Raw genomic sequence first — 144,179 nt, forward strand, 5'->3', positions numbered from 1 at the left:
GGTGTCCACTCCTTCCCCATCTCAAGGAGAGATTCTTCTTAGTCTAAAGCAGTGCTCCTCAAACTTTAGAATACATGGCATGTTTGTTAAAACTCAGATTGCTGGACCCTCCCTTCAGCATTTCTGATTCAAGAGAGCTGGAGTGAGGCCAGAGAATTTGCATTTCTAGTAGGTTTTCAGGTTCCCAGCAGCTGGGAACTGCTTAAACTGCTGATCTGGGGACTGTCCTTTGAGAATCATTGGTTTAGGACAATCAGTCATTCCCCTGTTCTGGGAATGGCCAAGCTTCCCTGGTAGCTCAGCTACAAAGAATTGGCCTGCCATGCAGGAGACCCCAGTTGGATCCCTGGTTGGGAAGATCCCCTGGAGAAGGGAATGGCTACCCACTCCATTGCCTGGGATTGCCTGGGAAATCCCGTAGCCAGAGGAGCCTGGTGGGTTACAGTCCGTGGGCTGGCAAACAGCTGGACATGACTGAGTGACTAAGCACAGCACAGTAAATTGCCCCAGTCAGACTAAAGGCAAAGGAGCATATCCCTTGGTTGGATTTACTCTTTCTTGTTGTAGTTGAATAATGAACAGTTGTTGCTGACACCCATCTTATCATGCTGCTGCTGCTGCTGCTGCTACTAAGTCACTTCAGTCGTGTTTGACTCTGTGCGACCCCATGGACAGCAGCCCACCAGGCTCCTCTGGCCACAGGATTCTCCAGGCAAGAATACTGGAGTGGGTTGCCATTTCCTTCTCCAAGCATCTTACTATGAGTCTCAGTAAACAGACAGTGGGGCAGATGGCAGAGCAGAGAGAGGGATAGGGCCCAAGACTGGTGAAATCACTGAGACACTGAATTACCCAAGTCAGAGACTTGATCTTCCTCTGTACCTCCTGGCATGTGAGGTTGTGCAAATTTCCTTGTTTAAGCAACTTCAAATCACATCGTCTGTTACTTTCTCCATGCTTAACCACTCGATGTCAGATATATTCCTAAAACTCATTAAAATGATACTAAATGCATTTGAAATCCTTAACATTTTAATTTATTCAATTTTTTCCTCTTCCAAATAACTGATAACTTTATCTTTCATTAATGAGATAATGATATGTAAAGACAAATCTATTTCTATGCTTTAAATGGCAGAAAGTGCTCAATAAAAGCACGATTCTATTCTTAATGCTTTCATGATATACTGTGGGCAGGAAAGACAATTCTCTTTCACAAGATTTGATGTGATTAGTTAATAGTTGTCAGTGAGAAACAAACTCTGGTACATCTCTAAATTAGGAAACACTTGAGATTCTCAGAGAAGATAAATTTCCTCTAAGGAAGCTTAGAAGATTATTCACATAATCTTAACAATTGCAGTTTGTTAGAAACTCCATTCTGTTTATAAGCTGAAGTAGGAGCAGAAGGGAAATGAATGACTTCAAATCTCCTTCATGTTTTATCTTGTTACTGTAATTACAACTATGGTAAGAATATTAAAAAAAAAAAAAATCAACAAACTAGCTCTTCCTTCTGACATCACAAAACTGGAAAATATATATATATACACACACATATATATATATATATGTTTATCCAGTTTATTTCTTCCTTGTAGAAACACGCCATTCATTGCTTGTGACTGTAAGCAAACAATATTTTTATCTGTGATTATGATACATTTCCATATAAGATTTCTTTGTGTGAAGGGTCATTTTATTGTGGCTTAATCATTCAGTTCTCCTTCAGAAAATGTATGTTACCCAATGACAGAGCCCATCTAAGTCTTTAAGTTATTTTGAAGCGGAGCAAGTTTTTTTTATTTACATAAGAAGTTTTGAGTTTTTCTGTTTCCTTTAAACCAGAGATCATGATGAATAGTAATAATAACCTCTGTTGCTACTTATTCTGTGTCAGGCATTGCATCATTTATAGGGACTAGCTCATTTTATTTAATCATGAATTCATTCAACAAACATTTGTGGAACACTTCACATTTGCCAATCTGGTGCCGTATATTATACAGACCATTTTCAGCTAGATTTTTTCATCAGGTTGGAAAAAGAGTAGTGGTCTGACTTCAAATCCTAGGGTAAGAGCCCTATTTCCCAGGAAGTAAGAAAGAGATGAAGATGATATAAATCACGTTTTTTCTTTCTTTCTTTCTTTTGGCTGTGTCCCGTGGCTTGTGGGATTGAACTCATGCCGCCTTGCAGTGGAGCAGTGAAAAAGCAGAGTTCTAACCACTGGAATTCCCTTGTCCCTGAGTTTCTGTTCCCAGTATGATAGACTATGTTTTCCAAAGTTTGTTCCTTGATATTTCCATAAGAAGATCATAATAGGAGTGATTTTTAAAAGTTCCATGACCAAGAATTGTGTGGGGAAATGTGGGAACTCAATCATTAAACAGATTTCTTTACTAGAGGAGTTCCTAGTACCTTTAGTATGCTTTGGGGCTTTCCAAAGAGCTGCCACATTTTGCATTATTTCTCAAACTTATTTGATCATTATGTCCCCAAACCTGTACTCCCACAGAAGGCACAGTGTTCAGGCTCCTTGGCACACACTTTATAAAAGACTCTTGTAAGTTATTTCTGCTTTTAAAAGCTTCTTCATTCCTCTTTCTACTTCAACTAAGAGTTTTTTCATTCCTCCTTCTACTTCAAATCTCTCTAGTGCTCTCAAAGTTCCAGGTTTTTTTCTCCACAAATGCAAACTCCCCCACCTCCCTGACAATCTTACATGTCTTCAAGACTTCTAGTTTTTCAGAACTCACAGACATTTCTAGTAAAATCTGAGATATCTATGAAAGACATTTAGCCTCTCAAATTTCTTCATTCCTGGATGATATCGTGGCCTCAATCCACAAGGAATGGGGAAGGAGGGAAGAAGAGGACATAGGGGAAAAGGTTATAATCAGAAAGGCTAAAAAACTGTAAATTTCAGTACATAGATGAAACTTGGCACAGCCCTTCTGAAAAACTGCCAACTCCTGACTGAAACTAAAATGTATACAAATTAGAGTTATGCATTGCGTTTATCTTGGAAGCAAAGTGAAAGAGAAAACTTGGAAACTGCCTGCTTAATTTGGTCACGTTTCAAAGTCAAGTCCAATAATTCTTGTTGGAGAAGATGGGGAGAGGGAGGGGATGGTCTTTGGAACCCGGACCATGTAATTTGTCATTTATGTTAGCCAAATAACTTAACCATTTCCCTACCTGGATTTCTTCTGTGTGAAGCGTGAGACTGCATGTTGCTGTGAGTTGCTGTGCTGGTGAAGTCCACTTGAAAAACAACAGTGTTTGTAAAAATCTATAATGGAAAAGAATCTGAAAAAGAATATATATATTTATGTATATATAGACATATATATACATACAACATATATGAAACTAACATAATATTATAAATCAACTACAGTTCAATAAATAGGAAAAAAAATTATGGAAGAAATAAAAAAAAGGAAACCTCTTATTTCTGTATACCTTTCTCTCCTTCAGATAAATACATCTATCAGACCTCATCATTCTCCAGAAATGAGAAAGAGTAATAGCTAGCATCAGGTGGGGAGAGGGGAGACATAGGGAGTTGTGTAATTCATAACTTTCTTTTTTGAAGAAAAACTTTTCATATGAGCCAGGATCCTGGTAGGAAAGTGAATTCTCCACTCAAAGTTGTTCAGTGGAAGAGGTTTTAGTAAAAGGAGTGTTCACAGTGATGAGGGCAAGGTTAAGGGAGCCAGCAAATATGATAAGGTACCCAGGGACTAGTGACAGGGGGAAGCTATCACCATTAGCAGGTCTGAGGGGGCAAAGAGAGTAAAGGTGCCCCATAGAAGCTGGACTTGCGGACCCAGCACATCAAAGCAGGAAGGAGTAGGGGAGAAAACAACTCTATCTCATTCAGCTCTCAGTTCTCCTGCAGGTTATCTCCTACTGGCCAAACCCAGACAGAACCAGAGAGCAAAATAGTGCAGGATATGCAACGTGAGTAGTGAGAGCCTTTCTGAAAACACAGCACACAAGGCTTTGGGGAGAAAATGGAGAATAACCAGGCATCTCTTCCCACAATCTAACTTCTGGGTAAAAACTTTGAGCAAAACCCTACTATGTCAAATAAAGGAACATTTTACTTTTAGCTCTGAGTCCAATCCCCTCATTTTACGGATAAGAAAACTGATACCCACAGAGCTTGTTCAAAGCCGCGCAAGATCACTATGAGGTTTCAGCCCAGTCCTGCCTTCTAATTCCACGATGCAGCTTTTCCACCTGGCCACTTTGCATCCTTCAGACCCTCTGGGCCTACTCATTATCTTATTTCTCCCTCAAAATATAGTTTCTCAGTTCTCCTGTGTCTTCTGGAGAAGGAAAAGAAAGATGACGATTTCATCTCTGGGCAGATATATGTCACCAACACTAGGTTATTCACCTGGATAAAGTGCAAATTGCATAGAATTGAAAATGTGATTATATTTAAGCTCAACTATAGGCCCTTGCGGAGAAAGCAATGGCACCCCACTCCAGTACTCTTGCCTGGCGAATCCCATGGATGGGGGAGCCTGGTAGGCTGCAGTGCATGGGGTCGCTAGGAGTCGGACACGACTGAGTGACTTCACTTTCACTTTTCACTTTCATGCATTGGAGAAGGAAATGGAAACACACTCCAGTGTTCTTGCCTGGAGAATCCCAGGGATAGGGGAGCCTGGTGGGCTGCTGTCTATGGGGTTGCACAGAGTCGGACACGACTGAAGCGACTTAGCAGCAGCAGCAGCAGCATAGGCCCTTGGGTAAGCTGGGTGGCTAAGAAAAACCTGGCTCACCTCGTCAACTTGTCCTTCCAAATGCACTGTCAGTGTTCTAGAGAGGTCTAAATGGATAATTAAGGTGGCCCAAATGCCAGGTCTGTTTTTAGGTTCAGTGGCAGGGAATTCAGGCCACTTAAGTTTCAATACTTCAGGGTCAGCCTTAGGGAAAATTGGGAAATGGTTGACCTTTGCCTTAAGTTGCTTCATGCTCACTCCCCCTTCCCAGGTTGTTTCCTCCCCTTCACTCCCGGTCAAAAACTAGTTACCAGCTAAGTCAGGAGCTGATCTACATGTCCCCTTAAATGTTCTGGAGTTTCAGACTGTCTTGGCCTTTGGGGCCTGCTTTGTCCTTTAGGGTTTTCCTTTCAGTGATTCTTCAGCAGATCTGCTAAACAAAGGTATGTCTAACTGTTCCAGTTGTTGTGTAGCCTGTTCACCTGTTTCTCTTCCCAAATACTCTCCCCACGTTCTCATTCCTCTCCACTGTTTGCACATAGACAGCATCCCAATTGTAAACAGACCCTACAGTGGTAAGAGTTCCCCACGTGGCACAGTGGTAAAGTATCCGGCTGCTAATCCCTGGGTCAGGAAGATTCCCTGGAGAAGGAAATGGCAACTCACTCCAATATTCTTGCTTGGGAAATCACAGGGACAGAGGAGCCTGGTGGGCTCCAGTCCATGGGGTCCCAAGAGTCAGACACAACTGAGCAACCGAACATGAACATGCAGAGTGTTGCATTCATACACTCAAGTCACCCTGTGACAGGCAGCAAGGAAAGGTCATCTAGTACCCCCTTTTGATTGAGGTGCAGAGGAAAGTAATTTGCAGTCTCTTTTTCTAGAACAGAAAAAAGCTCACCAGCCCCTATTGCTAGCTCTGGGAGGAATTGCCAGGTGGAATTTGAAGCCAGATAAACTTTTCCTTGGCCTTCAAAAAACCTCCTGTTCCTGGAGGTTCACTCACATTTTTAGAGAACCTGTCCTGTGAGTCAATCAAATAAAGATCTTTCTAGGAGATTTTTATTTCTCAATACCATCAAACACCTGTCAAAGTTCACTTTTCCTTTGCTCATGAGGACTGGTATAATAGGTATCAATATTAATAATCATCTGATTTTATGGCTGATAGGTTAAATTATTTCATTGTGGGAACTGTCATCAACTATTTTCAAGCTGTAAAATTTGAAAAACCAGCTGGTTTTCACTGTTTATATTCAACTCCTTTTCTCTTTCCCTGCCCCTGCTGGCATATTCTTCTTCCAGTAATGTTCTCCCTGGAATGTCAGCGAAAACACACTGGAGCTAAGCCAGCAGATAGGACCAGAAATAACCTACTCCAGAAAAACCTCTCACCACCATCTTCTGACCACGTGATTGGAGGCAGCTAACACATGTAGTCTCAGATTCAGAGTAGGGACTCAATGAATGATTGTCAATCTTGCAACTAGTCAACAAACAGGGCCTGGAGATCTGATGCATGGTATGGGGAATATAGACAACAGTATTATATTATAATCATCCAACTTGATAAGTCTAGATCTAAATTATTTCAACAGCAAGAAAGAAATAATAATTATGTGACATGACAGAGGTGCTAACTATAGCTACAATGGTAATCATATTACAATATAAAAATGTATCAAATCAACATGTTATACAACTTAAATTTACAATGTTATTTGTCAAATATGTGCTTCCCAGGTGGCACTAGTGGTAAAGAACCCACCTTCCAATGTAGGAGACGTAAGATATGTGGGTTTGACCCTGGGTCGGGAAGATCCCCTGGATGGCAACCCATTCCAATAATCTTGCCTGGAAAATCCTGTAGATAAAGGAGCCTGACAGGCCATAGTCTATGGGGTCACAAAGAGTCGGACATGACTGAAGCCACTTAGCATATACTCACATGTCAAACATATCTGAACTGAAAAAAGATTTTTGATTCTGAATCCAAATTTGACTGAGCAGTGATTTGCAATGAAACAGACAGGCAGAATTCTTTAAAATTGCTGAACATGGAAAGATCTGCATTAGTTATTCAGGAGATGCAAATTAAAACCACAATGAGATGCCATTATCTATCTGCTAGAATAGCTAGAATTTAAAAGGCTGGTAATACAAATATTGACAAGGATGTGGCATAATTGGAATTCTCATATTCCACTGCTGGATATGTAAATGATACATTTACTTAGGAAAATGATTTGATAGTGTCACGGTGAAGGCGAGCATAAGCTGACCCTATAACCAGAAGTTCCACTCCTGCGTATTTACCACAAAAGTACATGTATTTGTGCACTGAAAGTCACATAGTATAAGAATGCTCCCAGCAGCATTATTTGTAATAGCCCCCCCACCTTTCTGTGCTGCTGTGCTTAGTCGCTCAGTTGTGTCTGACTCTTTGTGACCCCATGGACTGTAGCTCGTCAGGCTCCCCTGTCCATGTGGGTTCTCCAGGCAAGAATACTGGAGAGGGTTGCCGTGTCCTCCTCCAGGGGATCTTCCCAACCCAGGGATTGAACACAGGTCTCCCACATTGCAGACATATTCTTTACCATCTGAGCCACCAGGGAAGCCCAAGAATACTGGAGTGGGTAGCCTATCCCTTCTCCAGGGGAACTTTCTGACCTAGGAATTGAACTGGGGTCTCCTGAATTGCATGCTGATGTTTTTATCAGCTGAGGTACCAGGGAAGCCCACCTTCTGACAACTACCCAAATGTCCATCAGCTGCAAAACTGTCAGATACATTTTGACATATTCATATAGTAGAATTCCATATAGCAATGAGAATGAGTAAGCTATAATCACAACAAGAAACATGGATGGAACCCACAAACAAGATGGAGAGGGAAGAAAAGCCAGACTCCAGAGTATAGATTCTGTATGATTCCATTTACATCAAATTTAATAAGCATACATAGCTACATTAAAGTAATAGAAGTCAAAATGGAGGTTATCCATTTCACTCCAGTTAGAATGGCTGCTATCAAAAAGTCTATAAACAATAAATGCTGGAGAGGGTGTGGAGAAAAAGGAGCCCTCTTACACTGTTGGTGGGAATGCAAACTAGTACAGCCACAATGGAAAACAATGTGGAGAATCCTTAAAAAACTGGAAATAAAACTGCCATACGACCCAGCAATCCCACTGCTGGGCATACACACTGAGGAAACCAGAATTGAAAGAGACACGTGTACCCCAGTGTTCATCGCAGCACTGTTTACAATAGCTAGGACATGGAAGCATCCTAGATGTCCATTGGCAGATGAATGCATAAGGGATTTGTGGTATATATACACAACAGAATATTACTCAGCCATTAAAAAGAATGCATTTGAATCAGTTCTAATGAGGTGGATGAAACTGGAGCCTATTATAGGGTGAAGTAAGTCAGAAAGAAAAACACCAATACAATATACTAATGCATATATATGGAATTTAGAAAGATGGGAACGATGATCCTATATATGAGACAGCAAAAGAGACACAGATATAAAGAACAGTCTTTTGAACTCTGTGGGAGAAGGCAAGGGTTGGATGATTTGAGAGGGTAGCGTTGAAATGTGTATATTATCACGTGTGAAGTGGATCCCCGGTCCAGGTTTGATGCATTAGACAGGGTACTCAGGGCTGATGCACTGGGATGACTCTGGGGGATGGGATGGGGAGGAAGTTGGGAGGGGGGTTCAGGATGGGGAACACATGTGCAGTCATAGCTGATTCATGTCAATGTTCTGCAAAAAGCACTACAGTATTGTAAAGTAATTAGCCTCCAATTTAAATAAATAAATTAATTTTTTTTTAAAGGAGGCTATCTTTGGGAAGGAAGGAGTGAGTGGTGATTGGGAGCAGGCCCATGGGAGCTTCTGAATCATTGTCAGTTTTTTTGACCTGGATCAGTGGTTGCATTGTTCACCTACAACAATCCACTGAGGCAACATATTTTTGTTTTCTCTGTTTTTCTGTATGTATGTTATACCTCAATTACAGCAAAATTGCAATTGCAGAGCTGTCAGGACTAGTCCAAGTCAACATATCCTATCCCTCCTTGACCCCTTTAGCATATTTTATTTTCATCAATGATCCTGATTCTTCTCATCTCCACATAGCATCTTACTGCCCATGGAGCTTCCTAGATACTGTCCCAGTCTCAGATATCTACATTCCTGCCATCTGTCCTCCCCATTGTCTTTCCTAACGCCTTGCTTTGTCTTAGAGATAGGATAAAATAATCTCTATTTTTTTTTTGTTTTTGGTTGTGCCCCTGAGGCTTAAAGAATCTTAGTTCCACAACCAGGGATTGGCCCAGGCCATTCGCAGTGAGTGTGCAGAGTCCAAGATGGTAAAGAATCTGCCTGCAATGTAGGAGACGTGGGTTCAATCCCTTGGTTGGAAAGATCCTCTGAAGGAGGGCATGGCAACCCACTCCAATATTCTTGCAGAGTCCTAACCACTGGACTTGGTCAGGAAATTCCCAATCTCTGCTAAGTTTTTTTTTTTTTTTTTTTTTACCATTACATATTTTATTTCTGTTTAATTAAGACATTTGTACTTTAACAGAGACAATGACCAATGACAAACTAGAATGCATTCGTAGGAGGACAGGCTAGTTGAAGAATTAAATTGAATATTTATTGAACAAGTGCAGAATAAATGAACTAGGAGGTGAGGTGGTTTTAACCTGAAGATACAATGAAGTGAAGTGTGAAGTGCTAGTTGTTCAGTCGAGTCTGACTCTGCAACACCATGGACTGTAGCCCACCAGGCTTCTCTGTCCATGGAATTCTCTAGGCAAGAATACTGAAGTGGGTTGCCATTCCCTTCTCCAGGGGATCTTCCTGACCCAGGGATCAAACCCGGGTTTCCTGAATTGCAGGGAGATTCTTTACTGTCTGATCCACCAGGGAAGCCTGAAGATACAATAATTAAATATTGTATTTCAAATATTGTACTTCAAATATTCAGAGAGCTGTCACACACAAAAATGAAAGATTTGTTCAGTATCTCTCCCAAGGGCAGAACTTGACCCAAGGGATGAATATAAGCAATCAATAGGCTGCAGGACAGCTGTACAAAGTGTATCACTTAATAGCTTCTTTCCCAAATTATGCATTCCACCCGTACATTTTCCTTCTTCTGAAAGGAAATAATACAAATGAATACTTCCCATGAATGTCTTAAGCTTATTCTCATGGCAAGTCCTCCGCTGCCGGCAATAGATGTAGTCACACTCTCAGAAAAAAAATCTAAAGTTAACAAATTGCTTTACTAAGGAAATGATCTTTTCTTCCTCAGCTCTCAGTATTTTATATTTGTGATTCTCAGGAGGTGAGAGGAAAAGAGCATATTCTCCAAAGAGGATGAATTAGGGTCCTCAGCAATTCAGATACTGCCCCTGGGGATAGTCCTCCTCAAACTGTCAGTGCAGCTATCAACCTATGGTACAGATGGGAGTGTGCTGTGCGCCGGGGCAGAAAAAAACAACTGATAACCACTGTTCTACATGAAGCAGGAAGGCAGTATTTTATGAGTCAGTAGGAAATATAAACTGACTGCATAATACTGATGGGCTCCATCAAAATTGTCAACTATTAAAAAATGAGAATTGTTTCAACAACCATTATAATTTAGTTTATATTATATGTATATTATATAGGTATTTTATCAAATATTTAGGAATGCTAAGGTGCTTAATCCATCTGATAAAATTGAAAATAAACACTTTACATTTCTCTATTTGTCAGTATTCAGGATTTGGAAGGTGGGTCTTGAACTCAGAATGATAAATGATAAGGAAAGCCACATAGTCGGTGAGTCAGGCTAACTGCTGCCCACTGGGAATGGGTGGAACAGGGGCAGGGTGTGATAAAGCAATAAACCTGTTAGAGGAAATATCCAGGGCCCCTGCAAGTGGCTTTGTGGGCATGACCATCCTTGTGGTGGAATCAGCCTACCATCCTTCTCTAGTATACCTTTCACAGCCTCTTCCACTGGAAGTCCAACAAAGGTTGCAAAATAGCAGGTGATGACGATAGATGTATATGTTTGAGAGATCAGGGAGAAGGCTCCTCTCCAGGTTGCATCTCTAAGCACTTCCACGATTGGCTGGACCATCTCAGACCACTGGTGAGCTTTGATGGTGAAATAGATTCTGGGGAAATCTCTCTGCCAAATTCTTTGTCCTACTGACCAAGTTCAGAATTTGCAGGTTTTATAGCATGTAATATCTTTTTTCAAAAGTTTCCTGCATTATTCACATTATTATGGAGCAGATATAAATTTAGAAGCTGGCCATACACTGGGGGTATAACAATTTCCCCCGGAGCCTCAAGCTCCTAGTTCTCCCACTGATCTAGCAACTTTCTGAAACTGAAGGAACTTGCCACCATCGCTGCCACTGGCATTTTCCTGGCTGGTCCTGCCGCCGTACCTCCCCACAGAGCCAGACCCCAAACTCTGCTAATTTATTTGTGACCAATGTGATTTCTTCTCTTCCTGGTGTAATTTAAATTTGAAAAAAATCCTTGAGAGTGACTTTAAGGATTAGTATCATGATTCAAACCGTAGAGGTAGAGGTTTTGGGGGACGATACCCTTTAAAAGACACGAGGATGCTGGGCCTGGACACGTGTCCCACGCCTGTGCCTCGAGTAAACAGAGAAGTCTAGAGAAGGTGTTCCTTGTTTTTGCTGACATAATGGGTATCCAGAGAGAACAGCTTGACAGAGGACTGAATCACTTTAACATGATGGTAGAGGAAGAAAGGGTGATGGGCTTGTCCTTACTGAACACTGGTTATGATGCTGAATTTGCTCACTGGAATTTTTTTTTTTTTGCATAAATATCAGGGTGTGGTGATAGTGACTAAGTAAATGAGAGCAAAGTTGAAAAATAGAAGTATTATTCTTACATTGGACTCTCTTAACTCAAGAGTTACAGACCAGAGTGAGCGGGTTGGCAAAACTCTTTGGGGATGCACCACTTCCTGCCTCTCTTTGTTATCCTTCTTGCAGCTGGGCTTCGACTTCCCAGACTCATCTACTCTTCAGCTAGTACTTGTGCTTCTTAAATTGCTTCAGTGGTACCACTGGGCAAGGGAACCAAGGAAGCGTGTGGCTCTATTGATGCCTCTATTCTCTGGGTGAGAGATTAACACATGAGAAACAGTTTGGGAACAAAATTGTTCAATTGTTCAACAATTGATACACAATGAAGTGTTAGACTGAATAAAACTGAAATACACATCTGATGAATGCAGTGAGTAGGCTGAAAAGCAGAGAAATCAGGTTTCCAGTTGGTGTATGGACATGTGAAAACCTGAAAAAGATTTATCAACCAAATGGAGACAGAGGATGAAAACTCCTGTCTTTTCAGGTTCTCCTTTATTCTGTGTTCTGAAGTTCCTCTTTACTACTGTGGGGCACCCAAAGATGGCACAACACCTTTCCACTTCCTCTGGGAGCTTTGTTTGTCACAGTTGTTTATATATATTTTCTGTGTTTTCTGGGACCTCATTTGGAAAAGAAAATCTGCATACAAGTTTATGCGTTTCTATTAAATAAGCACTGATGGGGTCTTTTGCTTGTCAGCAGTAACAAGAGCTTCTCTGTGGGATTTATGAGCACACTTTAAAGAATTTTGAATAATTCATTGGCTAAGAGTAAAAGAAAGAGTGTTTAACTGAGGTTTGCTTGGGCAGAATTAACAATAAATGATGTACAGTCTGCTGTCTCTTCACCATAAAAATAATGTTCATTTTTTTTTTTGGTTGCAAAACTAACACTTATTTATTATAGAACATTTGGTAAATTAAAAACATACGTGAAGAAGAAAATAAAATTCAGTCATAATTTCTCCGTGCTTACATATCACTGACACATCTCCCAGACATGAACATTTGCACCATTGTGACTATGTCATATTGGAGTTTTGTACCCATCTTTTTCCCATGTCATAAAATATTTTTCAGAAACATGATTTATAAAACCTGAAAAACAAGACCCCCTCAACAATAATTCTTCTAGAAAACACTGGTTAATAAAATGTCTTAGAAGATATATGTGGATATTTTTTATTTCTAATCATGAGGGTAGTAGTTAGTAATTAGGCTTTCCACCCCTATATATATGACTTTTTAGAAATATGAACAAGATTGGCTCTACTGCTAAAAGATAAGAGAAAAAAAGATTTTTCCCCTTAAAATATCTGTTACAAAGGTATTGAAATTTTAGCTTATGATTTTTTTTTAAGATATAGAGAATATTGTTTTCTTTCTAGGATGTTAGTCCTAGAAAAACCTGGAACCAACCTTGGAGGATAAAATTCTCTTTGCAAAATGCAGTTTATCCAGCTTCTTTCACTTGATCCATGATTCTGGAAGTCTGCTTATTGGTTTATACAAGCATGGCAGGTCCCACAATTTACTTAGAATATCCTAGGTGATGCATAGGGGGACCTTGTAGGACTCTGGAAACGGCTGCAGTTGGTTCTTACAGATGTTGAACACAAACACTGGAAACTGGAGTGATTCAGGGCAGCAGTGGAAAATGGGTTATTTCATTGTTCCCTCAGTAGCAGGATTTCACTGGTCCCCATCTTTATTATGATGACGTGTTCTACTTGGTCTCTATTTCTACTGCTCCTTTGTTACCAATTACTTCATCCCCTACTTTGTACGTCTCTTCTCTGCCTGATGGCTTCAGTTTACTCAGAGCTTGCCCCTCTCAGGGCTTCTTTCTACACCTTGAGAAGCCTTCTTTCTACACCTAGCTTCTGCACCCACCACATGATTGATTTTCTCTTCCCATTTCCAGTTCATAGTCTTGAAAGAGGATGGGCTTAGGTAGTCACCGCCGCCCCTGTTTGGGTGGAGTGTTCACATCATTAGGTCTGGCTTCCCTTGACCAGCAAGGTTCTAAGAAGGGGGTTGTGTGGCATAGATCATGCCTGTGCCCCTGCTGGAGGCACTCTTAGAAAGGGAATCTGGCATGGCACAGTAAAGACAGAATGAGCTCTCAGCACATTCTTTTTGTTTTAAATTAAAAAAAAAAAATGTTTTAACATACTTGCCACTAATGTAACATGTTCTTCATATTTTTTTCAAGGTAAAATTCTTTGGCACTTTCACTTAAAATAGTCATGGTACATAGAAACAAAGAATAGATTGGTGGTTACCAAGGGCTAGAGACTGGGGGAAATGGGGAGATACTACTGGTCAAAGGGTACAAATTCCTAGTTATGAGATGAATAAGTTCTGGGATATAATTTACAGCATGCTGACTACAGTTAACAGTACTGTATTGTATACTTGGAAGTTGGTAAGAGGGTAGATTCTAGATGTTCTCATAACAGCAGCCAAAAAGAAAAAAAAGTTAACTATATGAAGTAGTAGAAGTGTTAACTCATCTTATTGTGGTAATCATTTCACAGTCTGTGTATATCAAATTATCCTGCCACATACCTTAAACTTACACAATGCTATATGTCAACTCTAACTCAAAAACCTGGAAGAAAATTGTCATATTACCCAGATGTTTTACAGTTAACTTTAATAGAAATGTATTTGAGCTAAATTTTTCTTCAAGTTTCTGAAATTTAATAGCATAAAATATATAATGTTCAACTGGCTTTGTAATGTTCAACTGGCATTTAATATAGTTATTTGCAAGAAGGTAAAAACATTTTAATAGTGTAGAATTATGCCTGTGGATACTAGAGACTAGCAAAGATGGGTAGTTTAGGTTTGGAATATGCTGACTTTCATAAAGAGGTTAAAAGCATTTCCCTTTTGAAACAGAATGTTCTTGGGCATTTTCCTAGTGCTTTGCTGCTAAAATATAAATGGTTATGTGTAACTGTTAATTGCAGAGTATTACTGTTGGAAATTGTTTTTGTATGCACAAATTGTGACAGGAGAGTGGACCGCAAACATAAACTTGAGTTTTGGTTTTACTCTGACTTAGAGGGAAGGTGACTAAAATTGCCTTCTGTATCATCTTACCACTGTAAAACAGGAAGTGAAGTCAGCCAATAAATTGCTTCCTCTCTTTTTGCAGAAAGGAAACAAATATATAAATATATATGGGCAGTCTCAGTTTCTTGCCACTCAATCCATCCTATGTACGATCTTGATTTAGTGTTAGTGAAATGTTATGATGTCATTCCCCTGTTTACAACCCTGGGAGTATGTTAGATTCACTTGCAAAGCTTTTAAAATAAACGCTATATCCAGGCCCTGTACCCCAGTTTTCTGATTTATTTGATGTGGGCATTTCTATTTTTGAAAGTCGTCCCAAGCAACTCTAAGGAACAGACAGGAAGCTACTAGGCAAACTGACAGAATCTAACATTGGAGTTGGCTTTCAAGGCCCTCTATTGTCTTCCTCCAACCTAGCTTGCCAGGCTCTGGCCAGTTCAAAGGCTTCCCATGTCTTCTGTAAGCTGCTTGTATTTCCGTTCTTCTGTCTCTTTTCCAGGAATTCCGAGAGTTTCTTTCTCACACTTTCCGAATTCAAATTTCTGCCCATTTTTCAAGACGTGGCTCAGTTTTTACCTCCCCCTGTGACGCTTTGGCTTCTCCAACCACTCTCAACTGGAAGGCTTGCTCCCTAATCTGAAGTCACACAGCAGTTACTGCCCAGCGCTGAACAATGAATCAGTCATGTACTGCTCTGTGCCATCTCTCCTATTGTTGTGACAAATGAAACTTTGCTTTACTTGTCCCCTCTTTGTTACCCAAGGCCCTATACTATGTGCTTCTGGCATTCCTTTGTATGCTTGACAAGTCGGTTCTGTGTACAGTGCAGGAAGTCAGTAAGTATTCGCCTCCATTTCCCACATCCGAAGGTGTGGTTTGGCACTTTGTCTCTGCTGGAGTCTTGCTCTGCTCCTACTGGGCCTTCTTGCCAACAGACTCTCTGGCTCTTTAAATCAGGCCAACATATCCAGTGTCCCACAAGGCTGATTGCCAGTAAAACTGATTGTGCGTGTACTCCTCTGCTCACCCTTGCTCTCTCTCTATTTTTTGATCCAGCTGAGGCTTTGGCTTTCTTTCCCTCTCTGACCCTTCAGTCTCCTACTCCCTATGCTATCAGGACTTGATGGCAGAATTCAAGTTCCTGGGATCTGACTGCTTGCCTTCTGTGAGAATGTTAGAGTACGACACACTCTCCAGATCTTCTTACCCTTCTTCCTTCAGCCAACACTTCCCCTGACTCTAGCCCAGCCGACCTAAATTATACTGCCAATCCTCCACTAGTACCCTGGTCTAGTGGAGGGGGAAGTGACAAGGAATCTAGTGACAAGATTCCTGTCAAAGGAGAGACAGGCACTGTCTTTAAGATTCTCACCCTCTAAAAGAAAACCGATTGTATTGTTCACATGATTATAAGCTTCTATTGGTTCATGATTGCCTATAGAATAAAGTCTAAGCCTGAGCTGTTCAATATGGTAGTTACTAAATTCAGATAAAAAATTGAGTTTTTCTTCTGTGCCCAGGTGATGCTAGTGGTAAAGAACCTGCCTACCAATGCAGGAGATAAGAGATAGTTTGATCCCTGGGTCGGGAAGATCTTCTGGAGAAGGGCATGGCAATCCACTCCAGTACTCTTGCCTGGAGAATCCCTTGGATAGAGGAGCCTGGTGTGCTATGGTTCATGGGGTCATGAAGAGTTGGATACAACTTAAGTGACTTAGCATGCACGCTGTGCCATATTTCAAGTGCTGGATAGCCACTTGTGATTATCCTATTGGACAACACAAATATAGAACATTTTCACCATTACAGAAGTCTCTGTTGGACAATGCTCATCTACATACCTTAGTGTAGCTTGTATGGCCTTTATAATCTCTATAATGTTTTGTTCTAGCTTAATTTTTGGCTGCTACTTTACCTTTCAAGCTTACCAACTTTCTCAGTGTTCCCCCAGCCACTCAGAGCCCTTTCACAGCTCTGCGTCTTTGAACTTGCTGTTCCTGCTTCCTGAAACGCCTTTTAATTTTCTTCTCTGGCAAACTCCTATTTACTTTTTTTTTTTTTTAATATTTATTTGGTTGCACCAGGTCTTTAGTTGCAGCATGTGGGATTTAATTCCCTTACCAAGCATTGAACCCAGGCCCCCTGCATTGGCAGCTTGGAGTCTCAGCCACTGGACGACCAGGGAAATTCCCTATTCACCTTTTTAAGATCCAACTCAAATCTTACTTTGTTTGTGAAGTTCCCTGACTTTCCTAAACACAATAATTTTTCCTGCGTTCCCTTGGCTCATTGAACCTGGCTCTGTTGCCCTTATCACCATATTTTATTATTTGCTTATAAATCTGTCTATTCTCTTGGATGGTGAATCCTGATTGTTCTATAGATATACCCTAATGAAGTTGTTTGCTTGATGCTCTTTCAATATTAAGTAATATGTTTTCTTACTGTGGGCTTGTGATTTATGTATTTGCCATGTTTGAAAAGATCTTGGTGCTTTAGAAGTTCTTCTTTCTTAAAAACTAGAGTGGCTTCCCATCTTTCAGGTTGAAAGTTCATTTTCTTTCTAATTAATTCTGATGAGACTTGAGAGGGATGTGGTAGGATAAGCTGACAAGGTAAAAAACAGAGTAACTATATGTAGGAAACAGTTGGGATGTGCTTAGGTTCCAGTCGTTATACAAAATATTTAGTATTTAGGAGAAGAGAAGGGAGGGAAGATGAAGGGGAAAAAAAAAAAGCAGCTCATGGAACGGATACTGTGGAATTGTGTTTGACTTTTTTCCAGACTAAGGCCAAAAGCAATGATGTAAGAGGAAAAGAGTTTTTATTACCATTTTGCAAAAACCGTATTTTATTACCATTTCCCTCCCCCCCCATCCCCCACTTCAGGATTTGATAAGGTTTTGAGAAATTCTGGTGACTCAAATTACTGTGAAGTAAATCCTCCTGACCAAGAAATAAATTAAAATATCAGTTAGTTTCTCTTCTGCGATTATGGTGAACATCATTCCGAAAGGCTTATTTTCTTCTGGAAGAGCTGTAAATACTAAAGGCTGAGTCCAGTAGACCTTCTCTGATCACTATCGCCTAGATGCAGCTTCAATCTTAACAGTCAATCATCTCTCCTTGGGGACGCCGACCACGTCTTATCGCTCAGACCACGCCCACCAAGTCTCCCTCCCTCCCACCTCATGGCCCCGCCCCGGGCCTAGCAAAAGAAGATCTTCATTGGTGCAGAAGTTGCTCTGATCCCGCCCCAGCGAGCGGCGATACGCCGAGCTGGCGTGGGGCGGTGGTGGTTGGCTGCCTGGGGACGGGTCCCTGGTCTTGCCCGTCAGAGTAGCTGGCGGCTGTGGCGGCGCTCGGGACTGGGTTGTCAGTCAGTGAGCGGAGGGGGAAGATGGCTCGCCAGGACCCGTTCTGCTAGGAAGAAGGCGGGGGCAGGTGGTGCTGCTTATTCGGAGCAGCAGCCGTCGCTGTCGTTGCCAGCCAAACAAGTCGGGGTTCTGGAGGTCGAGCTTGGAGAGCCGCTCTGGTAAGTCCTGTGGAGAGAACCGCGCCGGGCCCCCAGGGCGGCCGGTGACCCATAACTTTTTTTGTCAGGGAGGAGCCGGGGCGAGGCGACGGCGGGGAGGGGACCGGGACTTTGTCCCCGGGGCGGCGGCTTCGTTGGGGGTAACGGCTCCAGCGCGAGGCGCCGCGGATGAGCGCTAGACTGTGCTGGACGCCCAGGAGTCCAAGGGTCTGAGGGGAGGAACTCGGTGGTAGGCTGCGGCCGGCGGCTTCTCGCCCCGAAGTTGGGCGCAGCCCGCCTGCTGCCTGGGCGGCGGCAGCTTTGTGCGCGAGGACTCGGGTCTTTCTCCTTCCCCGGCGAGGAGCCTTCCGACCTCCGGGCGTGACCTGGGTGCAGCCGCCTCGCGCGGACCAGCCGCCCTTCAGCTGGGTTGCCTGGGGTGAGACACCCCACCCCCTGCAGCGGCTGATGCTCAGGTCCGACCTCTCCTACCCCTCCCACCCCTCCGACTCCTCCTTCCCACTTCAGCGAGGCTGCAACTACACGTCCAGTCTAATGGCCAAAATGGTCAGTGTCGTCCCCCTCGTCTTTGAAAGCAACATTCTTCCCCGTTCCCCCACAAGTCGGAGAGATTCACAAAGCAGCCACGATTCTTTCCTTTGTTATTTACACTGGTGAGCTTTTCATCAGCCCTTACCCTATTTTTACTATGAGTTAGTCCTCCCCAGGTGGTGGTGGTTTAGTCGCTAAGTCGTGTCCGACTCTTCTAATATACTCGAGAATCGTTAGGATTTTGTCCGAAAATTGTTGCATTGAAAGACCCGCCGAAGTTTGCACGCTCTGGCAGAACTGGGTATCCTCCCTTCGGTGTGTACATGTGTGCGTTGTTCCCTCAGAGTATAGATGTTTCTGAAATTTTTAAATTTTGCTCTGGTGGTTTCGTACTGCACAGAATCGGTTCTCCGATACTCTGTCACACGCCGGGCAGCCGCTCGCTTTTCAGGTAGGGGGAGTTTGTTCAGCGGGCAGCTGCTGCTTATCTTTAGAGACCGTCCTACCGGCTGTAGGGCCAGGCTGTCCTTTGGCAAATTATTTGTCTTTTGGGTCACACAGTAGTTTTTGTAGCAGGTATGCCGCCTCTTTGATTCGTGTATCACTTTACAGTTTGAAATTTTCAGCTTTTAAAACCTTACCTGCATAAAGTCATAAATATTGGTGTAACCCTGAGTCAATTAGTAGTCCTGGGAGGCTTGTTTTCCATGAGAACATTCTCCTAACATCCATAGATCACTACTCTGCGTGCCCCCCCGCCCCGTCGCCCAATTTCTAAGCATTTTTCTTTAGGTTAACACATTTTAAGTCCCAGAGCACCGTATTTTTGAAGTGCAGGCAAGAAAGAAAGAAAAAAAATCTTTAGGATATGCTTGGCTGGCCCATAGTAGCTTCAAAGTCGGCTGTTCTAATAATTCATTTCAACAAAGTGGCAAGGGAGAAAATCATTGCCTGTTTTTTTTTTTTTTTCCTAATTTTATTTTATTTTTAAACTTTACATAATTGTATTAGTTTGTTTTAGAAAATAAATTCTGGATTTGGAGTATTTATCCTTTCTTGATTTACTATAGTTATAACAACAAAGGGTTTTAAGCCCTCTTAGTTACCAGAATTAACAGTATCTGGATATGGACCTCAGATGAAGCATTGGTTAAGTCAGTGTGTTATCCCTGCTGTGCTTCGTTTTTTTGTTGTATTCCTGTTTTATGAAATCTGCTCTCCATTGCATTTTTAGAGCAGTGGTGTTTTGACAGTCAGAGTTTAAATATATCTTGTAGTCAACTGTTTTATTCAGGATCCTGTTGCCTGATATTTATTTTATAATGAGTATTAGGAGATCTTTAAAAGATGTTAGTATCAAGACTATTTTGGCCCTATCACGTTTGCATCTTGTAAATAAACGAAATTATGTCAGACATAAATTTGCATTATCCCAGGCCGAATAGGTATACAAAATGAATGTCACAGCTCTTGTCATCTAGGAACTTACTATGCCATATACAAGACAGGTAAGTAAAGTAACAATTATAATACTCTGTGATGAGTGTGAATAGAGACTTGCCTAGCATTGTGGGTGAGCAGAGTAGGAGATGGCTAACTCAGCATGGATGTATGTAAAGTTGGGGGCACATAGTAGAGCTTTAAAGTATGGTATAATTTTGCCAAGTGCATGAGCTAAGTGAATACCTTTCCAGGAAAATAGAGTAAGTGAGAAAATGAGGAGGCAGGAGCAACCCTAGCAATTTAGAGATGTCATTGTCGGTGACAAGTCCAAAGTTAGGAACATTGGTCTTGACTTGAATGTGAGGGTTAGATGGGGTGGAAGATGAGAACAGTGAGGGTGGTAGAGGCCCAACCCAGGATGCCGTATCCTTGGCTAAGGGGATTGCATTGAAAATGATGAATAAGAAACCACGTAATGGATTTGTGTTTTGGGTGCTCATTCTGGTAGAGTGAGGTAGAATCTGATAGATCCTGTCACCTCAGGAAAGAAGGGAGGAAGAATCATGAATCCTGAGGGTTTGACTTGGTTCCATTGATTGGAAATGAGTTGTACATAGAGGGAAGATGATGCCTTCTACTTTGGATTTTTTGAATTTGAGGAAACTGTAGGACATTCAGATGAAGATGTAGATAGGTGTTTGAATGTAGGATGTGGAACTTGTAAAGGAAATCAGGAATAGAGGGAGGATGGGGCGTTGAATTGAAGAAGCTGTATTGACTTGGGTATGTTGAAATGACTCAGATTGGAAAAGACTTTAGCATAATAAAAAGCAGCAATTGGAGAATAAACAAATAAAAGGCAGATAGGTGGAAGAATAGTGTGAAAGAGAATTAGTTAGTATTAGTTAGAAAGATTCGGAGAAGGCAATGGCACCCCACTCCAGTACTCTTGCCTGGAAAATCCCATGGACGGAGGAGCGTGGTAGGCTGCAGTCCATGGGGTCGCTAGGAGTCGGACACGACTGAGCGACTTCACTTTCACTTTTCACTTTCATGCATTGGAGGAGGAAATGGCAACCCACTCCAGTGTTCTTGCCTGGAGAATCCCAGGGACAGGGGAGCCTGGTGGGCTGCTGTCTTTGGGGTCACACAGAGTCGGAAAAGACTGAAGCGACTTAGCAGCAGCAGCAGCAGTTAGAAAGATAGGAGGAACTTCAAGAAGGATGCCAAGGGTGGAGTTTTCAAATAGAGGAGGAATGGGTCAACAATTTTGAAGGCTTTAAAGAGGTGTCAAGTAAGAAGATGACTCCAGGACCAGTGAATTTGTCAGGAGTTCATAGGTGACTTTAACAAGGACAGTTTTAGCTGAGTAGTGGTTTAGAAACTAGTCTCCAGAAGACTGAGAAAGAATGTTGTTTGGTCCGACTCTTTGTGACCCATGGACTGTAGCATGCCAGGCTTCCCTGTCCTACACTATCTCTTAGAGTTTACTCCAACTCATGTCCGTTGAGTCCATCCAGCCATCTCATCCTCTATTGCCTCCCTCTCTGGCCCTCAGTCTTTCCCAGCATCAGGGTCTTTTCCAATGAGTCAGCTCTTTGCATCAGGAGTGGATGATGAAAAAGTAGACATGCTTGCATGGGGCATTTTAAGAAAACTGAGGAAGGACGAGAGAATGATGGCCTTAGAGCAGTGGTTCTCAATCTTATCTACACATTTTCAAATCATCTGAGGGAGTTTTTGAGTCCTGATTTCAAGGGGGAACCCCTATACCAATTTGAAGAGTGAAACAGGACCTAGACTTCAGTATTTATTTCAATAGCTTTATGAAAATATAATTGCCTTGTAATAAACTACACATATTTAAAGTGTGCAGTTGAATGTTTAACATGTTTATATTCATTAAACCATCACCACAATAGAAAATAATGAATATATCCATCACCTCCAAAAGTCTCCTAGTGCTCCTTTGTAATCTCTGTCTCAATCCCTGAAACCACTGGTCTACTTTTTATTACTGTAGATTAGTTGCATAGATACTTCACAGTTCCTTAGGAAATTCCATAGACATAGTTGAAACTGCTGCAGAGGGGTATGAGTTGAAGGGATATTATGCTTGGATTTTTTTTTATATGTGTAAGGAAAGTGAGAAGTAAGAGATTAGGAAAAATGAGATATGTATTGGAACTACGTTCCTGAGGAAATAGTAGATGGAATTCAGAGCTTTGACCAGTAAAGAAGCGAAGACAACATCTTTAACAAAGAAAATGATATTAAAGATAGTGTATTTTTTTCTTATCAGCATCCAGGTTGTCATCATGTATCAAGATTGGTTCTCAGAAGTGCTCAGAAATAATTAGCATCTTAGTGTTATGAAAATGAATGCCCTGTAGAAAAACCCCTTAAATCTAGCCCCTGGTACTACCATGTAATGCTTTGTCATTTTTTGGAGGGGAGCAGATGGAATTAACAGTTTGACTATTGCTTACTGTTGAGAGCCAAGTACTGCTAGAATCTTTTTGACCCCCTTGGAGTTAAGCTGCATATCTGTACTGGGGAAAGAGAACGTTTAACATTTGCAAATCTCCTGTTTAAAGCATCTTTGTTCAGAAGAAATCCTGCTTACTTGCCCTTTGGATATATGCCTTTTAAACACATTGGAGGAAAAAAATCATTCTTCTCTACCAAGGGAGACAGAGAAGAGTTGTGATTGGAAGTTGTCAAAGGTCCATACTTTGTATCCCGAGCAAGGTGGTATCTATATTCCACACTGTCCCTTCCACCTTTTTAAAAAATTTCAGGCTCAAGTTTCAGATGTAGGTGAAAGCTGAGCCCTGCTGGTTCTGAGGTCCAGGGTTTGTTCATCACTTGATTCTTACTACATTTGGCAGGAGCTGAAAGCAAATAGTTAATATCTAAATATTACTTGACATTGCACTTGATCATAAATAAAGATGGGAGTGAAAACTTTTGTCTGATCGTTTTCTAGAGTTCTGAAATTTCTTTCATTGTATTGTTCAGTTACTAAGTTGTGTTTGACACTTTGTGACTCCAGGGACTGCAGCATGCCAGGCTTCCCTGTCCTTCACTATCTCCTGGAGTTTGCTCAAACTCATGTCCATCGAGTTGGTGATTCTATCTAACCGTTTTACCCTCTGCCGCCCACTTCTGCTTTTTGCCTACAAAATCTTTCATTATGATTAAAGTGTAAAAATATGATCAGATATAGAGAGGGTAGGCCTCCCTAGTTTTGGTGCAGCCTAAAAGAGTAGAACTATCAGTGTTAACATGATTTTGGATACTGTTGTTACTAAAGTCAAAGCAATATTGTAAACATTCTGTATTTTCTTAATTACTAATCCAATATGTAATAATTGTAGGCAGTTTGGAAAATTCAGGAAAGCCTAAATGATATAAATAATGCCTTCATCCATTGATGGGCTTCCCAAATGGCACAGTGGTAAAAAAATCCACATGCAATGCAAGAGATGCAAGAGACGGTGGTTCGATCCCTGGGTTGGGAAGATCCCCTGGAGTAGGAAATGGCAACCCACTCCTGTATTCTTGCTTGGAAAATTCTATGGACAGAGGAGCCTGGCGGGCTACAGTCTGTGGAGCTGTAAAGAGTCGGACATGAATGAGTGAGTGTGTGTGCACCTGTTGATAATCATTTTTAACACTGGTGAATATCCCATAGGTCCTTTTTAATGGAATTTACTCTTTTTTTTTTTTCACCAACTGCCCCCCTCCACCCCTCCCCCTGCCCCCAGCATATTGTACCTACTCTTTTGTTTGTTGTTGACACTGTTTTGTTTCTAGGTTATTTTTACACAATTGAATGAATGCTTACCTGAGTCAATAAAGCATTATTCTTTTACAGCATACCGTCATTTTAAATGTGTGGCTAATAGTCTAGCATTTGGATTTTCCATTGCTTATTTAACCAATATTTCAATTGTTAAAAATTTAACCTCTTTCCAATAATTTGATGGATTAATCATTGCTTATATCTTTTATTAAGAGAAATTCTAAAGTTAAAAGATACACATAATTATTTTTGATAGATATTAATAGATTGCTTTCCAGAAAGTTATGATAGTCATTTTTATTAATTGTGCTTGAGAATGCCAGCAATCTTTCCATATTAAAAAACTGCTATTTTGATATGAAAAGTCTATAAATTTCTTTATTTCATTTGTTACTAGTGACTTTAAATATTTGTGTTTTTTTGTGAATTATCTATTAATGTCCTTTGTTTATTATGCTATTGGATTTTAAAATACTGCGTTATAAAACCTCTTTGTGTATAAAACTATTATGTATTGGTCAAATTGCAATGCAGATAATTTCTCCACTTTGTCATTTGCATCCTAATTTTGTTTTTGGCTTGAATTTTTTATTTTTAAACAGATTTTTATATTTAGTGTAGCTAAATCTATCAAATTTTTCTTTTATGTTATCTACCTGCTTAGACTTTCTTGTGTTTGCATATTCTATAAGTAATTACTTCTTTTTCCTTATATTACTTTCAGAATTAAAAAAAAAATTTATCTTTAATCTATTTGAAATGTATTTTAAGGTAGAGTGGCAAGTCAATTATTTTATACTATTTACTGAATAATTGTCTTTCCCCAGAGATTTTCTGTTCTGCTTCATTTTGCTATATTTTTTGCTCCAATAATTCCAAACAGTTCTAATTATTGTAACTTTTTAATGTATCTTACTATGTGGTTGTGTGAATTCCTGTTATCTTTTTCAAAACATTTTCATAATTTCTCATTTTTTTTCAGATTACCTTTAATCCAATTTGTTAAGAAAGAATTTAATTGAAAATATAAACTAATTTTTTAGAGATAGCTATGATACCTTATGATCTATTTTAGAGATAGATATGAAATACTTTACAATATTTTCATCATTTCTTCAAGTCATCTTTTTTTTTTTTTTTCTTCAAGTCATCTTTTATGACTCAGTGTTTTGTAGTTTTCTTCATGTGGTTCTGCCTATTTTTAAAGTTGACTTTTGGTATTTTAAAACCTCTTGTTGCTATTGTGAGTGAAATACTTTTTCATTGTATTTTAAAGAGGGTTACATCTTCCTGATGGAACATAGAAAAGTTGGTGATTTGTTGTACTATTTTCTAATTGATCATCTTATGAAATTCTATTTTTTAAATTTATTTTTTATGAAATGCTTAATTGTAATAGTTTCTATTGGATTTTATAATAAGGCAGTTATAGAATTTGTGAATGAGTTTTCTTGCCAATATTTAACCTTTTCTTTTTTTAAAAAAAAATTACACTGATTACAGTGTCTAGAAGATTGTTAAATTATATTAATGAATAGTGAGCATCTTTGGCTCATTTCTTATTTGAATGAATGCCTTTAGGGTTTTCATAGTTGTGTATTCTTTTTGACAGGTTTTTTTTTTTTTTTTGGTATGTTAAGGAAGTAGTCTTCTATTCCCCTTTTTTTAGAATTAAGTTTAAATTGGATCACATAAATTTCATAATATATTATATGATTATATGGCTTTTCTTCTTTGCCTATTGTTTGATGAATCATATTAAAAGCTTTCCTAATAGATTTCACCAATTTTGTCTCTTTGGAATAAAAACAACTTGGTAATAGCATACTTCTTTAAAGCTAGATTTGATTGCTCTGTAAGATCTCTAGTGTTCCTTTTGTATTATCTTTCTCAGGTTTTGGTTTCTGAATATGCTAGCTTTGTGAAATAGAGAGAATGGGGAGAGAACTTATAAGTTCTGGCACTGTCTTCCTTAAAGGTCTGAAGTAGTATAACTTCCTTGCTAACACTAGCAAGGGAGGCGTTCTCCGTCCCCCTTCTGATGTCTGTGTCAGAAGCTTGCTCTGTCCCTTTTCTTACTTTAATAAAACTCTGCTACACACATACACACACACACAAATGAGGTAGTTTAGCTATATGAAAATGTCCAGGTCTTTTTGGATTGAAAACAGTTTGTTGATATTTTAACATCTGCTACTTTCTAAGTGAGTGAGTGAAGTCGCTGTCGTGTCCATGGACTGTAGCCTACCAGGCTCCTCCGTTCATGGGATTTTACAGGCAAGAATACTGGAGTGGGTTGCCATTTCCTTCTCCAGGAGATCTTCCTGACCTAGGGATTGAACCCAGGTCTCCTGCATTGTAGGCAGATGCTTTACCGTCTGAGCCACCAGGGAAGTCCACTTTCTAAGTACTTTGCATAATTAATTTCATTTATCTGTGTACAACTTTGCAAGATAAGTATTAGTTATCCTTATTTTTCAGATAAACTGAGATGAAAGAGATTAAGATACTTGTTCAAAAGCAACAAGTAGAGGTAGAGTTTAAACTCAATTCCTCTCTGATGCCATAACTCATGATTTTTAATCAATATCCTAATTGTTTTCCTAATTAAGACTCTTTCTTTATTCTTTATTATTGAGAAGTTGGCTTAATTATTTTATTTAAGTGTTTTACTAACTGTTTTCCTCTTTGCCCAGTTAGTTTCAGTTTTTGGTAACCCTATGATAATTATGACTGGTCTGTTCTATGTTGATATCGTATCTTCTGCTGTTTCAACAAACAGTCCAGTATGGTTATGATAAAAGATACTGGAATGGGAATGGGATGGTATTTATTTGATGTACTTTATGTAATTCACATTTTAATGTGTTGGATGTTCAAGATCAGTTTGCATTCCTAAATAACACATCAAGGAGCTTTAGTACTTTACCATTCGAGTTTAAATATTTGTCATTATTGAAGCTTTCATCAGGGTAGCCTTTTAGTAGTAAATGTTAAATGATACTTGTTTGGTGTGTGCTTTCTGGAACAAAGAGTCTTTTGAGTAGCAGATGAACGTTAGTTGACTTCTCATATAAATGTGTAAACATTCAGTTATTTGCACTAGATCTAAGGAAAACAGTATATATGAGTTTTCTTAAGCTGTACAATCAAAAGAAGATATACATTACTCTTCTATAAAGGAACTTAGAGGCTTGAAAATTTAAGAGAATAATGTAAGCCTTAAAAATGCTTAATTTGGGCAAGCAGTTGTAAATTCTATCTTTTTGAGCTCCTCTGTTTTTTTCCCATTTAGATGTAATTAATGTTTAATTAATTCATTATTGGTTATAATCAACATACAGACTATAGTCACTACCTTTCACTAATGAGAGGCAGGAAAATCTGCTAGTCTGACCTGGCATTTATATACTCTTTTGATCTAAATGTCAAAGTTCCTGTTGCTTTGTTAATCCATAGATATTATTGTGGTGGACGGAGTGACCACATAGTCCTCAAAACAGTGCACACTTTAGTAGGTTAGAAGAGGGAGAGACTATTTTTGGGAAATTATGAAACTTTGAGTGAGTTTGGATAAAGGAGTGGGGTGGAAGGTGGAAGTATTATAGAAACAGGTGAGAGGAGACACATCCATTAAGTATGAAAGGTAGAAATATGCAAATCAAATAGACTATTAGAGGAGTACAGAAAATCAGAAGAATGGGTTACATGGATGATAGAAGTAGAATATTGAAGTCAGTGAAGTCTTCTTAGTAGGGTTTCAGAAAGGAAGATCCTTGTTGCAAGGTTAAAGAGAAAGAATGAGTACTGAGACAGAACTAGTAGAATTGTCATTTTTGAGGTCATGGAGAGTATATGATGAGAACCAAATATATATTGTAAAGGGGGTTAAGGAATAAACTGGTGTTGGAATAATTGGAGGCAGTGGCAGTAGATAAGGCTACTAAATCAGAAAGTTAATCAGCGAAGAACAAATAAAGATCGAAGTATTGTAACTGGAGGGTATTAGAAGCTAGTGAAACTTCTCTCCCAATTCCATCCTAATCCCTTACCCCGCTCTCCACAGATCCTGAAATGCATTTTGTTCAGTTGAATGAAATGCAGATTGTCCACCTGAAAATATTTTGTTAGTGATAGTTAGAGCTATGGTTATTGATCATCAGTGATGTGCCAGTGCTTTATTTATATTTGATCCTTAGAACGTTCCTGAAATACAGATGTTATTACTTACTTTTCACAGGGGAGGAAAGTTTAAGTAACTTGCTGGAAAGTGGTTATAGGTTTTTTGGGCTCTGTGTGTGTGTGTGTGTGTGTGTGTATCTGTATGTGTGTATGTGTGAAATTTGAACAAAATCTGTACTTTAGTTAATAATACTGTATCACATGTTGATTTCCTGGTGTTTTTTTTTTTTTTTTACAACATAGTGTTTCTTCACATTCTCAGAATTGTATTAGAAGTTTCAAGCTTCATTCAGTTTTTTAAAAATCACTAAGGAAATAAATTTTCTAGACTTTAAGCAGTAATGCTGCTGCTGCTGCTGCTGCGTCACTTCAGTCGTGTCCAACTGTGCGACCCCAGAGATGGCAGCCCACCAGGCTCCCCATCCCTGGGATTCTCCAGGCAAGAACACTGGAGTGGGTTGCCATTTCCTTCTCCAATGCATGAAAGTGAAAAGTGGAAGTGAAGTCGCTCAGTCGTGTCCGACCCTCAGTGACCCCATGCACTGCAGCCCACCAGGCTCCTCTGCCCATGGGATTTTCCAGGCAAGAGTACTGGAGTGGGATGCCATAGATGCCAAAATACACGGAACTATATCAAAGTTTTTAGTGAATATGTATTAGAAATATAGCATTCTATTCATACTAAGTCAAACAAGTGGAATAAAAATGTCAAACTTTTTAGATAGGTAAAAATTCACAAATTTTCTAAAATATACATATTATATTGTACATATTATTTATATGGATATGTATACAAAGATTTTCTACTACACTTGATAAAGGCTTGAGAAAGAACAGCAACAACAAAAAGATGAGGAAATTGGAAAACATAAACTAAATGAAATGGGAGTACTAAATATGGAATACAAAAAATAAACTAGATAAAAGTAAAAGGTCATCATATAATCCAGTTGTTTTTAAACTTGACTGTTCATTAGAAACACATTTGGAGCTTTGGAGATAAAGCAATAGCTGGGCATTTGTGTTTTTCAAAAAATTACAAGATAATTCTGATATGCATCTGGATTTTAAAAAGTGATTACAGGTTTTCCTATTAAATGGTAGTTTTAGTGATATAGAATTCTATTATTTTCTGCTGACCAATCATAATACAATGGTATTAAGAGAATAATAGTTACATAATCACAGTAGTAAAAGATGTTTATCAATTTTCACAATCAATAGCCAGACAGTAAATAAAAGATAATTACAATTGCAAACTATAATGAAAACATGATTAACCTAACAATATAAAATAACTACATAAAATTTGGGGGGTCAAGCAGAGTGATGTAGTAAGTGGAAGTGCATACATGCATGTTTTCATTCACCCAGCCAGTCTGTGTCTTTTGGTTGGTGCATTTAATGCATTTATATTTAAGATAATTATATGTATGGGCCGATTACCATTTTCTTAATTGTTTTGAGTTTATTTTGTGTAGATCTCTTCCTTCTCTTGTGTTTCCTGCCTAGAGAAGTTCTTTTAGCATTTGTAAAGGTGGTTTGGTGGTGCTGAATTCTCTCAACTTTTGTTTGTCTGGAAAGCTTTTGATTTCTCCGTCAAATCTGAACAAGAGTCTTGCTGGGCAGAGTGTTCTTGGTTGTAGTTTTTTCCCTTTGCTCACTTTAAATATATCATGCCATTCCCCTTTGACTTGTAGAGTTTCTGCTGAGAAATCAGCTAATAATCTTATGAGAGTTCCCTTGTACGTTGTCATTTTTCCTTTGTTTCTTTTAATATTTTATCTTTGTCTTTAATTTTTATCATTTTGATTACTGCGTGTCTTGGTGTTTCCGTCCTTGGGTTTATCCTGTCTGGGACTCTGCACTTCCTGGACTTGGTTGACTTTCCTTTCCCCTGTTAGGGAAATTTCCAGCTATTATCTCTTCAGATATTTTCTTGAGTCCTTTCTCTCTTCTGCTGCTGCTGCTGCTAAGTCGCTTCAGTCGTGTCCGCCTCTGTGCGACCCCATAGACGGCAGCCCAGCAGGCTGCCCTGTCCCTAGGATTCTCCAGGCAAGAACACTGGAGTGGGTTGCCATTTCCTTCTCCAATGCGTGAAAGTGAAGTCGCTCAGCCGTGTCTGACTCTTCGCGACCCCATGGACTGCAGCCTACCAGGCTCCTCTGTCCATGGGATTTTCCAGGCAAGAGTACTGGAGTGGGGTACCATTGCCTTCTTCCCTTTTCCTTCTAGGACCCCTATAATGCGAATGTTGGTATGTTTAATGTTGTCCCAGAAGTCTCTTAGGCCATCTTCATTTTTATTTTTTTTCTGTTCTTTTTTCTGTATTCTGTTCTGCAGCAGTGATTTCCAATATTGTGTTCTCCAGGGCATTTATGCATTCTTCTGCCTCAGTTGTTCTGCTGTTGATTTCTTCTAGAGTATTGTTCATCTCTGTTCTTTAGGTCTTCTAGGTAAACATTTCTTGCACCTTCTCCTTTCTGTTTCCAAGATCCTGGATTGTCTTCACTATCATAATTCTGAATTCTTTTTCTGGAAGACTGCTTATCTCTATTTCATTTAGTTGTTTCCCTGGTGTTTTTCTTGTTCTTTCATCTGGGATATAACTTTTTGCTTTTTCATTCTGATAAGTCTTCTGCAATGTGGTTTTTGTTCTAGCTGCTGCAGGATTGTGGTACTTCTTGCTTCTGTCTGCCCTCTGGTGGATGACACTAAGAGGCCTGTGTAAGCTTCCTGATGGGAGGGACTGGCCATGGGAAAGACTGGATCTTGCCCTGGTGGGCAGGGCTGTGCTCCTGATAGGTTTGTCCCTGTTAGTTGTTTGACCTGAGGCCGCCCAGCTCTGGGGTCTGCCACCTCTATGGTAGGGTTAATGGTGATCTCCAAGAGAACTTAGGCCAAGGGGCACCAATCCAGGACTGCTTCTGCCAGTGCTCCTGTGTCCACGGTGACCCACTGCTGACCCACATGACCCATACCTCCACAGGAGACCCTCTAACACTAGCAGGCAGGTCTGGTTTGGTTTCCTGTGGGGCCACTGCTCCTTTCCCCTGGGTCTTGGTACATGCAAGATTTTGTTTGTGTCCTCCAAGAGTGGTGTCTCTGTTTTCCCCAGTCCTGTGGAAGTCCTGAAATCAAATCCCTCTGGCCTTGAAAGTCAGGTTCCCTAGGGATTCCCAGTTTTTTGGAATCTTTTCATTATGTCATGTTGCTTATTATTGAGCTGTGTTAAAACACTTGGAGAAGGGGGTGGTTGTCAAAGGAATATAAGGTATGATTTCTCTCCTCATAGGAAGAAGTGGAAGATAAATATTAGTTATGTTTGCTGTAATTTGTGTCAACTATTAATATGTTTTCTATTTAAAATATTTTATAAAGGGATTCCTTTCAATAAACTCTTCTATCATGTATATGTTATTTAAATTTTAACAGTTTTATTTGGAGATGATATTTATCTGTGATAATTTATCTGTGATAATAATATGTTGAGGTTAAAGGAAAGACAGTCCAAGAAAGACAATGTAAAGAAAAGTAAGGGGAAAACTTGTTCTTTCCACTGTGAGAGCTACACATATGTTATACAGTTTTCAGTAGCACTTCAGAAAGACCAGCTTCTTCGTGGAAATCATATTGAATTGGTCGTTGGATGGTAATCAGGGCAGATATTTTTCATGACACCAGGTTATAAAACTCCAGAATTTATTGTAATATAATGTGATTTATTAAATTTGGATTTATCAGTTAAGAATTGGTTATTAGTGACAGAACTCAAAGATATTTAATTTTCTGTTATAAGCCCTTTCTTCAGAAACACTGCATAATTGAATAGAAATACTTAAACTACTTTAGGGATTAAACATTCTTACAGGACTTTCAAATAATTTTGAGAGAACCAAGATAGAAATTTTTGCTGTACTAATTTTAGTTGCACATTCAGCTGCAAAGCAACATCAGTTATACTACCATATAACATTATTAAAAACTTTATTGAAAAAATAAGTTTATAATTCAGCCTCTGCTAAAGCAAATTGACTGTTACCCCAGTGAATCAACATGATCTTACTGAACTGTTTCTTTCATCTTTGGTTACTATAATTTTTTAAACCAAGGAAAAGCAGCTGTATTAATAAGATCCACTGAGTTTCTGATTGAGACAAATAGGATTTTGTAGTGTAGTCAAGATCTGTTGCTTTTATTATTATGGCTCTGTTAGTACACATTACCACCATCAGCTGTGTTTATTTGCATTTTATCATTATAACCCCTCCCTCCCCGCCGCCCCGGCCCCGTTTGTCCTCATCAGTTTCTAATTGAGCATCTGAACTTCTGTTGGCAGGCATCACTAATGGTTGAACATCTCATTCCAATTTTTGAAAGGGCAGTGACTCACCCTAAGACATCAAGCCAACCCATGAGTCACTTGAAATTTGTTTCTCTTAACATTTCTCTCTTCTTTTTCTCCAACACTAGAAAAAGGAAAACTGCTGGTTGAGAATGCAAAAAACTTTGAAGGAATTAAAGTAGAGCTGTGCTTTGGAAAGTGTCTATGTGCTGTTATTTTGGGGAAAGAGAAAGAGGGGCAAGTGATAGCAAAATGATTGCAAGATAATATTTCCACTGGACTTCCTTTAACATTCCTTCTCATTTTCCTCATGGTGTTTGCTTTTATTATTTTGTTTGCTTATACTCTGATTTGCCTTGATTTGTTTCAGAAGAGATGAAAGGACACTCATTTCTGCTGTTTAGGTTTACTTGTTTCCCCTAATAGACTATGAATCCCTCAAGTCAGGGATTATGTCATATTCATTTTTGTAAATCTAGCATCTAGGACTTAGAAGACATTTAATAGTTTATGAATAAATATGGCACCCCACTCCAGTACTCTTGCCTGGCAAATCCCATGGACGGAGGAGCCTGGTAGGCTGCAGTCCATGGGGTCGATAGGAGTCGGACACGACTGAGCGACTTCACTTTCACTTTTCACTTTCATGCATTGGAGAAGGAAATGGCAACCCACTCCAGTGTTTTTGCCTGGAGAATCCCAGGGACGGGAGAGCCTGGTGGGCTGCCATCTCTGGGGTCGCACAGAGTTGGACACGACTGAAGCGACTTAGCAGCAGCAGCAGATGATATTTCAGCAACTCTAGTGCAAGAGATGAATTGCTGCAACCCTAGTTTATTGCGTGCAGCTTTGATGGTGTTAACAGGCTGGATTACGTGTCCCTCCACCCCCACTCCAGTCCCTCTTTCATATGTCGAAGTCCTAATCCCCCCATATTTGTTGGTAGGGTCTTTATATAGTTAATTAAGTGAAAATGAGGTAATTAGGATAGCTCCTAATCCAATGTGACTGGTGTCCTTATAAGAAGAAATTTAGGTATATCTTTACAGATAGAAGATAATGTGAAAGCACAGGGAGAAAATGACTTCAAGGAAAAAGGCCTGGAATAGATCCTTTCCTTAACAACTCTCAGAAGGAATCAACCCTGTTGACACCTTGATTATTAGACTTTTAACCTCCAGAACTGTGAGAAAATAATTTCTATTGTTTAAGTCACTCATTCTATGGTACTTTGTTACAGCAACCGTAACGAACTAATACAGCTAGTTTGAATGCTTGGTTGTAGCAGATACTCTTAACTTGCCCATCTCCAAGGAACAATTTGCTAAACTCAGTGCCAAAACCTTAGAACTTTTTAATCTTCCCCTAGGCAAGGCAAGGGAGATAGAAATTTGTATAGCTTAATGGAGAAGGTAATAACTGTTTGTCTCAAATAAATAAATAGATAACTATTTGTCTCCTTCCATCTCCCTAAAAATATAGTCAATGGCAAGCAGCTAGCTAATTCTCTAGTTCAACTGAATTTTGTTTGATTTGGCATGGAGGAAGTATTTATGAGTTATTTATGTTTTAAGTGTTCAGAAGCTTCTGCCAATAAACCTAGTTGCTTTTTCAAAGTATGGAGATGGAAGAGAAAGACCGAATAAAATAGTTTTTATTATGACATTAATTTGAACTAATTGCTTGTACATAATCTCAGCCATCTTACTTTGCCTGTTATAATAACAGCAGGGCAGAGCACTGTGTCTTTTATAGTGTTTTGAGACACTTGGTTGAAAGAGAAAATCTTGGACCTGTACAAAAAAAGAACACTTGGTTTTTCATTATTTGGAAGTAGTTTACCAGAGTACTGAGAATAGGGTAAACTAAATTATCAAACTGAATAAAAGTCTCAGTCCTAGATTAAAAAAAAATTAAAAAATTATTAGCAAAACAAACAACAAAAACCTCCAATTTATGGGCAAATAAAAATTGTAACTTAATTCTGGCATTTAAGCTTCAGTTAGCATCACAGACTCCGTGGGCATGAATTTGAGCAAATTTCAAGTGATAGTGAGGACACAGGAGCCTGGTGTGCTGTAGTCTGTGGGGTCACAACTTAGCGACTGAACAACAACATATCCACACAGTCTGGAGCACCCTTATTAATAGTCTGTTGTTACTGTGGTAATTATCAGTAATATACTTTTTCATCCCCTTTCTCTTCCTTCATTCCAGTTGTTGAGAAAAGCACTGAAACCAAGAATTTTCTCAAAGTCAGATGCTACCAAGTGGCAGAGGTGGGTTTCCCTGTGAAATGAAGAAGACTTTCGCTTGGTCACCCTACCATGTTTTTCTGTGACCCTATAGTTCTCAACCGGAGAAGGCAATGGCACCCCACTCCAGTACTGTTGCCTGGAAAATCCCATGGACGGAGGAGCGTGGTGGGCTGCAGTCCATGGGGTCTCGAAGAGTCAGACACAACTGAGCGACTTCACTTTCACTTTTCACTTTCATGCATTGGAGAAGGAAATGGCAACCCACTCCAGTATTCTTGCCTGGAGAATCCCAGGGACGGGGGAGCCTGGTGGGCTGCCGTCTATGGGGTCGCACAGAGTCGGACACGACTGAAGCGACTTAGCAGCAGCAGCAGCAGCATAGTTCTCAACTTGGCTGCAAAAACAGAATCACGCATGTAATTTGTTTTCCCCCACCGATTTATTTTGAAATGAAAATATTCTAGTTTTCAGTTTAGTATAAAAATGTGAAGAAGTAAAGGATAAAAGAGTAAATTGTTCAAGAGACAATGTACTATAAACTTTGAACTGTTATGTGCTGTGGGTTGGGATTGTTGATAACATGAAGAGTGATTGAGAAAGGGGACTCGAGTTGGGCTGCTTGCATTCTGATCTTAACTCAGCGACTTAATTAGTGTGTGACCTTGGACAGGTTATTTCTTTAAGCTTCATCTTCCTTTTTTTGTGAAATGGAGATTATTTTAATTTACCATTTAGGAAGTCTGTGAGTATTAACTGGAAATTCCCATAAGCACTTAGCAAAGTGCCAGATACATAAGGGCTTGAGAAATGTTAATCATTATCCCAACATCATCCTTGGACATCTGTTGTTGACACATTTGACTTGCACTGTTTTCTAGACTATATTCCTGATGATGCCAATTATATCTGGACCATAAAGGATTTAATGGTCAAATACTCCTGGGAAAATATTTCATTCTCAACACTGTTCTTGGAGGTTCATAACACAGATTTAGCATATTAAAAGGTGCTGAGAAATCCTTTGATTAAAAAGAAAGAAAACTCTTTAACTTTCTTGAATAAAATTTTCACAGGAAAAGTCTTTTCTTCTTTGGTACAACTGTTAATATCTTTTGGAACATTTTTAAGAACAGTTTAGGAAGCACTGCTTAAATTATAGTGCATTTACCTGGTTCAGTGCATTAATAAGGACAGTGATCTTTTTATTTTCCCTGATTATTTGTACTCTGCAGCAAGAATATGATGTGTACTTGAAAGGAGTCAGGGGTTTGGTATTCTACTAGTATTTCTGTAACTGCGTAGAAGAGTGATCTTGTATTTAACCTGTGTATGTGCCTTGATTTCCTAGTGGGGGACGGGGAGGTTATAGCTTCAAAATTGTTTCTTCTACCTCAGAAATTCTGAATTATTGGGCTTTGCAGAGATTTCAAAGAATGTATCTTTTTCCCCTTTAAACGTAACAAAATAAATGAGAAAAATGATTGTAAGCAGCTAGTTACGTTAAAGATTTGTCATTGAAATGACTTGCCTATTAGATTTAACTTTTTTCCAGCCTTAATACCAACTTAGTCATACAGCTAGCATTGCAAATAAGTTATATGGATAGGAGCTATGTTCCTGACAAGTTCAAATTCTGTATTTGGTTTTTGTTTTTAAACAAACTTGATTTAGATTACTTTGCCATATTCTGATAAGTTTGTAGCCTAACTTATTTAAAAAATCATAAAATCTGTCCTCAAATAGAGATAATTTTTAACATACAGAAATCTGTTGTATTTCTTTATACTAACAACAAAATACCATAAAAGAAAAGTTTAAAAAAATCCTTTAAAAATCACACCCGTAAATAAATAAATAAATACTTAGGAATAAACCTGACCAAGGAGTGAAAGAGCTGAGAATTATGAAATGTTGATAAAGGAAACTGAAGATGATTCAAAGAAATGAAAAAAGACTGTGATTGGAAGAGTTAATATTGTTAAAATGGCCATATTATCTAAAGAAATCTACAGATTCAACACAGTCCCTATCAAATTACTCATGACATTTTTCACAGAACTAGAACAGATAACCCTAAAATTTGTATGGAACATAAAAGACCCAAAGTTGCCAAAACAATCCCGAAGAAAAAGAGCAAAGCTAGAGGCATAATAGTTTCAGGCTTTAGACAGTACCACAATTTGTCTGTAGTAATAAAAAAAAACCTAGATAGCATATTGAAAAGCAGAGACATTACTTTGCCAACAAAGGTCTGTCTAGTCAAGGCTATGGTTTTTCCTGTGGTCATGTATGGATGTGAGAGTTGGACTGTGAAGAAAGCTGAGCACTGAAGAATTGATGCTTTTGAACTGTGGTGTTGGAGAAGACTCTTGAGAGTCCCTTGGACTGCAAAGAGATCCAACCAGTCCATTCTGAAGGAAATCAACCCTGGGATTTCTTTGGAAGTAATGATGCTAAAGCTGAAACTCCAGTACTTTGGCCACCTCGTGCAAAGAGTTGACTCATTGGAAAAGACTCTGATGCTGGGAGGGATTGTGGGCAGGAGGAGAAGGGGACGACAGAGGATGAGATGGCTGGATGGCATCACTGACTCGATGGACGTGAGTCTGAGTGAACTCCGGGAGTTGGTGATGGACAGGGAGGCCTGGTGTGCTGTGATTCCTGGGGTTGCAAAGAGTTGGACACGACTGAGTGACTAAACTGAACTGAACTGATACTCAGTAGGCACTCAAGGCTTGTTGAATTATTAATATTGCAATTTTAATATATAATATTTTTTGCATGTATAAAATTACTGAGTAAACTATACACATGACCGATTCTCATCCTATGTCTGTTTTTGTCTAGCCTTGTTCTCTTTTTTTCTTCCTGCTCAGGCCCTGCCTGGCTGCTGTCTGGATAAATTGTATAAGCTAGACAGGGGATGGGTATATAATTTGTCAGCTTGAGGTCCTGGTCTAATGAATGTGTAAAAAGCATTACTGATCACTATACTACTTACTTATACAATAATTACGTCAGTGAATGGTTTTGAGGTAACTTTTGTAGTTTGAAACTTTTATAATCTGTCAACATAAACTTTATAGTTTGTGTCTTAGGTGTCAGGGTATCATGGACTATGATTTACTGAAGTAATACTTAAATCATTTAGTGTATACTGTAATTATGTTTTGTAAAAAACGCTACAAACATTTTGGAAAAATCATAATTCAACTAATAATTGCCCTTGTAGATTTCTTCCCAGTATTAAATATAAAATAATTCAGTTTCTGATTCTTTTATTTTGTTATTATTTTTACTTTATTTTTAAATTACTTTTTTTTGGAGTATAGTTGACTTACAATATTGTGTTAGTTTTTGATGTACAGCATCATTCCATGTTATTACATTCCATGTTATTATTCCATGTAATCATTCCATGATATTACAGAGTATTGAGTAGAGTTCCCTGTGCTATACTGTAGGTTCTTATTAGTTGTCTATTTTATAGTAGTGTATATATGTCAACCCAGTCTCCCAATTTATCTCTCCCTTCCTTTCCCCTTTGATAACCATAAGTTTGTTTTCTACGTCTGTGACTCTGTTTCTCTTTTGTAAATAAGTTTGTCTAGTACTTTTATATTTAATGAAATGCATAACTTCTGTTAGTGGAATCTAGAATTCTTGTAAAAATATTCTTGAAAAAATTCTAGTAAGATTTTTTCTAAGTCAAGGTCAGTCAATCAATCAGTCTTTAAATAAGTCAATCAAATGATGCTTTTGTGGCTCACAGATGTCGTGCCATAGTTCTCTCCTGACCATTTGCCTTGCCAGCCCTTCATCAGTGCAGGCCCTGAGTATTTCCTGGGAAGGCTGTAAAAAACTGAGGCATAAAAGGAAGATATAGTAGAGAGGAAAGGCATAGGCAGGCATGGGGGTTGGAATGACAAGATGCATTTTGGAGAACAGCAGTAAGTAAATTGTGGCTGTATTACAAGGGAAGCTTGAGGTAGAACATCTGACAGATATGATATGGAAAAATGTCATAGTATGTTTCAGGAGAAAAGCAGTGTTTTAGGAAGATTAGTTTGGCGGTAATGTATATAGTGTCCTGGAGAAGAAACAGGAGCAGGAAGGCTGTGACTGGAGCCTACAGAGGCAATAAAAACTGAGACTGAGGGTGTTGCCGTAGAGATGGAGAGCAGATGGCATGTTTGACAGGCATTATGAAGGATTAAATTTATTTCTTTATTCAACAAATCTTTATTGAGTACTTGACTGTATATATTCCTGCTTCTAGTATCTGAACTGAACTTTGCCTGTAATTACCATACAATCTTAAACTTTAAATTTATGTACACTAGTGGTGAAGTTCTTCATAGTATTCTCTTTTCTAGTGATTTGTAATTAAAAAAAAATAATCTTATAGATCTTTTGGCCACCAGATGCGGAGAGCTAACTCATTGGAAAAGACCCTGATGCTAGGAAAGGTTGAGGGCAGGAGAAGGTGGGAGTGACAGAGAATGAGATGGTCAGATGCTATCACCGGCTCAGTGCACATGAGTTTGAGCAAGCTCCGGGAGATGGTGAAGGACAGGGAAGCCTGGCGTGCTGCAGTCCATGGGGTCACAAAGAGTCGGACATAATTTTTAACTGAACAAAATGAAGAGCAAAAGCTTTTTCTTAGCCTTCCAAAATAATTTGTACTTTATTTGATTAACAAATTGAAACCAGCCACTTAATTATAGATATAAGAAATCATCTGGCAGGCAAATGGAAAGTTCTTAACCAGAGGGCTTTATTTTTTAAGAAAGCTTATGTTTATATTTGTAAAGACTAAGAATGTTCTAGTATATAAAAATTCTTTTCATTATAGCCTTGTAATACCAGCTATTACTGTGCCATACTTCTAGCATCTTGTTAGTATGATTTCTGCATCAAAAAAGGCTTAAAGTAGGTTGTTGGTTTAAAAGAAACTGAGGCCTTCCCTGGTGGTACAGTGGTTAAGAATCCACCTACCAGTGCAGGGGACACAGGTTGGATCCCTTGTCTGGGAAGATTCCACATGCTGTGGGGCAACCAAGCCCGTGTGCTGCCAACTACTGACTTTGCATGCCTAGTATCCATCAGCTGCAACAAGAGAAGCCACTGCAGTGAGAAGTCCATTTACCGCAACTGAGAAAGCCCTCTTGTAGCAACGAAGTTTCAGCACAGCCAAAAATAAATAAATAAATAAAAATTTTTAAAAAGGAACTGAAAAGCATTGATACTTTAAGTTCAAGGTCATTTTCTCTGGTTAAAGCCAATGACGGGGCTTCCCTAGTGGCTCAGACAGTAAAGAGCCTGCCTGCAATGTGGGAGACCCAGGTTTGATCCCGGGGTTGGGAAGATGCCCTGGAGAAGGAAATGGCAACCCACTCCAATGTTCTTGTCTGGAGAATGCCATGGACAGAGGAGTCTAGTGGGCTATGGTCCATGGGGTCGCAAAGAGTCAGATACGACTGATTAACACACTTTCTAAAGAATGATGAAAGTAGATGTGAATCTACTCAAAGAGCTACATTAATCGTTCTTATATGATAAAAGAAGATTTTCCTTTTATCAAGTAATGTTGATAATGCATAATGGTTTGTATGTTGGAATATGAGGGCAGAGTGAGGCAATGGAGGTAAATCTTCATGTTATAAATAATTTATTCCCTAGTTTCTTGGGGCTTCCCTGATAGCTCAGTTGGTAAGGAATCTGCCTGCAATGTAGGAGACCCTGGTTCTATTCCTGGGTTGGGAAGATCCGCTAGAGAAGGGATAGGCTACCCACTCCAGAATTCTTGGGCTTCCCTTGTGGCTCAGCTGGTAAAAAAAACCCCTGTGATGTGGGCGACCTGGGTTGGATCCCTGGGTTGGGAAGGTCCCCTGGAGAGGGGAAGGGCTACCCACTCCAGTATTCTGGCCTGGAGGATTCCTGGGACTGTATAGTCCATGGTGTCCCAAAGAGCTGGACATGCCTGCGACTTTCACTTAGTTTCTTGATGATAAAGACTGGAAAATTTCAATTTTAATGGTATTGTCTTCATTGACAACAGGCAAAAGTAATTTTTCTTATGTTTTAATTGTAAAAATCCTGTGACTGTACTGCCTATGTCATTTTTTTTTCTTTCTATTAGATCCCAATGAAAGCACTGGCTTTCAGTGCTTTCATTTCATTGGAACTATTTGTTTACTTTGTTGTCTTCTTGGACAGTCATAAGAGTCATTGTTATAATTCTTGTATACTTTTATTTTCTCCTTGATATTTCTCCTATTATCTGTTTCAGAGATTCGTATTTCTTTGGCTGATCTGGAACTTTGTTCAGCCTAGGCCCCTATTCCTTCTCCATTCTAAACACTGAAAATAGATTTTTATCATGGATATGTACTTAGTTTTGCACCTTCTGTACTTAGCCTGTGTCTACTTTGGGAAAAGTTATTTATTGTTACTGCATTAATAATTTCTTACATATAGATAGCTTGACAACATATCTCTAACCCCATTTCCTTACTTTTCCTCTAGTACAAAATTCCTTGCTTTCAGGATCACTTTTATTGTATGCTGTCATGTCAGCTATGATAGAGAGCTAACATAACAAGGTAAATGTTATATTTAAAAACAATGGAATTCAGGGCCCAAATCAGCAAAGTTTCAAAGGTTTGCTCACTTATTCATTCACTGAGCAAATGTTTATATATCTATGATGTGTGAATCAATCTAAAATGCTAAATTGTCACTTAGATTCTTAAGAGTTGATTGGTTAAGTATAAAATAGGAGTGACCTGGTTTGGAAACAATTTGTATGAAAAAAGTCTTGAGGTTTAGCTAACTCTAAGCATATGAGATCTTTCTGTGAGACAGGATTACAAAGGAAAGTTAAAAAAAAAAAGGTTTTCCTGATTGAAATGTTGTGTCCTGGTATTCAGCTTGTTAGATTTCTCCTGGGATGTTACATCTATAGTAGTTACTAGATACGTTTACTCTTTTTGCCCACACAAAGCCCCTTCAAAATAAACTTGCATCTATATTTGTCTATATCTTTGATCTCAACCGTTAGACCAAGTGGAGATATCTGTCCTCAGATTGGCCAGTTTCCAGGTTGGCTTTGAGTTGTGGTCAGGATCAAAATAAGGAACTGGTACAGAGAATTACTTGAAGAATTTAGATTTGGGAATTGAGAAATGCTGATGTGGTGTGGAGGAGAGTGTGGGTCTGGAGCATAAAGGTTATGATAGGACTAGGATAGCCATGGGGGACATAGACAAGATGAGTTAGTTAGAAAGGCATTCAGCAAATACAGAATGGAACATCATCACTGTGAAAGCAGCCTGTGTTCATCCTGTGTTTTGAGATGTGGCTATTGGACACATGGGTTTTGTGGTCTTATGCATATATCCCTTTCTGTAACTTTAAGATGGTACATTGTTATAACATTTTACTAAACTTTCTTTTGAGTAATTAATCTATATATGGATGTAGGATGAGCAGGGACTTTAAGAATTTTTCTAGTTTACCTCTCAGTTTTTCATGAGAGTTTATAAAATCCTAGACAGATGAAAAATCTCTCACAGTCTATAATAATTTTGGAAATTGTATGTTTCCTCTTAGTTTGGAAACTTAGTTTCCTCTAAGTTTCCTCTTAGCTTATTTTATATTGAGGCTTCCAATAATAAGGGTTATTAATTAATTGTTCTATCAAACCTGAATCCCTTATTGTATCATTTAAAATTTTTTACTATTTCAAAATTGGCAAAGATCTATACTATAAAGAGGGTTTCCCTGGTGGCTCATGGGTAAAGAATCCACCTGCCAATGCAGAAGATGCAGCTTTGATCCCTAGGTTGGGAAGATCCCCTGGAGAAGGAAATGGCAACCTACCCCAGTATTCTTGCCTGGGAAATCCCATGGACAGAGGAACCTGGCAGGCTACAGCCCATGGGGTCGCAAAAAGAGTCAGACACAACTTAGCAATTAAACAACAAACAGTACTATAAAGAAGAAAACCAAGATGCAACATCATTTTTTTAACTGAAAATTTAAGTGAAATCATTTGATGTCTTAGGAAAATTCAGAGGCGCTGGTATCAGGATATGTACAAAATGAGATAGTTTATACCTAATGAATAAAAGCAACTTTTATATAGCATAGTGATGACTGTGATGATTACTCTGATAAGCTTGCTCTGTTGATCAAGCATAGCGTTTAAGATAAGATAGTTATTGAGTTTTGTTTGGCTTTGTGGCTATGGACTTTTCCAAACTTTGAATTCTGGCCAAGCATATCACAATGTCTCATCATTAACAGTAGGATAGGCAAAAAGTATACATAAGCAGAATGTAAACACATTTATTGAACATTCGTAGATTATGTCCTATTTATAATAAGTTTTACTACAAGTTTTTAGAGAAAAATTGAATTCCTTGATGGCAGGGATCGTGTTTTGAAAAATCTGATATTCTCTAATAAGAGGACACTGCCTTGTACGAAAAAGGTATACCCTAGATATTTGATGAAGATGGTGTTCTGGTTATCTGTTGCTGCCTAACAAACCATCCCCAAACTTAGTGGCTTCAAACAGCAAGTATTTTTGATCTCTCACAAATCTGACCTTGACTAGATTAATTATAGCATGGCAGGTCTTCTGCTTCGTGTTGTCAGCTGAAGCTATAGTCATCTGGAGGCTTGGCTTGGTTGGAATATCCAAATGGCTCAGTCTTGTGGCTGGTACTTGGTACTGAGTCTCAGCCAGGGTCTTGGTTCTTTCCCTTGCAACTTTTCATGATGGTCTGGGCTTCTTATAGTATGGTGGCTGGATTCTAAACACATGAAAGTGGAAGCTGCATAATGGTGACCTAGACAGAGAACAGACTTGTGGACTTGGGGAAGTAGAGGGTAGGACAAATTGAGAGAATAGCATGGAAACATATACTTTGAAAAGTGAAAGTGAAATTCGCTCAGATGTGTCTGATTCTTTGCAACCCCATGGACTGTAGCCCACCAGGTTCCTCTGTCCATGAGATTCTCCAGGCAAGAACACTGGAGTGGGTTGCCATTCCTTTCTCCAGGAAATCTTCCTGACCCAGTGATCGAACTTGGGTCTCTTGCATTGCAGGCAGATTCTTTACGGTCTGAGCCACCAGGGAAGCATATGCATTTTCCTTGTGTAAAATAGATAGCAGGTGGGAATTTGCTGTGTAACACAGTAAACTGAGCTCAACCCAGTGCTCTTGTGACAACTGAGAGGGGTGGGATGAGAAGGGAGATGTGAGGGGTGTTCAAGAGTGGGGGACGTATGGACATATGTATACCTGTGGCTGATTGATGTTGATGTATGGCAGAAACCAACACAATACTGTAAAGCAATTATTCCCCAATTGAGGGAAAAAAAAGTGAAAGCTGCAGATCAAGTCACAGCATGTGTTCACTGCATTCTTTTGGTGAAAGCAGCTTATGGGGACGATCCAGACACCAAAGCTGTTGTTGACAAATAGTTTTAAAAAGTTTTTCTCCCTTATATTATTTGAATTCAAATCAGATATCCTTTCCCTGGACAAAAGATTCTTCTGAAGTCTGGGAAGTTTTGAGAATAGGAAGCTGGAAATGGGGAATGAGAAGAGGGATTGCTACCTTTCTTCCATTTGTCCTACCTTTTACAAAAGAAATACACTGGCCTGGTTGCCATAATACTTTGGTATCCCAACACAGTTGTATTTGTCCTTGGGATAGGCAAAAGATGCTGAATTCTAAAGACATTTGCCATAGTAAAAATCTCTGTTCTATTTTTAATAACCAGATATTTTTGATTTATGGGGAAAATAGGCCTAAGTTATAGGTCTTTGGAAAGATTTCCCATGCTTCTGCTACTGGCTGTAAATTCTATTCCTTCTCCCTGTGCCCTGAGAGGAAACTGTTCACTTGAGAACACATGTGGGCAGTGAGGCCGTCAGCACCACTTCTTTTCAAACAACAGCCCAGGTACACTCCTGTTTCATAGACCTCTCCAGTTGATTGGTCATTTTCTAAGCAGTAAAATCACTGAGATTAAATTAAGTTTATTCTGTATCATAATCTGAACATTTCCTTCTGCTCTGTTTTCCTAAAATTCAACCAAGAATCTTGATAATCTTCTAATAGCACTTAATTTACTTATAATGGCCCTATTTCATAGGACAGAAAAGTTAAAACTTTGTGATATGTTATTATCAACTTACAGAAATTTGTTTATTCTTTAGATTTATAGAAACTTGATTTTCATGACATATAAAGCAAATGGTTTTAGAAGATTCAGAATTAATTTCTAGTTAATACTTCATGATGCATGAGAAATAATAGTAAAAATATTTTTTAGAGTTTTGCAGTGAAAATTATAAGTATTCTTTTTGTGTTCTTCCTTAATTGGATGAAAGTAAAACATAATAAGGTATAGACCTTTTGTGACAACACTTTTATGATATGCTTTCTGCAAAGTTTCTTGAGGAATTCAGGAAACATTATCAGGGTTAAAATTAAAATGCAGCTACTAAAGAATAAGAGATTTAGAAATGTTTTATTACATACTGAAAATATAAAAAATTAATTTCACACAGACTAACTCTGCTTGTGAAATATTGCATTGAATCTTAGCAAGCTTTCTAATACAATTTAAAATATTCTTTTCCAAGATATGTTTGAGAAAAATAGGAAGTTAGTTACACAGTATGAAACACCTAATTTTGTTCCTTTTGCCTTTGAGAAGAATAAAGTTGTTTTTTAATGTGAGAATATATTTTAAAATATTACTTGAGATATCTAATTAGTTTTGTAAAACTTCAAAGTTACATAATCAAGACTGCCAGAAATGTTAAAAGATTACATCTTAGATATGAAATGTGGGGGTGAGATAGCAACTGTGGAGAGCTTCTTGCTGAGTGCTGGTAGAGAGAAATGATTTTTAAAACACTGTTTCAATTTTGTGGTCCATTTGCTTCTTGTCCTACCTAGTCTTTAGAGGTACCTTTAGTCATAACTGTTATTCATCATGGAAGCCAGGACTAATGGAGAGATTTTTTAGAGTGCTGCAGTGTGTGGTAAGGACAAAGAAAAACTCTCTCAGCTGGCACACACTATTGCTTTTTCATCTTCTGTTTCTCTAGATACTTATTCTACATTTTATAAAATTCCATTAACCTCTTCTTCATATAATGCATTATTGTTTCCGGTCTCATTTTTAATATTTGTACATTTTCTATTTTTCTTAAGATACTTTTCCTTCTATGAAATTTTAAAAAACTTGTCATCTAAAAGAATTTTTAAGTTTTATCATATTTAGATTTGTTTCAAATTGGCTTGACTTGGTAATTTAAAACTGCATGAATGCCAGTGGAAATTTTTACTTTTTATTATTTTATGGTATAGTTTAATATTTTTATGAAATTACAAATTTAATTAAAAATATTTCTTTTTTTTTTTAATATTTCTATATTGTGCTGAGGATTTTTTACCCCATGGAAAGACAACGAAAATGCTTGAGTTTATTACTGTCCGTAAAACACAACTAATGATAAGTAAACATGATTTGAATTTTCATTCATGTTTATAATTCAGTACTATAATTATTTCCCTTTTTTTAACTTTCAGCAACTAGATAAGAAATCTCTTCATAAATTAGTTTTTTTGTCACCTCAGTTTAGTGCAGAGAGTGAGGTGTAATGGAGGAGAATTTGCTCCTTAGGTTTGAGAAGCCTTTGTATAATGAAGTATTATGAAAGTATTGAAATTGAAGCTCTAATAACGAATGGTGTAGAATGTTGTCAGAAGATATGAATACGTGTTTGTGTGTTGATGTACTTTAATGTTTTGTTTTGTTTTTGAATACAGTATCATTTGGATTGGATACTAGAATAGAAATACATCAGAGCTTCAATAATTTTTTAAACAATTTAAAATTTCTAGAAAAGTTGCAAAGATAACACGGAGAACTCCTATATACTCCATACCCAGTTTCAGTTTCTCCTAATGTCATATTATCATTGTATATTTGTCATTACTATTACATTGCTGTTAACTAAATTTAAGTCTTTATTAGAAATTCACCAAGGCTTTTTTTTTTTTTTTGAAACTATCCCTTTTCTGTTCTGTTCAATATGATCCAATCCAAGTGACCATATTGCATTTATGGTCGTGTATTTGAACTGTGGTGCTGGAGAAGACTCTTGAGAGTCCCTTGGACTGCAAGGAGATCCAACCAGTCCATCCTAAAGGAGATCAGTCCTGGGTGTTCTTTGGAAGGACTGATGCTGAGGCTGAAACTCCAATACTTTGGCCACTCATGTGAAGAGTTGACTCATTGGAAAAGACCCTGATGCTGGGAGGGATTGGGGGCAGGAGGAGAAGGGGACGACAGAGGATGAGATGGCTGGATGGCATCACCGACTCGATGCACATGAGTCTGAGTGAACTCCGAGAGTTGGTGATGCACAGGGAGTCCTGGCGTGCTGAGATTCATGGGGTCGGAAAGAGTCGGACACAACTGAGCGACTGAACTGAACTGAACTGAAGTGTCACCTTAGGCTCTCTGGCCTATTAGAGTCTCTTAGTATTTTTTATTTTTCATGACCTTGTTAGTTTTGAGGAATATAGTTCAGATATTTTGTAAAATGTCTCCAAAATTAAGTTTCCTCTAATGTTGGTATCATGATCGTACTGGGTTTATTGCTTTTTAGAAGGAATATCACAGAGATAAAGTAAGTGCCCTCTCATCATATCAAGGGTACATGATATTCACATGACATCATGGGTGTTGTTAACCTTAGTCAAGCCAGTGTTTATCAGATTTCTCTGCTGTAAAGTTACTGTTTTCCCCTTTTCAATACTCTTTTTCTTTGGAAGCAAATCACTATGACCAGCCCATTTTGGTCCATAGGGAGGCATGGACTAAACTTCCTGAAGGGGGATGTATCTACATTTATTATCTGAAAGGAAGGCTTGTCTCTTCTTCTCTAATATTTATTTATTTAGTCATTTATTTATTTCAATATGGATCTGTATATTTATTTTATACTTTGGATAATAATTCACTACTATGTTGTTTGTTTTGTTGTTCAAATTGTTCCAACTTTGACTGTAGGGTGTTCTTTCCGGTAGGCTCAATAAATTAATATTAATATTTAAAATATTTTTTAATATGGTCCTGACCTGAATTTTTGGTCTAGGTTATGATCATATGACTGAGTTGCTGAGACAGGGAAGAAGTCAGTATTGTTGGAGGAGATTTTTAGGAATTAAGAGTTCACCGAGTGAGAAGAAAACACTAGATTTTAGAAAACACTAAGATTTTAAATATGAATAATTTGAAAGCATGACAATAAGCCAGAGCTAAAATCATCTAGAAATGAAGGAGAGGGATGACTGGAGGGGAGGGATTGCTTGATAGATGACAGCTACATGTGTTTCGGAACAGCGTTGGGTGGATGGGAGAGAGGGAGATTGATCTGAAATGGTAATATTACCTCTAGGACCAGTGGTTTCTTCCAGGATTATGAGATGAAAGGCAGTCAGTCACTCTTTGAGAAGCTTTCAGGGAAAGCGGGTATCTTCAGAGAAGAGCCAGGCTTCTTGTTAGAACAAGAAGAAAGTGACATTCAGAAAACTGTTGAAGATTTAGAGGGTTTTGCTGGTAACAGATTTGTTAATGTCAGAAGGCTCAGGGAGAGAGAACTTCCTTCCAGAATTAGAGTGGAATAGGAGATGGGGGTAAAGTAGAGGGCCTGCAAAGAGTTATGAACATGTGCAAGTGTAACCTGGGAGCTGTAGTTTCTAGTGGTTCCTGACATCAACAGGGGGAAGGGAAAATGACATTAATCCTGATGGACCAGCTGCAGGAAGTGGTGGTGAGGCTGTGAAAGTTTCAGGGTGGAGGAGGTGTTCTGGAGGAGGTGTTCTTTTGGGCTCTGCAGAGGAAGGCAAAGAGGCATGGGGAGGGACAATTTCATGGTTGAGGGCTCCCATTTGACCTCTAACAAGTAAATAAGAGGCCCAGGGTGGTCTGGGGTTACTAATGTGTAATTTGCTGTTGTTCAGTTTCTAAGTCGTGCCTGACACTTTGGACTGTAGCATATGCCAGGCTCCTCTGTCCTCCACCATCTCCAGGAGTTTGCTCAAACTCATATGTTCATTGAGTCGGTGATGCCATCCAACCATCTCATCGTCTGACGCCCCCATTTTCCTCGTAAGTTCTTCCCTTCCCCTGCCCCAGTTTTACTGGGATATGATTGCCAGATAATTATGTATTTAAGGTGTACATGATGTTTTGGTATACCACAATCAAGTTAATTAACAAATCTATCATCACACATAATTACCAATTTTTATGTGTGTAGTGAGAACACTTAAAATCTACTCTTTTAGCAAATTTCAAGTATACATTATTATTAGCTATGGTTACCATACTGCTCATTAGGTTACCAGAACTTATTATATACTGAACTTACTTATAACTGAAAATTCGTACCATTTGGCCAGCATCTCCACATTCCTCCACTGCCGCTGCACCTGCCCCCCCGCCCCGCCCCGCCCCCCCGCCCCAGCCCCTGGAAACCATGACTTTACTCTCTTTTAACATGAGTTTAACTTATTCTACACATAAGTGAGACCTTGCAGTATTTGTCTTTATGTGTCTGGGTTATTTAACTTAGCATAAGATTCCCAGATTCATCCATGTTGTTGCAAATGGCAGAATTTCCTTCTTTTGAAGGCTGAATAATATTCCATTGTATGTTTGTATGTGTGTCGTATTTTCTTTATCCATTCATTTGTTGGCAGACAGAAATTCTTTTAGTGGAGTCCAATTTATAACAATCCCTTTATGATTAGTGCTTCTGTGTCTCTTGTTTAAATTTTTTTTTTGCCTACCTCAAGGTTTTGAAGGTATTCTCTTATGTTCTAAAAGCTTTGTTTTACTTTTTAAAATTAGATCTGTGATCCAACTGCAACTGCCTTTTGCATATGGTGTTAGCTAGTAGGTTATGGTTCTCTTTCTCTACCCCCTATCCCTTGTAGCTGTCTAGTTGACCTAACCCCATTTTTTATAAAGATTACCCTTTCCCTACTGAATTATATTGTCACTTTGGTCATAGATCATATCATCATGTATGTATAGGTCTGTTTCTGGCCATTCTGCTCTGTTTCATTGGATTTTATCAATAGTGATAATATGATAATACCACACTGGCTTAATTACTATGCTTTTGGTAAGTTTTGTAGTAAGCTTTAATATTTAGAAGTCCAAGTCCTCCAGCACTGCTGTTCTTTAAGATTGCTTTGACTATTCTTGATCCTTTTGCATATCCCTCTTGATTTTAACCTTTTAAAAATTAATTTTAATTAGAGAATTATTTTGAACTTTTGTAAAAATTTTACCTTCCCAATTCTTTGCAACTTCTGGTTCTATTTGTGATTGCTTTCTTTCTTAATTTACTAGATGAACAATGGATAAATAAAAAAGAAAACTCATGTGTATTTGTATTTACCTTTCTTCACAAATATATACAAATGTGTATAACAGGATAAAAAAAAAAGTAGATCTAGGTAGGAAGAAAATAAGGGAATGTGTGTAATATAATATTATAAATAAAATTAATCCTAGCCAGCTTTTTTGTGGAGAGAGTTAGGGTAGAAACTTTGACTCCCATTTTATTAAAATCAAAGCAAAGAGAATCTGCTGGGAGATTCACAGTATCCATAATATAAAAGCAAACCAGTTACTCTAAAGGAGACTTTTTCATGGTATTGAAAACTGAAGATGTGAATTTTTTGCTCTTTTGGATTTCAAAGGAGATAACACGTGATCAAGCAGCGTTTTCATAACATTTTGGACATAAACTCAAAGCCTGGTTTATGTGAATGAACAGTACTATAAAATGAATAATATGGTACAGATAATATGGTTTTTTAATAGTTTGGCTTGATCCAAGGATAAAATTTAGAATAATAAAAGGGCTATTTTTTAATCCTAAGAAAGTAAAATGCATATCTCTCAAGTAATTCTTCATATATGAGTAAATGAATCAATGAATATATGTATTTTGTTAACCATTTTTAATAGAAATTAGACAATAGAAATATTAGAATGTATTCTTTGTAAACCTGTGTTGTTTATTTAAGATGTATCTGTATACTTTGATAGACAACTAAGCAAAAGTTGTATGAGTTGATAGTCTTCAGTAATAGTATTGCATAGTAAAACAACACTTTTATTGCCAGGTGCTTTTATTTACATTTTTTCATTTAATTTTCACAGTAATCATTTGAAAGTATGTATTGTGGTTTTTCCCATTTCATGAATGAAGAAAGGAAGGCAAATAACTTGCCCAAATTTATACTACAAGTAAGAATAGAATCAAGATTCAGTTTCTGTCAATTTTGCCTCAGTTTCTTCTTACCTGATAATTCTGATGAAAATTAAGAACTCTAATGCAGGGTTTGTGCCTGACTTAGGAGTTTAGCAAATTCAGACTTAGCAAATTCAGATAGAACTAATAAAGTTTTCGCTCAAGAAACAGTCTACTCTTTTATAGATGGAGGTATGAAGAAAACTATATTGTACATTGACAGAAGTTTTGCTTGAGATAAATTTGTTTTGCATTTCCTTTAACTTCCTTTTTTTTCTTATTTATACTTCAGTAAATTCCAGTCTTCTGAATAGCTATTGTTGCATATTGTCATTATCTTGGATATTACCACTTTTACTTCTGTTTTATGAATATTAAGCTTCCAGGAAACCAAGTGGCTTGCCTAGATAGTTATTGTACTAAAGAACTGAAATATAAGCAAATTAAATTACTTTAATGTTTTCGATAAAGTCAAGTTTGGATGCATGTCTTTTTATATTTTCACAATTTTAAAATGTTTTCTTAAGTTGCATTATCTTTTTGGAATTATTTAATTTAAACTAAGGAAAAATGTCCAGTATGTTTTGCAGCTGACATTACTTACTAAAAGCTGAGTGAAAATTGTAGAGCTAATTTCATCATGTTATAATCATTTAAACTTTTGTCATGATTCTTGCATTTCAATACTGTTTGTGCACATTGGTTTTTTATATTAACTCAGTAATTTATGTTTGAAACTTTTAATTTCTCAATAAAAAAGTAGCTAAATTTTATAGGATTACTTCTGTCCTTGGTAATCTGACTATAAAGAAAATGTATTCAAAATTTTAGCGTTTTTCTATGTTAATTTTCAGGTTGAAGATTTAGAACAGATGTGGAAAGATGTTCACTTCAGAGAAAGGGGTTGTGGAGGAATGGTTGTCGGAGTTTAAGGTAATATTTACTGTTTTACTATAATAACTATATTCCAAAGAAGTTTTATCTGAGTTTTAAATTCCAATGGCTTTCTTTTTTAATGACTAAAAAGCTAAATATCTGTGGAAGCAAAAGAATATTCCAAAAAACTTATTGGGGAATTAATTACACATAATAATCTTTCTGGAGAAGGAAATGGCAACCCACTCCAGTGTTCTTGCCTGGAGAATCCCAGGGACGGGAGAGCCTGGTGGGCTGCCGTCTATGGGGTCGCACAGAGTCAGACACGACTGAAGTGACTTAGCAGTAGCAGCAATAATCTTTCTGAGGAAATTGACTCTTTTTTTGCCAGGTGGTTTAAAGGTTTGTCTTCTCCCTTTTATGGCAACATCACAAGAATGGTTAAAGTCTCTGAAAGTTGATGTCACTCTCCCTAACCACCATGAACAATTCACGGTTGAAATGTTTCTCCCAATTTGGGGCGGCAGGGGAAATGGACATGATCAACAATGAGGAGAAGATGGGAAGATACTTGCACAACTTTCTATTAATGCATCTTTCTTTAGTTGGCTAACCCAGTGCCTGTAAAGGGGTATATAACTTTTGGTTAGTGGATGAAAAATAAAAACAATACCTCTGTTTGGTTATCTTATGAACTCTTCTCTATGATAGCTAAAATTATGTTTCTTTAACCAGTTAACTGGAGCTTCCCTGGTGGCTCAGTGGTAAAGAATCCACCTGCCAATGTAGGAGACATGAGTTTGAACCCTGGGTCGGGAGGATCCCCTGAAGAAAGAAAGGGCAACCCACTCCAGTATTCTTGCCTGGGAAATCCCATAGATAGAGGAGCCTGGTGTGTGGTAGACCAAGGAGTTGCACGACTTAGCGACTAAACAATAGCCTTCTTTTTGTCCTCTTTTTCTCACTGTTACACATAATTTATGTGAGCTTCCTATCAGGAACCACAGGAATGGAAAGTTTGGGCTGGCACTTTGGTTTTTGTTTTTTTGTTTTTTTTGGTCCAGCTCGATTAGCCCAAGACCTTGGACAAAAGTCAGAGTTATTAGCTTGTTTCAATGAGGAACACCATACAATAGGTAGTGTGTAGGCATCTCACCAAACAAAAAAATAAATAAAAAATTTAAGGTGTTCAGATGAAATTTAAATGAAATAGTATTTTGATAGGCTCAAGACAAAGCAGAGCTATGTGTAATGGGGTAAAATCAGACCTGGATTGTGAAGTGGACCCATGGTCATGTTGTCTTTAGAAACTACAAAGTTAACATCTGGGTGGAATGTTGGGTTCAGAAACCCCTTATCTGAAGCCTGGTTCTCTGTATCTAGGTGACTCACATCCTCCAGGCAAGCGTGGGATGTTTCATTCTTATTGATACATGTTTAAAGAGCAAAACTTTTGACATCTGTGATTTTAGGTAACAAAGCTTCTCACTGAGTAAGAATACAGAAGTCATTCAAAAATGGAGATTCAAGAAGGAGAGGACATATGTATACCTATGGCTGGTTCTTATTGATGTTTGACAGAAAACAACAAAATTCTGTAAAGCAATTATCCTTCAATTAAAAACTAAATTAGTTTTTTTTAATGGAGGTTTTTATGACACTTTTCAGCTGTAGTATGTCCTTGAGAGAAGAAATATTTCCTGTTAATTTTGTAGCTGGCCATAGCCGTTGTTGTTATCTTATCCTGATGAATGACAGGGATTTTCATTTTGTCAGCTTTTGTAGTCATAAATTATCTTTCTGTGGATCCCCTAATTCATAGAGTGGTATAGTTATGCATGCACTTATAGAAGTGCACTGTGTATAGACTGCATGTAGTGCCATCTACATATTCTAACAGTTTAAATAAATCTGGTGTGTGCCTTTTTTTCTTACATAAGTTGTCTTTGTGTTTTTAAGCTTTTTTTGTTTCTGTTTCATGAGAGTTTAATATGGTTCATTATCATGATTTTTTTGGCAAGTTGATGAAAATTGTCGTTTAACAGCTGACTACCACTTCTGGGATATTCTTATGTTTAATGGTGAAGTAAAATTTGCAAAAGGAAATATAGCCATTAAACCATTTTATAATATGGGAATTGTGGCAAGAGGGCATGATGAAGGTTGGAGAACATAGGGGAGGAGTCAACTATTAAGGCAAATAATTGAAAATTATGGCTAATTCTCTTCCCTTATCATCTGTTTGTTTATTCTCTTCCATTCCTGGGAAGGAAGCTTTTTCATTGAGAGAATAGAAGTAAAATCCTGGACCCCATGAACTGAAAAGTTATTTAACTTTCCCCTAACCATCCAAAAGTAAATATAGTCAATTTGATATAATAAATGATATACATTTTTGTCAAGTATAAGGGAAGATATTTCCTATTCTTTGGTTAATATGGTAGTCATTTCTGAAAATTATTTTGAATTGTGACCCAGATAATCACGATGGTGAGATCACTGACTTAGAGCCAGACATCCTGGAATGTGAAGTCAAGTGGGCCTTAGAAAGCATCACTACGAACAAAGCTAGTGGAGGTGATGAAATTCCAGTTGAGCTATTTCAAATCCTGAAAGATGATGCTGTGAAAGTGCTGCACTCAATATGACAGCAAATTTGGAAAACTCAGCAGTGCCCACAGGATTGGAAAAGGTCAGTTTTCATTCCAATCCCAAAGAAAGGCAATGCCAAAGAATGCTCAAACTACCGTACAATTGCACTCATCTTGCACCTAGTAAAGTAATGCTCAAAATTCTCCAAGCCAGGCTTCAGCAGTATGTGAACTGTGAACTTCCTGATGTTCAAGCTGGTTTTAGAAAAGGCAGAGGAACCAGAGATCAAATTGCCAACATCTGCCGGATCATGGAAAAAGCAAGAGAGTTCCAGAAAAATATCTATTTCTGCTTTACTGACTATGCCAAAGCCTTTGACTGTGTGGATCACAATAAACTGGAAAATTCTGAAAGAGATGGGAATACCAGACCACCTGATCTGCCTCTTGAGAAATTTGTATGCAGGTCAGGAAGCAACAGTTAGAACTGGACATAGAACAACAGAATGGTTCCAAATAAGAAAAGGAGTACGTTAAGGCTGTATATTGTCACCCTGCTTATTTAACTTATATGCAGAGTACATCATGAGAAACACTGGACTGGAAGAAGCATAAGCTGGAATCAAGATTGCTGGGAGAAATATCAATAACCTCAGATATGCAGATGACACCACCCTTATGGCAGAAAGTGAAGAGGAACTCAAAAGCCTCTTGATGAAAGTGAAAGTGGAGAGTGAAAAAGTTGGCTTAAAGCTCAACATTCAGAAAATGAAGATCATGGCATCCGGTCCCATCACTTCATGGGAAATAGATGAGGAAACAATGGAAACAGTGTCAAACTTTATTTTTTTGGGCTCCAAAATCACTTCAGATGGTGACTGCAGCCATGAAATTAAAGATGCTTACTCCTTGGAAGGAAAGTTATGACCAACCTAGATAGCATATTGAAAAGCAGAGACATTACTTTGCCAACAAAGGTCCGTCTAGTCAAGGCTATGATTTTTCCTGTGATCATGTATGGATGTGAGAGTTGGACTGTGAAGAAGGCTGAGCACCAAAAAATTGATGCTTTTGAACTGTGGTGTTGGAGAAGACTCTTCAGAGTCCCTTGGACTGCAAGGAGATCCAACCAGTCCATTCTGAAGGAGATCAGCCCTGGGATTTCTTTGGAAGGAATGATGCTAAAGCTGAAACTCCAGTACTTTGGCCACCTCATGCGAAGAGTTGACTCATTGGAAAAGACTCTGATGCTGGGAGGGATTGGGGGCAGAAGGAGAAGGGGACGACAGAGGATGAGATGGCTGGATGGCATCACTGACTCGATGGATGTGAGTCTGCATGAACTCCGTGAGTTGGTCATGGACAGGGAGGCCTGGCGTGCTACGATTCATGGGGTCGCAAAGAGTTGGACATGACTGAGCGACTGAACTGAACTGAACTGAATGTGCATTGAATTCAGCTCTGTTTATGTTTGGTAAAGAGGTTAAGGTTACCAGACAAAGTTAGCAACATACTAAAAATAATAGAAGACAGGAAAGTACATAAGAACAAATCTCTTACTTTTAAAATTAAAGTATCTTGTCTGTTGAAATGATTTGTTATGTTAGTTACATATTTTGGTTAAAATATTTAAGAAATAAAATTTAGAGATTATTTATCTGTCATTCTATCTGAGTTTCTGCTTGGTTGTTTAAATTAATAACCGTGGTGCTAATAAGCCAAGGTCATCATGACTGATAAAGTAAGTGGTACAGGGTACTTGAGACGGAGAAGTCAAAATTTTCCTCTGGTTTTACAGTGTTGGACAAATCGCATAACTTCTTTGGGTCTCAATATCCTCACCAAGAAAACTAAATAGGTGGTGTGTGAAGATGATTTTAGCTCTACACTTTTCCATGGGTGCAGCCTGAACTCCCAGACTCATAACCTCACTCAGCATTCTCTCAAATGCACAGGATAATGTAGTTTGCTTTGTGCTTTTTTTTTTTTCTTTTTTGCCTTTGGACAAACTAGCATCTACTCCAGCTTTGGGCCTTCATTAATATTCTCTTAGTATACCAACAACTACAATACTCTTGCCTGGAAAATCCCATGGACCAGGGAGCCTGGTAGGATGCAGTCCATGGGGTTGCTAAGAGTTGGACACGACTTCACTTTCACTTTCACTTTTCACTTTCATGCATTGGAGAAGGAAATGGCAACCCAGTCCAGTGTTCTTGCCTGGAGGATCCCAGGGACAGTGGGGTCTCACAGAGTCGGACACGACTGAAGCGACTTAGCAGCAGCAGTATACCAACAAAGTAATTAGACTCAGACTTCATTATTTTAAGATTTCATGAGTTGTTAGTTCAATTTCTATATTTCAAATACTTATTTGTAAAATGTTATCTTACAGATTGTATTGTGTTTTTCTTAATGTTATGTGTAGATTTATATAGCAGATTTTTTTATTTTCTGGTAGTCACTGAATCAGAATATGTGACTCAAAATCTAGTCTTACATGTAATGTTGTTGGTCAGAGTTGTTTTATTTATTGCTTCTCTATCCATCTGTCCATCTTCATTAATTCTCTTCCATCTAACCTGTATCACTTCCTTACATTTTATAAAAGCCATCTGCCAAATGATACTTTAATGTGAAGCATCTGTCTTCTTCAAATTTTGCCAAGACTAATTTCTACCATGTTATCCCATTATTACTTCTTTTGTCTCTAGTTCTGCATTCTTCAAAGTGAGAAAACTTAACTAGTATTTAAGAAGGGCCAGTACCTTTGAACTAGTACAATGTAAATTTAAAGGTTTGTTGTAATGGTATTTAAATCCATAGGCTCTTTTAGATCTTAAGGTTTTCAAAGCACTGTTCATAAACACAGCAATTGTATTTTCTCTCCTTCTGTTGACAAAAGTTAACTTTTTTCACATTCACAAAATGAAATAATGACAGAATTGTACTAAAATGTAATAGCTCACTAATTTTTAGGAGACCTTTCCTCTCATTTAACAGTAGTAGCCTAGGTCCAGAATATTTTCTAGAACTTGTCTTTTTGGAAAAGAACTGTCTTTTTACTTTTGGCTATTTCACAAAAAACATTTTACCTCATGAGGGTTAATTGGTACATAACTAAAAATTGTAATTCACACTTTTAATGACTGTTTCAGTTTTAGGCTAGATAGTGCATGTAAAAATCTTTTTATTCACTAATCATTTTTTAAGATTTATTTTTCAATTCACTTAGTTTGAAGTTTTATGTTTAGACACACATGTGCACACACACATTAATGTGTTTTACATATACAGCTTAGGTTCATTATTTTCCAGGCAATTAGACATCTGTTGTTTATTTGACAGTTACTCCCTTTTATATAAATTCCACCAGTATTAGGTTACTGTTGATCAAGTAACAGAAATGGAATGTTGCCTGGAGATCTTTTGTTACATGCTTTTGAAATATTGAAGAAAGCCCTAATCTCTTCTTTATGTAAGCAGTTGCAGTGAAACTCTCTCCTCCCCACCCAAAGAATGGTGGAAGGTTACCGGATAGTTCACGTTTACTTAACCATTCTGGTAAACAAAACTGTCCTTTTAAATTAAAAAAACAGTCTATTCACTTATATATCCTAAGGTGAAATGTGACCTGTTTTTCAAGAATCTACTGAAGAGTAACAGTGACAGTATTTATTTCTTATTTTGTTCATCTATTATATAATGTCTGCAGCAAAGATTTGAGTACAAGACCTTGTGCTGAATACTGTGGATGGAGAGATAAGATAGGTCTTGCCTTTGAGGAATTCACAGTAAAGTTAAAATGAATCAAATATCCTTATTATAAATATGCTGTTTAATTTTCTATGTCTATTTATGCACACATTTACCTATATATACTAACCATAACCCATTTTAAATCATAAAATACTAGGATATGGGACATGGAAGAAATAATGTATATCTTACAATTACCAGTATCTTGAGACATTAGAAGCAAGGTATCACACGGACCACAGCTTTGTCTGACTCAATGAAGCTAAGCCATGCCGTGTGGGGCCACCCAAGATGGATGGGTCATGATGGAGAGGTCTTAGAGAATGTGGTCCACTGGAGAAGGGAATGGCAAATCACTTCAGTATTCTTGCCTTGAGACAAGGAGATACAACCAGTCCATCCTAAAGGAGATCAGTCCTTTAGGTGTTCATTGGAAGGACTGATGCTGAAGCTGAAACTCTAATACTTTGGCCACCTTATGCGAAGAGTTGACTCATTGGAAAAGACCCTGATGCTGGGAGGGATTGAGGGCAGGAAGAGAAGGGGATGACAGAGGATGAGATGGCTGGATGGTATCACCGACTTGATGGACGTGAGTCTGGGTAAACTCCGGGAGTTGATGATGGACAAGGAGGCCTAGTGTGCTGATTCATGGGGTGGCAAAGAGTTGGACACACTGAGGGACTAAACTGAACTGAACTGAGACATTGTATCTGCTGCAGGATAAACATTGTTGATTAGTTGGTTGATTGATAGAAATACTTTTCCTAGGAAGAAATAAAGACTTGGAAGACAGAAGTTGTTAAAGAAGGCCATACTCTAGAAGGATAGGTTTTTATCATTTGTTTTGAAGTTTTTTTTTTGTTTGTTTGTTTTTCCAGATTTCCCTACTACCTTTACCCAAAACTGTCTGACTTACTACTGGAGTTTTATCTCTTCCCATTCCTTTTTGGTCATGGTGTCCTTTCTGAAAGGGTGACCCTGCCAAACTGTGGTTAGTTGTTGATATTTTAAATGGCATTAGGAAAATTTGTTGGTAGTGTGGCTATCTTTTTCTCCATTCCAAGAAGTAAAAACTTCCCCCCAGTTCTGTAAAGGAGAACAGTCTTACTTAACAGACATTATATGGTCTGTGGCTTTAAGGTTTGAAACATTAGATCCTTATATAACATGTTTATTAAGAAACAGGATAAAATACTGTTAATGAGATTGGTAAGTTGTATGTTGCTACAAAAAATGTATCTCTGGCTTTACAAATGATTCGTATTCTTATTTCCAACTCCAAACTATGATCAAAGATGCAGTGTTGATATTAATTTGTATCCCTGTTGATGTTGAGGATTAACTGTATCTTTTGTTTTATTTTTACCATTTTTTTGTTGAGATATTATTCACATAATGAAAAATTCACTGTTTTCAGGTGATAATACAGAGGTTTTTACTGGTTTTAAAAGGTTGTGCCATTAATACCATCATCTAAGCCTTGGATATTTCCATCACCCCCCCAAAAAAATCTGTATCTAGTTAGTCACTCTCAGTTCTTCCTCTTCCCAATTCCCCCTCCCCCAGTTTCTGACAATCTGCTTTCTGTATTTGGATTTACCTATTTGGGACATTTCATAAAAGTAAAGTGTACTTTTTAAATTTGTTTAGACACTACCAGAAACATCTTTACCAAATTATGCTACAAATTTGAAGGAAAAGAGTTCTTTAGTTTCATCTCTCTATAAAGTTATCCAGGAGCCACAAAGTGAGGTAAGTACTCTCAGAGTTCATCGTGCTAGTAGTTTTCATTTGATTGATTTTTAATTTGTTGTGAAATATAATACATATATTTAAAAAGTAGTAAAAGTAGAGTTTTAAAAACTGTAATATATATTTTGCAGTGTTTAACTGATTCCTTTTGAGAAATGAATAGAGAGGTAAGAATACTTTATATTCAGAAAAATGGCAGAATAAAAAAAATTATGATAAAATGAGCTCCAATGTATCATCTCCTAGGCCAAGAATTAGGATCACCATATTCCAAAGCCATCTCTGAACATGCTGCTGCTCCTCTTTCTGTGTATTATGTATGTATGTGTCTGTCTGTCTCCCCATCTGTGGGGATAACCTTGGAGAGCCTGGGTCACTGCATTCATTTATTCATTCAGCAAATATTTGTGTGTCCGTTATGTGTCAGCTGCAGTGCTAGGCAAGAGAAAATCAAAGATGTACATGGCCTGTGTCCCAAAAGAGGAAATGGAGAAAATAAGTAAATACATACTTTCAGAGCAATGCTTAACTGAGTCCAGATGGATTTGCACACATTTTCCAGTTGTAGAAAGTAAAAGGACATTGCAAGCTGAAGGGAATAGTATATGGAGGTCTGAGAAAATGCAAGAAATTTGAGTAGCTAGTAGTTTGGTTCTGGTGGTAAGTTTTTCCCAGCCCTTGCTTCTTTTCTCTGCCTTCCCCTCTCCTGCATTTCCTTTGCATTTTTAGATAGCAAATTTAGTTTGAAAGTGATAAAGTGAACTGTACTCCCACATTCTGGTGCTTATAATTCCCACCATTCAAAGTAGAAATAGATAAGGATTGGAAATGGTGAGGAAAATAAAAATGCATGGGATGCAGATAAAAGCAAATAATCTATTTTTTAGCCTGATAAATGTGGTAAAGACAGTGTGTATCCTGTATTCTTAAAAAGAAAACTCAGTCTTAAAAAAATGTACTCAGAAGTACTTCTCAGATATAACTGTGTGATCTACTTTCGGGCTTCCCTGGTGGCTCAGCTGGTAAAGAATCCGCCTGCAATGTGGGAGACCTGGGTTTGATCCCTGGGTTGGGAAGATCCTCTAGAGAAGGGAACGGCTACCCACTCTAGTATTCTGGCCTGGAGAATTCCATGGACTGTGTAGTCCATGGGGGTCACAAAGAGTCTCCTTTTGCTCTTTAGAATATTTTGTATCTTAATGTGGAGATATAGTATTCCTAAAAACTTGATGTCATTGTCTGTTGGCATTTTTGAACTTTGAAATGTTGATTCTACTTTATTTGAAATCTGGGAAATTTGGTATTTGGATTTTTACAAGTAGTACCTTTTCATTATGTGGTTAAATTCATTTGATAAATATTCATTGAACACATATAATGTGTCAGAAATCACTTAGAAATGTACAAAGTAGAATAACTTCTTTATCTTATAGATTAGAACTTACATTCTGGTAGGTGAGATAAACATTAAACAAATACCTAAATGTATAATAAAATGTTAGTGGTAAAACTATGAAGATAATAAAGCAGAGTAGGGGAAGTATGTGTTGGGACTGAGGAGGTGATGGTTGAATTAAGGTCTGAATGAATTCGAGCAAGAAAATAAAACTGGGGGCAAGAGCTTTCCAGAGAGGACATAGTGCAAAGGCCCTGAGGTAGGTATGCGAGTCAGGCTCAAGAAACTGTAAAGAGGCAGTTTATGGATAAAGTGAAGTTTCCTTGACTGGTGCTTTTAATTGACTGTAGCTTTAAGATAGGCATAGGATTAGAGGCTAAAAATGCTTAGGTTTGTTAGGAAGCCAGCTGTTTTTTTTTTTTTTTTGAAAGAGCCACATGAAATCTTTTTGGTGTTTTAAACATAGGGAGCCCAGAGTGAGAAGTCAGTTCCCTGGCTACTGGCACCTAAATATTAGTCCCCTCCAACTTCTCTGTATCTTTGTCCTATCCATATAGTCTCAGTAATTGTTCAATGAAAAAAAAGAAGTTTGGAAAATTCTCTTGTAAATTTACCCAAACTTAGCTTTTTCCATCTTCTTTAGTCATTTAAAGGCATTTTATGGTACATTTCTTATTACCATTAAAATTCTCTTAAGATACAGCTTCTTACTTATAAGTGGATGATTGTAAAAATTCATTTGTAACTCAGTTGTTACAGAATTCATAATGTATTTTAGAAGGGAAAGAAGGTACATGATGATTAGACTATAGAAGACCATTTAACATATCAAAATATATTAATACTTGAAGTACAATTCTCTCTTAATATTGTAAAACCTACCCAATCAAGTTTAGTAATGTTTCCTTGAGAAAATGCATTAAAAAATTTGAGCAAGACACTAGGAATGCAGCATATTCTAATGCCCCATTATTTGTCTCAAATATAATCAGGTTAAATAAGTCCAACCCTGCCTGTGTTTCCCACATTGTATGTTGTCTTATTCTTTTCTGACATTTTTCAGGTATGTTTATGAAGTAGTTAAAAAGTCTTGGCTTCAGTCTGGCCTTCCTGAACTGTGTGATTATTTTTGGTTTCGGTAGCTTCTTTGTCTCAATTTGCTTATGTAGAAAGAATACATTGTTAGGGTAAAGACATTGCATCCTAGTATTGTGGGAATTGAATGGGTTTACATATATGAAAGTACTGTGCAAGTGTAAAACCCTGCATAAATATTGGTATTTATCTCTAGTGGTTTGATATACTTAATTTCATCTAATCTTATTGCAATGTGTAACTGCTACATCCCTTTTGAATCTATCTTCATTTGGTTCTGCTTTCATAAATCAAAACTCTGTTTTAGATGTTAAATGAATTTAAAAGACTGGAGTGTTTTGATTAAAATTGATTATGTGCTCATGCAGACTATCAAATAAATTTTCACCATAAAGTTTTATAAATTTTCAAATACTTGTTAGACTATATTGATTTAATCAAAGATTTCCTGGGTATTTAGAGATGAGTGATGTCACACCATAATTTACCAGATTATTGGCACTGGTCCACAAAGAAATTTTAAAAACTCCAGTCTGAAAGCTAAACATTCCCATAACAGTCTTTCTTCCACTACCCGCCTCTTCATTCTTGCAAATTAATTCCTACCCTAAAAACTTTTCTCGTAGTCTTTGAGTGGCGTTACTTTGCCTCTGACCCTTCTGTTTCTGTTATCTTTGCCACGCCACATTGGACACCTTTTGCCCTCTAACAACCATTTTCAGAGTGGAAAAATGTTCTTTAACTGTAAGAAGATAGTATTTCAGTAGGAAAGACCAATTTTGTCGGTTTATTTTTTTTGTCGACGTTTATTAAAAGTATAACTTTTTCTTTACCTTGCATAAATAATTCTGACTTTAATTGTATCAAGTTTACATATTGAACTTTTTTGAAATCAAGGCATTCGCTTTAAATCAGTTTCTGTTCATTCCACTTATTTGTAGTAGAAAATCTGTTTCTTAAGTTGATGTAAATCTATTGCGTAAGTTGGGGAAGCGAATGAACTCCCATTCACTGAACTATAATAATAGCCTGTTTGAAAAATAGCCCTGTGAATCTCTTGACATATTTGTAAGTGACCTGTGTGTGATTATTGTATATGCTTTAAAGATCACTCATCTCTCTTAACTGAATACCTGTGGGGGTGTTGGGAGAAAAATGGTTATCAGTAAGTCCAAATCATGTCTAAAACAAAATGACAGAGGTGTTTAGACTATCTAGGGGCAATTAATCATGGTTACAGTAAGAAAGTAGATCTAGGGGCTTTATATTATTTAGCTACTCCACATACCAGTCATTGCAGTCAGATGCTACCTAATTATAAGCTCAGGAAGGCCATGTGACAGTAACTACCTAGGATTCCCATTTCAATTTCTCCAACTCAGTCATTTGTATATTGGCATGTTTTATCTGGAAGGATATTAAGGAAGAAAATTCTTCACAACCTGTTTATTTCAGGAAGTTAAAAAGATATAGTTTTAATAACAATACTACTTTGGAGTTACAGAATGTTTTAAAACTTTACAGAGTACTTGCGTATACACTTAACCTTGCAGTTTGGCCTTCCACTAGAATTCGTAGGTTTACTAACTAGCTTAACTGTGAATAGTCTTGCTGCCAAAAATGGAAATGTTTGCATATTTCAGTACTTACCAATCAGGAAAATGCTTTTATGTTTTATATGTCAGTGTCATTCAAATATAGTCCAATCCTTGAGTTAATGTTTTGTCTTTCTTCCAGTTGTTGGAACCTGTCTGTCACCAGCTCTTTGAATTCTATCGCAGTGGAGAGGAGCAGTTGCTTCGATTTACACTGCAGTTTCTTCCAGAACTGATTTGGTGCTACCTTGCTGTCTCCGCCAGCAGAAATGTGCACAGCAGCGGATGCATTGAAGCTCTTCTTCTAGGGGTTTACAATTTGGTTTGTATTTAATGGCGTTAACAAAATGTTTTAAAATCTAAATATCAGCAAAAATGAATACATAATAGCAACTGTTTTTCATTTTAGTAGAGCTAATGTTTGTTTTTTATTACATCAGATGACTCATACCTCATTCTCCCCAAAATAACCTTATGGAGGCTAAAGCCTGTATGGGCATACATACAATTATGTAAATACACATTTTTTACTGATTGGAGACTAAAAATCAGACCATTTAAATTCTTTTATGGAAATATTTGAAAATATCAGTGTTAAATTTTTAATTTTTTAAACTTAAAAGCCACTGTCTATAAATTGTTGTGACCGTCACAAAAAGTTTGGAGAAAAGATTTAAACTAAGATCTACCACTAATAATTGTATAAAATCTGGACTGTCTCCAGAGTTTACACCATTGATTTAATATATAGTTTGCATTACTGATAATGTTTGTATATTAAATAGTACAATATTCTAGATAGATACTTAAGGTTTGTACTTTTTTTAAATGGAAAAATAATTTAAGGGTCATTTTGTAATATGTTTTAGGACTGTGTTAATTGATTTAGAAAATGGAACTTTTTACATGAGAAAAATCAATGATAATTAAGACAAGACATCTGCATTTCAGCGTTAAAACTACATTACTTACATTTTAAGGAGAAGGTTAACTCCTAATGTTTATAAATAATGGATTATCATAGTTTAAGATTTTAATTGACTTTACAATTTCTTTCTTTTCAGGTCTTTTTTTTTTTCACTAACAATTTATGTGTAAAAAATAAATATTTAAATTTATGTGTAAAAAATAAATATTGTGAGACATTTTCTTTTACTTTCTTTTGTTTGTAGGAAATAGTTGACAAACAGGGACATAGTAAAGTATTGAGTTTTACGATTCCATCTTTATCCAAACCATCTGTATATCATGAAGTAAGTTACATTTTTATCAAAGTAAGTTTATTGGTCCTAAGATTTGCAGTTGCTGTAAATTAGGGTTTGGTTGGTTATTGAGGTGAAAAATTTGATCAGTTCGCTAGTACCTTAAAAAGTGTAAAATTTCACACAAAGTATGTTGCTATTCCCAAAGTAAATGGGAAATCAAAATCATTAAAGTTTAAACTAAAACCTGATTGCAAAAGATCTATTAAAAGTATTAATTTTGAATATTTTTCCCTTTATCTGATGAATAAGATTAGATTTTATGTGTGTGTGTGAATTATGTATTTCTGGGGTAGAATTTTTGAGGTTAAACTATTTTGTATTTCTATTTGTGGTTTGTTTTTAGTTATTTGTTAAATCTTTGAGCAGCATACTTGGTAGGCAATCTGAATATTTCTAAGATATATGATGTTTATAGCAGTCATTCTAAATATATATATTGGTATATATATTCTAAATACCACACCTTAAACAGAATGGCTTTTTCTTTATTCACATGTCTTTGTCTTTAGCCTTCCAGCATTGGGTCCATGGCTCTGACGGAGAGCGCCCTCTCCCAGCATGGTTTGTCAAAAGTTGTGTACAGTGGACCTCACCCCCAAAGAGAGATGCTGACAGCACAGAATAGGTATACTGTGGAGACATAACCTACTATTCTACCATGCTGACTTCTAAAGAAATTATTTCAGTAGATTTATAAATAATGTTTAATGAGTTATGTATAACAAGTTTTAAAATGTTGAGTCATTTCATACAAGAGACACCCCATCTTCCCTATTTGTCGCTTAGACACTTTGCTTCAGATGTCATCTGGAGCATTGAATTTTTAAGGTAATTTTCGTATAACTGTTACTTCTTTTTCTTTTTGATTTTGTATTGTTGTTGGTGTGATTATATTGGACAGGTCTGTTCTGTAACACAATATCCCTCCCCAGTGCTTGCTTAATTATAGTTGACTTCTTGGAATTCTCAAGATTTGTAAATACTCTTTGGGTTTGTTTTTAGGTTTGAAGTGTTGACATTCCTTTTGTTGTGTTACAATGCTGCCTTAACCTATATGCCCCGTGTTTCTCTTCAATCACTGTGTCAAATTTGTTCAAGGTAAATGCAAATGTTTTTAGTGTTGAAATATATGAATCTAGTATTGCTTGTTTGTTACATATCTATGTTATTTTTTGTTTAATCATTTGTTTGAAACACTAAATAAGTTAATATGGAGCTCCACCTAGTCAACATACAGAAAGCTCCCTAAAGACACAATGAAGTCGCAAAAAACACAACAAAGAGGGTAAAACTGAATAACAATTCAGTGGAAAATTTTGATGAGAAAAGACTTATACTATATAATTAAAAGTATGGAACTGTTATGACTTTTCAGTTTTTGACATGGTTTCTGTTTTGTTTGCTTTTTATCTGCCTATCTTATCTAGTTATTTTTATTGTGTTCTAATTTGGTACCAAGAAATAAGCAGGAGATACTGGTTTTTATTTTTTTATTTTTTTTGAGATACTGGTTTTAAACTTTTCTTGTTAAAAAAAAATTTAGCCAAGAACTTGGTTAAGTAAATTATGATTATTGGGTATTAATATATGCAAATATTTAAGAATTCTGATTTAAAAGAGTATTTAATGATAGTATATATGGTGTGATTTCAACATTGACTGAATATGACCAGAGTATTAACGGTAGTTATGTCTACTTGGTGGAATTATAGTTTATTGTAATTTTTTTCCTGTGTGATTTTCTGTCATTCTCTAAATTTTCTGTGTTGAACATGTTACCGTTTTTTTTGGCTGTGCTGTGAGGCTTGTGAGATCTTAGTTCCCCATTCAGGACTGAACCCACGGCCTCAGCAGTGAAAGTACTGAGTCCTAACCACTGAACCACCAGGAAGACCCTGCCTTTTTTCTTTTTTTTTTTTTTAAGAAAAACAAGATAGAGAAAATGCCCTTTGTAATTCAAGTAAATAAGGGAAAATATAGAATTCAGGAACTTGTAAAGTAATTTTAGATTTGGCAAACTTACTTAGAAAATGTAGCTTTGGGCAGTTAATTAGAGGGAGGGTGCATAGAGCAATACTTAAAAATCAAGTCAAAACAAAACAAAAACCATAAATTGATTCTGTTGATTAGGATAGAAAACCATGCAGGTCAAGAGGGAGAGGAAGGTAACAAGGCAGGGGGATTATTAGAGAAGATAGAGAAGCAGAGAGCCGTTCAACTGTTTCCTGAAGTGAAGCATAATTTCATTGCCTGCCCCTTGGAGGATGGTACCAATGTGCCATCGCTCTCAATTACTTATTCTTCTAATATGTTTCTTGTTTTAACCATTTTAAAGGCAGAAGTGCCCAGGGTTTTTGAATTTCACAGATTTATAAAATTTCAGAAAAGCTGAAGTGGGTATTTACATAATGTTGCCAACTTTTGTCAAGTCATTGTGTTATAAATATCTTACATCAACGTTATTTAATGAAAAGAGAATATTTTTACACCCAAAAAGGGTAGAGTGGAAGGCAAGGACAAAAATTCATAAGTTAAAAGTGGGATGTTTCGCACTTTTCATTCCTAATTTCAGTATGGTCCAGTGAAAATGTTACACTCTAAAATGAGTGTAAGAACCAGCACTTCAGAAACATTGGCTTAAGAGGTAACTCGGAACTTTCACTTGTGGAACTTAAACACACTATTCTAAAGCAGTGTCTTAGGTGGTAGGACCCAGGGAGATGTGTGTGTGTGCACGTGTGTGTGCATACAGATGTTCTACTACAGCCTCCTAAATAAGATCCACTGTTGATGTTTTACTGAAATTACTGATGACAAAGTTAGGAAAAAAATGTGTTGCTGCTGCTGCTGCTGCTAAGTCACTTCAGTCGTGTCCGACTCTGTTCGATCCCATAGACGGCAGCCCACCAGGCTCCCCCGTCCCTGGGATTCTCCAGGCAAGAACACTGGAGTGGGTTGCCATTTCCTTCTCCAATGCATGAAAGTGAAAAGTGAAAGTGAAGTCACTCAGTCGTATCCGACTCTTAGCGACCCCATGGACTGCAGCCTACCAGGCTCCTCCCTCCATGGGATTTTCCAGGCAAGAGTACTGAAGTAGGGTGCCATCACCTTCTCCTGTCACAGGTCCTGTGTAACTCCAACGGGCTGTTTTCTAATATAATTACTTTTATCTTCTGGGTAGAAAATAGCTAGTATATCAAGTTTACCTAACCAGGAAATTAGATAACCTTTTTTAAGAATACAAATGGGGCTGATTTTGAAAACAAAGAGAAACACAGATTACTTTAAAACTGTCTACAGGATATTGGCCAAAGAATATTTTAGTAGAAACGTATTAGATTAACTCTGTGCCACAAGAAAACTCATATGTATATTCACCAGCTATAAGAAAATGAAGGAGGAAAGAGATTTATGTAATTCAAAAGACTTAAAAATATTTAAAAATGCTAACTCTTACGGCACAGAACATTCATAATAGGATCTCTATCAGACTTATCATTTCCATCTTTTTTAGTTTGCTTTTGTTTTTATTTTAGATTCTCTATTATTGCATGATTTCAAATCTATTTCTCTTAATCCCTCATTTCCTTAATCATTTATCAAATATTCTAATTAAGGTGTACATTTTTAAAAAATGTATAGATAAAAGTTAGAAAGCACTAGTGGGCTTCCCTGGTGGCTCAGACAGTAAAGAGTCCACCTGCAAGGAAACCCATTCCAGTGTTCTTGCTTGGAGAATCCCCGTGCATAGAGGAGCCTGGCAGGCTACAGTCCATGGCGTTGCCGAGTCAGACACAACTGAGTGACTAAGCACACAGTATCTAATCAAGCAAAGCCTAGTTTATAGCTAGGGAAGGGAAATTGGTTATAGAACTGAGGTGATAAGTTTTAAGTGATTATGATAGTTAAAGTATAAGAGCTTCCTATTGATCTTAGTCCTAATGCAGGTTTTCAAGTGATCACACTGTGCTATGGCTAATCAAGTCATCTTGGCCCTGTAGCAGTTGTTTCAGATTGCTGCTTAGTTTGGATGTTGTTGATGATTATGCAAAATGATTGACTAGGCTATCTAAGAGGACAGATTCATAATACAGCCATAAAAATTTCTTGGAATATATGTAGGTTCCGTGACAGATGTGTTCTGTTCTATTTTTAACCTTCTGATTATAATGAGTTGTGTAATTAAAACAATCCTGGATACTTCCCACCCTCCACTTATCTATTCTACTGGGCAAAAATCTGTTCAGTTAACTCTAAGCTTTGCTTCTTGATTCAGATTGATGGCCAGTTTAATGCTTGTGTTTTCCTCATATGTAGTGTGCACAGACCACTGGAAGGGGAGATCTGAAAGGAGGCTAGATTGAGCTAGATTGAATGAGTTTTAGTCAACAGGTTTTTATCTTGTACTACCAACTCGATGGACAAGAGTTTGGGTGATCTCTGGGAGTTGTTGATGGACAGGGAGGCTTGGCGTGCTCCAGTTCATGGGGTCGCAAAGAGTTGGACACGGCTGAGTGACTGAACTGAACTGAGTACTAAATATTACATTGTTGTTGTTTAGTTGCTAAGTCACGTCTGGCTCTTTTGCGACCCTATGAGCTATAGCCCGCCAGGTTCCTCTGTCCATCAATTTCCCAGGCAAGAATACTAGAGTGAGTTGCCATGTCCTTCTCCAGGGGATCTTCCTGACCCAGGGATCTAACCTACATCTCCTGCATTGCAGGAGAGTTCTTTACCACTGAGCCACCAAGGAAGCCCAAATAGTACATATGACCCTCCTAAAAGCAACATAGCCACCAATTCTACAGATAAGTTTTATTAGTATATGCCTAAGTCTTGTAAATTTGTGAAAATATTTTTCTTTTCTTTGAGCATCTCTTTTAATACAAGTGTGTTTAATAAATGGCTTATCTTGACTTTTGATGTTGAATATAAATATTAAACATGAAAAACTATACTAAGCTATAAGTTAAATTCTCCCCAAAATCAGCAACTGTCCTGATTTTGTTCACTTGGTGAGTTACCTCACTGAGTAACTTGAATATGTACTGCTAGGGATTCTTGATCTGTGTGTTTTTTCCTATATGAACAGTCCTCATTTCTAAGTCAGCCTTCTGATCACCTAATAGATTTGTTCTTGTTTTATGTCTATTAAGGACACCATTGTGCAAAGAAACCATCCTGTGGATTAATTTTTGTGACTAATAAAAAGAGAGAGGGGGAGGACAGGCTCCTAGCACAGTGTATACCACTTTGTCATCATTCAGTTAAGGACAGCTATTATGTATTGTGCCCCAGTGATGAACACACATTTTCATTGTAGATGCACAGACACGCTTTCTTTTTTTCCACCTGTTTGAAGTTAATATTCGTTCTAGAGCATACCTTATACTAGGTCATTCCTTGTTGAAGGAACCTACAGTTGACTTTTCACTGCTTATTATTTAATTTGTAAACCTTTCTGCCTTTATAAATCTTCTTCATCCTTCCTTTACAACCGATTTGAAATAATTTTTCCTCCAACAACTTTAGTACTAGTTTTGTATATGGTATTCTCTTTAGGAAAATGAGAGAAGATGCAGCCTTTGCTGCTGCTGCTAAGTCGCTTCAGTTGTGTCCGACTTTGTGCGACCCCATAGATGGCAGCCCACCAGGCTCCCCGACTCCTGGGATTCTCCAGGCAAGAACACTGGAGTGGGTTGCCATTTCCTTCTCCAGTGCATGAAAGTGAAAAGTGAAAGTGAATTCGCTCAGTTGTGTCCGACTCTTAGCGACCCCATGGACTGCAGCCCACCAGGCTCCTCCATCCATGGGATTTTCCAGGCAAGAGTACTGGAGTAGGGTGCCATGCAGCCTTTACTAGGCTGCTAATTTCAAAGAGCATGAGAAAAGAAAAATGCTTATTGCTATATAGGTAATTCTTCCATTTTCTCTTTTCTCCCTTAGTCTTGCACTTTTCTACTCTCCTGGCCTTCTCTTCACCTCCACTCTCACTATTTAAAAAGCAGAGCAGAAAAGGAAGAAGTTTCGAAATTGGTTAGTTTTATGTCATAGTCTATGTTTTATCCAAGTAGATATGGAATAGAACTGGACAGAATTGTAAATATTTCTCAAGCTAAAAAAATAGAAAAATTATTGCTTCCCTTTTTTTCTAACTAGTTTCTACTTATTGGTCTGATGATCTAATGATGGTAGTTAATCTATTTTTTTTTTCCTACTTTAAGTTCTAAATAAATAGTCTCTCCAGTCAGTCCCACTGGAATTCGACTTTCTAATCATTTTGTGGTTTGTAATTCAGTATGTTGACAACAATCTCACAAGTTTTCTTTCAGTCTAAGAATGAGATACTAAGTGTCTCTCAACAGAGAATGAGAATCATGGCAGTAATTTCCCTCACTGACAAATTGATCCTTAGATCTTCTCCCCAAAATATGTTGACAAAATATGCCTTCCAAAAGGAATTTAATTTTATCACGGTTTATGAATTTGGGAGGTATCTATATGTGACCATGTTGTTGTTGTTTAGTCGTTCAGTTGTGTTCAACTCTTTTGCAACCCCGTGGACTGTAGCCCACCAGGCTCCTCTGTCCATGGGATTTTCCAGACAAGAATACTGGAGGTGGCTGCCATTTCCTTCTCCAGGGAATCTTCCTGATCTAGGGATCAAACTTGCATCTCCTGCATTGGCAGGTCGATTCTTTACCATTGAACCACCAGGGAAGCCCATATGTGACCGTAGAATAAGTTTAATACCGCAGTAGGGGTTAGGTCACTCAACTGTTCTTTTGTAAGGTTGAGTTCTTATGTTTTGGATTTGTAAAGGGAAATCACATAACTTCAGGATAACCCTCTAATGCATAATGCATAGAAGAGTCAAGCATTCATGTGACATGTAGCTTTATTGTTGGTTTTTGCTTTGTTATATATCTTATGTAAATTCAGTAAAAATAAAGTAAAATCTATGCAGAAAGAATATCTTTGAAGAGCAATCAGAGTACTGAAGAGTAAATCAGAATTCTTAGGTATTTAAAAAAAAAGAATGGAGAAGAGAAGGTAAACAGATGCCATTATCAGTTAATGCTGCAGCTGTTAGGACTAGATTATTTTGGATGTCGCTAAATGTCATCTCCTTGGAGTTGTCTTCCATTATCATCTTTTCTATATAGTAGCATTTTCCTATCCGCCCCAGTTTATTTCCTTTTAGTGCTTATAACACTGTTATTACCTTGTTTGTTCATTTGGCATAGCCTGTCAACTGCTGGGATATCATGACATCAGGAACTTTGATTTTTTTCACTGCTATCTGCTCAGAGTTCAAGAGAAAGGCCTGGCATACAGTAAAACTTAGTAGCTATTTGTTCAGTAAATGAATGAAAGATGATCTCTTCCACTTGAGATTTGTGATCCGATAAGTACAGTTACAATTAAAGGAAATAATTCAGTTTTAATTTGTTTTAAATCTTTCATTGATAAATGAAAAATTCTGTGAAGTTTTAGTAGCTATTAAAAACTATCAGCTAAAAAACAAACCAAAAACCCTAATGTCTATGATCTCAATGTTTGTATTCCCATCCACCCTCAGATTCTTATGTTGGAAGCTTAATGTCCAATGTTATGGTACTAGGAGGTTGGGCCTTTGAGGGGTTCCTCGGTCATTCATGAGGATCCCTCATGAATGGTGTTAATATTTTTAGCCAAGAGATACCACAGATCTCCCCCCACCTTCTGTCATGTGAGGATATGGCAAGAACTCTGCAGCCTTGAAGAGGGCCCTTACCCAACCATGCTGGCACCCTGATTGTGACTTTAGCCTCCAGAACTATGAAAAATAAATTTCTATTGTTCATAAGCCACTCAGTCTGTTGTATTTTGTTACAGCAGCCCAAATGGACTAAGACACTTAACTGTCTGCATTTCTGAATAAAGAAGTAAATAAACCCTCTAATACATGACTGCTTATCTCCTTGGGTAGCTAGTAGAGAAAATGAGAAGGCCTAGATTCCTATATCTTGCCTGAATTGAGAGATCTGGATCTCTAGTTCTTACCTGAAGTAAATTTAACAGTTGGTTGACCATCCTAGAGCCAAGGCAAGGTTGTTTTAAAAAAAAAAAAAAACAACTGTGTAATAATAACAGTAAATGATTTTGACCATATTTTCTTTTCTAAACCATATACTTTTCCCCGTTTTCTAAACCTATGCATCTGATTCAGTAAACATCATTAAAATGTTCCATAAATACCTTATGAAAGTTAGAATTCTTTCTCTTGTAACTGACTGATATCTGCATAAAACTGCATTATATCATCGGGAAAGTTTTTGGCTCCTAGTACTTAGAGAAGATTTCTGAAAATCCCTTGGACAGCAGGGAGATCAAACCAGTCAATCTTAAGGGAAATCAACCCTGAATATTTGTTGAAAGGATTGATGCTGAAGCTGAAGAAGCTTCAGTATTTTGGTCATCTGATGAGAACAGCTGACATATTGGAAAAGACCCTGATGCTGGGAAACATTGAGGGCAGAAGGAGAAGAGGGCATCAGAGGATTAGATGGCTGGATGGCATCACCAATGCAATGGATATGAACTTGGGCAAACTTCGGGAGATGGTGAGGGACAGGGAGGCCTGGCATGCTGCTGTCCATGAGATCGCAATGAGTCAGACCCGACTGGGGGACTGAATGACAACAACTTGGGAAAAGCAGAGATAGAACTGACCTCAGGGTCAACTAGATTCAGAGGCTCAAATGATGTTAGGTTATCATCTGTTGGCATTGTACATTTTTTTTTTTTTTTCTGACGATAGGCTTCTTTTGTGTGGTAAGAGCAGTGACTACAGGCAACTAAAAACTGACATTGTCTACCTTTAGTGAACTCAGAAAAAAGAACGTCTCTCCCAGGTTCACTGTGAAAAACAGTCCAGCCCAAGCTTCTGATCTTGCTGTCTGAGGCTTGAGTAAACCCTTCTAGGGCCAAGTTGTATAGCAGTATTGTTGGAAGAATATGTATCAGTTTAAATATTGGTTTGACTGTTTTAACAGAAATAACAGTAACTTAAAGTAGCTATTCACTTTCTTTCACATAAAATCCCAAGCTAATAGATGGTCTGAGGACAGATTGGCTCTGTTTCTAAAGTGTTCATGCTCCTTCTTTCTTGGGATTCTACATTCTCTTCAGTGTCCCTCTTGTCTGTATGGTGATGGCTCACTGCTATTACATCTGCCTTCTATCCTGAAAGTAGGGAGAGAGTGGAAGGCAAGCAGCTGCTTTTTAAGGGTACAACCCAGAAGTCGCACCACTTCAGTTAACAAACCACTGTCTAGAACTAGTCACATGATCAGACTTATGCTAGGAAGGCTAGAGAATATGGGCTCCATCAGGTAACCGTTGTTCTAGCTAAAACTGGCTGGGGAGTGCGGAGGGGTGTGTGCCTTTATATATGTTGTTAGAAGGAAGAAGGGAACGATCTTAGAGTAGCGATCTCTTGTCACAGGCAGTGTTATTGGCAGCCTCACCATAATCACATGGCTATACTTGATTTTATAGGGGAGGACTAGTTCCTAAAGGTAAGAGGGAAAAGGGATTATTAATGGAAGATACTGGAGGTGGAGGAGAGAACATGACAGACAAAAGTGACACCTGTATCATATACCTAAAAATAAACATATCTGAAACTTAGCATCTTCCCAAACAGTATGTGATATTTGTCCAAATTGATTTAATGGCTGCCAGCCAGTCAGCTATCCAAACTAAATGTAGGGCTAATTAATTACACATTTCTCTTATTCTTTCCTTCTCAATCCCTGTTGATACTTAATTGATGTGAGTCCAGTCCCACCGATTCTCCTTCTCCCCACAATTACTTCTTTAGTTCAGGCTCCCTTCCTCCCACTCATGGGGTATTTTGACACTCTCCTCTCTAGTCTCCCAAGATAGCCTGGGTGATATCAAAAGACCAGTCTGATCACGTCAAACCCTTGCTTAAAACAACAAAACAAAAATCTTAGTTGCTTCCCATTGCCTTCATGATAAAGCGCAGCAAATTATAAAATGCTCTGACTCCTAACCAGCTAGCTTCTCTTACTTTTTAGTGTCCTAGCATTCTATTCCTACTAAAATTCTACCAGTCTCCTCAGTATCACAGTGTTTCATCTTTCTCTGGTTTTGCCCTTTACTGTATTTTCACCTAGGGCTTCCCTGGTGGCTCAGTGGTAAAGAATCTGCCTCCAATGCCAGAGACATGGGTCCAGTCCCTGGGTTGGCAAGATCCCCTGGAGAAGGAAATGGCAACCCACTTCAGTATTCTTTCCTGGGAAATCCAAATACCTCTTTTTCTTCAAGGGGCTTCCCTGGTGGCTCAGATGATGAAGAATCCGCCTGCATTGGGAGACTTGGGTTCAGTCCCTGAGTTGGGAAGATCCCCTGGAGGAGGGCATGGCAACCAGTCCAGTATTCTTGCCTGGAGAATCCCCATGGACAGAGGAGCCTGGCAGGCTGCAATCCCTGGGGTTGCAAAGAGTTGGAAGTGACTGAGCAACTAAGTACACATGTAGTTCAAAGAAATCTCTTTTTGGAAAGCTTTCTCTGACCCTCTACTTCTTCCACTAGCATTTACTTCTCTCTCCTTTTTCTACCTCTGTCACTTAGTCATTGCAAATATTTGTTTACTACAGTCTTTTTCATTCGATTATGAATCCCTGTGGGAACTATATCTTTTATCTATATCCCTAGTGTCTGACACAATATAAATCCTTAATAAGTATTTATTGAATGAATAAATGAATTGAGAAATCTTATCTTTCACATAGTGGTTCTCAGTTATTTACTACCATCCCTATCGTAAAGTAGTAAAGTGTAAGAAGAAATTGTTCTAAGTTTGCTTCTTTAGGTAATAAGAGTAGGAGGAGTCTCTTTTCTAATTTGCCTATCAGTTCAGTTCAGTCGTTCAGTCATGTCCGACTCTTTGCGACCCCATGAATCGCAGCACACCAGGCCTCCCTGTCCATCACCAACTCCTGGAGTTCACTCAGACTCACGTCCATAGAGTCAGTGATACCATCCAGCCATCTCATCCTCTGTCATCCCCTTCTCCTCCTGCCCCCAATCCCTCCCAGCATCAGAGTCTTTTCCAATGAGTCAACTCTTTGCATGAGGTGGCCAAAGTACTGGAATTTCAGCTTCAGCATCATTCCCTCCAAAGAAATCCCAGGGCTGATCTCCTTCAGAATGGACTGGTTGGATCTCCTTGCAGTCCAAGGGACTCTGAAGAGTCTTCTCCAACACCACAGATCAAAAGCATCAATTCTTCGGCGCTCAGCCTTCTTCACAGTCCAGCTCTCACATCCATACATGACCACTGGAAAAACCATAGCCTTGATTAGACGGATCTTGGTTGGCAAAGTAATGTCTCTGCTTTTGAATATGCTATCTAGGTTGGTCATAACTTTCCTTCCAAGGAGTAAGTGTCTTTTAATTTCATGGCTGCAGTCACCATCTGCAGTGATTTGGGAGCCCAAAAAAAGAAAGTCTGACACTGTTTCCACTGTTTCCCCATCTATTTGCCATGAAGTGATGGGACCAGATGCCATGATGTTCGTTTTCTGAATGTTGAGCTTTAAGCCAGCTTTTTCACTCTCCACTTTCACTTTCATCAAGAGGCTTTAAAAAAAAAAAAGGCTTTTTAGTTCCTCTTCACTTTCTGCCATAAGGGTGGTGTCATCTGCATATCTGTTTTTATAATATAAAACAAAATTTGAGTTGTTTTATTTCATGTAGAGTTGATTTTTCTGAGCTTATCTCAGGCTGCTATAACAAAATACTGAAGATTGAGTGGCTTAAACAATAGTTCTGGAGGCTGGGAAATCCAAGGTGAAGATGCCAGATTTGGTTCCAGGCAAAGGCCCTGTTCCTACCTTACAGGTGACCAACCACCTTCACATGGCTGAGCATTCTCTGGCCTCTCTCACTCTTTTTATAAGGTCACTAATCCAGTAATGGTCCCCACCCTCATGACCTAGTTACTCTCAGGGTGTCCCATGTTCAAAACCATCATACTGGGGAATTAGGGCTTCAACATACAAATTTTGAGGGAAAGGAAACATTCCATTTTTAAGTATCCCTGCTCCCTCCTACACTTGGTTCTAAAGAATTTTAAGATCCTGTCAATATCAAATGAATTTATATTTATTCTTTAAAGTTGCTTTGAATAAATGATATCGTCAAGGGGGCATTTTTTGAAGTTGTCTGTAGTATACTTGGACATGTTTAAGTGAAGGCTTAGATTTATTGAGTAGACGGAATATTAAGTTCCAAGTAGTAATTGAGGTGGGGGGTAAATTACAGGCTGTTTTCTAGTACTGTATTAAGTGAAGGTTGTGCTGGTGGTTGACGAGGTGATGGGGTGGTGTTGAGAGGTGGGCAAAAATGAGTAAAGGGAGTGAAAATGTACACACTTCTAGTTTTGAAATAAGTAAGTCCGGGGATGTAATATACATCATAGTGACTACAGTTAATACTGTACTGCATGTTTAAAAGTTGCAAAGAGAATAAATCTTAAAAGTTCTTACCACAGGAAAAAATTTGTAACTGTGTGTGATGGATGTTAACTAGACTTATTATGTGATCAGTATGCCATATATACAAATATCCAAACATTTTATGGTATATCTTTGAAATAATATGGCTATATCTCAAGAAAGAATAATAAAGTAAATATTAAATCAGATAATAAAGCAAAAAAAAAAAGTGAGGGCTGTGTTGTATCAGTCACACCATATTATGAGAAAACAACTGGTTTCCAATTTTATTAGAGATAGAAGCTTAGTGTTTATTTAAAAGCAGTGCATGTGGATTATAGAATTAGAAAATACATAAAAATATAGAGAAGAAAATAGAAAACTCTGTGTCCTTGTATATGATTATTTTACAGTGATACATGCCTTTCACCTACTTGTTTGTTACAAAATGGGATAGGATACATGTGTTTATAATTTTTTCCCTGTCATTTAAATTGACTTTCAAAACATGTTTATTCTCTGTCCCCAGGGTTAGACTTTGAGGTGGCTGCGTATTTACTAAACTAAATACTCTTTAAGTATTCTTTACTAAAGACTAATGCTTATTGTAGATTCTTTCAAAAATGTTAGTAAAATCTATTGGTCTGTAAGATTCTACCTTTGGTGTCATGTTTAGACATGTGAAAACTAGTATTTTATGTTTTATTTATGGTATTTTAACAAATTTCAGTCCATCTGAAATTTATTAAGATGTACTGTATGAAGTTTGAGTATAATTTTAGAATAATTTTTTGGAGCCTGCAGTTTGTGTCAAGAACTTTGTCAGGAATAGAGAGGATCTTATCACTGATCTATTCATGCTAAATAGCACTGAGTTTCATGTTTTTTATGATAACCAAAAATCATTAATAATATGATCAATAATAATGATTGAACAGAATTAGTGAACTAACTCTGAGAATCTAGTTCACTTATATTTTAAGATACCCCTAGCTTTCTACACTTTTTTCTAGTCTTACTTCCTCAGGAAAATGTTCTAGACAAATGTTCTGTTTTGAAAGATTCCTTGTTTCATTGCTATTTGGTTTGTAATGAGAGCATACCTTGTACATTGTTAACTTACAGATGTTAAAAAATATATTATCTATATTTTTACTAATTTTGCAAATATATTTATTTTGGTCTTTCTAGAATCTGTGTTTGTGGATATCCTCGGCAACATGTAAGAAAATACAAAGGTATAAGTAGCAGGGTACCTGTTTCTTCAGGATTCATGGTGCAAATGTTAACAGGAATTTATTTTGCCTTGTAAGTTTATTTCATATACAAAGTTAACCTTTAATCTCTTTGGAAAACTATAGTCTTATTTTATTGTTACTGTATTATAATCTCAATAATCAGCATATTTTTGTGAAAATATGAATCAATATCCTAATAAGTTTTATTATTTAAAATAAATCTTTTAATATTCTAAAGAATTTGTAACCAACTAAACACTTTGTTGTCTTTAATTAAAGGACAGAATGAAAATTATTGATACCTAAATACACTCACAATTTCTTTCGTCATTACTTTTTTTTTTGCTGTAATTTCCAAATAGCATTTTTCCCTAATGAATATCTTTTTTCCATTTCCAGAAATTTTAATTATTTTCCCTAATGAATATCTTTTTTCCATTTCCAGAAAATTTTAATTATTGACATCTTAAAGTCTTTTTTATCACAAAGTTTATTATGAATATGCTGCTAATTTTTAAAATCAACGATATCTTGTTTGTTGCTTTAGGTGTTAATACTTTTCCTTGAACCTGATCTTTTACTTTATAATTCTCTTACTATATATGTTATATTCACTTGATACCCTAATTTTCCCCAGTAGATTATAAACTTCTTCCTTTTTTTTTTTTCCGTTTGGCCACACGACACAGCTTGTGGAACCTTAGTGCCCTGACCAGGAATCTAACCCACGTCCCCTGTGTTGGGGAAGCATGGAGTCTTAACCACTGGACTGTCAGGGAAGTCCTGGTTATGAGCTTCGTAACTGAAGGAAGAATTTATGATCTTTGGACCAAATCTGATCTGCTCCCTTTAAAGAAAAAAGTTTTATTGAAATGCAGTGACATTCGTTTATGTATTGTCTGTGGCTGCTTTTGTGTTACAGTGACAGAGCTGACCCCACGAACCTAAAACATTTATTATCTGGCCCTTTAGGAAAAATTTTGTTGACTTGTGTTAGACCGGTAATATTGTTCCAAAGCTCTTGGATGTTCTGATCTATTTTACTTTTTCTCTTTTTGGCTGTGTTTCTGATTGAGTAATTTCTGTTGATATGTCTTCATGTTCCTTGATTCTTTCCTTGACTGTGTTAAATCTACTAATAAGCCCACTGAGCGCATTCTTTATTTCTAGCCTTTTCATTTGGCTTTTTCTTATAGTTCCTCTCTCTGCTAAACTATCCATCTATTCATGCGTGTTGCCCCTCTTTTCCACTAGAGACTTTAATATATTAATCTTAGTTATTTCATTTCCCCCAGTAACTGTAGCATTTGAATTCGGTTCTGTTGTTCTTTGTCTCTTGACAGTGGGTTGTTTTGCTTTTGGCTTTTTGTGTGCTTTGTACTATTTGACCATCATTTTGTTCACGAGTAGAACAGTAGAGACTGAGGTAAATATTATTTATGCCTAGAAATGGATATGCCTCTTTTCTAGTATATTAGTAGAGTTATTATAGACAGGAATGAGCTGGGACTGGATTTCATTGTTGCTTAGCAGCAGCAGCAGCAGCATGGTTACCTATATCGTACCATCTACTTCAGATTCCTTTTATGTTACCTGGTACTTACAGCTGGAGAGTTTCTCCTTAATATTCTTGCTCTATCCTTTCAGCTTTTCCGGTATGTCTGTACCTCAGAGAGGGTCTCTCTCCATGTTCTTGCCTCTCCTTTAGCAGCAGAGTGCTGTTGCGTGTTTCTAAATATGTACTAGCCTGTTCGGTGGGGAGGAGGAAGTGGTATTTTCTGGTGTTTTGGTCTAGTCTCATTTCTAAGCAGGCCTTAAGTCCTTGCTTATCAGGGTAGGAGATCCTCAGTGGTCCTGACTCTCCCCTGCAGGTAGAGTTTTTTTCTTTTTCTCCCCTTCACAGCCAGAGTTGGTCTTTGCCTCTGCCCTTGGGGTGAAATGGTTTGCTGGTCTTCCCTAAAGGCTTTAAACTTTTGTTCTACTGAAAGGGTCTGGCTGGCCCTTAGTGCCTTTTCGACTGTGGTGGCCATTCTTTTCCTTCAGGCCTACACTGCCAAGAGCAGCGTTCTCTGGTTCCCTGCTTTGTGCTTAGCTTTTCTTATGAGTGCCTAAATGTGATTTTTGGAGAAGAGCTAATGAGTGGGTATGAATCCTCTTGTATCTACTTCCAGAGTTTCTGTATTCTTGTCTGGCCCACACCTGGCTTTTAGGAATTTGTTGAAAAGTTTAGCTGGATTTCTCTTACCCACCTGCATTTGTGGCCTGACTCTCCTCAGGGGCACTTGACTGCTGTTGAGTGTTGGGCTACTTGGTTGCCCTGTGACCATAGCTCCTTGTTGCATTCATGAGAAGTTATGATTTTTTAGATTACTTGGCTGTATCTTGTGTTTAGGGTGAGAGCAATGCTCCTTCCATTTTTTAGGCCTCACTTGTACTCTTGATGTAATTCACACTCTTATTTTGTTATCATATGAGGAAGCCATTATTTCCCTGTCCATTCCATCATTGAGCCAATTTTTAGAAATGGTTTCACCATATCTGAAAATTAATCCGCACACACTTTTCCCCCTAGTATCTCTGTGATACATGTAGCATATATCATATACACTTTTAACTGACTATGTGAATGCAAAGAAGTAACTACTTAGGATTCTGCAAGCCACAGTAGTTGTAGATTTTCATTAAAAACTGTGGGAGTTACAGAGTAATTTGACCATAAAGTGTTCTGAACATTATTCCAAGGTATATAATTTATTATGCTCTGACTTGCTTTGAAAGCATGAAATGCTTTGAAATGCCTAGCTTTTTGGGTACATGTTCTATAAATAGACATGTTCTTTAGAGAAGAAATGTACATCTATAAAATTTTCTGTTAATAGACTTTCAGATATAATTGAAAGGAATTCAAAGATTAAACAAATATTTTTAATGAGGGTAGAATGCTAAGAAGTGTACTAATATGATCAATTATTTTCCTCATTAAAGATAAAGTTTCTCATTATATCTTAATTCATATAGAATTAATTTAAAATAATTATACTTTACTTAATTTTATAGTTACAATGGAGAATGGGATCTAGCTCAAAAAGCATTGGATGATATTATATACAGAGCCCAGCTAGAATTATATCCAGAGCCATTGCTGGTAGGTGCCTCACTTACTTATGTAAATTTCATAATTTAAAATTTCTCAGCTTAAAACTATAAATTAAGAAGCCATTTGTAGTGCATTAATACATTATTAATACTCAATGATTCATGCTTCTGTTGTAATAGAGAACTTTTATACTTGAAAAAGGTATATATAATTTGAAATTTTCATTAAGCTAACTTCTTAGCCTGATAGTTCTTTTCATATATGTAAGAATGCTTTCTTTAACATGCTAGAGCTGCATTTATTAATTAGCATTAGGAAATATAATGTAATATTTTGGAATTTTAAATTTCATCGCATACATTTTTAACTGTGAATTTTGTTCTTACTCCTTAATTTAGAGGATTTATGTATCATGATATATCTTGGAGGAGTTATTCTTTTTAAAAACCTAGTAAAATTTAGCATCTTGTTTTATCTGAGTATAATAATACATCTATTCAATGACAGTCTTAAACTATATTTTTCCTTCTTAGGTTGCCAATGCAATACAAGCTTCGTTGCCTCACGGTGCCATGAGATCTAGTAAGGAGGGTACAAGGTGTATTCAAGTTGAGATCACACCAACTTCCTCTAGAATATCAAGAAATGCAGTAACCAGCATGTCAATAAGAGGTCACAGGTGGAAAAGACATGGTAAGAAATAAAACACTCTTCAGATTAGAGGATTGTTAGTACTATCCTCTTCTTCTCTGTACTTAAGGTGCTGTAACTTCTAAATTTAGTAAATAATATTATGGTGGCATGGAAGAAAGAGCTGTTGACCTTTAACTTTTCATTTACTATCCGTGAATGGCAGTCAATAAGAAAATAGACCCCTTATGTTACATGTATGGATGAAAATTTATTTAAATGTTGACTTGGCTTTAAATTTTATTTCAACACAATAGGATGGTAGGAAATACATGTTTCAATTATTAATATATTTTGGGTTTCTATTCACAACTGCTTGCAAATATTCCTTAATGTTCTTGATTTTTGAACTCTTTAGCAGGTATACTTCTATACTAGAATAGAACAATTATAATATAGGGACTTAAACATTTTCTTCTGAAAGTCTTAGTAAAGAATCCTATGGTATTGATCCAACTCTAGATATTTCTATATTCTGGAAGTTAATTTTCTTGCAAGATTATTTGTTTTAGTATTCGTTCTTGACTGCTTCATTTTATTCTTTAAAAATTCTACTGGAAGTTAATTCTATTTACCATGACCTTCTCAGTGCTTTCCATCACTCTACTTTCTCTCATACCTTATTTTTTATTTGATTTCTTGTTCTTTTTATAACCCTCCTCCTACCTAGAAGTTAACCACAGAATGGGAAACAAAAAGCTGCTTCTTTGCCCCAAGCAAGCATATGTATTGGTGTAAAACAAAATCCACTCTCTGTTTTCTTCTTCCTACAAACTGCAATGAAAATGGTAGCTCCTTTAGTATATTTGATAGTTCCAGTTGTCTCTATGATATCTATAGAGAAAATGCAAAAGTGCCATGATTCACTATGAAATAGAAAGTTGATAGCAGTCACCATTGTTCTACGCAGGGAATCTAGAAGGCTGTATGTCCAAAAAAAAAAAAAAAGATGATGGAATTCTCCAACTTAACCAATGATCATTTTCAATCTTTTCTTTTTTTAAAGTAGTGTGATAAATTCCTGAAGGTCCTTTAGGAAGGCACAAAAAAGTGGAAATATGTTTGCCATTATCAAGGCAAATTCTGCTGTTGTTTAAAATATAGGGTCTAAACATACATCAGTTTCTTCAGTGAAATTTATGCTACAGTTTGACTAGATTACAAATAGAAAGTCATTTAATTAGATATCACCATGTTACCCTAGAGGTCAGTTTTTTGTTTGGGCACTAATAGGTGAAAATAGGCACAGAGGCGATGAACCAGATCATATGGATCCATTGTGGCCATAATTGCTCAAAAACTACCACTACAGGAAATACAAGGATGAATTTTAATTCCTTTTCCACTGTTGCTTCTTTCTATTTAGGTGGACATATTGGGAACTAGGGGGGAAAAATATAGGTCTTGTAGTTAAAAATGTGAAATATTGAAGTTTTAATGCTTAATTGTATTTGTATATATGTACATGTGAAAGAGAAGATTTGCATATGTATCCATAAATGCATTTAACGAAATAAGATGTATACCCAGCAATAAAATAGAAACCATTTTTTCAGAAATATTGTATAGCAGTAAATTACCAAAACAAGAAAAGACTACTTGAATATATTGTATGCACTAGATTCTTACATATCTTCCAGATTTTATTTTGGCTACCACTTGAAGGGTTGGCACAGTGTCTTAAGGCTCCAGCCTCATAGGCTCCAGCCTTTCTTACTACATTTATTCAACCTTCACAACTCTAGCACTTGGGCAACTCCTATTTATGATAACAAAAAAGTCAAGGATGAGGATTTAGAAGAGAATGCACTATGAAAAGCAAGTCAGATGCATGTAGCAGAAACAATATAGCTTAGTCTTGTTGACCATTCATCTTCAGTGTGAATTCTGTTTATCCAGTGGACTCTAAAATATTCCTAGGCCAAGGTCCTTGTTTATCTCCACAGGTAGATTACATTCTCCCTTTTTAGAGCAGTCTTGGCTTTCCTTCCTAGAGCAGTATTTTTCATTGTTTTGCTGAGTTGAAAGCCTTTCCGTTTTCTATCACCATGGTCCTGATTCCTATCTGAACACCTCATCATTGTTCTGGCTCTAGCTGATACTGGCTTCTTGTTGGGAAGATAGGTATCTTTACTATAGTTATTAAATATGTAGATAATTCTCAATTTGTAAATGGATTTTTAAATTAAATGTGTTTATATAGATTATGTTTATTATATTCACATATGAGTTATATATAAATTATAATGAATTTTATTTATACATTAATTTTTACAGAAACAATGTAAAAGGGCCTGTGGATTCCAGGGTGATCCACAAAAGACTTTCTGTCTCATAATGGTTCTAAAGCATAGCACTGTAGACTGTAAGGTTAGTTTATGACTATGTGAAAACACATTCAGAGTTTGTTTCTAGAACGCTAAATGTGTTTTGTGTTCCACCTATATCTGTATCATTCCCTTCCAACACCAACCCTCCCAGAAGGAAGGATTTCTTCTCAGACCCTGAACTGTATCACATGGTAGGAACATGGAATATGCAACTTTAACTCAGTGATGATGAGGGTTGGGGTAGGAGAAGGGACATGAAACATGAATGTTAAGGAATATTTTTTTTTCTCCTTGCTTCTTCCCTTGTTATTGCCAATGCTGGGAAAGAAGAAAGCAGTTGTTCTTTTTCTTTTTTCTTTTCTTGGATCTCTTCCCTTTTTCTTCTTATTTTAAAAATGAGATATAATTGACATGTAACATAGTTTCAGGTATACAGACAGGCATCAATATATGAATACATTGTGAACTGATCAGTAAAGTAAATCTAGTTAATATGCATTTCCACACATAATTACCTTTTGCCCTATCATAATGAGAACTTGTAGGATCTACTCTCTAAGCAACTTTTAAAATACACCATACAGTATTATTTTTAACGAATAATCACTATGCTGTACATTACATCCCATGACTTATGTTTTTATAACTTGAAGTTTGTATCTGTTGATCATTTTCACCCATTTCACCCACTACCATTTCCCACCTCTGTTCTCTGTATCTAGTTCAGAGTTTTTGTTTGTTTTTTATATTTCACATATTAGGAAGCTCACATGGTATTTGTCTTTCTCTCTCTGACTTATTTCTTAGCATAATTCCCTTAAGGTCTATCCATATTGTTGCAAATGACAGGAGTTCCTTCTTTTGTATGAATAAATAACCTATCACATTTTCATTATTTATTCATTTGTTGATGGATGTTTAGGTTGCTTCCATATTTATGTCTTTCTTTATTGCCTCTCTTCTTTTTTCTCCATTTTCCATCCTAGCTGGGGAGAAAAGGGGCAGGAGTAAATAAGGTTTCCGAAGTGGTCAGTCAGAATTTTCTTTTTTTTTACATCTCCCTATTTCATTAAAAAATATAGGTAATTAAGCCATATAAATGTATTTGTTTGTTTGCATAGCTGAGTCACCAAAAATTGCTCATGCAAACAAATACATTAAATTGGAGCACTTAATCACATATTTTCTTTTTCTTGTTTGTAACAACAAATAAAAAGTATCTTTACAGCTAAAACCAATTCATATTTTAGTATGACATTAAGTTTGAACATTTTTAATCATTTGCATTCAAAAGTTTTTTTCTGTACTCTTTTTGAATATTTCAGTATTCTCTGAAGCTTCCCAAAGTTAAGAATTTATCTATAATTTATATATATATTAATGGAAAGCATTCTTTTGGAAAACAAAAAATTGCTTTAGCTTTAGCATTTCCACACATTTCAGAACATATATCTCTTGCCATGACCTTATTATTGTTAAATAACAACCCAAATTTCTAGAGTTATATTTTGGCAATTTCAATTTTTAAATTATTATTATTATTAATAGATTTTATTTTTTCAAGAGCAGTTTTAGGTTCACAACAAAATTGAGTAGAAAGTACAGGTTCCTATATACCCTCTGACCACTACCCTTTATCAACATTCTTTATCCTCCCAACAATCAACACTCCAAGCAAGAGAGATGTTGCAAGGCCCTGTCACTCTAATTTTGATGAGACAGTGATTAAAGAGAATGATTTTTAAAGAAAAGTTAGTTTCTGCTGATGTATTATTTTGGAGAGACCATGTTTGACCATTGGCATCTTTGCCTGATTTTCCCCACTTTTCATTTAGTTTCTTTGATATTGTACTGATGAGGCATAACTTAATGCTGTGTTTTCAGACTTTTGAAATTCTGTGTATAAATTTTTGAGAAAGTTTTAATGAATTTATAATTCCATGTCAATACATATGTTTGGAAACTAAAATTATAATGTAGAATTGCTGCTTTTGACGTTCAAGGGTCATAGTTTCATAATTAATAGCTTTATTTATATATATTATTCATTCTTTCAAACATACTGTGTTTTACTTAGTGTGTAATTTTTAAACCTATATTTTCAAGCCACTTACAGATTGAGGGCTATTTAGAAGTCATAATTTGAAAGTAAAATGCAATTAGAGAATGATAATAACAGAAAAAAGATTTTTAAAAGCATTAAGTAAGGTAAGAGAAGAATGTGAGTAGATTATGACCATAACAAGAATCAAATGAAAATTCCAGTAATAAAGGTAAAACTGTGAAATAATTAATTTTTTTAATTAATAATAAAAATGCAATTTTATTTTCTTAAATGCTTATTACTTTTAAAAAACAGAGCTAAAAGAAAAGCTGAAGGTATTTCTTTATAATAATGCTTCTTGTCTATAGTTATTCTTAAATGTTGCTTCTGAAGCTGTTTTCATTGTCTACCATTTCAGCTATGAGTCCTATTTCTTAAATCCCTGAATAATTCTCTACAATTTATACTTATTTATTTCCTTGTACTTTTCCATTCCTTCTCCTCTTCCAGAGCAAATTTAATTTCTTTTTTTTTTTTTGTCTGTTTCCCCACCACCACCATTATGACTCACTCTTCCATTTTTTAAAATTATCTATACTTGGAACAATGCAATCAACTTTCCTCCTTTCTTTTAAAATGGTATTGAAATACCCATTCATAGAAGTCCCCTAACTAAGTTATAGTTGCAAATAATGAGTACTTACAATTTTTGCCAGCTTGTTATCAGCTGAAGTCTTATCTAGTGAAATCCTAATTTTTTATTACTTCCTACCATTTTCCACTAGTACATTTGTGATATAAATGAGACAAGTCAGTGAAAAGCATTTTGGTATGTTTTAAAACACTACATAAAGCCTGATTGTTTATTAATTAAAAACTATTTGCTTTATTTTATTAACTGCACAATAGTATTCTTGATAAGCTTTTATTAGCAAGCTTGCTATTCAAATGATCCTGTGATTGATTAACTCTTTCATTGACTTTCCTCAATTTGAGACAAACATGTTGAGTTTGAGTATATCAGACAAAAAATATGTGATACATATATGATACAATATGTGATACATATCTGATATAATAGTAACAATCAGTTTAATGATATTTTTTAAATTTCTATAACCCTGAAGTTTAGTACTCTAACTCATATTATCTGACATTTATATCACCATTACAGAAATATATCACATTACAGGAAGGATTTTTTAGAATGTTGTTTCAATACCTGCTGTCTGCATTCCAAATTCACATGTAAATAGAATATATTGAACTTATATTCTCATTTATGTACAATTAGAGCTGTTTGCAACAAGTAAGTATAACAGTAAAAGTGATATTTATAGTCTAGATTCTTTCAATTTTGTCCTACTTTTGGTCCTGGCACATGTTAAGTGATTTATTTTTATAATATTGAATTTCATTATTTTGACTTAGGAGATCCAAGAGTACAAAGCTTTAGATAGTAGAAAAGAATTGAGGGACTTCCCTGGTGGTCCAGTAGGTAAGACTTCACCTTCCAATGCAGGGGGTGCAGGTTCAAGCCCTGTTCAGGGAGCTAAGATTGCAAATGCCTTGTGGCCAAAAGAAATCCTTCAAAACATAAAACAGAAGCAATATTGAAACAAATTCAATAAAGACTTTAAAAATGGTCCACATCAAAAAAACCTGAAAGAACGATGTCTATTTTTAAGCCTTCTTAGTGATATCAAATCAGTACCCTGAGAATTTTAGAGTATTTAGTTAATTATATGGAATGTTTATTATATGGCTTCCCTGGTGGCTCAGAGGATAAATCGTCTGCCTGCAATGAGGGATACCTGGGTTCTATCTCTGGGTTGGGAAGATCCCCTGGAGAAGGAAATGGCAACCCACTCCAGTATTCTTGCCTGGAGAATCCCATGGACAGAGGAGTCTGGTGGGCTACAGTCCACGGGGTCGCAAAGAGTCAGACACGACTGAGCGACTTCACACACACACATGGAATGTTTATGTGAAAAATGAAGCACAATACAGTTCACATAGATTGGATCTAAAGAAAGTGAAGTTTCATGTTGTTACATTTCCAGCATTAAGTTTCTATTTAAAGGATATTAAGGTATTTAAATGAGTTTAAATTATGCCAGAATTCAAAGATAAACTATGATTATGTTTTTTTAAATGACCAAAAAAATGTGATTCATTTCAATTTGCTCAGAGGTTTAGTACTAACTTATTAGATGAGAAAAGAAATGGAATAATAGAAAAGATGCAGTTCATGTTGGAAAATAGTTTATTTAAAACCATTTATTTTTAAAACCTGGTTATTGATTTTTAAAATGTTAATAAATTTCTATTATATATTAATAAAAATAGAGTAATAACTTTCTAATGAACAAATCTGAATAATTATAAAAGATATACTTTAGTTAAATATCATTAAAAATTATTTAAAACATTTAAGCTGGTCTTTCTAGATAGTGCAGAAGGTAAATGCCATAAATCTTGGAATGAAACATTTATTTTGTGAATCAGATTTTATGATTTTATGTGTAAATCATTTGGGGAAAAACAAAGTTGCTGATAATTATAAAAGCATTTTGAAAAATGCAGAAATGGTAATTTTAAATTCAAAAGTAGCAAACTTTAATGAATTGGCTATTGGAATTCTGCATTTGCAGTTAGATATTTATAATACTTATGTTTTTATTTTAAAAGTTGTTTATACTTATTAAAGAAATTTAGAAAAGAAATCATTTTGAGAAACTCTATTATTTTTAGATTCTAAAATGCTATTTGAGGAGCAAACTTTGCTTTCCTGATGTAGATGGTAAAACATTTGGACCAAAAATAAGCATTTCCTTCTGACCAGACTTAGCATTGCATGAATTTTAACTGACATTTTTGATATTGACCTTCTATTCATGAAAGACAAAATAACATATTGGGCAATATTAGGTGACACAAGGAAAAAGGACATATTAACCAGAGAACTGAAAAACAATTGACATATGTGAAATTAGACTTAAAGAGAAAGATAGTAGTCTTAGAATGCTGGCCAACTTTAGATGAAAACAAAAAAATCTTAATTTATTTCTAGATAAAATAAAGTAAAATAATTTTCTATACAGAGAAGCAGGGTATTTAAAATTATTGGTCTTATGAGACAGAAACGGTTGTTTGTAAACGATTATGTTCTACATTTTTTACTAAGGAGGCCTTATATAATTCTTGTTGTAGTTAAGGAACTTATTTTTTATTTTGTTATTTATTATTGAGCTCTACCTCTTCCCCCCACCTTTTAAGTAGCATTTGGTGCACACTCCAGTACTCTTGCCTGGAAAATCCCATGGACGGAGGAGCCTGGTAGGCTGCAGTCCATGAGGTCGCTAAGAGTCGGACACGACCGAGCGACTTTACTTTGACTTTTCACTTTCACGTGTTGGAGAAGGAAATGGCAACCCACTCCAGTATTCTTGCCTGGCGAATCCCAGGGACGGGAGCCTGGTGGGCTGCTGTCTATGGGGTTGCACAGAGTCGGACACAACTGAAGCAACTTAGCAGCAGCAGCAGAAGCAGTACATGGAGAAAGAAATAAGATTTTATAGGTAGTTTCGTAGTAGATATTCCTTATCTGTTTTTGGCCTGTCTGGTTATGAGGAACTTTAATCATGAAGGACTCACCTGATCCAGCAGCAGTATTGCATTTCTCACAGAGTTTTTTTGTTTTAATACTTGAGACTTAATAAAGATGACAGAAAAAGTTACTGAGAGTGATTGAATCTACCTCGATAAGGAGAATTATAAAAACAAGTTAAAGACTTGACTATTCTTTACTTAAGAAAGTGGATAATATTTCCTAACCAGTGTGTCCATAAATAAATTGTTGTGGTCCAGACTGTGTTTTTCTGTGTAACCCAGGCTGCTCTCTTATCTGGAAATTCTTCTGGCTTCAGGACTAAGATTACTAAATCTCAGTCTTCATTCATGTCCGTGCTCAGAGTGCAGCACCTTCTTAACTGCCAGCACCTTATTCTGTGGTTCTATGTCAGTGCTCTCCTTTCCTCTAATCTGCCTTGCAAATCTGTGGATTTTTACATTGCTGTTTTTTCTAAACCAGGACACACTTTGTGCTCAATATTTTGTGTAAAATGTGACTTCTTTAATAAAGAATGCTTATAGAGTACCCAAGTAATTTATCTCTATACTTGTCAATAGCTATCTATTTCAGTCAGAACAAAGTCTAAGCTCTAACATTATGGCATAGGTGGCCCTAGTGACACCTTACCTCCCACTGTGACCTCACTTGAAGACCACTCTCACCTTTCCTTCTAACCTTTCAACCCACTAAGACATTTCTACCTTGGGGGCTTTATAGTAGCAATTGGGGACGTTTGAGCTGAGCTTTGATGATTTTGAGAAGAGTCAGCTTAAACTGTCTTCCTCCAGACTGTTGTGTGCCTGCTAAGTCTCTTCAGTTTTGTCTGACTCTTTGCCACCTTATGGACTATTAGCCCGCCAGGCTCCTCTGTCCATGGAATTCTCCAGGCAAATTGAATACTGGAGTGGGTTGCCATGCCCTCCTTCAGGGGATCTTCCTGATCCAGGGATCAAACCTGCATCTATTACGTCTCCTGTGTTGGGAGACAGGTTTTTTACTGCCAGCACCAAGATTATTGTGTAGTCAGTGCTTTTTCATCATTCGGATCTCAGCTCAAACATCCCTTCCTCAAAAAGTTCTTCCCAGACTGTCCATCTAAAGTCTTCTTTACTACCCTGCTTACTCTTTTCCATTATTCATGTCTTCATTGTATTTTCCACTATCTAAAATTCTCTTGTTTGCTTAATTCCCGTTTGTGAGGGCAGTGTCTTTGTCTGGTTGGCCACTGTATCCCCAGAGTCTAAAACAGTGTCTGGTACATAATAGGGGCTCAGTAAATTGTTGAATGCATGAATGAGTGAATAAATGATAAATTTATACTGTAGACTGAGCAATTTCTTTTTTCCTTATTTTATTGAAAAACAGTGCAATAACATGATAGTAAACTGGGTAGAGGAATATTCACTTATAGTCCTGGTACTTAAAAAATTGACGTTTTACAGTTTTTTTCCATATGTATATGTATTTTTCATAGTTATACTCTTTAAATTATTTTTTATATTTTGCTTTCTTCAGTTAGGCTTGTCCAATATTTTCCCAAGTTCTCCTAGTGAGTCCCGTTATTTAAATGGCTACATAATATTACATTGAGCTGATATTCCATCATTTACTTAACCATTTCCTTAATATGCTAAATAATTTGTTTCTAGCTTTTTGCTATTATAGATAACACTGCAATGAATAGCTTAATGAATATAGAAAACATTTGTCTTCCATTGAATAGAATACATTTTAAACTTTAAACTGACAGGATAGTATGCAATTGTTCAGGTATTTTATGACTCTTAAAATATATCTTATAAAAGAATGTGTATAACTTTCTTCTGGGGTCTACTCTAAAATACTTGTCTTTATTGATGTCAATAATTGTATGATACAGATATTTGAGGTACAGATTTTGATTGATTTTGCAAATAAATTTGCAAGTGCCTTAGGGCATAACCAGATTCTTTTTTTTGTTTTTTTCCAGATTCCTTTAGACTTGTGAATCAGTCTGGGTATAGATTTGTGTAAATTCTGTGAATAATAAATTGTTCATTTATTTAAATTATCACTTTCAGTAAAAAGGGGAACTATGAAAAAATAAAACCTAAAGCTCAAATGAAGAGTTTCATGAGCAACATAATGGAATAGATATTTGAGATTCTAAAACTGTATATGAGAGAAATCACAACTTTTCATAATCAGCTTTAATGATATTTGCAATTTTTTTTACCTTTTTCCCCCTCTCAAAGCCAGAAGACATTTTGTAGGGAGAAACGATGCCCTTAACTCTCCTCATTTCTGTATATGGAGAGAAGGTGACCTATTTATAGAGGTTATACAAATAAAATATTCTCTGAGAAGTTTTTATTTGGATGTTTTTTGAACTTTTCGAATTATTTGAAGTCAAATGTAAGTATTGTTTTTTATAGGTATAGAACAGTCATGACACATTTTGCATAAAATTTTAAGTTCTGGGCTTTTAAGCAGATTCTATTTTCTTATGCATTTGTATTCCCTTAAAACATCTCCTTTATAGTCTTTTTCAAAAAAGAATAATTCTTAACTATCTATGTTATCCTCTGGATAGACTTAAAACTATAGACTTAAAAATAACTTTCTGATGTGAACAATCATTTTTTTAAACCTACCTTTAGAGGCAGATACAACACTTTTCTAAAACAAAGAGCCTATGTTTTTCTTTGCCATCTAAAAATTCTTTTAAGCTATATGATATTTTTTTGTTTTATCAAGTCAAGTAACACATTCTCACCTTTCTCATGTCTTTTCTGTGTTCTTTCAACTTTATTTAGGGCTTCCCTAGTGGCTCAGCAGTAAAGAATCTGCCTGCAGTGCAGGAGATGTGGATGTGGATTCAATCCCTGGGTTAGGAAAATCCCCTGGAGAAGGAAATGACAACCCACTCCAGTTGGTTTCTTGCCTGGCAATCCCATGGACAGAGCAGCTTGGCGTGCTACAGTCCATGAGGTCGCAAGAGTCAGACATGACTTAGTGACTAAACCACCACCACCACACCTTGATTTATTCTAATAATAATTTCATCTCATAACTGGAGATTCGTTCAACTTATCAAACAAATTTTATTGGGCACTTACTTAATGCAAGGTACTTTCCTGGGAACAAGGTATACAGCAGTGACCAAACAAGAATCCCTGACGTCTTGGAGCTTCCATCTGGTAGATACGATAAATAAATAATTGTAGGTTAGAAAGTGATGAAGTGCTAAGAAGAAAAACAAAGTAGGGAAGAGAGTGTATGAAACGTGGGTAATATTGAAACTCGATGGGATGATCAGGGGAGATTTCATTGAGAAGGGTAGTTTTGAAAAAAGACCTGAAGGAAGTAAGAAGGTGAGCTATGTAGCTATGTGGGGAAGAGCGTTCCAGGCCTAGGGAATAACAAGACCAATAAGTAGTTGTGTGTAGGAGGAGTGGGTCACAGAATTATATAGGGAAGAAGTTGGAGAAATAAGAGAAAGATCATGTAACAGATGTTTGTTTTTTTTGTAATTATCTTTCTTTATCCTATAATTGTCCTGAGAAATATACTTCTTTTATTCCTAGGTTTTCTTTCTGTGAATTTACTTTAATAAACAGTTTATAAATTTTGTGGTTTTTACCATTTTTGAGTGATAATATACATAAATTGGGGCTTCCCAGATGACACTAGTGGTAAAGAATCTGCCAACCAGTACAGGAGATGCAAGACGTGGGTTTCAATCCCTGGGTCAGAGAAATCTCCTGGAGTAGGAAGTTTTCTAGTATTCCTGCCTGGAAAATTCCATGGACAGAGAAGCCTGGCAGGCTACAGTCCATGAGGCCACAGAGAGTCGGACATGACTGTGTGACTAAGCACACATAAATCTATTAAAGATTTTTGCCTGTGGAAGAACATATTTCATTTACCACTTAGCATTTAATTAGATGATTTTTAAAAATTAGTATTACTGTTTCTTAGCCTGCAGATCTTTACATTTCCCCAGTAAATGTGATTACTAACCCAACTGCCTTGTGCTATTTTATATAATATTCTTGTCATTTCTAGTTTTTCTTGCAAAATTCTAAATTTTCACCATTGCAGCAGCATTTTCACTGATGTCTTTTAAAAAATAAAACCAATTTAAAACATAAATTAACCTTGACTCTGACTTCTTTAGGTTTTCTTAGAGATTTATTTTATCTTGCTCTGTGTTCAAAGTAAATTGTTTGCTTTCTATGAAATGACCAGGAATCTAGGCAAATAAGATTTTTTTTTAATTAAAAAATGTTTGTCAGAGAATATTTAACTCAAATTGACATTAATGAATTGAAGAGTTAGTATTTATAGTATGTTAGAATGGAAATTTGATGTCAACAAAAGATTCTACGGTTTAGGTCCTCCAAACAGTAGTTGTTGTAACTGTTTCTGATCTTCAGTTTCCTTGTCTGTAAATGGGAATCAAAATGCCTGCTTCCAGAGGCACACCAGCACATTGTTTTGAGAATATAATTGAATAATACATGTGAATGCTTTCAAGAAAACTATTAAGTGCCAATCAGTGTGGTAGCTTTGTTTTCTATTCTGTTAGGTCACTTATGGTTATCTTTTAAAGTTTTGTTAAATTTTAGTAATCATTGGCTTTGTTAAAATTTGGATAAGAAACCAATTTATAATTATTTTGGACTAGTAAAATCTAACTGAGGTAAATGCCAGAGGCCACTGCAACCGAGAGTAAAATCAGCATGGCACTTGGTCACTTGGGTGACAACCAAGACTTGTCCATTTATGTTGTAGAAGCAGTTTCACAAAGAACTATTAACAAGATCACTGCTGCTGCTGCTGCTAAGTCACTTCAGTCGTGTCCGACTCTGTGCGACCCCAGGGATTTTCCAAATCCCATGGATGGAGGAGCCTGGTAGGCTGCAGTCCATGGGGTCGCTAAGAGTCAGACACGACTGATCGACTTCACTTTCACTTTTCACTTTCATGCATTGGAGAAGGAAATGGCAACCCGCTCCAGTGTTCTTGCCTGGAGAATCCCAGGGACGGGGGAGTCTGGTGGGCTGCCGTCTCTGGGGTCGCACAGAGTCGGACACGGACACAACTGAAGCAACTTAGCAGCAGCAGCAGCAATGATCCTGTTAATAGATCTTCGTTGTGAAACTGCTTCTACAACATAAATGGACAAGTCTTGGTTGTCATCCAAGTGACCAAGTGCCATGCTGATTTTACTCTCAGTTGCAGTGGCCTCTGGCATTTACTTCAATTAGATCTTACTTGCCCTCACTTTGAAGACAGCTTTTAGCAATGGGGAATGGGCTTATTTAGGAATTCTGTCAGGGAAGCTGAAGCAGCAGTGTGTTAAACATTAATACCTCACTGATATCCTCTGGCCAGTTTAGGAAAGGATTTCATTTAGGGTATATGCAGTCAAAAGTTTATGAAGTGCTGCTGCTGCTAAGTCACTTCAGTCGTGTCCGACTCTGTGCGACCCCAGAGATGGCAGCCCACCAGGCTCCCCGTCCCTGGGATTCTCCAGGCAAGAACACTGGAGCGGGTTGCCATTTCCTTCTCCAATGCATGAAAGTGAAAAGTGAAAGTGAAGTTGCTCAGCAACCCCATGGACGGCAGCCCACCAGGCTCCTTTGTCCATGGGGTTTTCCAGGCAAGAGTACTGGAGTGGGGTGCCATTGCCTTCTCCGTATGAAGCACTAGGTAATTGGAAAATTAATATGCCAACATATTGACCTACCAGCCCAGGGCAACATGAAGCTTTGAAAACCCTTGGAGGTGCATATTGCTGCTCGGTAATGGAGTACTCAGGGCATCCATCTTTCAGAATTTGCCACACATTGGTCATGTGGGAAATTTATAAAACCCTAATTCCCAGGTCATAGCTCATACTGTTTAAATCAGAATGTTAAGGGTGAAAGCCAGGCATCAGTAGTTCTTCAAGATGCTCAGCAAAGTGGGGACCCATAGGAATATGTGGCTCGGCCTCCATTCTTCTACCTGTTATTGTTTCACATGCTGTAGCACCATTCACAGAGCTCGATGTTCTATCATGAAACATATTTGAAAGTATTGGGTAACATCACTCACTCAGATTTGTGTTCTACATTTTTAAAGAGTGCATACTGTTTTACATAGTCTTATGTTGTTTTGAACTTTAACTTTCATTACTGGTCCATGGTAGATATATTCATGTTATTTTTTTCCATCTGTTACAGATATTTCCTTGACAACTTTAAATGAACCATGGCTTTGTGATTTGAGACACAAAACAATGTCTACAAGTTTTAACTATTTAGGAGTTTCATTGTTTCAATTACAGATTACCATTTTCAGAATAATGGACCAATAGCCACTTTGATTTTACAAATCCATTTTTATTTATTTCCAGTTTAGTAACGAACTGTTACACGTTAGCCTAAATTTATGGAATTAGTATGTCTGAAGGAATAGACTTTAATTATATCACACCTGCATTAATATTTACTAATATACAAGATGATTGGTGTGTGAAACAAAAACTTTACCTATAGTACTAACCATGATATAAGTGAATAAGCATTTTTCCAACGTCATGGTTTATTAAGGCAGACTTAGTATAATCTAATTAAAATGATTATGCAAGAATTCCTAAATGGCTTGGTTCCTCATGTTGACAGGAAGGAACTAGAGTTTTGGCTGTAAATCCTTGAAAACTTGCGTAAGGCTTGACATAAGTTCAAGTGGTCACAATATTATCTTAAAATAGTAAAAATTCTAAGTTATAAAAAAATTTCTGTTTCACAGTCCATGTCAAATGTGTGTGTGAAAAAATACAGAACATAAAATGATGCTCTGAGTTTTTTCATTGTCATTTGAAATTAAAGAACACGACCCCATTTCTCCAGTACTGTCAGAGTATTGTAAATTATGGGAGTTCCATCAGGGCATATATTTGGCTTAATACTTAAAATTCAGTCGTCCAATTTTTGTTTTGGATCGTTTGCTTTTCTTGCTTTGCATTTTTGTTTTGTTTTGTTTTCAGCCATCATTTTGTCTTATCATCTTCAATTCTAGAGCAACCTGACAACAATAATGATACTACTGAATTGGGCATCCTTGTCATTCCTGAGATTAGTGTCACAAATGTGGCCGGAGAGAGAACCGGGAATGGGGAAAAAGGCAGAACACTAGGAGAGATTGATGCCCAGCATATACAGGGTGTACAGGAAACAGCCACAGATCCTAGAACTGAGAGCAAAGGCTTGCCAGAGATCAGGAGGCAAAAATCTGTAAGAAAAATGATGGAGGATGGAATAAACTCACCTGGCAGAGTGCAGTTTTAGCAGAGCACTTTATAGCTGCACTCCAAGGTATTCATGGCAAAGGGTCACTGCTGCATGTTTTAGGCAACAATTGCACAGCCACAAAAATTTTGCATGTCGTCTAATCTAAATGCATGAATTATGTACTACAGTTTCTCAATGACTTAATGCTCTTTGGAATGGTCATATCTATACTGTCTCTGAGTAAATTGTTATGAAAATGAGGCAGAAAATGGCTTCCAGAATAATTTACTGCTTGTGTTTTGAGATCTAAAATTACTTTTTTATCCTTGTATTTTTGCCATCTTTGATATAGAAGATAATGTATAAAGAATTTTAACAAGTTTGTGGTTATATTTATGGTCTATATATTTTTCTTTTAGTAAGAAAATCTAGAATATGCAGTGCAACCTTGAAAAAAAGTCTTTAAACTATTTTAATAACTTTTTTTTAAAGTGTTTTGGTATAATCTTTGACTTTACACTGCTTTGCTATTAGGGGAGAGTTTACCCCCTAGTTTTACTGTGTGGTATTTTTCTAATTGTCTCTGATCTTTGCATGAATAGTAATAAAACTTTTCTAAAAACACAGTGGGGTGTGGCTTATGGCATGCTTTTTTATTTAATATACTTTAAATTATTCTAATTTTAATGATAAACTATTGACATTTTATAGAATGTTTTGATTTATCCTTTGATTTTGGTCAATAGTCTGTTGCTTTACATATTATGCTAAAATTATTCTAAAATTTATTTAAAGTATATTTGATTTGGTATTAATCATGAAAAAAAAGAATTACTGAAAATGTTTAATATTAATTAACCCTTGTTATTTCTTTGTTTAGAAAATACAGAATTAACAGGTCAAGAAGAACTGATGGAGATATCCGAAGTTGACGAGGGATTTTATTCCAGGGCTGCCTCTAGTACCAGCCAATCGGGTTTATCAAACATTAGTCAAAATTGTAGTAACAAGACAAGTATAGGAAAGACTCAGAGACGGTCAGGAGGAAACAAAACTGGAGGAAAAGAGAAAGAAACTACAGGGGAGTCTTGCAAAGATCACTTTGTTCGAAAACAAACGCAGAGAGCCCAAAGTGAGAATCTTGAGCTTCTCTCCTTAAAGAGACTTACGCTGACAACCAGCCAATCTCTGCCTAAACCTTGCAGTCATGGTTTGGCTAAGACTGCCGCCAGTGTTTTCAGTAAATCCTTTGAACAAGTCAGTGGTGTCTCAGTCCCGCATAACCCGTCATCTGCTGTCGGCTGTGGGGCTGGGACAGATGCCAATAGGTTTTCTGCTTGTAGTCTCCAAGAAGAAAAGCTGATATACACTTCTGAAAGGACTGAACTTCCAATGAAGCATCAAGCAGGTCAGCAGAGACCTCCTAGTATTAGCATTACTTTGTCCACAGATTAATTTGTAAGGGTTTCCTCATGTAAGCAGTGAATCTGGAAATACAACTTGGCTTCTTCACGCAAGTTCCCAGGGTCGTCTTTCATCCCTGCTCCTGACGGGAGCCCTGATGTCTTAAATTCTGATGGCTGCCTTGACTTTATGAAGGGAATAATGTCTAGGTTGTAGTTAAGTTGAAATATGTTTTTGCTATTTCTTGGGTTGTATTTTTTCCCCTTGGCTTGAGTCTTTTTTTTTTTTTAATCTTGTTTCTGTTGCCCTAAGATTGACATTGTGATAGTACATTTTGACAGGTTGTGTGATCAGGTTGGTTACATCTCCTGTAAGGTTGTGAATCTTTTTCTTTAATAACTCCTATTTTGGTAGCTATATGTTTGGCCTTCAATGTAAAGGGAATCCATGTATGGAAACTGTTTTTTCAAGAATGAGGCTAGGTACAACTCCAAGAATTTTACAGCTGGCTGTTTAGGAAGCCACTCTGAAAAACAGGCATGTGAAAAAACAAAAATGATTCCTATGAAAAGTGCCTGATAAAAATGTTTGTAGCCAGATCATCTTGAAGATTAGTAGAACAGTAATATAAAGCACTAGAAAATGCCTCATAACTCAGTACCCTAAAATATTATGTGATTCCAGGGAAAGGGAAGAGGAATTGCCATCATTTATTTGGAACATTTTATATAAAAAATCAGGTTGCAAGTAGATGTGTTATTTTGAAGTGTTTGATCTGGATTTAGCAGGTGAAAATCCTTTTCAGTTCCTAAGGTGTAATAGGCCATAAAGCTGGCTTACCCTGCTGCTGGATTTTGGAAATACTGCTTAGTTTGGATTCCCATAATTGAGAGCACACATCATTGAAGACTTCACTGTAAATTTTGTACCTCAGCTCTAAAGATAGCAGTGTTCACCATATTGAATGGTTTGTCTACAAATGAAGGAAATTAGGTAAATTTTTCATCTATTAAATATCATTGAAAGAAAATAAAAATAGTGAAACGTGGACTAAAGACATTTATGTACTAACTAATGTAGGTCATTTATGTTTGTGTTCTTAAATTTAAATTTTTAAATATGAAAAATATTGAATGTGTTTCTTGTTTTTTGAACAGGCCTATTTTAAAAGTTCTTGTTAAGATACGAAGAATAATCAGTATAGTTGCCCCCAGCCAAAAAACAAAAACAAAAAGCTAATTTAACAGAAGCTGAACAAACTTGTATGTAGCTATAGAGGATCGTGTGACCTCCAGATGGATGTAAAAATTTTGATATTTGCTAGTGGTGATAATTTCAGCTATGGTGAGGTTCCTTTTAAATCAAGTAGGCTTAGTTATAATCTAGAGTAAGAGAGAAAAAAGCAGGGTTGAGAATGAGAGAGTAAGTTTACTGGGGAGGAAGACCTAGGAAGCTGTCCCTTTTTCAGTGGTTAGTACACAGTTTTCCTTATTCATAGTCCTTAGCTATAGCCACACAGAAAATGCTAGTTTTCATCTTGTACCTGTTTATGCAGAGCTCAAATATGTGAAAAAGTTGTATGTCTTGAAGACTGCTAAAGTATTTACAGTATGAATACAGTTTTGACTGTAACTACTTTGGCTGTTGTTTTAAATCTAATTTTTCAAAAATCATTAACTAGTTTTCATTGAGTAATCCTAAATAAAATATGGTTTTTAACATAAGTGAACTTGATATTTTTAGTTCCAGTGGTAGAAATGAAGTAAGATCTATTGGCATACATTATAGTTAAAAAAAAAAAGTCAAGTCAACTGGACAGTGAAAGTTGACAAAATATTAATGTACTGAGAATCCTGTGTTCAATTTAAATCCTGTGTACAATCACTGTGAATTTCCTGTTGTCTTTTTGTAATTCTTTAACAAAGAATTTTTCCTAGGCATAGCTGCTAACAATCTTAATAGTCTTTAATAGTCTTAAGAACTAATTTAAAAGATTGGCATTGGAAGCAAGTTAAGGTGCTTAGGAAATGTAGAAGGTTTTTGGGAAACATTAGTTTGAGGACACATTAGCCAGCACAAATAAGAGATCAGGTTTTAATGTTCAGCTGTTGTAATGGAACCTCATTTTGGTATTATTCTAGATCATTGTGGTCTGAGGAGCAGTAAGGAGCATTGGCAGAATTTCAGAGCCACCTTAGATCTACTGAATCATAACCTGCCTTTTAATAAGATCTCAAGTGATTATTATGCACATTAAAGTTTGAGAAGACAGTATCAAAGCGCAAACAAATTACTTACCTAATATTTAGAATTCTCAGTGGTCTCACAACCCTAGATCAAATATGTTGGATACTATAATCTTCACTGTTTTTAACAGCTAATTAATTTTTTATAGTGTTGACTCACTTAAGTCCCCTAATTCTAAATCTTTAATGAATCCCATTTGTTTTTACAATAAAAATGGTTAACATTTTGTATTTTTTTGATAACTAAAAATGGAATCAGAGCTCTACAGTTTTAAGTATGAAAAGGGTACCACCCTTTTATACAGTGCACAGCAAATCTGCATGTGTTTATTCTTTTAAAAACCCTGAAGGATTACTCAAAGGAATGGTTCTGAATTTTTGCTCCAAGTAATTTTCACCAGTTGATTTTTTGGAATGTGGGATTATATGGAGTTGTGTTAACGAGAAAATTCTTTTGTAGTATCTTTGATGCTATTTCAAGTAAGGATTATACATTTGAAAATTTCTATAGCAATTATAAATACTGGGTAATGCTAACTAACAATTGTAATTGTCTGTACTAGTCTTGTCCCTCTTACTTTTCCAAATTTGAAAGTTGGGGTGGCTTTTGTAGGTCATTTTCTTCTGAAGATGCTGACGTGACCATTTGATCACAGACCTCTATATATTCAGAGTAATATCTTTTATCACAAGAAGGAGTCTGCACAAAACTGGGGCCTTGTACCCCATAGCTCAGAGGATCTCAGTAGACCCTGTAGTCCCATTCCACATTTTAAACCTCTAAAAGATTCTTCGAATTACCCAACCTCTCACTCTTCAAATACCCAACTACCTAGGATATTCTAGTGAAGCTGGATGCCAGATTTTGCCTTTTGGAATCCAAGTGGAGAGAGAAACAAAGACTTAAGGGGATTGTCTAGGGCAGGTGAGCACCCTGGAATCCCTTGTTATACCACCATGGAGCTTTTAAAGGCAACTCTGTAGATTTGAAGAGTAGAAATTCTTAGTCCTTAAATGATTTCAGTGGTTTTTGAAAAAGCAATATTTCATTGTTCTCTTCAATTATGAAGTAACTGCTTAGCGAAGATTATTCATTTAAAGACAAAAGAGTTGAAATAAAGGGAAATAAAAATTTTAAACCAAAATAGATAAAAATGTTCCCATTTTTAGGGGATTTTGCCTGTTTGGAAGAATAAAATTAAAGTGTTGAAACCTTTACATTTAAATTATAAAGAAAAATACACTCAGACTTAATTTTCAGCAAATATTTAAAATAAGGCTATTTAACATTTGAGTCTATAGGCACTGTAAGTCTACACTTTATTAAAGGGAAGCACATCAAGAAAATATGTATGTTAAATAATGTAACTGCAAAAAAAATTTTTTGAAAAGCCATTTAAAAAGAATAATTTGATGGGTACTTAAGCATTGTAGATAAAAATTAGTGTATTAATAGTGTCTTCCCAATCTTTGGATAAAAAAAATTAACTCTCTAGTCCTTTGATTAGCATGAATTTATACTTTTAGATTAATTGCTTAGTAAAATTATATATAATGCTTTGAGTTATTCACATTTATATTTAATATTGATAAATTCTTCATCAGAGAATATAAGTATATTGTCTTCTGTATTTTGTAACTTGTGCATATCTAAAGAGACTAACAGTGAACATTTTAGAAGATGCTTTTGTGTTTTTTAATAGTAGAGGTCTAGAATATTAATGTCTTGATATAAAGTTTCTACTAGTAAACTCAAGATCTTGTTTCACATACTGTTATTGTGTACCTCTAATCTTTACTTCTAAGTACGTAGTGATACTAATCTTTTCATAGTAAATATACTTGTTTCTAATTGTATTCCTAGAGTTTACATTCCTAAAGAATAAATTATGACTTTGGATATTTTTATGTGCTCCCTACCTTTTTAAGGTTATGGAAATAAACTGGAGTTTAGTTTTTTGACGTTTTGTATATTTGTGTAATTGTTCTCCATATATAATACTTTTTACAACAGTGCTGCCTCTTGTTTTATTGAAATAAAAACAGAAAAAAAATTTTTTTCCAGATCACTTTACTCATTAAAAAACCATCATAAAATTTTGCAAAAGTCATGTGGAGGAAGAAATTAAAGGAGAAGACTTAGGTGAGTTGAGTCATTGAGAGCTTTTGGGAGTAAGCCATAGGACAATGACATTTCATTCTTGGCTTTATGTTTTACATGGCCTATGGATGAGATGTGTGACAAATTCATTAGTATTCATCAAAAAGAAGATGAGCTCCATGAGTCATGCACCACTGACATTTGTCATACCAAGAGTACAGGCAACTTTAGATAACAATGCTTTGCCCTTTTATCTGTTGTATGAGTCTTTATCTCTTGAATGCAGAGATTATATGCCTCTAGGATAGGACTTTGTGCATTGTAGATATTGAGACACTTAATGAATATGTGAGTTAGGTTGACGTTAGTGTTGGGAAAGAATCAAGGATAAGTTCTCCAATGTATTATATTACAGTAAAATTTTAAAATTCCATTTAATGACTCTAGGAAATCTTCATGACATTACCTTGAATAGTATTACTGTGTGCTTAGAAACAAAACCCTCTTAGAAACTTGAAAAAAAAGTCCTGTTTTATAGTTGATTATATATTTGGATAATACCACTTCATCTAAGGAACTGAGTAATTTTGGAAATATTTTCTAAACTACTATTAGAGGAGCATTCACAGAAAACAAGAGAAGTGATTTTTGTAAATCACATGTTAGCCCTATGGAAGAGAAACTCATCTAGTGACTTAACAATCACCATAAATAGTTGACTCCACAGAATCTGTAATACCAGCATAATTATTTTATAATTATTAAGAAAGGCTTTGACAGATAATTCTAGTCACTTGGTAATTTCCCTTGTATTGTTACTGTGGTAGTAGTAATAGCTAATATTTGTAATTAAAATTGTGATCTCATTTAATCTTCAAAACATTCCTATAAAATGATTAGAATCCCCATTTTAAAAAGAGGAAACTGAAGCTCTCAAAAGGACAAATGACTTGCCCAAAGTCACAGAGCTGCTGGGTGGAAAGCTAGGTCTTGTGACTCATTTTTCTATCGCCTGGTAAAAGAAAATACTAAGTGATACTATATAACAGACATATTATATATTTGATATTCATTCATTCCATAAGTGACAGTTAAGTTTTAAGGTGAAAATAAAAGTTTTCTAAAAATAAATTATGATACTTTTTGTAGAACTTAAGGTAATTGTGTTTCCTTCAGTGGTAAACTGAATGCTAGTCAGTCAGATATTTAAAACATAGTAAAATATAAATTAAGATTTTGTTTATTTTTTTACCTGTCAAATAAGGATTTAAAAGATTGAGACTAGTATTGATATAGGAGTTGGAAAATTTAAGTCCATTGGCAGGACTTAAATTGGTACAACTAAAATAATGAGCAACTCAGCAGGATCTATCAAACTTTAAAGTGCATATGTCTTCTGAGCTAGCAACCCCACTCTTCTATGTTTATTTTTCTATATTTTTTGGAAATTTTAGTATAAATGTGTAAAGGTATTCATTGCAGCATTGCCTGTAATAGCAAAAAAAAAAAAAAATCAGTCTAAATAATCATTAATAGAGGACTGGATAAATTATGGTGCATACATACATATAGTGGAAAATGATGTAGCTGTGAAAAACAATGCAGATTTGTATGTGATGATTCAGAAAGATTATTTAATTATAATGTTCCATGGGAAAAAATGTCATAGAACAATTTCATTTTTAGAAGACTTGTGTAGAACATTTAATGTGGATATATATGTATTTATATATACATACATGTACATATGTACAGCACATGTGTGTTTGCTGGTATGTGGGGAGAAAAGCATTATTTCTGTAAGTGTGATCTAATGGTAGCCTGCATCATGGAAAAAATGGTGCTTTTAAAAATAGAGATTCTCAGACCTTGTGCTAAACCCTCTAAATCAGAATCATGGAGTGAAGCATGAAAACCTTTATTTGTAACAAGTTCCTCAGTTGATTCTTATTCAACCTTAACATTTGGTCTACTAGCTAACAGCAGTGAATTGATTATCTTTCTGCTATTAGTCTGTAGTTAGGAAAAACAAATATTTTAAAACGTTAATTGTTAAATTGAGGTGTAGTTTACACATAATGTTAAGTTAGTTTCAGGTATACAACATAATGGTTGAATATTTGTATATACTGCAAAATGATCACCAAAGGTAAGTGTAGTTAACATTCATCACAATACATAGTTTCTTCTTTTGTGATGAGAACTTTTAAGATTTACTCTCTTAGCAATTTTCAAATAAGCAATGCAGTATTAACTACAGTGATCATGCTGTACATTACATCCTCATGACTTTTATAACTGCAAGCTTATACCTTTTGACACCCTTCACCTGTTTTACCACCTCTCCACCCCTGCCTCTGACTTATTTCACTTAATATAATGCCCCTAATATCCAACCATGTTATCACAAATGACAAGTATTTCAGCTTTTCTATGACTGGATGATATTCCTATGTGCACGTGTGTGTGTGTGTGTGTGTGTGTGTGTATAGTATATACCTCATTTTCTTTATCCATTCATCTATTAATGGACACTTAGGTTGTTTCAGAAAGGACAAATTTCTTGAACAGATCTTGTGTTCTAGATGAGGCTTCCCCTAAGATAAAGCCAGTTAACATTGATTAACATTATTAACATAGACCTGTTAGTGAAAAGTAAATTGGCCTGACATAGAAAAATGATTCTTTTGTATCAGTTCAGTTCAGTCGCTCAGTCGTGTCCGACTCTTTGCGACCCCATGAATTGTAGCAGGCCAGGCCTCCATGTCCATCACCAACTCCCGGAGTTCACTCAAACTCACGTCCATCGAGTCCGTGATGCCATCCAGCCATCTCATCCTCTGTCGTCCCCTTCTCCTCCTGCCCCCAATCCCTCCCAGCATCAGAGTCTTTTCCAATGAGTCACCTCTTCACATGAGGTGGCCAAAGTACTGGAGTTTCAGCTTAAGCATCAGTCCTTCCAATGAACACCCAGGACTGATCTCCTTTAGAATGGACTGGTTGATCTCCTTGCAGTCCAAGGGACTCTCAAGAGTCTTCTCCAACACCACAGTTCAAAAGCATCAATTCTTCGGCACTCAGCTTTCTTGACAGTCCAACTCTCACATCCATACATGACCACTGGAAAAACCATAGCCTTGACTAGATGGACCTTTGTTGGCAAAGTAATGTCTCTGCTTTTCAATATGCTATCTAGATTGGTCATAACTTTCCTTCCAAGGAGTAAGCGTCTTTTAATTTCATGGCTGTAATCACAATCTGCAGTGATTTTGGAGCCCAAAAAAAGAAAGTCTGACACTGTTTCCACTGTTTCCCCATCTATTTGCCATGAAGTGATGGGACCAGATGCCATGATCTTCGTTTTCTGAATAGTACATGCCAATTAAATGAGACATCCTTAAAAACAAAAAAACAAATTTTGTTATTGTTGGACTCTATCATCTGATGACCTAATAAAACAAAATTAAGTACTGAAACTTATTGCAGTAAGACATCACACCCACCATCTTCATAAACTTACCTGTGTCTCAGAACCAGAAAATTAGCCATTTGTTGAGTTTTGGGCTCCCCATGGACAGAGGAGCCTGGTGGGCTACAGCGTACGGGGTCACAAAGAGATGAATACGACTGAAGCAACTTAGCACACATGCTATCCTAAAAAGCCAAAGGGTCATGAAATTCTCCCTCTGTTCCAGAAGCCGAAATCCACGCAAACAAGCACGTTGCATGCTTACTATTAATACTTTAGCTTTGCCATGAGAAGTTAGCAGGTGTAGTCTTTGATTAAATTAAACCTCAGGTACTCAAAAGTGAAGTCTAAACAGGTAAGCCCTAATTGAGTAGCTACTTTAAAATGATAAAATATAAATACTAACATGAAAAAATGAGAGCAACATAATTTCTGTTGACTTGCGCGGATTTTTTTCCGAGTGAACATACTTTGGAGAGAACAGGCATACCTCTGAAATACTTTGTTATAGTAACTCACTAGAAGTTAGCTAAAATTAGTTGGCTAGGAAAGCAACAGGAAAATGTAATGATATATTTTATTTCCCAAAGTGATTTGATTGCTTTGGGACCTATGCACAAATGGTTTAAGGCATATCTGTCAAAATAGGGAATTGATTGGATTTGGTAAAGTTAACAAAATGGTTTAGGATTGGTGGACACAGCAAACAAGGGCCTTTAAGAGTCTTCATAAGTAAAACTCTTGTTTGATACCCAGCTCTTTGCCAGGTAGGCAGATCATTGTCTCCATCCCATAGAAAGTTACTTACGTAAGCAAAAAATTAGATTGTTCCTGTCTTTTGGTTTGTTTTGTTTATCACCTTTCCTGGGCAAAGGTTTATTGGAATAAACAATTAACTCATATTGACTAGATGGGCTACAGTCTTATCTAAGCCATATTGACACTGATGGTTTCAGGTCTGTTTTCCTCTCCCCCTTCAAAGATTGTAAGTCAGTACTATGAATATAGTGTATTGACATGTCTTTAATGACTTCTTAGGGTTCTACAGAAGCTCTCAGAGATTTCTTCTGAAGTTACCTGGTCAACCTAGGGGATAAAATGTTAGGCTTTGTCACTCCTCCTGGCAGATTGGACTCTTAGTAGTGGCAGTAATCAGGATAGCCTTGATGAAAGGAAGGCCATATTGTTGAGGTCCATATATATACCCTTCATGCTTCCAGTATAGCCACTTTGTTCATAAGCTGATAGAACAAGAACTGGGATATGAAAGAAAGATCAACTGACATCCTCAGAATTATCTTGAGGATGATTATCATGATTACTTAGCATGTCCTTCAAATGGGGCCTTGGTTGAGTATTTATGTAGGAAAGAAATATTCCTACAATCTGAGCCCACTGGGACAAGTCCGACCATAATTTTAGTGCCCAATTATTATCACTCATCCTCTAAACTTGTTACTTTCATGTCCACCTCCTGGCCAACTATGAGTCATAAAATGGGGGCAGATCTGCACCTTGGGATATCTTTACCATCTGTGAAGAACAGATACTGCTCAGATTTATTCTCCCTGTAAAGAGTTCCTCTCCTAACTGTCCCCCACCACCATTGCTGAGTGGGGCTGTAGTGCCACAGTTACCTCTAACTCATCCCAGCATACTGTGCAGTAGTGCTCATATAGGTTTGATCCCTGGGTTGGGAAGATCCCCTGGAGGAAGAAATCACAACCCTCTCCAGTATTCTTGCCCGGAGAATCCCATGGACAGGAACCTGTCTGGCTACAGTTCATGGGGTCGCACAGAGTTGGACACAACTGAAGTGACTTAGCATGCATGCACACAGCATGTAGACCATTTTAAGGCTCAGCAATTCACTAAAAGGACTTACAGAACTCACTAGAAGCTGTTCAACTCATAGTTTATTACAGGAAAAGGATACAGGTTATCTTCATCTGTATCTAATCTTCTGAAAGGGCATGGGGCAGAGTCCAAGAGAATTCCACATGTGGGATTTTCAGTTGTCCTCTCCTAGTGGAGTCCTGGATAACACCAGCTTCTCCAAGTGATGATGTATAACAACACAGATGGAGTGCTGCCAACCAGGGAAGCCATACCTGAGCCTTGGTATGGTGATTTTATTAGGGCTCAGTCATGGAGATGTGTTGGACCACTACCATGACTAACTTCTAGTCTCCAGTCCCTCTGGAAGCCAAGCTGATGATGCATGGCCAGAAGCTCCTACCCAAAATCTTTCTATTAGCCTGTCAGTGTGGTCCAAGGTGCCCAGGTAAACAAAGACACTCATTAGGTAGGGCATTCCACTGGCTTAGATATCACCTCCCAGCAGCTCAGGGCAAAAACCAGACCTTTCTTGTGGGTGAGATCAATTCTTTACTACCCAAGGCATGAAGATTGGATTCTGGCTTGGGTACAAAATGTATTTGAAGCTGAAAATGTGGCTAGTGGCAGAAAAGAGAATCACTGATACAGTGACAGTGGAGAAGGAGTTAAAGTCATTAGCAGAAGATATAGACCTAAGACATGCATGGAATTAACCAGCAGGTTTAGGGAATGTGGTTTTTATCATTACTTCCCTCCACATTGTACCAGGAGGACCACAATAAGATGTAACAAAACCAAAATCATAAGGAAAAAAAACAAAAACAAAAAAACAGAGCCAAGTTGTGTCTGTGTCCTGGAGCACTGGGGTATGCATTTTCAACAGTGCCACACCAGAATAACTAACCGAAGAAAGCTGCTTAAATTGAGTACGCAATGGAAGTCACAGCAAAGAGGAAACTATGGTTATTAAGGCTCTTGTTATCTAATGAAGAAAACCAAATTCTCCAAAAGAAATTTGTCAAATGGACCTTTCTGCTACTCCATTGTACACTAATCTGCCTGACTCATTTCCCACTTTTCATTACTTAGAATATTTTAAATTATTTCCACTTTAAATTATTAGAAACAAAATTACAGACTCAAAATTTGGGAGCAAGAATGATCTTAAAACTCCTTTAAGTCCACATTTTATCATAAGGATAGCCCCCCAAACTGCCTGCATGAGAACTTTTCTGGACCGATTTCTCAGCCACATCAAAGCAATTTTGGTTCAGTTGATGAGGCATGTGGAGCACAGAAATCTGCATTTTAATAAGCAAGCACAGCCCTCTGTATCTACTTTGCCTTCTCCAGAATGTTTTGCATACACAATGATTTCCTTACAATGATTTGTTTACATTAACTGCAGGAAAACTTTTGTTTCAATGATGTGTCTTGACACCTAGAAAGCCCTCAATAAATATTTTTCAAGTAGTCTTTGATTCTCCTGTTCCAACATATCAGCTAGATTCAAGAGTTTAATTGCAGAGATTGAGGGTTCTCTGTGCTGAGGATACATGGAGGGAACTAGGGTTATATGGCAGCCTCAGCCAGTCGTCAGCTAGGTGTCTCTATGGAATGATTTTTTTTTGTTATTTTTAATCTTTGTTTCATAATAAAGGTGTTTTTTGTTTTTTTTTTTAAATCCAGGCGTATCTTACCTGAACTAATTAACAATAAGTAAGGAGAAAAGGAAATTTTCCCCACCTCTCCTAAACATCTTATTCTTTGATGGGAGATTGGACCAACCTTGGTCGGGTGTATTACTTACACGCTGAATGTGAGAACCACGGGCTTTAGCCAAACCATCACACATAGTTAGAGCAACAAAATCAAGACCAGTTAAATGATTTCTCCAAGGTAGTATCAATACTTTGAACATACGGGTTTAAATTATTTCTTCTATAGTCCCCTAAGTGGAATTACCAATTTAAAGACATTAATTCTTTAATGGCCCATTGCTAGGTAGATTTTCTGAACAATCAAATAAAAATTGCACTGCTGCAAATTATGTATTACTCTCCCTGCCCTCCAACCCCAACTGCCACCAACCAGTGCTTCTAATTTTGAGCCTTAATTTATTTAAAAGTTTTAATTGTTGTGTAATTGTGCCCCACAATGTCCATTTTCATATCAAAGAAGCCTAGCAAGGCTGTGCATTTTTCATTTTGGTAATTTGATATTTGCAAGTCTGCATGTGTAAATAGTTTGTTGATGATTAATAGTTTATTATCTATTTCTCTCTTTATTGCTTTGCTTTTAATACTTTATATGTGTGTCCATTGTGTCATGTATCAATCTATAACTGAGATAAATATGGCAGTCCATTTTTTCTAGCTCTTAAAATAATGTTCAGTGTTCATTTGGAATTACATTTGACCTTTGAACAGCACATGTCCACTTACAGGTGAATTTTTTTCAATATATATGTACTACAAGGTAGACTAAAATTATACATGGATTTTCAACTTAGGAGTCAGCACCGCAACCTCCATGTTGTTCAAGGATCAGCTGTACTTTCACAGTTAATGTATCAGATTCTGATGTATTAGAAATCTCACACCCATCCTCCTGGTTTATTCCTGTCCCACTCTGCTTCTTTGTTTACACTGATATGTGAACTTTCTCTTCATGACTAAGAAGTCAGCAGAAATGGAAGTATTAATTGAGCTAAGTCAGTGAGTCATTCTTGAAAAAAACAGTGGCAGTATTAAGATTATGATGATGATACTATTACTGCTTCTACTATTCTTCGTCATCATCACCAAGTAATAATAAAGGCATTGTATGGTGGTCTTGTTCACTAATTTTTCCAAATAACGCTATTTATCAAGAGATTGGGCTGGAGACTGAAGCTAGTATTTAATTTAATCTAACTTAGTGAACAATGTTAATGTTTTACTTGAGTCTTTTCAGACAGAAACAAAGTATACGTCTTCATAAATTTATATTCCCCCCTATATTAGTTTAATTTCCCCATAAATAAATTTCTTCTGTTAGGTGGTAAAAATGTTAAAAAATCATGTTAAAAAATCCTACATAACTAATTTTATTTTTATTATGTAAACATAGAAATGAAACATATTTGATATCCTATGTGTAAAACCAGAACATATAATGCAATAAAAATATAGCTGCATCTGGAAAAAGATTAGAAAGAGTTATATAAAATAAAGACATAAGATTATGTTTCTTTTTTCCTTTTTGGCAAATTTTCTTTAAAGATATTACTTAATACTTATGTGAAGAAATTAAAGATGGTGACTTACATAAAATATTTTCTTTTAAGATGTGGGTAAATCCCTTTTCCTCTTGAAATCATACTGGGTATGCCCAATTTTACTTTACCATCCAGTAGTAAGCACTTGGGATCCCAAAGATAAGTTTGTTTAAAGTTTGAATTACTAAGTTTTCTTTAGAATTTTATAATTTTTACATTTTATATCTTATTAATCTTACTATATTATGTATTTTTTTGCCTTTGTTTTATCAGTTTTCATATTTTTAGTATTTTTATAGCTGTCTCCTAGGTAGTAATAAAATTTGTTGAAATAGAAGAAAATTATATTTCCCTAATTTTTCTTCAATACTGTAAAGTAAAAATTTTAAATATTTTAGAAATATTGACTTGGAGAATCAACAATTTTTAATATTTTGCCATGTTTACTTTATGTATATTACACATCTAAATTATAGTTCTGTTTTTGAACTCATATTTTTCTCTATTTTCAATAACATGTTCTTCAACAAATATCTATTATGCATCAGTAAATTCTACTAATTAATATTTTCTTTTTCCCTTTTCACTATTTGTGCTAATAGCTGTTTTGATTTTGCAGAATCAACTATTGGTGTTAATTAATTTTATTTTTTCTTCTCCCTAGTATATATTTACTCTTAGTTTTATTATTTCCCTTTTCTTACTTTCTCTTGGCTTGCTAGTTACTTATTTATTTTTTTATCTAAAGTAGGAACACAGTTGATGTTTCTTTTTACTTCTTAGTACTGGAAACCTCTGAAATAATACAATTCTGTTTTTTTTTTTAAAAACTCTTGTGTATTCTGGTGCTTAAGATGCTCCTTGAAAGGATCAGATTTGTTAGATTTCTTTTTCAATCCAGATATTTATCATTTTTTAAAAGGCTTAGCCAAATCACATTTATTATTTTAATCAATTTCTCTGCATTCATATTATTACATTCCTATATAAGCTTAAATATTGTTGCTATGTTGTTGTACTTTTTCTTTTCCTTAAAGGAAAACTAAACCAGTTTTCTTGTGCCTTTCTAAAATCTATGCCTCCCTTCAATTTGATTTTTAGGCAATCACTGTCTGTTTTCTTTACTAAATATTGGTTTTTCCATTTTCTAATATTATATAAATGGGATTATAAAATAATACTTTTTTTTTGGCCTGGCATCTTTCAGCATAATTAATTTGCGATTTATCCATGTTATGGTGTGAATCAATTCAGTTCAATTCAATTCAGTTCAGTTCAGTTAAATCATGTTCAACTCTTTGCATCCCCATGGACTGCAGCCCACCAGGCTTCCCTGTCCATCACCAACTCCTGGAGCTTGTGCAAACTCATGTCCATCCAATCAGTGATGCAATCCAACCATGTCATCTTCTGTTGTCCCCTCTCCTCCTGCCTTTAATCTTTCCCAGCATCAGGATCTTTTCTAATGAATCAGCCCTTCACATCAGGTGGCCAAGTATTGGAGCTTCAGCTTCAGCATCAGTCCTTCCAATGAATATTCAGGACTGATTTCCTTTTGGATGGACTGGTTGGATCTCCTTGCAGTCCAAGGGAGTCTCAAGAGTCTTCTCCAACACCGCAGTTCAGAAGCATCAATTCTTCAGCACTCAACTTTCTTTATGGTCCAACTTTCACATCCATTCATAACTACTGGAAAAACCATATCTTTGACTAGAGGGACCTTTGTTGGCAAAGTAATGTCTCTGCTTTTGAATATGCTGTCTAGGTTTGTCATAGCTTTTGAATCAATAGTCTGTTCTTTTTGTAGTCAGGATAGCTAAATAATATTCTAGTATATGGAAATACCACAATGTGTTTATCCATTCACTTGTTGATAGACATTTAGGTTGTTTTCAGTTTGGGGATGCTATAAATAAAACTCAGAATAAGCGTTTGTGTACAAATTTTTATGTGCAAATATGTTTTCATTTCTCTTTGATACATGCCTAGGAGTGTGTTTTAGCCTTGGCTGCTATAATAAAATACCGCAGGTTGGGTAATTTATAAATAACAAAAATTCATTTCTTGCAGTCCTAGAAGCTGGAATTGTGAGATCAGGACACTGGCATAGTCATTTGAAGGCTCTCTTCATGGTCTCAGACTTCTCTTTGTGTCCTCACCTGGTGGAAGGGGCTGGGAGCTCTGTGGGGTCTCTTTTATAAGAACACTAATCCCATTCGTGAGCGTTCCACCCTCTTGATCCAAGATCTTCCAGAGTATATCTCTGTTCTAATATCATCACATGGCATTAAGATTTCAATGTATGAATTGGGGTGGGAGGGGACACAAACATTCAGGCCATAGCGAAGTAGTATTGCTGAGTTGTTTGGTAACTCTATGTTTAATCTTTTAAGAAACTATTTTCTATGATGGCTGCACTATTTTATACACCCTCCAGTATAGTTCATGAGTGTTGCAATTTCTTTACTTCCTTACCAATACTTGTTATTTTCTGTTTTTTTTTTTTTTTTTTTGTCCAGCCATTCATTCTAGTATGTGTGAAATGGTATCTTATTATGGTTTTTATTTGCCTTTCCTTGTTGACTAATGATACTGAGCATCTTTTTATGTGCTTATTGACCACTTATATGTCTTTAGTTGTTGAAGTACAATTTGTCATTTTTCCTTTTGTGATTCACATTTTAGTGTTCTTATCCAAGAAACTTTGTTTTACCCCAAATTACAAAGATCTTCTCCTTTGTTCTCTTCTAGAAGCTTTATAGTTTTAGATTTTACATTTATGTCTGTGATACAGTTTGACTTTACTTTGAAGAAAGAGCTGATACTTATTTTTTCCCATTCATATATGTAATTATTCCAGCACCATGTGTTGAAAAAAATTTTCTTTTCCCATTGAATTCCCTTGGGACTTAAAAAAAAAATTAGTTAACCATATATGTATGCTGTTTCTAGACTGTATTCTCTTCTATTGGTCTACATGTCTACTTTTTACCAGTACCATTTTGTCTTGATTCCTGTAGCTGAGGGCTTCTCAACCTCAGCACTAGTGAAATTTTGGCTCCAATAATTGTTCGTTGGATAGGTAAGAGTTATCCTGTGCATTGTAAGATGTTCAGCAGCATTCCTGGCCTTTATCCAGTGGTCCACATCCACTGTAGACAGTGTTATCTATTAGTTCCTTCTGGTTTGTTTCATTTTCTTTTTTCTGGCTTTGTCTGGGTTGCTTAAACATTGTTTCAGAATTCATGGCATTTTTAAAATTCCATTTTCTTTCAAATCCATATATGTCTTTTTGTGTAAATTGTGCCTTTTGGGGAAATCCCTGGTGGTCCAGTGGTTATGACTTGATGCTTTCACTGCTGAGGGCCTGAATTCAGTCCCTGGTTGGGGAAACAAGATCCCATATGCCATGCAGTGTGGCCAAAAAAATAAATAAAATAAACCATGACATGTAGGGAATATATATTTGGATCTTGCTTTCTTTTCCACTCTAATAATCTTTGCCTTTTAAATAAAATGTTGAGATCATTAACCTGATATGATATTGCTATGGTTAGATTTAGGTCTATAATATCATTCTTATAATTTGTTCCATTTTTTGTTCTTCTGTTCCCACTTTTTTGCTTAAAAAATGTTTCTTACTATTGCATTTTAATTGTTGGTATTTTAGTAACCTCTTTATATTATTATTATTTTTAGTGGCTGCTCTAGGAATTAAAGAGTTCATTCCTAATCAGAACATGTCTTTTTAATTCAGTACATCAAAAGCTATTCTGGAGCATATCTAGCAGATGTTTATTACCATCTTGTCGGCTCAAACTGTGTCTCATCATACCTTTATTGCAGTGTTGTCCACAGGCACTGACTAAGTTAGACAAATTAAGATTCATATTCTGGAAATGGTGGAGAAATCCATCTGCAGTAAAATAGAGGGGCTCTGCTTGCTACCTGAATAAGTCAATAATTTGTTATAGCAAAGAAGGGGTTTGAATATTAGGGTAAACAAGAATCAGTGTCTGTGGCAGTAATTAATTTTATCTATTATTCTTTACCAAGACTTTAACATCAGTATCAGCTCAGTTCAGTTACTCAGTCGTGTCAGAAGCTGTGACCCCATGGAATGCAGCAAGCTAGGCTTCTCTGTCCATCACCATCTCCTGGAGCCTACTCAAACTCATGTCCATCACGTCGGTGATGCCATCCAGCCATCTCATCCTCTGTTGTCTCCTTCTCCTCCCACCTTCAATCTTTCCCAGCATCAGGGTCTTTTCCAATGAGTCAGTTCTTCGCATCAGGTGGCCAAAAGTATTGGAGTTTCAGCTTCAGCATCAGTCCTTCCAATGAATATTCAAGACTGATTTCCTTTAGGAATGACAGGTTGGATCTCCTTGCAGTCCAAGGGACTCTCAAGAGTCTCCTCCAACACCACAGTTCAAAAGCATCAGTTCTTCAGCTCTCAGCATTCTTTTTAGTCCAACTCTCACATCCATACATGACTACTGGAAAAACCATAGCCTTGACTAGATGGACCTTTGTCGGCAAAGTAATGTTCTACTTTTTAATAGGCTGTCTAGGTTGATCATAGCTTTTCTTCCCAGGGAGCAAGCATCTTTTAATTGCATGGCTGCAGTCACCATCTGCAGTGATTTTGGAGCCTGGGAAAATAAAGTCTGTCACTGTTTCCATTGTTTTCCCATCTATTTGCCATGAAGTGATGGAACCGGATGCCATGATCTTCGTTTTCTGAATGTTGAGTTTTAAGCCAACTTTTTCACTCTCCTCTTTCTTTTCATCAAGAGGCTTTTTAGTTCCTCTTCACTTTCTGCCATAAGGGTGGTATGATCTGCATATCTGAGGTTATTGATATTTCTCCCGACAATCTTGATTCCAGCTTGTACTTCATCCAGCCCAGCATTTCACATGATGCACTCTGCATATAAGTTAAATAAGCAGGGTGACAATATACAGCCTTGACGTACTCCTTTCCCAATTTGGAACCAGTCCATTGTTCCATGTCCAGTTCTAACTGTTGCTTCTTGACCTGCATATAGATTTATCAGGAGGCAGGTCAGGTGGTCTAGTATTCCCATCTCTTGAAGAATTTTCCACAGTTTATTGTGATCCACACAGTCAAAGGCTTTGGCATAGTCATTAAAGCAAAAGTAGATGTTTTTCTGGAACTCTCTTGCTTTTTCCATGATCCAACAGATGTTGGCAATTTGATCTCTGGTTCCTCTGCCTTTTCTAAATCCGGCTTGAACATCTGGAAGTTCATGGTTCATATACTGTTGAAGCCTGGCTTGGAGGATCTTGAGCATTACTTTGCTAGCGTGTGAGATGAGTGCAATTGTGCAGTCATTTGAACATTCTTTGACATTGCTTTTCTTTGGGATTGGAATGAAAACTGACCTTTTCCAGTCCTGTGGCCACTGCTGAGTTTTCCAAATGTGCTGGCATATTGAGTGCAGCACTTTCACAGCATCATCTGTTAGGATTTGAAATAGCTCAACTGGAATTCCATCACCTCCACTAGCTTTGTTCGTAGTGATGCTTCCTAAGGCCCACTTGACTTTGCATTCCAGGTTATCTGGCTCTAGGTGAGTGATCACACCATCATGGTTATCTGGGTCATGAAAATCTTTTTTGTATAGTTCTTCTGTGTATTCTTGCCACCTCTTCTTAGTATCTTCTGTTTCTGTTAGGTCCATAGCATTTCTGTCCTTTATTGTGCTCATCTTTGCATGCAATGTTCCCTTGGTATCTCTAATTTTCTTGAGGAGATCTCTAGTCTTTCTCATTCTATTGTTTTCCTCTATTTCTTTGCATTGATCACTTAGGAAGGCTTTCTTATCTCTCCTTGCTATTCTTTGGAACTCTGCATTCAAATGGTTATATCTTTCCTTTTCTGCTTTGCATTTAGCTTCTCTTCTTTTCTCAGCTATTTGTAAGGCCTCCTCAGACAACCATTTTGCCTTTTTGCATTTCTTTTTCTTGGGGATGGTCTTGATTACTGCCTCCAATGTCACAAACCTCCGTCCATAGTTCTTAAAGCACTCTGTCTATCAGATCTAATCCCTTGAATCTATTTGTAACTTCTACTGTAGAATCAAAAGGGATTTGATTCAGGTGATATTTGAATGGTCTAGTAGTTTTCCCTGCTTTCTTCAATTTAAGTCTGAATTTGGCAATAAGGAGTTCATGATATGAGCCACAGTAAGCTCCTGGTCTTGTTTTTGCTGACTGTATAGAGCTTCTCCATCTTTGGCTGCAAAGAATATAATCAATCTGGTTTCGGTGTTGACCATCTGGTGATGTCCATGTATAGTCATCTCTTGTGTTGTTGGAAGAGTGTGTTTGCTATGAGCAGTGCATTCTCTTGGCAAAATTCTGTTAGCCTTTGACCTGCTTCGTTTTGTACTCCACGGCTAAATTTGCCTGTTACTCCAGGTATCTCTTGACTTCCTACTTTTGCATTCCAGTCCCCTATAATGAAAAGGACATCTTTTTTGGTTGTTAGTTCTAGAAGGTTTTAGGTCTTCGTAGAACTGTTCAACTTCTGCTTCTTTAGCATTACTGGTTGGGGCATAGACTTAGATTACTGTAATATTCAATGGTTTGCCTTGGAAATGAACAGAGATCATTCTGTTGTTTTTGAGATTGCATCCACGTACTGCATTTTGGACTCTCTTGTTGACTATGATGGCTACTCCATTTCTTCTAAGGGATTTTTGCCCACAGTAGTAGATATAATGGTCATTTGAGTTAAATTCACCCATTCCAGTCCATCTTAGTTCGCTGATTCCTAAAATGTCAATGTTCACTCTTGCCATCTCCTGTTTGACCACTTCCAATTTGCCTTGATTCATGGACCTAACATTCCAGGTTCCTATGCAGTATTGCTCTTTACAGCATCAGATTTTACTTCCATCACCTGTCACATCCTCAGTATATTTTAGCATAATTCTTTTTGTTTTTTCATTTTTTTGTCATTAATAATTTATTTTACCAATGAAAGCTATTCCCTTTAAGAAACTACATAAAGTCTAGCTTTTAGTGTTTGTTCCCCTATGCCTCTTATTTCCATTTTATTATTTACAAAATGGGTCTACAGTAGTAATAATTATAATGTATTAGTGAGTAAGTGAATAATTAATGAATGCATTAAAATTGCTATTTTCTGACTGAAAAATCAAATTTGATAAAAGAATTCAGTTTTATTCTAGCAGAATTATTTTGTCATAAAAGAGAGAATCTTAATTAAAATCAAAACAGAAAAGTAAAAAGCTTAATTTATGCTATTGGGTTGTTTTCCATTTTTAAAAATGGTAAGTGTGATAAACAATTGTTACTTGTAATTTTGTTTTAAAAAGTCTGAGTAGCATTTGAGTATGTTTCACTTAATATGTTTTAGCACACCATAGATATTCTTGGAAAATATGCCTCATTAAGGGAAAAATAATTGGCATTTACAAAGCTTAATTACATTTAAAAGGTTTGCCTTATGAAAACCCAGCCTGTGATTTTGAAAGCACTTTTCCTACTTTCTTCTCTAATGGGAGCTTGTAGCTCTCCTTTAATAATGATTGGGTTATAAATTCTCCAGGGCAGAGAATGTATTAGCATCTTGTGTGTGCAGAGAGACTGGTTGTTTAGCCTCATGATGATTTGCAGCTTAATAAATGCATACACAGGCATTATCTTATTGAATTCTTTTAACTTTCCAAGGAGGTACTAAAAATTCTCCCAGTTTATGGATTAGGATGCTGAGGCTGGACAACAATGAATGAATGATCAAAATTCACATGACTTGTATTTTTAGAGTTGAAACAGAGCCACCCCTCAACCTGAGGCTCTTTCTTCTGCCCCAACATCCCCAGATCTCCCATCTGCTGGTATACCACCTCCCTGGAGTTAGCCATATACAATTTGCATGAAGACTTTCCTGCCACCTAGATGTTTTCCAGAGGACTAACATGGGCAGTTGGGATAGGAAATCATTCACTGTGCAGGATTTGACCCACTTAGCATTCCCAGATCTCACCCACTATGTACTGGCACTGGCCCCCAGTCATTGCAACATCCAGAAATGCACCCCCATTACCAGCTTTTAGTTTTGACAATAGTTTTGACAATGCCCCAATAGTTTTGACAATGCATTCTGAACGTCTTTGACCAAACCCATGTCTTTTCATATGCAAGTCTGCTCTAGAATGCAGAAAGAAATGTTTAGGGGAGATAAAGGAGTATATGGTACCCCTGAGCAAGGGGAGTGCCAACGCTTGGAAAAGTATCTACCAGTTGGGGGAGAAGAATCATCTCAAAATCGTGATGATAACAATAGTGATGATGGTAACACTGAGTTATCACTACACGCTAGGTGCTAGGTTACGCCACCTACATGTATTGTCCCATTTTATTCTCACTATAGCACCATTACCTCGTGGTGTAGAGTAGTGAGCGACCATCATCCCTTGTCACAGCCATAAGTTCCCTTCTGGTCTTGCTGCTTCCATGGTTACCCCCATATAGTCCATTCTTCTTGAAATCAACCTGAGCCATTTTTATAATGCGAAATCCGACCATGTCACTCTTCTGATAACTTTCCAACTACTTGGTGACACTGAGTAAATTCTGAAGTCCCACAGTGGCCACAAAGCAGACACGCCCTGGCCACATGTACCTGCCTGACCTCATCTCCTACTCTGCCCAGTATGGCATCACTGTAGTCACACTGGCTTCCCGCTGGCTGCCGTCTGCAGTCACTGTTCTCTCCTTTAAGTCAGACTTACTCCCTTACTTCATTTAGTTTCTGACCCTGCCTCACACCCCAGACAGTGCTTCCCAATGGCTCTGTCTAAAATAGCTTCCCTTTCTTCCTCTTCCCTTCACCATGCTTTACTTTTCTGCACAGTACTTAGGGCCACCTGACATTATTAAATGCCTGTTTATCCATCTGTTCATTATTTCTCCTTTCATAGTAATGAGAGCTTAGTAAGGGCTTTGTCTTCCTCACCCCTTAGGAAATGGCTTGGCACACACTGATTCAATATTTGTTGAATACTTGTGGCATAGAGAAGTTAAGTCATTTGCCTAATGTTCAGAGCTAGCAAATGGTAGATTTGTACTTTGAACTCCCAGACTGTCAGAGAAGACTACTCTTTGAGAAGAAAAAAGATATAGATGGCAGAGAAGCTTAGGACAGGAGATGGGAATGAGACAGGTCTTTCTCTTTTCTGCCAGGAAATGTTCAGTGTAACTTTTTTTTTTAATACATGCAGTAACTAAAGAGAATTGTACAAAAGGAAGAGTTAAGGTGCAAACATGTTCAGAGACTTCAAGTCAGGAGTATGCAGGTAAACTGCAACCAAAGTCCACTTCTCTTCCTGGAGTACAAGTTTTGCCAGATGGTTCCATGCCTTAGCCCGGACACTTAATTTTCATATGAAGTAAATTCATGCAACCTTGAATATGTGACCTTAAAATAGCTCTGTAGAGGTCATTATGAACAAATTAATTCAGAGTTAGTTCATTTCTAATGGTAGGGAACAAACAATAATTTGGTATGTTTTGCACTTACTACCATTTCTTAAAATCTTGAGAAAATCACTGTGTCATCTTTGGGTACTTTTTATTAGGAAAGAAGTTATCTATTCACACTAGAGAGACTGCAGAAGGAATGGAACTTCATCTTGCAATTCTAGAACAAACTTCACAGTAAGAATTAAGTTTTCACAGGGTGGAGAAAAACAAAAGAGAGGGAGAAAATCCCTCAGGACAAGGTTTCTCAAATTTGGCTGCTTTCAAGGACGTATTCTTGGGGGAGGAAACTGCACGTTTTCTTTCATCACATTTTAAATTTTATGTTTTACTTTTGTTCATAGTCTAAAAAAATACACACTTGTTTGGGACTATCTGGACAACCATCTTCTGTAACAGAGTGCTACCACAGGAGCCATACTGCTAAACCAGAACTGCAGTCCATCTGCTAATTCTTGCTTTGCTTCTTTGCTTTACAGGCATGTATTCAATATAGACATTTTCCTCTTCCAGCTCTTAGTATTGTTTCCTTTCGTCCCTTTCTCCTTCTGTACCAAAACTCCCAGGGAGCCTAGCTTGCTGTATGTTGAACCCTTATAATATTTTTTAATAATATCAAGGGACGAAAGGAAACAATACTAAGAGCTGGAAGAGGAAAATGTCTATATTGAGACATCTTTTTGACTAGGAGGAAGCAAGGGAAGTTAACAGAATAGATCCTCAAGTGATATGGACTCAAATTTCTTGTTGGAATTTGCAAAGCCAATTTAAGTACGATCTTATTTGTCAGAAGATTGTTTTTTAAATGTAGAAATTCAAGAAGACAGCCTTTGAGAATGCAAATTTTGAAGAACTTGGAATCTTTTTTTTCATTTCAATTATAGTAGAAACCACAGAGCTCAGCTAGCAGGATATCACAGTGTGTTCAACATAAGGAAATCACAGTAATAAAAACAGCCTCTCTTCCTTGGGTGTTGGGTGCTCTCTTTGCCCTGCACCATTTCCTGTGTGTTATTGATTAGAGGAATAGCAATAAAGAGTTCTACAGGGGTGGAAAATTAAATCATGGTGACTAGCTAAGTAGTGATGAATGGATTTGAGGAGAAGAAATATGATGATTCCTTACAATGTAGAAATGATGCTTCCAGAACTTTTCAAGATTATTTGCCTCTGTTGGGCCGAAATAAGGCTTATGTGAGGACAACAAAAAAGTGATAAGAATGCCTGAAATTCACAGACTGATTAAAACAAAAATGAAGGCAAAACAGTTCACAGGGGAGAGGTACAGATGGAAGAGAGGCCTTTAACTTGAGATATCCCTCATGCCTGCGGGCTTCTGGGGCTTGGGCTCCCAGAGGGATGAGCTGGTTTCAGCACTTGTTGGGACTGACTTGCTGGTCCTGAAACCTCTGGGGATGTCTCCGCACACTAGCATTTACAAATAAACAACTCTATTAGAACTACATTTTTAATAGAGCCCACTACTGAAAAGGGTTACACATGAATGAAGATGAGAAAGAAAGAATGTTAGACCTTCTAATTCAATTTCACTTATTCATCTTTTCACCACACCTAGAAGGCTGTTGGTCACAATGGAAACAAATTATAATTCAAAAGAAATTACTTTATTAAATTCATACCCGTATACAATACACATTGTCATTCTAATCTCTATCTAAAATGAAATTTAGAATGGATTTTTTGATAACTCAAATATTTTCACTTAAAAGGGTAATTTCAAGATTCTAGTCATGCTTTTTCTGAAATCAATTAATATGTGTGGGATGATTCGTGAGAAAAGGAGTGTATATATACACGAACAGCATACATGGAATATTTTTGAGAATTTCAGCCAAACACAGATATAGTAGTTTTAATGACTGCTTTTTAAAGTCCAAAGTGTTTTTGCCAAAGTGCCCATATAATCCAATTTTAATGTACTGATGATTTAAACTTGTTTTACATAAAAGTTGATTTATAACTTGTAATCTGTTCTATCTCTCTGAATTGGAAGCATACAGCAATTTCATCCCCTGATTTCAGCCCTCAAATGTTCAGAATGAAAGAGATATTAAGGAAAATAGAATAATGAGTTTCTATTATTAGCAGGGTAATGTGGGGAGATTTGGGGTGCTGTAGGAAAAACTTAACCACCTGAAAATCACCAACCTCCTTTCATCTAATAGAGCTTGAAAATATATTATTAAAATCAAATTAAAAAAAAACATTGTTACCCTCAGGAGCCATCTTATACAAAGTCATTTCTTTGGGAGGTATAGGGCAGGCATCTGGTCCTGAGGCTCAGAGATGAGGATGTGTGTATTTACACCATCTTATTCTTTGTGATCTAGACCATTAACAACAACCCTGGGAAGGAGCACTGTGAAGAGTAGTGAAACTGAGAAGGTTCTCCTGCTGTGGGGATTCCCAGAATCAGGACCCTTAGCCTCAGAGGCAGTGGGAAGGCACAGAGGGAAGTCACTGCCGAGGAAAAGGGACCTGCAAGGAAACCGAGGGAACTGCATTACAGTTGTCCTTAGGACCACTCATCCTGGTTTCTGTAGGCTCTAAACTGTTGTGATTAGTGTGGAAAGACTGGGGGAAGGTGGTGGGAGATTGTGGGTGAGGAGATTTCCTTAAGCCCTTCATGGATTTATGTTTAACATTCTATGAAAGAACACTAGGGTTTTCCAATACCTACTTTACTGTAACCATTTTTGACGCAGGCAGGCAGGGAGTCTAAGCAGTGAAGACTAAAAATGGACTTCTCTAGTCAACTTGGAGAGCCAGATGGGATTGGCAGGTTCTGTGCTTGTGTATCTAACTCCATAGACAAGGCTTATCCTGGGAATGAAATAAATTATTTCTGGAGCCCCTCAACGTTGGAGCCCTAGGACTACTATTAGGGAGCAGGTATGCGGATGTGAATAGCAAGAAGAGATAAGAAAGCCTTCCTAGGTGATCAATGCAAAGAAATAGAGGAAAACAACAGAATGGGAAAGACTAGAGATCTCTTCAAGAAAATTAGAGATTTTCTTGAAATTTCATGCAAAGATGGGCTTGATAAAGGACAGAAATGGTATGGACCTAACAGAAGCAGAAGATATTAAGAAGAGGTGGCAAGAATACACAGAAGAACTACAAAAAAGATCTTCACGACCCAGATAATCACAATGGTGTGATCACTGACCTAGAGCCAAACATCCTGGAATGTGAAGTCAAGTGGGCCTTAGAAAGCATCACTACGAACAAAGCTAGTGGAGGTGATGGAATTCCAGTTGAGCTATTTCAAATCCTGAAAGATGATGCTGTGAAAGTGCTGCACTCAATATGCCAGCACATTTGGAAAACTCAGCAGTGGCCACAGGACTGGAAAAGATCAGTTTTCATTCCAATCCCAAAGAAAGGCAATGCCAAAGAATGCTCAAACTACCACACAATTGCACTCATCTCACATGCTAGTAAAGTAATGCTCAAAATTCTCCAAGCCAGGCTTCAGCAATATGTGAACCGTGAACTTCCTGGTGTTCAAGCTGGTTTTAGAAAAGGCAGAGGAACCAGAGATCAAATTGCCAACATCCTCTGGATCACTGAAAAAGCAAGAGAGTTCCAGAAAAACATCTATTTCTGCTTTATTGACTATGCCAAAGCCTTTGACTGTGTGGATCACAATAAACTGTGGAAGATTCTGAAAGAGATGGGAATACCAGACCACCTGACCTGCCTCTTGAGAAATCTGTATGCACGTCAGGAAGCAACAGTTAGAACTGGACATGGAACAGACTGGTTCCAAATAGGAAAAGGAGTACGTAAAGGCTGTATATTATCACCCTGCTTATTTAACTTATATGCAAAGTACATCATGAGAAATGCTGGACTGGAAGAAATACAAGCTGGAATAAAGATTGCTGGGAGAAATATCAATAACCTCAGATATGCAGATGACACCACACTTATAGCAGAAAGTGAAGAGGAACTAAAAAGCCTCTTGATGAAAGTGAAAGAGGAGAGTGAAAAAGTTGGCTTAAAGCTCAACATTCAGAAAACGAAGATCATGGCATCCGGTCCCATCACTTCATGGGAAATAGAGGGGGAAACAGTGGAAACAGTGTCCGACTTTATTTTTTTGGGCTCCAAAATCACTGCAGATGGTGATGGTGACTGCAGCCATGAAATTAAAAGACGCTTACTCCTTGGAAGGAAAGTTATGACCAACCTAGATAGCATAATCAAAAGCAGAGACATTACTTTGCCAACAAAAGTCCGTCTAGTCAAGGCTATGGTTTTTCCAGTGGTCATGTATGGATGTGAGAGTTGGACTGTGAAGAAGGCTGAGTGCCGAAGAATTGATGCTTTTGAACTGTTGTGTTGGAGAAGACTCTTGAGAGTCCCTTGGACTGCAAGGAGATCCAACCAGTCCATTCTGAAGGAGATCAGCCCTGGGATTTCTTTGGAGGGAATGATGCTAAAGCTGAAACTCCGGTACTTTGGCCACCTCATGCGAAGAGTTGACTCATTGGAAAAGACTCTGATGCTGGGAGGGATTGGGGGCAGGAGGAGAAGGGGACGACAGAGGATGAGATGGCTGGATGGCATCACGGACTCGATGGATGTGAGTCTGCGTGAACCCTGGGAGTTGGTGATGGACAGGGAGGCCTGGCGTGCTGCGATTCATGGGGTTGCGAAGAGTCGGACTGAGCGACTGACCTGAACTGATGGGGATGTGAACTGGTCTAACAGAATGAAGGGGTGTGGGCAGAGGGGCAGAACTTTGCTGAGGGCTTAGCAACAGGGACTGTGGGCAGTCACAGTACAGACTCCCCAAGTCTTTACCACCTACTGCAGTTCTGAGGGTAAAGGAAAGGAGGTAGGTGACAGTTTGCTGGGGTCTCCCCCTCTTTCTCATCGCACACTGCAATCTTCACATTCAACCTCCCACACACTCCAAATTTTATCACTCTCATCCACACCATAATAGGTCCCTGTTTTCTGTTTTCTAGTTGAAGAATATTTCTTTCTGGTGTCAGTAATGATCATTTTAAGATACATTCTAGATAAAATAATAAAATGAGAGCCATGAAATGGTTACTGTCAACCACCCCTCTCTCCTTTACTAATAAAACATTCCTGGTGGCGATATTGACATGCTGACAAATAGTTCTTCAGGGCTTCCTCTGAAATCTCCAGTAGCAAAGTACCTGAGGAATGGACTGGAACAAGAGAACAACTCCAGAATGCAGACACCTTTTGAATGGAGAACAGACAATGGCTAATATTTGGAAATACAAAAGCTAGTTGTCTTTGTTCTTTAGTATCCTCAGTTCAGTTCAGTTCAGTCACTCAGTCATGTCCGACTCTTTGCAACCCCATGAATTGCAGCACGCCAGGCCTCCCTGTCCATCACCAACTCCCGGAGTTCACCGCTGGACATAGTGCATGTTCATTCAACTGAATGAGCCTTCTTAGGGCACTGAAATCTCTCCCTTTTAGATTTGCCCAAATCTTCCATCTAATATCCTAACTCCTTACCCAGTGGACAGCCCAGATGCAGTTCTTTTCATATCTGTGACTATTCAAAAATATCGTGACTCTTGTAATTTCAAATGAAGCCCACATACTATTGAATACTTTGAGAACATAAAAAGAATGAGGTAAGCCAGACTTTTGTTTATAAATGGGCTGAACTTTGTAGAAAGCATATACCTCTTTGCAGGAAGAACCTCTTCAGGAATCATCAGCTTTTGCCCACTCACACAATTTTCCTCATTCCGATAGCTGGGAGAGAAGTGGTTTTGCTGTCACAATATCCAAACACTGATTATTGTAGCTCTCCCTTTTAGCTTTAGATACTATGTGATCCAGTTCTCCTATTTAATAGATAAGGAGACTGAGTTCTCCTGGTCTACTTCTAGTCAGAAGTGGTAGAACAAAAGAACATTCTCCAAACTCTCAAACTAGTGACATTTCCTCCCACAAGATAACTTTCTGCAAAAGACAGAAGGGGTAAGGGGTTCTCCTCAGATGCATGTAAGCTATCCACTCAGTTATAGGGAATAGACATGCACTGAAGAGAATTAATAAGGTAAAACTATTTATTTATATATATATACACACACAAACATGACAACATTCCAGGCACATGAATTCAAACAGGAGTTGACAAACAGTACAGAGAATGAAGGCATTTATGTAAACCAAAATGAATCATGTACATTTTCCATGGGCCAAGTCTGAAGTTGCATTGCACCCTGATAACAGTGTTTACCTCTGGAGAGGCCTCTAGATCTAGGGGTAGTAGTCAAAGGGGAGTTTGTCCTTACGTGTATTGTTTGTAGCTTTATGAGGAGAATCTACTTATGGGTTAATTATTTAAGAATTAGGCAATGGCACCGCACTCCAGTACTCTTGCCTGGAAAATCCCATGGATGGAGAAGTCTGGTGGGCTGCAGTCCATGGGGTTGCTAAGAGTTGGACACGACTGAGCGACTTCCCTTTCCCTTAAAAGAGTAAAGCTACAATTTTTTAAAATTGTCCTCTATGAGTTCACCGCTGAACGTTTAAGGCTTCAGTTGCCAATGGGTCACTAAATCAGGTGCATCATTCTATCAGCAATGAGCAGTGAGGGGAAAATATTCTCCTTTGGGGAGTAAAGACCCATCTCACAATGATTTCCCAATTACCCTTTCCCTTTACTTAACAACAATAAGAAGAAACATCTTTTAAAAGAGAAAAGCTGCTTCCCTGGGGATGAGTAAATAATCCCTTTTCTCTTCCAATATTGACTTTGGATATGTCAATTTTGTTAAAGGTGTGGAAAGCATGAAGTGGTAAATTTTGAAGTGATTCTTATAGTTTATGTAGAAAAAGGTAATTTTTAGGAAACTGGTCTTCTTCTGCTAAATAAGGAACAGTTTTCTCTCCACCCTCCATTTCTCCCCAGACTTTAGGGATGGTTTTATTACTTCTCTGTTGATGACCAAAGCATCTCAATTCTTCATGAAAAGTCTGAGGTGGATCACAGGGACCTTTATTGGAAATATACAAACATATACTTATGTGTTTGTATACATCAATAATACAGTATGTATGGGTATGCTATTTGATGAAGTGCTGTAAAATTCTTCTCCCATTTCCAAGTGCCATCAAGTTTCTGCCAAGAGAGCTAAATTGGCTTTTCTGATTCCTGCCAAATCCTGTTTAGGGAAACCACCTGTGGTCTCAAAGTTGTGTTACTATTTCCATATACTTGTGAATATTTTCCACTCAAAATAGAATAACTCCCCCTGCCCCCTTCTCATCCATGTGGTGTCACACACGTGTGCATCAAAGGTAAAGTGGTGACACGTCCTTTTTATTCTTTGCCCTACAAGCTCGGGGCCTGGTCCGATTGCCGTTCTTACACTTGTAAATGCAGCAAAGAGGTTCATTTCTCGAGTGCCTGCTCTGTGCCTGACCCTGTGCCTGGGACCTGAGAGAGGGTGGTGAATACAGTGGATGTGAGCCCTGCCCTCATGGAGCTTATGTTACCTCTGCTGCCAGCGGGATCACTCAGGTCCCCAGTTACCAGGGCAACAGCACTTTCAGATGCGTTAAGAAGTTCTAACGAATGTGCAGTATCATGCTCCATTCTGCAAACAAAGCCATTTATTTTAGGCTGAAGCATTTGCAGCAAAATTTAAATAATTTATCTGGATTGTGTCAGATTGAACACTTTGTGATATCTTTTTGGTTTTCTTCAGTAGCACATTTATTCAATAAAAGCTTTGTCATCTTAGATTTTTTTCAACTAACTCTTCAAGCTAGATGTATGAACTAAACAGGAAGATGGGGCCAAGAATCTGCACCTATCTGAGAGAAGTGTTATATAGGTCATTACCAAAGTGAATCAGGACCTCAAGTATTTTTTTACTCAATGCTCAAAGATCTTGGGACAGAAATAACAAAAAAAAAGAAGAGGCTTTGCTGGGCCACAGCTGCTACTAAACGTTACCTATTCTGAACCTAAGAGCTGGAAACACCCCTGATCCCACCCACCTCCACCCAAGAAAAAGCACTGAGTCCTGAAATTCCCATTAAAAAAAATGGAATCCTTTCGGTTAGCTTAGCATTGCTCTTGGAAAGAGGGCCTGTCAATCTAGGAGAGCCAGCCCTAAACTTGGGCTTGGCATTAACCTTTTGTAAGATTCATATGTGCAGGTCCAAGCCAGGGAATGAGGCACCGCAGGTGAGCATCACTGTTTGAAAGCCTGGAGGGAGAGAGAGAAAGATGCTGGGCAGCCTCATTTGGAGAGACTCGGAGGGCCACAGCCCCGAGAGAGCACTCTGAGCACAGAGGCACAGCATCTGGAGACAGGTTGCTGCTCAGCTCTATACAAAGCCAGTTCTTGTTTTTTCTCTGATTTTTTTTCTTAATTTATTTATTTTTAATTGAAGGATAATTGGTTACAATATTGTGTTGGTTTCTGCCACACATCAATATGAATTAGCCATAGGTATACCTATGTCCCCTCCCTCTTGAACATCCCTCCTACCTCCCACTCCCCACCCTATTAAGTGATTTCTGATATGTTTTAAAGCACAAAATCAAACTTTCTTCTTTCAGAATCTTAACGAGGGATTTCTTTGGTGGTCCAGTGGCTAGGACCCCTTGATTCCACTGCAGGGAGCAGGAGTTCCATCCCTATTGAGGGAACTAAGATCCCACATGCCATTCAGCAAGACCAAAAACAAAAAGAATCTTAACGAATGTTCCTGCGTGTGTCCTAAGTTTTTTCTAAGACAGGGTGTTGGACATCTCCTGTCCTTGCCCCTGAGGCAGGAGAGGTGAGGTGTAGCACCCTATAGGCTTAGAAGGGCCTTGTCAGAGCATACAGTGCTGGGAGGTCCAGGGTAGTAGAACCTGCTGGCCTCTCTTTCCGTAGCCCACAAGACACATTTGTACATCTAGCACTTTCCACACAAAGCAGCCCATGGTAGCAATGCTGGCATGTGGTCCCCGTGCTGTTCACGGCACTGCTCTGTGGTTCATCTTTCTGCACAGCCTCTGGGAGTCCGGCGGGGGAACCACAGCTTCCTGCTGTCCCTGTTCGGTAAGCAGAATGTCAAGGTTTTAGAAATGCCTTGCTTTCACTCCACCTAGAGGTAAAACAGTCGTTAGCAGAAGCACATTTGCTTCTTGGGGATATGTTTGTGAAAACATAACAAAGCCTTTATTTATGAGTTTCATTCATTATTTCAAGCTTAAGAAACGTGGCCTTTGAAAAAGTTGAAAAAAAAAAACTTGTTAAAGATGGAGAAATTATACTATTGTTCCTGGGTTGAATGGTGACACAGATAATTTAGTCAAAACGTATCTCTATTTTTTGTGTGTGATAAGTTTTTGAGTCTCTGATTATAGCTGGCTGAAGGTTTACCCCCAAATAATGGGGTTTGGGGCATTAATCATAAACCGATAGCTTTCAACAGCAGTTGCTATGACTTTCTTCATGTGCAATAAAGCACTTCTAATGGATTACACGATTAACTTTCTGCAGTTGAAATGAATGAGATATTAATGGTTTTTGAGAAATCTGATTGGAATTAAGTTAAAACACATTGACTTCTTCCACTTTATGTTCATACTATAGTAGTTTAAATACATTTTTCATTATTTGAAATCTTTTTCTCTCAGCATATACTAATGGTGAGAGAATTAAATGACACTGAAAATTCTGGAAATCAAGAGAAACAGATTAGAACTGCAAGCACCAGGCACATGAAGAGAGAGAAGAGTCGTTAAGGTAGGTCTCCAATTAGACATTATTCTAGTAAGCTCTACTTGAGACGGGGACACATTGCCCCTGTGGAGGCAATAACTGCCACATTGACATCAGCAATGTGAAATTGTCTAGTTCCTTTGAGCATAATGGTTTTAATTAAGTAAAATAGGAAGCTAAAAAAATAAGCAAAGATAATTAAGCAGCATTCGTCCCTTATGCAAGAATGTGCTACAACAGGTTGTTGTGAGGATGGGTGAGTGAGGCATTTTACTGTAGAGAAAAGGTTGAGAGTAAAACTGTCAGAAGTTATATTTTTGTTGTATTTTCTAAGAGAAAGAGTATTGTTATGTTCTCTTAACCTCTGTTAATTACTACTTTGATATTCATTTAAAGCATTGCAAATTTAAATGAGAATCTTTATTTTTTTAATTAAAAAAAAATTTTTTTTTATTTTTATTTTTTCCACTGATGTCTGGCTACAAACCATTCTTAGTGCCCACGGTTCTGAGCACTGAGCGTAGAAATAGCCGCTTCCTCTCTGCCCCAACGGCACGGGCGCAGCAGGGCGGCCACACCCGTGGTGCGGGCAAGTCCGGCATCTGCAGGGCAGTAAGAATCTTTAAAGTCAAATAATGACCACCCTGTTTTTGTTGTACTATGTAAATCCTCAGTTCTTTACTTTTGCACTTTCTTCCATTTAGATTTAGTTATATATTCATTAAAAGTTAAATTTTATATGTATAATCTAAGCTTTAAATTTAAACTTAAATTACAAGGGGAGAAAAGTGTTAAAGGTTTAAAAATGTGTTTTCCAGGACACGTCAGCTCCAAGTCAGGTAGTTGGTTCAATCTAGTTGTTGTCCAAGGACTGAATTGTTTTAACATAAGGTTTTCCAGTTCTGGGAGCCTCAGTTCTTTAAAACTCTTTTAAAATTTGTATGTTTAGATTTAAGCAAGACCTTTTTACTCCCCATCAGTTGTGAGATTTAATGCATGAAGCTGATGTGGCTAACAAGTTTATTTTAAGAATTGTTTAGAAATGCTGTTGCTTCAGGTTCTTAAATCACTCAATGCTCCAACTTCTAATCAAATTTTTAAAGACTTACCAATGTTTGCCTGTGTTTGCACTATAAAAAGCACTGGATCCTTCCCATCTATTTGTGCAAAGAATGATCACTTGCAAGGTCAAAAATATAGCCAGATCCAAATCTCTGCCTCCCCCTTCCCAAAATAGTTCTCAGTATCTCCATGTAGACTTCCTTTTCTGTATAAAGTTCACTCTAAGATTTCAAAGGCACCGCCTGTTTTACTACATTTTAGTCATGTGAAGAGTCAAGTTGTTTTGTAATAAATAATTGTCTTTATTCATAATAATCTGGTGTGCTAATCAAAAGCCTTGTCTTAATTTTTGAGAAATGAGTTTAGTGTTTATAAAGTAAATTCCAGTTTGTTAAGTAATGGCTTTGTATTACCTTTCCTGCTAGATTTTTGTTTATTTTCCCTTGGGTTAGGGGCTAAGATGGAGTAGGATGGGGGTAGTGAATGTATGTGATGTGATTTGCCCTTGTGTATTACAATCCTTTGTTGTTTTATCACTTAAATGTTGGTAGTTTTCTTCCTGGTTTTCATTTTAGTGGATAAAATTGGTATTTTGAACTCTGAATGGAGACTACCACCACAGCATTAGTTCCACATATTGAACCCTTTAGACTGAAATGATTGTTTTATTTCCTGATTACCCAGTTGGTTGAATATGGGGGAAAAGGGGTGGAGGGGTTGGAGAAATAGGATAGGTTGTATATCGTTTCTATTAGAGAAAGAAGAAAATGGGACTGAATATTTGACAGATACGGTTTTTAGCCACATCTGGCTTAGAAAAGAAGAAAAGAGGTAACCATTTCTTCATCTGTGAAATGCAAATAGTACCTGTCTTAAAAAATTATAAGAGTTGAGGAGACCGTATGTGTAAAATACTTGTTATAAATGTTAATTCCCTTCCTAACACTTTTTTACCTTCCATGGATTTGCCTTGACTCTGGAAATTAGGGCTAAAACTTAGATAATAACTCTTTCACTGACTCTTAATTCATCTTTTTTGTTTGTCATAGTTAAGATGCAAATTGCAGTACACAAGTAGGTCAAATCCTTAAAAATATTTAAATTCCTTTTTTAAAAACTTGAAACAATATTCTTACCAAAGTTAGTTGAGTTTTTCTAATAGAAACAATTGGCTTAGTCCCACTTTTATAGTCAGTTTCAGTTTGACTTATAAACTTAGCACAATGTGAATTTCACTTGCAGCACAACAGAATCATAGGATGTCAGAGCTAGAAGTGACCTTAGAGAGTATCTAATTCATTCCCCTTGTTTTAAGATGAACCATCTGAGGCTCAATGGTGAAATGATGTGTTCAAAGCTATATAACTAATCAGTGATAGCCCAGGCTGGGACATAGTTTGATGGTGAAAAACTTCAAGCTACCTCTCCAGGGAGGTCTCAAATGTTTATTTTTTCAACTATTCTTTATTTTATACCATAACATTCACTACATATTAAATGACACTTTAATACAGTAGGACAATCTTAAATACATATGGCTTCAAATTGTACAATATTGCATTAATGTTTCGGGGGTAAGATTCTTATTTGAAGTCTAAAGTTTGCAGAAATGCATATAGATTTTTTTTCATTTACTACATTCTTCTTGTGTAGCATTAATTGTGTATCATTTAAAATTACTATGTAAGTATATTTTGTCATTCTGTCTATACTTAGCAACAAATTTGCATTTTTATTTGATGTAATAATTGCTTTAATGTAATTTTTGTTAGAAGATTTTGCATTACCTTTATACTTTATATCTAACCTGACAGAATGACTGATTCTTATGTCATTCTAATAGTGTTGTAAATAATCACGTGAAATGTGTGAGATAGAGTACTATATTTGTAAATATAATTTTATGGCTGTTTTCATTTAGTAGAAACTTTTCCATCAGTATGGAAAACTAAGAAAATTGCTTTCTACTGTATAATCTGGCAGTTATCATAGATTAAAGCTTATTTTTCTGTGAATAAAAACTTATCCAATAAAGCACTATTCTTTATAAAAAAAAAAAAAAAAAAAGAATGTGCTACAAAAATCTCATTTGATTTCATTAATTTACATGTCACAGAGCAATTAGCTTTGTTTACCCATCTCTCTCAGAGTGTAGGTGCATCTAAATTCTATCCTAATTATGTTTATAAAGAGTGCAGCTACAAAGGGTGTTGACTATTTAAAATGCACAATTAGCATTGTAGTTACTACAACTATGGGTAAAACATGTCATCTCCTTGTTCATTTTGTCCCACTGCTACATGTAAATTGTGGAGTGGGATGTGGAGTGTCATTTGGGGAAAGGGGAATAAAGTTAGGTAGATCCCCAAACCAAGCGGCTTGCCTCATCGACAGCTTTACAACACACTCAGTGTCCAGAGTCCTTTGCCTCCGTATCTGATTGAGAAGAGTGTTAGGTCATCAGAAGCCCAAGCCCAAATTAGTTTCCAAATGAAAGATGTGTGCCCAAGGTTATTTGGTACAGTCTTAACTCCAAAGCCTTATTCAAGTCTTGCCAGGATCTCCTGGGCTCAGAAACCATCATGGGCTGGACAATGAATCTCTGTTGTTGCAGGAGGAGGGGTTGGTGAATCTTCCTTATCGATTCAAAGAAGAAGATAAAGTAAAACAAAACCCCAAGTCCCATTTGTACCATTCAAATGGAATTTTTCACCATCTATGGAAAGATATTGGAGAAGGCAATGGCACCCCACTCCAGTACTCTTGCCTGGAAAATCCCATGGACAGAGGAGCCTGGTAGGCTGCAGTCCATGGGGTCGCTGAGGGTCGGACATGACTGAGTGACTTCACTTTCACTTTTCACTTTCATGCATTGGAGAAGGAAATGGCAACCCACTCCAGTATTCTTGCCTGGAGAATCCCAGGGACGGGGGAGCCTGGTGAGCTGCTGTCTATGGGGTCACACAGAGTCAGACACGACTGAAGTGACTCAGCAGCAGCAGCAGCATGGAAAGATATTTGGGGTATAATAGAGGAAACTGAATATGGACTAATTCTCGGATACTATCAGAGAATTAGTAATATTTTTAGGAGAGTGAGTGGCATTGTAGTCATGAAGGAAAATTTGGTTACTTTTAGAAGTAAATGCTGAAGGAGTGAGTTATGATATTGACAACTTAATTTCAATATATACTGAAAAGACATATGCAGAGAGATAAAGCAAATATGGTAAATATAAGCAGTAATTAAATTTGATAATTTTATTTAGTTTTGGCTGTGCTGGGTCTTTGTTGCTGTGCAGGCTTTTCTCTAGTTGTTGAAGCGAGCAGGGGTGCTATTCTCTAGTAGAGGTGCATAGGCTTCTCATTGCGGTGGCTTCTCCTGCTGTGGGACATGGGCTCTCAGTGAGCAGGCTTCAGTAGTTGCAACTTTTCCAATGAGTCAGTTCTTCGCATCAAATGGCCAAAGCATTGGAGTTTCAGCTTCAGCATCAGCCCTTCCAATGAATATTCAGGACTGATTTCCTTTAGGATTGACTGGTTTAATCTCCTTGCAGTCCAAGAGACTCTCAATAGTCTTCTCCAACACCACAGTTCAAAACCATCAATTCTTCAGCACTCAACTTTCTTTATGGTCCAAATCTCACATCCATACATGACGACTGGAAAAACCATAGCTTTGACTTGACAGACCTTTGTCATATGGGCAGTCATGGAACCAGTCATTAAGTGTCTGTGTATCATTTGGAAATGTTTCTGGCTGCTAGCAAGAGAAAGCTCAGCCAACAATGGCTGAATCTCAAAGAAACTTCATTACTTACTAAACAAGAAGCGTACAAGTTATCCATTTGGGGTTGGTCCAGCAAGTTAGTCATGCCCTCAAGGTCCTGGCCAGAGAAGGAATGGCATCCCACTCCAGCACTCTTGCCTGGAAAATCCCATGGACAGAGGAGCCTTGTAGGCTGCATGGGGTCGAGAAGAGTCGGACACGACTGAGCTGCTGAGGTCCAGCCCCGGTGCAGTCAGGGGTTTCGAAGGGGAGACGGCATCTGTGAGGATCAGGAAACAATTGCTTAATTAAACATTAATTAAGGATATAAAGAGTAGTAGAATAAGGATAGCTCAGCAGGAAATTCAGTGGAGAAAAGAGGCTGAATAATTCAGCCAGAAGATGAGAGAAAGAACGACATGGGGAGACCAAGCTTCGGTGAACAAGGCCCGCACTTTATTTTCCAAAGTAGTTTTTATACCTTAAGTTATGCATAGAGGATAATGGGGGAAGGGGGTAGAGTCATGCAGTAAGCTTGCATCATCTTCTTGCCCAGAGGCCTGTTAACATTTTAAGACCCTTTCTTCAGAAAACTTATTTTTCTCTAAAGGTGATTAGTCAGGCACCACCCTCCAAAAGCATTAGATAAAGTTGCATTCCTACAGGGCAAATGTGTGGTGGGCTATAACAATAAAAAGAATTAACTCAAGGGTCCAAGGTTACAAACATTAAAGCTACTACTTACATTTCTATACACCAATTATATCAATCAATACACTGCCAGGGACACAGCAGGTAAGGGATATGGAGACTTAGCAGCAAACATTGGCCCAATAAGTGAAAAACTCTTCACCAATACAATTTCTAATCAATCTTTTAATTGCTCAAAGGAATCTGTATTTAGACAGTTTAGAACATCTCATGCCTCTCACAGTTGGGAGGCTCTGAACAATAACATGTGGCCGGAAAAACCTATTCAGACAGGCTAGAGGACTTCCAAAGGAGTTTGTAGGTTGAAACACTGTCACACCCGGGAACTTTATTAACTGGAGCTGTAAGTTAACTCTTTTTTCAGAGACAGGTAGTGGGGGACAGCCCCCCGTAAAGTCAGAGGTGTAGGTGAGAGCACAAAGCAGAAAGTAGGCAGACTCTGGTTTTGGGGGTAGATGCTCGAGAATTTCCAGGGGGACTCCTGAGGCTCGATCCCGCCTTTGCGTATGCCGAGCCTCCTTCCTCATGACCTTTGCCACAGGCGGAGTTCCTTACGCTGGCTCCCAGCACTGAGCAACTTCACTTTCACTTTCATACATTGGAGAAGGAAATGGCAACCCACTCCAGTGTTCTTGCCTGGAGAATCCCAGGGACGGGGGAGCCTGGTGGGCTGCCGTCTGTGGGATCGCACAGAGTCAGACACGACTGAAGCGATTTAGCAGCAGCAGCAGCAAGGTCCTGGCTGTTCTGCCCCTCTGTCTGGTCACCCTCAGCCCATCAGCTTCTGACAGCATCAGTTCATCATTGCAAGGCTGCTGCTGCAGCTCTAGGCATCGTGGCCACATTCAAAACCAAGGGGGTGGGCAAGGAATAACAAAAGCCAGCTCTCCTTCTTTGCTTGCTTCTTTTATCAGGAAGCGAAATCTTGGAGTTGGTAGGAAAAGGATAAATTTGGAATTTGAGATTTACAAAAACTGACTACTATATGGTACTCAGACAGTAAAGAATCTGCGTGCAATGCAAAAGACCCAGGTTCAGTCCCTGGGTTGGAAAGATACCCTGGAGAAAGGAATGGCAACCCACTCCAGTATTCTTGCCTGGGAAATCCCATGGACAGAGGAGCCTAGTGGGCTGCAGTCCATTGTTGTTGTTGTTCAGTCCCTAAGTCCTGTCTGACTCTTTGCAACCCCGTGGACTGCAGCAGGACAGACTTCTGTGTCCTTCACTATCTCCCTGAGTTTGCTCAAACTCATGTCCACTTGCTCAACCTCAGTGATGCCATCCAACCATCTCATCCTTTGTCACCCCCTTTTCCTCCTCAATCTTTCCCAGCATCAGGGTCTTTTCCAATGAGTCCGTTCTTCGCATCAGGTGACAGAGTATTGGAGTGTCAGCGTTAGCAACAGTCCTTCCAATGAATATACAGGACTGATTTCCTTTAGGATTGACTGGTTTGATTTCCTTGCAGTCCAAGAGACTCTTAAGAGTCTTTTCAAGTACCACAGTTTGAAAGCGTCAATTATTCGGCATTCAGCCTTCTTTATGGTCCAACTCACATCCATACATGACTACTGGAAAAACCATAGCTCTGACTAGACAGACCTTGGTTGGCAAAGTGATGTCTCTGCTTTTTAATACACTGTCTAGGTTTGTCATAGCTATCCTTTCAAGGAGCAAGTGTCTTTTAATTTCATGGCTGCAGTCACTGTCTGCATTGATTTTGGAGCCCAAGGAAATGAAATCTGACACTAATTCCACCTTTCCCCCATCTATTTGCTATGAAGTAATAAGACTGAATGCCGCGATCTTAGTTTTTTGAATGTTGAGTTTTAAGCCAGCTTTTTCACTCTCCTCTTTCACTTTCATCAAGAGGCTCTTTAGTTCCTCTTCACTTTCTGCAATTAAAGTCGTATCATCTACATATCCAAGGTTGTTGATATTTCCTCTGGCAATCTTGATTCCAGCTTGTGCTTCATCCAGCCCAGCATTTCCCATGATGTTCTCAGCATATAAGTTAAATAATAGGGTGACAATATACAGTCTTGACATACTCCTTTCTCAATTTTGAACCAGTCTGTTGTTCCATGTCCAGTTCTAACTGTCACTTCTTGTCCTGCTTACAGGTTTCTCAGGAGGCAGGTAATGTGGTCTGGTATTCTCATCTCATTAAGAATATTCCACAGTTTGTTGTGATCCACACAATCAAGGGCTTTAGTCAAAGGCTGCAGTCCATGGGGTTGCAAAGAGTCAGACAGGACTGAGAGTCTAACACTTTCACTTTTCATATGTAAAATAGATAAACAACAAGGACCTAGTGTATAGCATAGGGAACTATATTGAATATCTTCTCATAAGCTATAATCGAAAAGAATATAAAATATATATATATATACTTATACGTTTATATATGGAGAGAGCTAACTCACTTTGTTGTATACCTGAAACACTGTAAATCAACTGGACTTCAATTGAAAAATAAAAATTAAAAAAAAACAGAATGAAATGTCACCTCACACCTGTTCGTATGTGTATGATTTAAAAAATAATAATGGATGTTGGCAAAAAAAGAAAAAGCAAAATCTTTGCCAGAAGACTGCAGATTTCTATTTCCACTTGAGGGGCTAGAACAGACAGAGGCCAATCCTAGCTGCAGGGAGTCTGGGGCGTGCCATCACAATAAGTGACTACATCAGTTATGATTCATCCCCTGGGGCTAGGGATGTGCTGTCTCCTAGAACAAGATTGATGTTCTGTTAACGAGAAAAAGGGAGAACGCCAGCTACTTTCCATTTGCTAAACAGATGCCCCTTTTCTCTAGAGAAGATACGGTTCTGTTTTTACTAGGTGACAAAAATGATTTTAAGTGAGAGTAGAGCTAAAACTCATTCTTCACTGTATCCTGTTGCTGTTTAACAAGAAGGTAAATGGCGCCCAAAAGAGACTTCAGGTTTCTTGTCTGTCTGCACAGTGAAACAGAAACTCTAACCATCCTTAAACTAGGTTTTTTTTCCCTTTCGAGTTTGGTAGTACATTTCAATATACAGTTTACTTTTAGAGATTGTTCTCACTGTGATGGACATTATGCAGCAGAATAGAATATATGCTACCATTCAATGTATTTTTAGCCACAGTTGAGCAAGTGTCCTCTGTTTGCAAGGCTCTGTAATAGGTGATTACATGTTCTCTTATTTGTATAAGGATCTGCCTGCCTATTACAAAAAGCCCCAGTTCAGTCTGAGTTATCAGACTTAATAAAGAAAGAAAATGCCTTCAGAGCTTTCAGCAATTGTTCTAATGTCTGCTTTCTCCCAACCAATATAAGATAATCTTGACATCTGGGCTGTTTAAATGGAAGCCCATTTGTTGATCATAGCAAGTGATGGTCATTACTAGAGTTCCTCCTGTCCCCTTCCCTAGGCCTTGGCCCCATAGTAGGCTTTCTTTTAGAAAGAATGCTGCATGCTCATTGCGGATGGATTGAAATGAATTCCCAGACTAACAATAGCCACCTAACAATCACTGGGATTCATAGTCACGTGCCCTTGGAGGCAGGCCTAGAATTGAATGGCCTGGGCCAGAAAGTCTGTAAGTGTCTAAAAGTCCCTCACCACCATAATCGCATATTTGTCTGATGACTTAGTATTTGGTGTTGATGGCTGGTATTGTGTTGAAGTATATCAATGCTGACTGGCCCCTGTTTCTTGGTAACCTCTGGGATGTGGCTGACTGTCACACTGACTGCTACACAGAGGCTCTGTAGCAGGGCTGGCTTAGAGCAGGCCCAAGAGCCCCTCTTCTCTATGTCAACCTGCAACATCCCCAGGCCCCCTGATTCAAGTATCTTACTGGGGGTGCACTGTAGTCTATGGCTTGCCTGTCTCCTTGTGTGACCCCAGGGAGATGTCCCATTGCTGATAGAAGCCTTGTGACTATTTTACCTCCAAACTTACATTTAACCCTTAGGATAAATATTTTGAGTGATTCTCCCCATTTTTCCTGTTGTTGTTTTTTGTGTTTTGGCCACACCACATGGCTTAGGGGATCTTGGTTCCCTGTGCTTACTCAGTTGCTCAGTCATATCTGACTCAGGCTTCTCTGTCCATGGGACTTTTCAGACAAGAATACCGGAGTGGGTTCCCATTTCTTTCTCCAGGGGATCTTCCTGACCCAAGGATCAAACCCATGTCTACCGCATTGGTGGGTGGATTCTTAAACACTGAACCAGTTGGGAAGCCCCTTAGTTCACTGAACAAGGATCAAACCTGTGCCTGGAAATGGAAGCCTGGAGTCTTAATGACTGGATCACCAAGGGCATCCCTCTCCAGTGTTCTATAAGAAACATCTCTTTGTGATTTTAACTTTACTATAGTAAGGACACAGCACTTAAAAAAAAAAAAAAAAAGGATCAATGTCCTGGGAAATGGGAGAGAGAGAGAGATATAGTGAGGAGCCAGCTTTGCTGGTGCCCGTAGAAACAGGAGGTAAAGTTGGAGCCACAGGTGTGGACAGGTGGGAAGTTGTGGTGATCGGAACTAAAGGAAGTCCTCTTCTACTGCTTTTATATCTTTCAGTTCAGTTCAGTTCAGTCGCTCAGTCATGTCTGACTCTTTGCGACCCCATGAATCGCAGCACGCCAGGCCTCCCTGTCCATCACCAACTCCTAGAGTTCACTCAAACTCAAGTCCATGGAGTCGGTGATGCCATCCAGACATCTCATCCTCTGTCGTCCCCTTCTCCTCCTGCCCCCAATCCCTCCCAGCATCAGAGTCTTTTCCAATGAGTCAACTCTTTGCATGAGGTGGCCAGAGTACTGGAGTTTCAGCTTTAGCATCTTTCCTTCCAAAGAAATCCCAGGGCTGATCTCCTTCAGAATGGACTGGTTGGATCTCCTTGCAGTCCAAGGGACTCTCAAGAGTCTTCTCCAACACCACAGTTCAAAAGCATCAATTCTTCAGCGCTCAGCTTTCTTGACAGTCCAACTCTCACATCCATACATGACCACAGGAAAAACCATAGCTTTGACTAGATGGACCTTTGTTGGCAAAGTAATGTCTCTGCTTTTGAATATGCTATCTAGGTTGGTCATAACTTTCCTTCCAAGGAGTAAGCGTCTTTAGTGACTTAGTAAACAAAGCTATTAGCTCAGAGTGAGGGTAGGAAATGTTGCAAGAGAGAAGAGAAATCAGGAGAGTTGGAAAGTAAATGAACAAGAAAAACAGTATGAGGGTAGGGCACCCGAAGGCCCCAAGGACAATTAGTGATATGCATTTGAAGTGAGATCAGCCAGTGGCAGGTAATATACCCCTAGCTAGACCCTATCCCCTGGCTGGGCCAGATGGAAGACCCACGTGAGAGGTCAGCTCCCAACAAGTTCATGCTAGTAGCTGGGAGCTAGTGGGGCCGGCCTGGAGCAGACTGTGCTACTGGCCAAAGACCTTGCTCTTCAATGCTATAGCCATCACTGGAAGATTTGTCCAGGGCTGGGCTGTGATGTGGGCAGCAGAGTGGGTGCACCTGGGGGAAGGGCACAGGGTTGGTGATCTCCACAGGTGTGAAGGACTCAAGGTCTTAGTCTTCCTTGAGTCCTCCTTCCAGTGGTGGGTGGCTGGGTGGTGCTCCTGTGTCAGGAGAAGGTATGATCAAATTTAATGTCCTTCCTCAGAGCTTTGTGCTGCCCTTTGGGTCCCAGAGAACCTCCTAAGTGACCTGCCATAGTTTCTCCATGCCTGCCTTGTGGGGTTGACTGCATGACACCCAACACCATCCAAGAAACTCATCATACCAGGTTATAAAGCCTTGTCTATTGTTTGTTATCCCTGGAAAACAGAAGAGCAAGAACCCTGTTGAACTTTTTTCTTTTTTTTTTTTTTAACCATTTTATCCCCAGTGCCTGGTAAAATTCCTGAAAGATAGTAGATGCTCATTAAATTTTGAATGCATGAGTATATAAAAGAGGGCTGGCAGGAAAGAGGGATGGAAGGGAGGGAGGGAGGGAAGAAAGGAGAGAGAGAGAAGGATAGAGAGAGGGAGGAAGGAAGGAATCCCTGCTACTCTGTTAGGGATATTCTGAATGAGGTTTGCAAAGATGGATCTGAATTGGCAGTACCCTCTATAGAAGACATGGCAATGCAGCTAAGTAGTGGAAGCTGGTGGGAACTGATGAAAAGGGCTTTCAATGGGGCTCTTTAAAATGTGGAAGACACACTGGAGGTCGCATGGGGGAGGCCAGGAAGACTGGGGCATCAGTGGCTGGCACATACGGGATCAGGGGCTATTTTGATGAGGATGTCAGGAAGGTGAGAATAAGGGATGATGGTCAAGGTGGGCAGGAGGGAAGCAAGAGAGGGTTCTTGGATGACGAGCTGAGACAGACCCACACCTCAGTGGGTGTAGTGGATGTGATGGATATGATATGAGGCCCCTGTAGCTGGTAATCCACAGAGGAGCCCAGTGGCTTCAATTATCCACCTCTCTTTCCTGTTCTTTCTGGAAAAAAAGAATCTCCACTGGACTTGCTTCATCCTTCCCGCTACCTACTCTCTCTTCAGTACTTTATACCCCAACCCCTGGATTTTCTTGTTTGCAGTTTGTGATCTCTTTTCTCAAGACCTTCAAACCCATGGTTTTCCTGACCATGGTGGACCAAGCTA

At 37.5% G+C, this 144,179-nt stretch overlaps 1 protein-coding gene, 1 non-coding gene and 1 pseudogene across 15 annotated transcripts; 1 reads left to right on the plus strand and 2 right to left on the minus strand.

Annotated features, from left to right (window-relative positions):
- Window positions 1–10,529: 10,529 nt before the first annotated feature.
- Window positions 10,530–11,208, minus strand: LOC147374494 (COP9 signalosome complex subunit 8 pseudogene; annotated as a pseudogene).
- Window positions 11,209–18,100: 6,892 nt separating this feature from the next.
- Window positions 18,101–103,990, plus strand: HYCC1 (hyccin PI4KA lipid kinase complex subunit 1). Of its 14 annotated transcripts, XM_086397393.1 has the most exons (13): window positions 18,101–18,299; window positions 34,826–34,887; window positions 52,094–52,172; window positions 60,119–60,220; window positions 64,449–64,628; window positions 65,479–65,559; window positions 66,081–66,196; window positions 66,574–66,669; window positions 79,275–79,391; window positions 82,379–82,466; window positions 82,952–83,111; window positions 98,167–98,462; window positions 99,259–103,990. In XM_086397393.1, exons 3-12 carry the CDS (start codon window positions 52,122–52,124, stop codon window positions 98,433–98,435), a joined length of 1,260 nt encoding a protein of 419 aa, XP_086253519.1. In that variant the 5' UTR covers window positions 18,101–18,299; window positions 34,826–34,887; window positions 52,094–52,121; the 3' UTR covers window positions 98,436–98,462; window positions 99,259–103,990. The 14 variants fall into 14 exon arrangements, 13 of the variants coding, with proteins under 13 accessions (XP_086253519.1, XP_086253513.1, XP_086253518.1 ...); XR_015162820.1 differs by lacking the exon at window positions 34,826–34,887 and having other exon boundaries at window positions 98,135–98,462; window positions 99,259–100,997; XM_086397387.1 differs by lacking the exon at window positions 98,167–98,462.
- Window positions 103,991–132,457: 28,467 nt separating this feature from the next.
- Window positions 132,458–132,591, minus strand: LOC147374496 (small nucleolar RNA SNORA43). The gene has a single exon (XR_015163317.1). It is a non-coding gene; the product is annotated as a small nucleolar RNA SNORA43 (small nucleolar RNA).
- Window positions 132,592–144,179: the final 11,588 nt, after the last annotated feature.

Source organism: Bos grunniens, chromosome 4, assembly GCF_055505025.1.
Source record: "Bos grunniens cultivar Pamir isolate PY7600 chromosome 4, Bosgru_T2T1.0, whole genome shotgun sequence".
Taxonomy (NCBI): domain Eukaryota; kingdom Metazoa; phylum Chordata; class Mammalia; order Artiodactyla; family Bovidae; genus Bos; species Bos grunniens.

Excerpts from the sequence above, each read along its gene's own strand:
- HYCC1 (XM_086397387.1), top strand. The coding sequence starts at position 52,122 with ATGTTCACTTCAGAGAAAGGGGTTGTGGAGGAATGGTTGTCGGAGTTT. Across the intron at positions 64,629-65,478 it reads TTCTAGGGGTTTACAATTTG|GAAATAGTTGACAAACAGGG; the intron begins GTTTGTATTTAA and ends TTTTGTTTGTAG. Across the intron at positions 83,112-99,258 it reads TCACAGGTGGAAAAGACATG|AAAATACAGAATTAACAGGT; the intron begins GTAAGAAATAAA and ends TTCTTTGTTTAG.